This window comes from Carcharhinus amblyrhynchos, chromosome 2, assembly GCF_965287045.1.
Source record: "Carcharhinus amblyrhynchos chromosome 2, sCarAmb.v2.hapA, whole genome shotgun sequence".
Classification (NCBI taxonomy): domain Eukaryota; kingdom Metazoa; phylum Chordata; class Chondrichthyes; order Carcharhiniformes; family Carcharhinidae; genus Carcharhinus; species Carcharhinus amblyrhynchos.
The window spans coordinates 88,399,342-88,537,333 of NC_137325.1; the positions used below are offsets into that span (position 1 = coordinate 88,399,342).

General features: G+C 42.3%; 1 protein-coding gene across 7 annotated transcripts; it reads left to right on the top strand.

Moving 5' to 3' along the window:
* The first annotated feature begins 20,172 nt into the window (after positions 1-20,172).
* ikzf1 (IKAROS family zinc finger 1 (Ikaros)) lies at positions 20,173-109,539 on the top strand. Of its 7 annotated transcripts, none has more exons than XM_080208885.1 (8): positions 20,173-20,372; positions 22,601-22,663; positions 33,036-33,155; positions 83,357-83,617; positions 84,219-84,386; positions 91,020-91,145; positions 103,529-103,660; positions 106,255-109,539. In XM_080208885.1, the coding sequence occupies exons 2-8, from the start codon at positions 22,615-22,617 to the stop codon at positions 106,971-106,973; spliced, it is 1,575 nt and encodes a 524-aa protein (XP_080065011.1). In that variant the 5' UTR covers positions 20,173-20,372; positions 22,601-22,614; the 3' UTR covers positions 106,974-109,539. The 7 variants fall into 7 exon arrangements, with proteins under 7 accessions (XP_080065011.1, XP_080065045.1, XP_080065028.1 ...); XM_080208919.1 differs by having other exon boundaries at positions 106,384-109,539; XM_080208902.1 differs by having other exon boundaries at positions 83,357-83,539.
* Positions 109,540-137,992: the final 28,453 nt, after the last annotated feature.

A 137,992-nucleotide genomic window follows, 5' to 3' on the forward strand; every position in this document is an offset into this window, starting at 1 on the left:
TTGTAATTCCTACTCCCATATCTGACGATGCCTTGCTAAAAATCCGACAATGCTGGACAGGAGTCCAACAGTGGTAGCCACATGGAGACAAGGTTAAGAATTGAGTGAGCCATTGGAATGCTCAAAAATGCAATGTTTGGATAGGACTCAGGATACCCTGCAATATTCATGCAGCATCTCACAAATTGTGAGAGTCTAATGATAACATTGCTGATGCTGTGGACACAGCCCATGTATAATGGGAAGCAGGTGCAATACAGCATTCCACAGAAGCCTTCACGTTTTGGGCAACCATAACAAAAAGTCAAGGATCCCAAGTCATCTGACAGCATGGAGGTTCTTAGAGATGGGCCAATGCCATACTAAGAATTTACAATATTTTGCTGGAATTTTACCATCCCACCTGCCATGGGAATCGGAGCGGGTGAGGGCCAAACCATAAAAAGGTCTGTTGATCTCAGGCGGGATTTTACAGTTTCAGGATGAGCGGAAGCCACAAAATCCCACCCTACATTTCAGCTGGTACACATAGAAATGTTACAATCAGGGAACCAGGTAAAGAACAGCTTGGCTGGCCTCAAGTGTGGAAAGTGACAGAAATAAATTATATAAAAAGTTGTAATAAGTCACAGGAATATTTCATGCAAAGTCTGAATTGGATTTGATTCACTTGCCTGACAATAGAGAGTCAATAATAGACTGATATTAAGATGTGATAACCAGCTAGACAGCTGAGTAACTCAGAATCTTTTGAGACACAATAAAACAGTATTATTTGAAAATCCCTGCCCTTCAAATATCTACTTCTTCTGGCCAATCTCTCAATGGGCCATATAAAGTCCTCGATCCTCACAGCTGGTCATCCTCCCTGATATCCTCGTCTGTGGCTTGGTGCGAAATTTTGTTTGACAACACTCCAGTGAGGCACTTGTTAATGTTTGCTATGTTAAAGGTATTAGATAAATATAAGTTGTTGTTGAAACTCAGTATGAGCTAGTTCATCAGCTATATTAACAATATCACATCAGCATGTGACTCCAGACCTCTGACTGTAAGGGAGAAGGTAAGTGGCCTCCAGTGTTGCCAGAGATACATGGAACGTAAGGCAAGATAATCCACGGTCTTCATACTTGCAAGCTTCAAAGGAAAGAGTTCAAGACTGCCCCTTGACATTCGATGGCATTACCATCATGGAATCCCCCACTGTCAACATTCTGGGTGTTACCATTGACTAGGAATTGAACTGCACTAGTCATTTAAATACTGAGGCTACAAGAGCAGATCAAATGCTAGGAAGCTTGCAGCGAATAACTTAACTTCTGACTCCCCAAAACCTCTCCTCCATCTACAAGGGACGTCAGGAGTGTGATGGAATACTCTCCAATAGCCTGGGTGAGGGCAGTTTCAACAATAGGCATAACATTCAGCACCATCTCAGAAAAAACAGACTGCTTGACCAGCACTCCATCTATTCCACCTTCAATATTCACTCCCTCCACCACAAGATGCACTGCAGCAACTCTTTGGACAGCATCTTCCAAACCTTCAACTTCTACCATCTGGAAGGACAAGTGTAGCAGGTGCATAGGAATACCATCACCTGCAAGTTCCCCTCCAAGCCATACACCATCCTGACTTGGAACTATATTGCTGTCCCTTTGCTGTTATTGGATCAAAACCTGGAATTCCCTTTCTCATAGCACTGTGACTGTACCTACAATACATAGACTGCACCACATTCTCAAGGGCAATTAGGGATGGGCAATAACTGCTGGCATGGCTAGCAATGCCCACATCCCATGAAAGAATGCAAAAAAGGAGAAAAACTGTACTTTGATTTGCTTGCACAGAATTTCATCCTTATTAGTCCTTTGTGTACATTTTATAAGGAAAGTGGTAGCTGGTAGGAGATTGAATAACCAACGAGAATTAAGTATCAAGCAAGAAATGGCATATACTCTCACAAACACACTGAAGGAACAAAGACCCCCATATCTCCATTCCAACAGCCAGGTCAGAATTGCCTCATCTTCATTGACTGTTAAACGTTAGCTAATAACACACCATCCTCCAATGGCCTAGCATTACGCACTGTCATCTTCTGCAACAGTAATACATGTTATTAATTAATGATTACAATTTTCAAATTCTGCAGTCCAATCTGTTACGATTCATGCAATGGATGATAGTGTACATGAGCATAAAGGAGTGAGCTTCTAGATTGTGAGACTCAATGTATGTTTTACAGAACATGAGACCATTGACATGGATGTTGCTTATTGACTTTGTTTCTGGGACAGACAACATGGTGTCATGTGATACGCTGAAGAGCAATGCTTTACTGTTGTACCAGAAAATAACTATGGCCAGAATGTTACAGCTGTTCACACCAGTGTGATCTTCCCATCCCACTGCAGTGAACAGAGATTTGGCTGGGTGCCAAATTCTCCGACTTGACTGCAGTGGGAGAGTGGCATGAATGGCCAGTAAGATTGTGTCCATCATGCGTCTCCACAACTCAGTTATCTCTCCTGCTGTTCATCCAAAAACACATCATTCTTTGCTGACTGAGTGAGGCCATTGAACATCTCTTCCAACACCTCAATGGATCCTAAACTTTCAAACTTAGTCAAAATCACTTCCAACTGAACGAACCAATCTGCTGTAACTGACAGTCTGCCCTGGTGCTTCAATAAGTGCATCGTCTATTTAAGTTGGGCAAGGAACAATTTTACCTAAGTCTTTGAAAACTTAGATGATTATCTTTTACCTTAATTTAATACACAAATCAGCCTATTAACAGAATTTTAGAAGATAACCTGCCAATGTTGGCCAGTTTTCACACTTGTTAGGGATATCAGAAGTCACCGTGGGTTTACCCTGAGAATAATAACACTTGCTACAAATGTGGTGGTAAATTGCTTCAGTAAAACATTTCGGGTTTGAGAAAGAAGATATAAAAATGTTTATTTATTTTACTTGCCACCTATAAACCAATTTTAATTTTATGTCTTGATGTAATCAGTATCAGGTGTTTTAATATACATTTGAGATGGGACATTAAATAACTTTACCCATTCTTTTTCGCTTAATGTTAAAATCACCTGAAAAAACTGGAAAGTCAAATAAGTATGTAAGGTCAATGACATCTTTATTTTCTTCCCTGAGGAAAGGAGTACATGAGAAAGCATTTCTGCAGAACTGGCATTGTTGCCATGAGCTAGAGAAGCCTCATTAAACGGGTTCAATTCCAATTTAGATGACAACTGTGTGGAGTTTGCACATCCTCCCCATGTCTGCGTGGGCTTCCTCTGGGTGCTCCGGTTTCCTCCCACATAAGAACATAAGAAATAGGAGCAGGAGTAGGCCATCTAGCCCTTCAAGCCTGCCCCACCATTCAATAAGATTATGGCTGATCTGAAGTGGACTAGTTCCACTTTACCGCTTTCTCCCCATAACCCTTAATTCCCTTGACTATCAAAAACCTATCTACCCGTGTTTTAAATATATTTAGCGAGGTAGCCTCTACCACTTCAATGGGCAGAGAATTCCAGAGATTCACCACCCTTTGAGTGAAGAAGTTCCTCCTCAACTCTGATCTAAACTGACCCCCCCCCTTATCTTGGGGCTGTGTCCTCTAGTCCTGCTATCCTTTCTAAGCAGGAAGAATCTCTCTACCTTTACCCTATCCATCCCCTTCATTATCTTATACGCCGCTATAAGATCACCCCTCATCCTTCTAAACTCCAACGAGTACAAACCCAGTCTATTTAGTCTCTCTTCATAGGCCAACCCCCTCATCTCTGGCATCAGCCTAGTGAACCTCCTCTGGACTCCCTCCAAGGCCAAAATATCCTTGCGCAAGTGCGGCGACCAAAACTGCACACAGTACTCCAGCTGCGGCCTCACCAGTACCCTGTACAATTGCAGCAAGACCTCCCTGCTTTTATATTCTATCCCCCTCGCTATAAAGGCCAACATTCTATTCACCTTCTTGATCACCTGGTGCACCTGCAGACTGGGTTTTTGTGACTCGTGCACAAGGACCCCCAGGTCCCTCTGCACCGTAGCATGCTGCAGCTTTTCGCCCTTTAAATAGTAATCCCTCCTACTATTATTTCTGCCAAAGTGGATAACCTCACACTTGCTAACATTGTACTCCATCTGCCAGGTCCTTGCCCACTCGCTCAGCCTATCCAGATCTCTCTGCAGACTTTCCACACCCTCCGCACAATTTGCTTTTCCATTCATCTTCGTGTCATCAGCAAATTTCGTCACCCTACACTCAGTCCCCTCCTCCAGATCATCTATATAAATGGTAAACAGTTGAGGCCCCAGCACCGATCCCTGCGGCACTCCACTAGTCACCAACTGCTAACCAGAATAGCACCCATTGATACCAACTCTTTGCTTCCTAGACAGCCAATCCTCTATCCACGCTAACACCTTATCCCCAACTCCGTGCACCCTAACCTTCTGTAGCAACCTTTTGTGAGGCACTTTATCAAACGCCTTTTGGAAATCTAAAAACACCACATCCACTGGTTCCCCTCTGTCTACCCATGGTCCAAGGATATGCAGGTTAGATGGATTGGCCATGCTGAATTGCCTGTTAGCATCTAGAAATATGTAGATTAGGTATCTTGGCCATGGGAAATGTGTGGGGTTATGGGGATAGAGTGGGGGAGAGACCTGGGTATATTTTGTCAGAGAGTCAGAGCAGACCATGATGTTTTCATCATCTGCCAATCAGTCATTCCCATAACATATGATGAATCAGAGATAGTTGCTTGGTTAGAAGGGCTACCTGATCTACACGTAACTCACGATTCCTCTCTGCCACCTGAACACATGTGGACAGTGCACTTACATTGAGAGTTATGCTGCCACCAGGATCTTTATCTAAATGGTGAGAGATTGCAGAGCTCTGAGGTGCAGAGGATTTGGGTGTCCTAATGCATGGATCACAAAATGTGCAGATACAGCAAGCCATTAGAAAAGCTGATGGAATTTTATCATTTATTGTGAGGGGAATTGATTACAAAGTTATACTTTGGTAGTACAGGGAACTAATGAGACCACATTTGGAGCACTGTGAACATTATTGATCTCCAATTTTAAAAAAAGATGTAAAAGTGTTAGAAGCAGTTCAGAGAAGGTTTACTAAGCTGATACCTGGAATGGGCAGGTTGTCTTATGAGGAAAGATTGGACAGGTTAGGTTTATATTCACTGGAGTTTAATAAAATAAGAGGTGACTTGATTGAAACCTTGAAGATCTTGAGCGGTCTTAACAAGAGTGGACGTAGAGCAAATGTTTGCTCTTGCTGGAGAATCTAGAATTAGGGTTCACCATTTTAAAAAATGGCCTACTCCAGAACCTAACTTCTTTGATCATATGTGTGTATTGTAGAGCAAGCCATCAGCATTCTAAAACAATGTCTCCACAGCCTGGAACACTCAGGGTTGCCTCCAATACTTACTGGAGCTTGTGTGGTGATATGTTACACACCTAGCACTGGTAATGTGCAGCCTGGCCACCCAGGCCTCCAGACAGGTTCTGCAAAGGAGAAAGAGCAGGAGAAGAAAGAGATCCACCACTCCTTCACTCCAGACTGGTTGTCTGTTAGTGGCTAATCAGACCCTGGTTCTACTAAAATCGTCTCCACATCACAGCTGCTCCACAAATCTCCACCTTTCCAGCCCTTTCTTATGTCCCCTTACAGTGTTCTCTTGGACAAAATCTTACAAAAGAAGACACCACAAAAATCAAAATCTATAACAAGTTCATCCAATAAAACGTCCAATAATATTTACTAACTGAAATATTCAGTCAAGTACATTTCCTTCTTATCCGTCTTATAGATGTTTATGCCTATTCTAGCGCTCACACATAATACTATCGCTGTGAATGCAGCAAGACTAGTGGAAGGCTTGACTTTCACTGGGAGAGACTGCAAATGGCCTTGCAGGATGACATTGATCAGCTTTGCATCTTAAGGACTGCCCTTGGACTGCAGTACCTCAGCATTCATAGCAGCCATCTGGGTTGGCTATCTGACAAGCAGCAGCAAGGGTCCTTGCAGACTGGCAGTGACAGCATGAACACATGTTGGTGCAATAAAGGCCACACTCCTCCATGGTGATGCCTCAGTAACTCTAGTAACCTGCTGAAACACAGATTGAAGGACTGCTGTGAAAGACTTCACGACCTTTGAAGCACTGGTATCCATAGCCACAGTGGCAGAAATCTGGATCACAAAAAGTTGGACACATGTGACAAAAAAGCACAGATATCATAACATCAGTCTGAACTTTGATTGCAACATTGAGATATTCAATGGCTTCTGTCTGCTTCAGGAAGCTGAAACAGTAGCCAGCACACGTTGCATCATAGCTGGGTCCAAAAGTGTTCTCATGAAGTTGACATCTCATCCTCAATGGAAAGGATAGAATCCAGATTCTGTGTAATGCCCAGTGCCATGTTGGAGCCAGATTTCTCTGTGCTCCTTGACAGTAACAACAGACTCTTTAGCAGAACTGCAGTTTCACCAAGCTTCTCTGGGCCTGTCCATTGGCATCCTCAGACAATATGTACCGCCCCTTCTGTGTGTTCTGCATATACGGCCTCACTTTTCAGTGAGCTTGTACATATGCTATCATTACCTCCCAGTCTGTCTGCAGTCCACTCGTGGCCGGTGGCTAACCATGTGCAGACCTTGGCTTCATAACACCCTCTAAAGTAGATGCAGTACCTCAGCATTAGTAGCAGCTGTCTGGGTTGGAGGTCTGACAAGCAGCAGCAAAGGTCCTCGCGGAGTGGCAATGGGGGCATGAACACATATTGGTGCAGTAAAGCTGGTGGCTCTGAGTGTCAATTCATATGCAGGCACTTTTTCATCAGTTGTGTGCTTTTGAATAGGCCTTTCACTATCCGTCTGCACTGCCCAACCAGGCAGAGGCAGATTCACAATGAAACACACCATGTCTGGGCAAAGGACCCTGAACAATGGTGGGGGGGGGGGGGGACAGCGGGGGGCCATGCCGGCCGGTGTGCTGGTCTCAATTAGAGCCTGATTGCTCTGCATTTGCTGATAGGCTCAACAAATACAAACAAACCTATCAGAAGACAATGCAAAGTGAAATCAGACTCTGATTGGTGAGTCTGGTCGATCAAGAAAACACAGGTCTTTCTGAGGTTAATTTGAGACGCACCTGCAAGAGAAATGAAAAGAGGCGAAAAGGGAAAGGCAGAGACTGCTAATGTTTTACCATTTTTGCGAAAGGTGAGTTGGTTTGTGTCTCGATGCAGGGCAGGTCAGCAACTGCGAGGCACCGAAAACCACCACGGACTGAGGTCAGCCACCAAGCAGGAGAGGTGAACAGGTTTGCCAGTCGACCCAGACAAGGCCATCAACAGTGAGGCATGAGGTGAAATGCCCCCACTCAAGCTTTAGCCACAAGGAGAAGACAAGTGAGGCAAGGGGCTTCTGTGAAGACCCTAGGTGAGTGAGATGAGGGAGATTGTGAGTGTGTGAGGAATGGGGGAGATTGTGAGGAGATGGGAGTGTGAGAGTGTCGGGGGAGGAGAGCGTGTGAGGGGGCTAGCCAGGCTTGCTGACCTGTAAGGAGGCAGTGTATGTGAGGGTCGGTATGTACTTTGGAGGGAGGAAGAACTTGTGATGATGTTGGGGTCCATGAGCAGGGAGAGTTTATGAGTTTGTAAGAGTGGCATGGGCAGAGAAGAGCAGAGTGAATGTTGTTTGAAATCCAGAGTAACAACTTCATAGTTAAAAGATGAATCCAATTTTTGCAGAGCATGAAGTGAAGCCAATAAAAATGTGGGATTGGCTGTGCAAACGCCTTCTCTTTCAGACACTTCATTATAATCAAGATCAGTTTCTTTAGCAATATGAAGTGACATTATCAATCTGGCAGTCAGAAACGCAGAAAATTGAAGGTGAGGCAAGAGGACAAAGCTAGAAAAAAAGACAGTTTGTCATTGTACATTAAGTTGTTCAAAGTTTTGAAGAATGCACAAATTGCACATTCACGTTCCACCAAAAGACTGGATGAATTATCTGATGACCAAGACTTACTTATTTTCAGAAATACCAGTGCTGGAATTCTACCGCCCCTCTCGCTACAGGAATTGGAGCAAGCGAGGAGTGGACAATGAGAAGGTCCATTGACCTCGGATGGGATTTTCCACGCTCGGGTCCAGCAAGGCCATAAAATCCTGCCCCACATCTCCTGAAAATGTTGAACAAGAATGTTGAAATGACAACAGAACTACAAAATGTTGTCGATTCTTCTGTTGAAGTGAGGGAAGAAACTTACCTTGAAGACATTGCCTTATGGGCAAAATCTGTTCTGCTGATTATGATATAAACCAGAAAACATAAGCAAAATGGAAAATTTGATGAAAGTGTTAAAGTTGGAGGCCAAAATCGGTTTAGAAGTCCTTATAAGTTGCATTTTCTCACAGTCAAGAGAAATGGGATGATAGAAATTACAAAGTTTTTTCAGTAACTTCTAAGGCAGTCTATTGTTACGTTCACAAATTATTCCCTGGTCCTAGTAAAGAGAAGCAAGCATTCCCCAATGGGTATTCTAACTGGTGTTAGGGCCCTGGACCAGAATCCCACATTGCATTAGGAAGCCAGACAAGAGCCCAACAATTTTTCTATTTTGACATAAATGTGAGGATAGGATGCTTCACTCCAGGAATAATTCTGCTGATAAACCAGGGATCTTTTAGAGTAAAATAAACTTTATTTTTCATCACAGTTTAACTGTAACTCTAACAAACAAAGCAGCTTAACTATTATACATTAAACAATATTTAAACATAGAATCTTAGAATCTCTATAGCACAAAAGGAGACCATTCAGCCCATCAAATCTGCATTGACACCAATTCCACCCAGGCCCTATCTCCATCACCCCATGTATTTACCCTACTAGTCCCCCTGACACTAAGGGGCAATAAGCATGGCCAGTCCACCTAACCCCACATCTTTGGAGTGTGGGAGGAAACTGGAGCACCCAGAGGAAACCCACGCAGGTACAAGGGGAGAACATGCAAACTCTAGACAGCCAGTCACCCCAAGCTGAAAATGAACTGGGAATCCCAGTACTGTGAAGTAGCAGTGCTAATCAGTGTGCCACTGTGCTGCCCATGAAAAGAATCAACTCTAATTTCTAACAGTACTGTTTTCCTTCCAAATAAGCAAAAACTAATTTAAATACGGTTAGCAATCATAAATATACTTGCTATAAAGGATGTAGCTAGTGTTTGAGTTTGATTTGATTTATTATTGTCACATGTAATAGTACACAATGAGAAGTATTGTTTCTTGCGCAGTATACAGACAGAGCATACCATTCACAGAGAAGGAAAGAAGAGAATACAGAATGTAGTGTTACAGTCATAGCTAAGATGTGGAGAAAGGTCAACTTAATATAAGGTAGGTCTATTCAAAAGTCTGACAGCAGTAGGGAAGAAGCTGTTCTTGTGTCAGTTGGTACGTGACTTCCGACTTTTGTGTCTTTTTCCCGATGGAAGAGGGTGGAAGAGAGAATGTCCGGGGTGCGTGGGGTCCTTAATTATCCTGGCTGCTTTCCTGAGGTAGTGGGATGTGGAGACAGAGTCAATGGATGGGAGGCTGGTTCAGAAAGGGATTTCGCATTTCAGTCCTCTATCCTTAAACAAACCCCAGTCAAAACTGAAACTTGTTTTTCCCTGCACGTACCTAGCTCCTCCCATTAACCACACTATCACATGATCCTGCATACCTAAAACCACCTTCCATTCTTCAAATCAAAAGCCCCAGAGGATGTTTTCCTTTTGTAAAGAAAAGTACATTAACTCTCTAAGTAAACTTTATATGACTAAAATAAGTAATTAACCTGCTCTCCCAGCATCTGAGCTATATTTCTTCCAGACATACCAACAACCTGTAGTATGAAGCTGAATTTTAGTCATTCCCCTGAACACAAAAAGACATAATATCTACAGCAACTACGACCATCTCACTAGAGAAATGTCAGAAGAGGTATTGCTAGTCATCAAACTTGCAAAACTCATATTAAAGCTATGTGTATGTTCATTCAAAGATGTAAATTAGCAGGGAGAATTTATATTGCATTATGGGTTCAATTTATAAAAGAGTGTTCTTATTGGAGGAAAGTGCTGAGACGTGTTATAGCCACTGTCAAACTGCTGTCTTATTTGGGACTACCCAACCCAAAGCTTGGTGGGAGGGTAAGCTGTAAGGAGGATGCTGGATCCACTACAGTTCGCCTTTCACCGCAACAGGTCCACAGCAGATGCCATCTCCCTGGCCCTGCACTCAACCCTGGAACACCTAGATAACAAAGGCACCTATGTCAGACTCCTACTTATTTACTACAGCTCAACTTTCAACACCATTTTTCCTACAAAACTCAATCTCCAAACTCCGTGGCCTGGGGCATATCCCCTCCCTTTGCAACTGGATCCTAGACTTCCGAACCCACAGACCACAATCAGTAAGGATAGACAATAACATCTCTTCCACAGTCATCCTCAACATGTGTGCTCCATAAGGTTGTGTCCTCAGCCCTTCACTACACTCCTTATACACCATTGACTATGAGGCCAAATTCCCATCCAACTCAATTTTTATGTTTGCTGATGACACCCCTGTAATGGGTCAGGTCGCAAACAATAACGAGACAGAGTACAGGAAAAAGAGAATCAGATGAACTGGTGTGACAACAATAATCTCTCCTTCAATGTCAACAAAATGAAGGAGATAGGCATCGACTTCAGGAAGCGTGGTGGAGGGCATGCCCCTGTCTACATCAATGAGGGCGAAATGGAAATACTTCAGGTTTTGAGATGTCCAGATGACCAACAACCTGTCCTGGTCTCCTCATGCTGACACTATAATTAAGAAAGCCCATTAACACCTCTACTTTCTCAGAAGACTAAGGAAATTTGACATGTCCGCCACAACTCTCACCACCTTTTATAGATGCACCATAGGAAGCATTCTTTCTGGTGCTATCACAGTTTGGTATGGCTCTTGTTCTGTCCAAGACCACAATAAACTACAAAGGGTTGTGAATGAAGCCCAATTCATCACGCAAACCAATCTCTCATCCATTGACATTGTCTACACTTCCCGCTGCCTCAGAAAAGCAGTCAGCATAATCAAGGACCCCATGCGCCCCGAACATACTCCCTTTCACCTTCTCCTTCGGGAAACAGATACAAAAGTCTGAGGACGCATACCAGCTGACTCAAGAACGGCTTCTTCCCTGCTGCCATCAGATTTTTGAATGGACCTACCTCATATTAAGCTGATTTTTTTTCTATACCCTACCTATGATTGGAACATTCTGCGTTCTCTCCTTTCTTTCTCTATATACAGTATGTTCTATCTGTAAAGCACAGAAGAAACAAGACTTTTCACTGTATACAAATACATGCCTCAATAATAAATCAAATCACATCAAATCAAATGCAGAGATGCTTCAGTGTGATTTGGACAAGCTGAATGTGTGGGCAAGTACATGGCAGATGCAGTATAATGTGGATAAATGTGAGGACATCCACTTTGGTAGCAAAAACAGTAAGGCAGATTATCCGAATGGCTATAAATTAAGAAAGTGGAAGTGCAACAAGACCTGGGTGTCTCATACACCAAACGCTGATGGTAAGCATGCAGGTGCAGCAGGTGGGAAAGAAGGTAAATGGTAGATTGAATGTTGGTCTTCATTGCAACAGGAATCAAGTACAGGAGCATGGATGTTTTGCTCCAATCATAAAGGGTCTTGATGAGGTGTCATCTGGAATATTGTGTGCAATTTTTGTCTCCGTTTCTGGGGAAGGATAATCTTGCAAAAGACAGAGTGCAGTGAAGGTTTACCAGACTGATTCCTGGGATGGCAGGATTGATGTGTGAGGAGAGACAGAATCAGTTAGGATTATATTTGCTGGAGTTCAGAAGAGTGAAGAGGGAAAACTTTAAAATTTTAACAGAATTAGAAAGGGTAGATGCAGCAAGGGTGTTCTTGATGGTGGGGATGTTTATCACTAAGAGTTTGTCAACTCAAAGAGCCTGCCATGAATATCTCAGTGAACTTGATGAGCTTTTCAAAGAGCATTTGAAAAGTTTTCAATATAGTGGCTCAAGGAAGACCAACGTTTTAATGCACCAAACACACAATGATATCATCACGATAATGGCAGAGCAGCTCAGAAACCTATCCACTCCATTAATAAAGATTCCAAACACCATGATAGGTGAGTTAATACCAAATGGGAATCACATTGACCAATTAACATTAATTGTAAGATATATGACCAACAATGGTGATATTTTAGAGCAATTTATTTGTTTTGTTCAGCTACAGTCCCACACTTCTCAGTGCCTGGAGAAAATTACATTGGGAATCATTGCAAATTTAGATTTGGACATAAAAAAATGCATTGCTGTTTCTACTCTTTTGTGGAACCATTAACTTCAAAAATTTAATGCCATCAGCAAATCACTGCAAACTGTTGACACAACTTTATTCAATGCTGCATAGTTGCTGGCCTCAATTAAAAGTTTTATCATGAAAGTTCAAAATAATTATAGCACTATGGAAGCAGAGGGACTAACATTAACAAAATTTTTTGTCCTTCTGATGGAAAGTAGTGTGCAAGATGCAGGAAGTTTTTTGGTGAAACTAGAGACGCTGAAATCATCTCAAGAGGGAAAGAGAAGACCATTGTTGAGATGGACAATGCCAGTAGTTACACAATAATGGTGCAATTTCAGAATAGAAGTGAACCTCTAAAGAAATCTGATGATTTATTTTGCACACTTTTTTACAGAAGTTTGGATGAAAATGCTAAAGTAAGAAATTAAATGTATTATTCAGGAAGGACAGAGACACAAATCCTTTTGAAGATGAAGTGAAACAATTCATTAATTTTGTCAATAATAATGAGCTCTGTGTTTTGAGATCACCAGCTGATTCGTACAGCCGTGTACGTGATATTTTGCAGGCAACACTTCCACACATGGAAACCATTCTGAAAATATTTTTAACAATACCTTTCACAAATACTTTGGGTGAATGTTCTTTTTCTGTACTGAAAATAGTTAAAAATTATTTATGAAGTAAAATGAATCAGGAACATTTGACAAGTTCAGCAATATTGATGATTGAAAGTGAGTATTTACACGATTATGTCTATGATGATGTAATTGATGAGTTTGTGAGAGAAGTGTGGTATAAAAAGCTAGCTAAATTGACATGCTAGCAAGGGATGAAGTAAGAAAATCTTAAAAATCTGTCCATCTTCCATATTTTCTTATTTAAATACTTTTTTAAAAATAGACCATTGCTGGTCTAATACAATGGCTGCAGATGGTCACATGCTGGTAGTTTTAACCACCATCGCTCTCAAGACTGGCCTTCAGAAAGTTTCTTCCGGACAAAAAATGGAATCCTGCAGACAGAGTCACTGATATTGGGCTTGGACTCACTGGACACTACAGTCACATGAAATTACAGTAATATCTTCTTTAATTTTGTGAGAGGAAGTAAGGAGTTAACTTTTATTTTTGAAATTGAAAGACTGGAATATACTGAATGGCATGCTGTAATGAGGTCATGCGCTAAATGGCCAAATTGAGTGTCAGTGAGCAGGTTATTGCTATGGAAATGAAGTTTGATAGCACTGTCAATGGCAGTTTCCATTGCTTTACTGATGATTGAAAATACACTGATGGGGAGGTTATTGGCTTGGTTGGATCAGTCCTACCTTCTGTGTACAGGACCTTGGCACTTTGCCACATTGCTGGGCAGATGCCAGTGTTGTCGTTGGATTGGGCACAGTCAGTCTGAAGCATAAATCTTCAGAACTATTGCCAGAATATTATCAGGGCCCATAGCCTTTGCTGTATCCAGTGCCTTCAGTCATTTCTTGATTTCACATGAGCAAATCAAATTGGCTGAAGACTGGCATCTGTAAGACTAGGACTTCAGGAGGAGCTTGAGATGAACCAAATACTTGGCACTTCTGGCTGAAAATTGTAGCAAATTCTTTAGTCTTATCTTTCACACTGATGTGCTGGGCTCCTCCATCATTGACGATGGAGATGTTTATGGAATCTTCTTCAATGAGTTGTTTAATTGTCCACCACCATTCATGGCTGGATGTGGCAGGACTGCAGAGATTAGATCTGATTGGATGGTTGTGGATTTGCTTAGCTCTGATGCTGTTTGGCAGACAAGTTGTCCTGTGTTGGAGCTTCATCAAGTTGATATGTCATTTTTAGGTATGCTTGGCATGCCCTCCTGCACTCAACATTGAAAAAGGGTAGATGCTTTGTCTCGGTGATAATGGTTGAGTGGGGAATATATTGAGCCATGAAGTTACAGAGTGTGGTTAAATACAATTTTGATGCTGCTGATGGCCCACAGCACTTCATTGATTCCCAGGCTTGAGTTGCTAGATCTATTTGAAGTCTAATCCATTTTAGCATGGTGACAATACCACACAAGATGGAGGGTACCCTCAATATGAAGATGAGACTCTTTCTATACAAGGACTATGTGGAGTCACTCCTGCTGATACTGTCATGGACAGATGCACCTGTGGCAGGCAGGTTAGTAAGAATGAGGTCAAAAATGTTTCTCCCTCTTGTTGGTTCCCTCACTACCTGTAGCATACCCAGTCTAGCAGTTATATCCTTTGGGATTCAGCCAGCTCAGTTATTAGTGGTGCTATCAAGCCTCACTTAGTGATGGACATTGAAGTACCCCTCTCGGTCTCCACCCTCAGTGCTTCCTCTAAGAGGAGTTCAAATAGGAGAAGCGCTTGCTAATTCATCAACTGAGGAGTGGGGGTGTGGAATGTGGTCACCAGCAAGAGGTTTACTCGCCCATGTTTGACATAATGTCATAAGACTTCGAGTCCAGAGTCGGTGCTGAGGACTCCTAGGAAAACACCATCCTGACTGTATATCACTTTACTGCCACCTGTGCTGGGTCTGTCCTGTCAATGGGACAGGACTTACCCAGGGATGGTGATGGTGGTGTCTGAGACAATGTCTGTCAGGTATAACTCCATGAGCATGACAATGTCAGACTGCTGTTTGATTAGTCTGTGGGACAGCTCTCCCAATTTTGGCACAAGCCCCCAAGTGGTGGCAAGGAGGAGCTTGTAGGGTCCAATGGGCTGGGTCTGCTGTTGTCCTTTCTGATGCCTGATGTTAGGCTGTCTGTTCAGCTTCATGCTTTTGAGGCTTTCTATTGGTCTGTAGGTCATTTCAGACATGTCAACCACATTGCTGTGGGTTTGAAGTCATGTATAAAAATGGTGAAGTGAGGAATATACCACGCCATTAAATTACAGATTGTGGTTGAGTACAATTCTGCTGCTGCTGATGATGATTCACAGTGCCTCAATGTTGCCCAATCTTGACTTGCTAGATCTGCTTGAAATCTATTCCATTGAACACAATGCAGGTATTGACAATGATTTCAAGGTCACCATTTATAGTCATCATTTAATTCCAGATTTTTATTGAACTGAAATGGGATTTGAACCCCAGTCCTCAGAGCATTACCCTGGGTCTCTGATTACTAGTCCAGTGACATTATCATTACCCTAAAGAGGATTGAGGAAATGCAGGTGTGCCTGTCCCCTACCAGCCTTTGTTTCTGCCTCTTATTATGTGTGACCTTGTCCTGTAAGAGATAGAAAATAGTGTTAGTGAGGATTTTTTGATGTGTTTAGGTGGTGTTCCTGTTGTAACTGAATAAAATGTGGAAGCTGTCAGATCTATGCCTGAGACTAGAATATTGGTAAGTGTGTGAGGATGAATGGAGAATCTGAATGCGAGGAATGAATCCTTGTTGTTGATGGGTGAGTAATGGGACTCTGGTACATTGAGCAACATGTGAGGCTTGCGATGCGCTGGGTAGGAGATGCATCCACCGAACTTAACCATCTATGTGAGTTCACTGAACTTTTTTGGCACTACAGCCAGATCCACAGGACCAGAGTCTTTGCACAGGCCTCCACAGCTACCTAAAGTTTAAAGTTTTTTAAAGTTTATTTATTTGTGTCACAGGTAGGTTTACGTTAACACTGCAATGAAGTTACTGTGAAAATGCCTGATTCCCTTTGCATAGTGTACATGGATGTTCTCTAGCCCCCATTGCTGAAGCATAATTTTTCACCTTCTTCCCATCTCATTAACTATGACATCCAGCGCTGCCAGAAATCATGGGAGCCCTCTCTCTAGCCTATGGTTTCATTGATAATATTATTCCTTTTCTGAAACACTTTTGGCATTAGTTCTAATAGATGCTGCAGCCTTTATGCATCTCCATTTTAGGGATGAGGGTTGCCTGGACCCCACCAGCATGACTCTCCTCACTGGGCCACACGTTTTGATCATGCAGATGTAGAAGCAGCACAAATTTTGCATCACCTTGACTGGAAACAGAGTAATCGTGCACTATGATCCTAGCACCTCCCATCGGGTCTAATCAAACTTTTGGCCAATAAACCACCAATCGAACCTACCCAGTATATCCCACAACATTTACCTGTCAGAAAGAAACAAATTTAACTGCCCCTTGAATCTATTTATGTTATCTGCCATATTGGTATTTCCGGTAACTAATTCCCCAAGTTTATTCTTTTCCTTCATGCAGTAAAAAGCTTTTGCTGGTCACTGTCTTAATCCAAATTTCCAAATATTACACACACAAACTTAAGAGTTAGGAATAAGAGTAAGCCATCTGGCTGCTCAAGTTTGCTCTCCAGTCAATAAGATGATGGCTGACCTGACTGTGGCCTCAACTGCGTCTTTCTGTCATAACGCTTGACTCCCTGTTGAACAAAAATCCATCTAAACTCTGCCTTGAACATATTCAATGACCCAGCCCTCAATGCTCCTTGAGGAAGAGAACTCCACAGACTAAAAGCCATCTGAGGGAAAACATTTCTCTCCATCTCAATCTTAAATAGGAGACCCCTAATTTTTAAATTGTGTCCCCTAGATCGAGACCATTCCACAAGGGGGAATATTCTCTCAGCATCCACCCACCCTGTCGAGTCCCCTCAGGATCTTATATATTTCAATACCTTCATCTCTTATTCTTTTAAACACCAATAGGTTTGGACCCAACCTGCTCAACCTTTCCTCATAAGATAGTTCTTTCATACAAGGAATTAGTTGAGTAAACATGCTCTGAGCTGCTTTGAATGCCATTATATAATTTCTTCAGTAAAGAGACTAAAATATTACACACTACTCCGGATGCAATCTAAAGCCATGTATAGCTGGATCAACACTTCCATAGTTATATACCCAATTCCCCTTGCAATGCCAACATTCCCATTGACCTTCCTAATTTCTAGCACCTTATATGTGAGGGAATTTTGTGTTCCTCACATATATACAACTCAACAATTTGGGTAACTTTCTGGATTATCTTTATCCATTCCTTCAAAATCTTCAATCCAATTACTTAATGACATCATAGGGAATGGCATTGTGAAAAATGACTGAATTTTTGGATAATGCATGAAATTTCTACAATTAATACTCAGATTGTGTCCTACTACAAAGAAGCTCTCACATAAATCAATGCAGGAAAATACGTTAAAAGATACTAAGTGAAGCTCCGTGACACTGGTAGAGCTGACAACAGAGAAGCTAAAGCACCTCATTCAGTCATTTCCAATGTGGTCACACAGCAGTCTATGATGGTAAGGCTTTCACACTGAGCAGGGAGAAGAATCTGGAACACATTTTCAGTTGTTCCCCCAAAGATCTCATCCCATCATCATAATTGCTCCACAATTTTCCACTTTTCAATCCATCTAGTTTATCCAGCAACACATCCAATAATACATATAAAACTAAAGCATTGATTTTTGTGCATCTATTTAGTGCCTGTCTTGCAACTGTCTTTGTCTGGTCTCTACTGCTACATTCTGCTACCCCAGTGGCTGCAGAAAGGCTGATGGAAGGCTGCTGACTTTCAATGGGGGAAGACTGCAGGTGGCCTCACAAGATGAAGTAAAGCCATTCTGGGCATTGAGGAGCAGGCTTTAGGCTGCAGCACTTCGCATAGCCAGCCATGGGCAGGGTTGGCTGAAAGGCAACAAGAAAGACACTGGACCAGAACTTTCATCCTGAGAGAGCACAACAGATTCATGCGCCATACTGCTAGTGGCTAGAAAGGATGGACTTCAAATGCTCCATGGTATCTCCTTAACAGGGGTAATAATTACCTATGCCAATGCACGAAGCAAAGGCACTCATCTCCATCAGTGTTTTCAGGTAAGTCTCCCCCACTACTCATCTGAATTATGCGCAGCAAAGGTCTTCTAGACTTCACCCTCCAAGGAAGTGAAACATGACAATCCTCACTTGCAGGCCTACCTACAGCTCAATCATGCGCAGTGCTTCACCACGTACTTACTGATCCAGCTTCATACTACCCTCTAAGGTCTGGCATTGTGTGTAGCTGAGCCTACGTCTGCAAGTGTCAGATCAAATACTAGTGTTTCTTCCTTTGTGTCCTATATCAACTCTCCATCTTCCTCATGGGGTCGCAGTGGCTGGCCAGGGGCCAGTTCTTGGGTATTTGAGAACATAAATGCAGGTGAAGGAAGCTGGTTTATATAGAAAGCAAGATGCCCTTGGTAACACCATCTGCAGCTTTTATTTCAGATAGCAGGATGAGGTATGGTGGGAATTGAAGAGTATAACGCAGGAACATACCATCAAGTTGAAAGCTCTCAGCAATGCAGGATGTAACGGCCTCTATCATAGCTAGTCCCCTGATGCAGTGCATAGTCTTCTCAAGACAGCCTAGGCAATGCAGGCATACCTGTCTCCCTTTAGCTCTGTTCCCTCCTTTTATAAGCTGCCTTGTCCTGCAAAGGAGAAGAAAGAATGTCGATGGTTGTATTGCGCATGAGTGATGTACCTGCTGTGGTCACATATCCAACAATTATGTGGAAACAGCAAGAGGTGAGTGTGACGCTGGCAGCAATGCAAGATTTTTGAGGGTGAGGTCGCTTATCTGAATGTAGACCTGTTAATTGCTAGAGATTGCTGATGGGTGAATGGTGCATTAACATTGTGAGAGGTTAGTGGTTCTGTTGGTAAGAAGCATCCTTCGAAGATACATTCACTGAATTTGACCACACATGTGAGGTATTGAACATCTTGTGGCACTGGTACCTGAGACTCTGGGAATTGACATTTTTGGCCATCTAAACCCATTCCCTCCACGGAGTTTGCTTTGATGGCCTCCAAAAACATTTTTTCTGACTCCTTTCAACCTCACGCATTAAAACCTCCAGCGCTGAAGAGGAAAACCTGAAAACTCAGGAGCTCCCTCTCACAATAATTTCATTGCACTGTATGTAAGCCTACCTGTGACTAATAAATAAACTTTGCTTTAACTTTTCTTTGCTGTCATTCTATTTGGGGTGCTGATTATGGCAGTTAATTTCTATAGGGACAACAGAAGCTTCCTAACAATGGGAAGGGAGAGGGAGGGTTGTGTACATTCTACATTAAGAAGTCTCACAACACCAGGTTAAAGTCCAACAGGTTTATTTGGTAGCACGAGCTTTCGGAGCGTCACTCCTTTTTCAGGTGAGAAGGCTGAAGAAGGAGCAAAACTCTAAAAGCTGTACTAACAAATAAATCTGTTGGCCTTTAACCTGGTATTGTGAGATTTCTTAGTGTTTACTCCAGTCCCACTGGCATCTCCAGATCATATATTCCACATGCCAATGCTTTGGCACCTGAATGGTAGTGAGGGAAGGGGGACAAAAGTTGGGTTTTCAAATCAAAATGGCAAGAAACTCCCTTCAAATCCCCCCATTCCCCCGCCCTCTGGACACAGGTACAAGATGACCTATAGCTTCTTTGGGATTCCTCATTCCTGGAATGTGTGTCATCCATAGTTTTCCACATTGCTTTTCTATGTGCTTGGTTTCCCCCACCCCACCGCCCCCTTATATTAGCATGTGGAGGAGCAGGTCGTGCTGCCAGCCAGCACCCTGCTGTAAGCTCAGCACAGACAGACATTGCGGTGCAGCAAAGACTCCTGACAGTCTGGGTGCCATCGTTCAGCGCACAAGGGTATCTCTACTCGTGAGCTGCAGCTGAAGCTGAGCCCTAGGCTCTTCCACCAATCCCAGCACGAGGGTGTGTGCGCACGGTCGGCGCATTGGAAGGAGGAAGTCGAGCGGGGAGAGATGTACAACCGCAGGGAGTCCAAGTGCAGCCTGCACATGGAGCAGGAACTGCCGGGCTGTGCGTACCGCCAGCGAGGAGGGATACAGGTAGGAAAGAACTGCCAGCCAACTCAGGCAACTTGATTCTTAATGCCGCTTAATAGCGTGCAGCGGACACGCACACATACACATACACTCACTCAGGACTTGTATTGCTGTGGGATTGTCAGAGCAAAAATATTTATGTATGGAAAGTGATTTTTTTTGCTTTCTAGTTTGGAGGAGGCACCTGTTACCTCGGCTACAGTGTGCTCCTGTCAATGCTGCTTTCGGTGTGTGACCCAGAAGATTTTAGGTGCTCATCTGCAAAAAATCTGAATATGCCTGTCCCCATATATAGCTGGAAATATAGTTTAGATCCAAAGTTTTGTCAGTGCGTTGTGCATGTTATTCTTGGGCGCTGCAGCAACCCGCAGCGCATGAATGCGACTGTCAAAAAACTATTGAGTTGTTTTCTGTAGTTCAATGGCAACACTGGAAATACTCTGAATCCTAGACTGCTCTAAAATAATTTTGTCGCAAAATCCATTGCGTAAAATCATTTATTAGTATTGTTCAGAAGCTGATTTGTTAACACGCCCCCCCCCACCCCGTTCTAGCTCTGATCGATGATTTTTGCACATTGCAATGGTACACTTTTTTCTCTTGTTACACCACTCAAAAGTTTCCAAAAGCGTAATTCTGGAAGATTAGTTTGGAGATTCCCCCCTCCCCCCCCCCCCCCCCATTAGAATCACTCACATGCATGGTCGAGAGAATGAGGAAGATTAGTTAAACTATTTTGGGGAAGTTGTTTTAAACAACTTCTGTTTGCCTTTGTGATATAGAGAACTTCGCTTATTTAAATAAATTCTGACTTATAACCATTTGTGGGCACGTGTTCTTTGGTACAGATTTTCAGGCAAATTGGGCAAATGCTCCATTGGAAGGAGATGCTTGAGTTATTTCATTCCTACCTAGAATATTGAAAATTGAAAATGTTCTGCTATATTAGTCATTTTGTAATTATACAGTGCAGGGCAGTGCTGTAGGAGGAACTTATTTGTTTTCAAGGCTTGCTATTAGCCAAATTAGTATTCAAGTATTTGCATAACACAATTTTGTTTCTGCAGAACATTTTGGGGTGGGAAGGCAGTAATGTAGAAATATTGGTCATTTGAGGATTTGGACATTTTAGTCATTTGTTTTAACACATTCTTGTAAATATGATGCCATTTGTTTTAACAACTACCAGTGAAGTTTGTAAAAGCTAGACCTTAAAATTGTTATTTGATGATCTTCATAATTAAATTGCTGGTTTTGCAAGTTCTAGTTTCGTAATTGTTGAATATTAAAGTGCACCAAATTTTCATAGAAATGGCCAATCACTGGTAATCTGCAATCCCAGCAAAAGCTGTTCAAAAAAATACTTGTGCCCCACGAAACCTCAACCGTCTACTCCCTGGTGTTTGCAGTTGCTTCAAAACCAGTGTTTAGAACATAAAGTGTTACAGCAAAAGAGTAGCAGCTTCCCACCATTCGTTCCAAATCTGTGGAGCCATCTGTCAGTAAAACAGGAAGGCATGGGTTCCCTTTCTCTCCTGGGCTTGTTTCGCTATTTTAGGGAGATTCACTTCTCCCTATGTAGGAGCTAACTGAAGAAATGGGTTGCTGCGACTTCTTGAAGTGAGGGACAGAGTATAAAGCTGCTGTTCTGCCCATCTGCTGCTATATGAGGTGTATTCATTATTAATCGAGGCAGAGCTGTACTGCTCAAATATGCAGTCCTGCTTGGGTAAATGAGACATTCTTCTGTAAATTGCTTCATTTTTGATTGCTGATTGTACAAGTGTCACAAAGCTGACTCAAGGTTCATCGATGCATGCTCAGTAAATTAGAGAGAACATAACTATAGATCAACCAGAGAATGAATTCTGTGCTTCTCTTCACATACAATGACCCAGGGCCATTTAATTTTCTGCTTAATTTTGTTGCAGTCAGTTTGCATTTTTGGGTTATTATGGAGTGGGAAATTAACAATAAATAACAAATTTTGTCAACCTCTGCCTGTAATGAAATTTCTATAAATCTTTGTAATCTGTGAAAGATCAGGGTCTCCTTGTCAGATAGTAATGTACAGTTCTTTTTTCAAGAGTATTTGGAACTGAAGGAAGAAGGGCATATTTTTCCATAGCAGACAGTGTGTTAGAATAGTAAGCAGTTTCATTATCATCCATCCAGGTAACTTGCTACATTATTCCTTCCACCCCCCCCCCCCACCTCTCCCCACAATATAGAGCACAAGCAGAATATGGAAACTGAAGAGGCACAGGACATTTCCCAGCTGTCAGGTGAGACAGGTAAATAGCATTTCTGTATTTACGTGATTTTATTAGTTTTCTTTTTTATATTAAGACACTCTTGCTCCTGATAGTTTCATTTTTAATGTTTTGTACTGTATTCAAGGAAGTTGACCATACAAACTTTGCATTATAACATGCATGAACTTGTGTGAGCTGTTATATTAGGGGTAGAGAATACCCATATAAAACTTTTTTTCTTTTTAGATGACACTTTTTGGGTTCACAGTAAAACCTGAATAAATTCTATTCAAAGTATTAATCAGCAAATGACATTGATGGAAAAGATACTCGTCTTCGTAATAAAGATAAAAATGGTATATGATGGACTGAGGAACTTAAGGAAATGGCTTCTGGAATTGACTGCATTATATAGTGCAAAACCTATAGCGCAGGATTGTCTGGCCATGCTCGCCCAGCCATAATTCCTCCTTTTTGTTTCTACACTTCAGTCCAGCCTTACTTTATCTATTTCTTTTTTCGTAATAAGAAAAATTGCAAACAAAGAAAGGCGCATATTTCTGAGCGAATTTTATGTGTAGAACTTAAAGTTGGTTTTATTTGCCATTTATGCTTAATTTGATCAAAAAATGATTATGAAACACATGCATTAAAGTTTAACTAAACTCAGTTAATAAACTTTATTCAATCATGCACAATGGAATATTACCCATTTAATCCCACTGGTTAAGGCTTATTTCTCAGCAGTCTGGTACATGTTTCTCATAGACGCAGTGTGAATGTAAGACATTTAGTACAATTATTAGTTTCACGCATCCCCCCCCACCGCTGCTCCCCACCATAAGCAGACCATACAATCTGCAACTCTATTCCATGTTAGCCATTGAGCTGCTTATGCACTAAAGTCCTCAGACATACATTGTGCCACACACATACCACAATCTCAATTGGAAGGTGTTAAAATGTAAATTGCAGCTGTTGAGATAAAATTTTGAAGCAGCTCACTTTTTCAAACTTTTTACTTTTAAAGAATAAAACGCCTAACCAGCTAAAGGGCATATAATGTAACTAGCTGTAATTGCTGTTCAAAAGCGTGTCTCAGTTCCCATGCTTCAGTTATTCTGCTAAGTCCAGGTTCCTCCCAGCAGCTGCTTATCTTCTGGTCCAGATCTTGTTGCCAGCTGCTCATCTCCCTGTCCCCTGTCCCTTGAAAAGGCACTCCTTTCCTGCTCCAGGTCCTTTTGAAGACTACTCCTCCTTCATCCCATGCAGTTTGCAGGAACAATGTTGTGCAAGTTTCATTTCAATGATTCAGTCTCTCACTGGAGTGAATTTTGAAAATATCCTTTATTCTGGAGCATCACTAAAACATTTCTGATCTGCTTCCTCATTTTGGAAACAGATGACAGGAAAAAATATACAACAAGATCTAATGACCACTTTAAAATAAAAGTCAATTTTTTAACAAATGGAACACCAGCCTGTACTCACTGAAGACTAGGATATTAAACTTGGCTGGCGGCCTTGACTACCCCTAAGGGCAAAATATCAGAGTATTTTTCTTGACACTTGTTCAGTATTGTTCTTCGTCAGAGAGCACATACTTTGTCTTCAGTGTACAATTTATTTTCTCCTTCTGGCCTGCACAATTTATAAAAGAAAGACTTGCATTTAATATAGCACCTTCCATGACTCCAAGGTGTAAATATTTTTTCAAATTAGCATTTAGTGCTACAAAATATTATACATTGTTAGCAAAGATGTTGAATCAGGCTTTATGAATGGTAAATGACTGGCACCTACCGTTTATTTGACTTCCACTTACATATAGATCTTCTATGGGATTTTACAAGGCTCGGTGCTGTCAGCGGGACATCCAAATGGTTTGGTGTCCTTTGTTAACAATCATGTCGCTTCTTCACCAATTAGATTGAGAAATAATGAGCAGTGCAGAGTCTAAACCAAAAGATGTAAATTAGAATTCAATGCTGATTCAAGAACAGAAAGTAATAAAAAAAGGTTGGGAAAGAAAAATTGGATTAAAAGAGCAAGAAGTAAAAGACAGGAAAAGTAAAACAAAACATACTTTAGAAAAGAAACGTCTCCCAGGTACAATTTTTTTTAATTGAAGGAAGGGGTCTTCACACTGGACAAAGTGTCAGTGCCAAAGAGGTTGTTTGGCCATAATTAAGATTTACCAAATCGTTGAAAGAATACATAGACTGAAGTGAACAGGCCACAGCATTTTGTGGTGAGTTTAGTCTATATCTGCAGCATCAGTACAGGAAGTTTATGCCATGGGAGTGAGATATCAAGATAACATTTTTGCACAACTCATAGGCAGCAGTGTGTCTTCGACAACAGTTTTTGGGATTTGTGTTTAACAGCACATGCTCTGAAGAAGAGTCACACAGACTTAAAATGTTAACTCAATTTCTCCATAGATGCTGTCAGATCTGCTGAGTTTTTCCAGCAAGTTCTGTTTTTTATTTCAGATTTCCAGCACCGCAGTATTTTGATTTTATGTTGTTGTCCCAATTTACACAAACAGTGGTAAGCACTACATTAAAGTCACTATCACAGAAAAATCCAGCCCATTGCTGCAGTATCGATTTCTTTAATTACACTGCATTAGAAATGCAGCTTTGATGATAGATTGATCTGAGGAAAGGAAAATATGATTCTAATGTAACCTATATTCTCTACTGAGCAGTCAGAAGGGAGCCATACTTTAAATGCTTTTTTTAAAAAAGTAACTTTTCAGAAATGAAATATTAAAAATTCCAGAAACTTAAATGGGAAGCGGATATTTCTACTGTCAAAGAAGGAGGTTTACCATTAAGTATTTCTCCACATTTTCTGAACTGCGTCTGTACTATGAAGATTTTTTTTCTTTAATTGCCATTGCTTTTGTCTTTCTGCTTTGAATTACTGATACGTTGATACTGTGGTATAACTATCATTTATGTTTCATAAACAATTTTTAGTTGAGATAAACATCACAAGCCATTAACAAAATAAGTCAGTTCAAAATGATTGGCCTGAATTTTCTGAATAGTAACACTGCTGGATGAATTACCACCATGCACAAAGTTTTTTTCTGATTTTGACACTGAAGCGCATTACTTCTGGGATCTTCCCAGCTGTCAGACAAATGTACAGCACAGCGTCTCCTGGTGAACTCCAGTGGAAGATAGAATGTTCCTCCTTTCTATGGCACCCGTTGCTGTATTCTGCCGTTCCCACATAGGACTGCGCATCAGGACTTCCGACAATCCAGAAACCGGAATTTTTGGGCCATTGTTTTCAATGCCAGATATGATATAAATGTAAGATAAGAAATAAGCATTGTTCTTGCCCTTCATCAGAATGACTTAGTCAGATATTATATGAACAATCCCATGGCACTATTCAAAGAAGAGTATGGCTCTTCTTCCATTGCTTTGGCCAATGTTCATCCCTCAACCAACACCATCAATCTCAGGTTACCAACAAAACAACAGGCACAACATTTCAAAATATTGGCCATAAAGTGCTTTGGAAGGGTCTGAGGACATGAAAGGTGCTTAGATACAAATTGCTTTGTTTATCTCAGATATTCCTTTTTGCTTAACATATACAGTTCTGAAGGATAACATGTGTTACATGGTGCACATCTCATTCATTACTTCTCCATCAATGCTGTTCTTAACCGTCCTGAAGTTTTGATTCAACTCACTCTGAAGAGAAGAACTGTCACTTTTGGAATTTAGATGTCAGGTTTAATTAGATTGAATCCTAAAATTGCACTGCTTATTCAGCAAAAACAAGATTAAATAGTATTTACACAAAGTCTGACTGTGTGTCATTCACACTTTGGCACAAAGAATAGGTCTGGTAAGAGAAGGTAAAGAAGACAAGATAGTACTGTAAAATATAAATGGATAATGTTGGAAATGCTCAGCAAATTAGGCGAATGTCCACCAACATGCTGATTATTTCCAGCATTTCTTATTTTTGTTTTGGATTTCCAGCACCCACGGTTTTTTTTTGTTTTTGTGTCAGTACAGAACTCTACACTTGTTTAGAGCTACCATCAGTATTGTTTCATAGGTAGACATTTTGTTTTTACTCTAATTCAGGGTTTAAAAAAATCAGTGGAAAACATTTGGGAGTAAGTGCTTTTTGGGTCAAAAATGTTAATAATCAAAAAATTCAAGTAGAATTGGAATCCTTGAAAAAAAGCAATTTGGAAGGAGAAAATACTACATTTAAAATAGATAATTACATAAAATTTGTACTACATATATACTGGTCTGAAGGAGTTGGCTTGTATTCTTGGCTGTGTGCTTATTGACTCCTGGCCCACTGAATAACTCTTGGTATAACAAAGGGTTTATATATTACAGATGTTCTGTTATTTCAGACTGCAAAAGGGACATAACAACCTTTGTCCCATCATTTTTACCACAATTTCAGGAAAAATAGAGACAAATTAATTTTTAACCTATCCACTGAGCAAGGACTTCACCAACAAGGTCAGCACTTATTGCTCATCACTGAAATCAGATGGTCTTAGGAAGCAATATTAACTGCTTTAGAAAGTTTGAAACTCACTTTTTGGAACTCAGTTGTCAGAATTAATTGAATTGAATTTGAAAGTTACCTGGCTTATTCAGCAGAAACAAGACTAAGTGGTATTCATATCTCATGACCTAATCTGTCCCTGGTTATGTATCCTTTAGAATAAAACAAACTTGATGATAATTCTAATTCTTATGAATTTAAATAGAGGACAATGTATCAACAATGACTTACTGAAAGTTTTTTTTTGTTTATTATAAATTGTGGAATTTATGGCTGGTTTTCAGGCTGGGGTTGAGAACCGGATGCCTGAATAATTTCCAGGTCCTAACCCCATGCCATCGTTGCATCACTCGTGATGTTATTTCAAAATCGCAATAATTGGGCAAGAGGTGAGCTTGGCTCCCAATTAGTGGCACCAAGTGTTATCAAGGTCTACCTGCAGAGCACGAGTGGCAAAGGCAGAGAGCAGCCATGCTGAGGCCTTCACTGCTTTGCTGAAGAGAGCAGACAGCAGCACCTCGAAAGGCTTGCAGCATTTATGTGAATAAATGTGAAAGGTAATTTGCACAATCCAGTGCAAATCCTCCAGGTGCCAACATATTTCATCATTTAGAAACAAACTTTCACTTCTTCCAGCCTTGAGCCTGACACAAATTGCTTGCACAAATGTGCACCAGATTCGTATTTGCTGAATTCACCATTGAAAATTTCCCTCCTCACTCCCCAGACTGAAAGAATCCTTGGAGAGCTTAATGAGCCACTAACTGGAGGGATGTGAATTTACCTTTTGTCCCCTTTGAAACTCATTGTAGGTGTTACAATCCAAAGACACCTTCAGGGAATGCCAGTTTTAAATCAGACCTGCAGCCAATCCTTTCCCCTTGAAAATCCAGCCCTTAGTTTCTCATTAATAAGTTATGTCCAATATAATGCTGTAGTTGCTTTGATTAGATTAATTTCAAAAATGTAAGATTTAGAAGTTCCTTAATTGGATTGAGATTGTTTTCATGAACTGTCTAGTAAATTTTTGAGAAATGTTTGTATTCATCAAAGTGAAACTAATGACCTAGTAGTGTTGATTTGTAACATAACCAGTAACCTTCACATTGAATATAAAATAGACTAGTTACAGGATAAAGATCTAACTAAAGTGTTCCATCAATGGATATAGATTTCTCCTATGCATTATATATCACAAAATGATAAATAACCTTGTAAGGGAAATGTTTACAATTTTGTTATCCTTAGTGTCACAAAGGTAATCCTCCCGTAATTTGTCTTAACCCCAGTTTCAGCGAAGCATTTCTAGATTCTAGATTCAGGTTCAATTTTCCACAGTTCCTAACTTAATTGGACTCTTAACGTTTAAAATCAAAGCATTACTTGACCAGGAACCAATGTAGATCAGAGGGCATGGGAGAAAGGAAACAGGCAACAGAGTTTTAGATAACCTCAATTTTGCAGAGGATGGAATATGAGGGTGGGGGTTAGCCAAGATTGTGTTGGAAGTTTAATGCCTTTGTTGTCTCTGATGAGGTTTTGCAGCAGATGAGCTGAAATGGATGTTTTTGGGCGATGTTAGGGAAGTGGAAATAGACATTCTTAATGAGAGCTTGAAAATGTGGTTGAAAGCTCAACAACATGGTCAGATGTGTAACCAAGGCTGTGAACAGCCTGGTTCAATCTCAGACAGTTGCTAGGCAGAGGGACGGATTTGGTAGCTAGGAAACAGAATTTGGAGCAGGAACTGAAAACAACCACTAAAGTCTTCCCAACGTATGATTGGAGGAAATTTCTGCTTATCCAATACTAGATGTCAGGTAAGTAATCTAATAAATTAGCAACAGTGGAGGAGTCAAGAGCTATGGTGGTGAGGTCAAGCTGGGTATCATCATGTACATGTTAAAAAATAACACTGCTTTTGAATGATAATGCCAAAGGCCAGCATGTAGATCAGAGATAGAAAAGGGGCCAAGGATAACCTTGGAGGTAGCCAGTAGAGGAATAGGAACAGGCACCATTACAAATGACAATGAAAATGGTGAGAATGGAATCTGAAAGGATGGATTCAAATGTGGAATTCCAGCAAGGTTGAGCACAGATTTAGAAGACAGCAACATGTTCAGGTACTTTGCAGTGGAAAAGGAGATTGGAGATGGAGGCAATGGATTGCCAAGACAGTGGTGTCAAGGGTACTTTTGAGGTGAAGGGTTGTGATAGCAGGTCTATAGGCAAACAGAGCAGCACCTGATGAGCTAGAACCGCTAACACAAGGACCATACCAGGGCTAGAATGTTCAGGATGATGAGTGTTCAGACCCCACCAGTCAAGAGTTGGCAAAGGAACACAGCCAGGCCCGATTTCATTTCACACTTTTAACAAGTGCTGATTGGCAGCAGGCGGGACTTCTCCCCGTCACTGGGAAAAAGTTGCACCTTGCAGAGCTAGATTGGTCAGCAGCTCCCAGTCATTCCAAGAACCGATTGTAGTGACCACAGGAGAGGCACTGTAGTGAGCTGCCTGAAATAAAGTGCCAAGAACTGGAGGAAAGGTAATTGGCAGGTCAAGGAGGTCGGTTAGGGAAAGCCTGAGGTGACTACCAGCAGGGAGATCAAAGTCTCAGAGAATAGGTTGCAGGGATGATCTGGAGTGAGCTGGAAGAAAGGTAGGAAGAAAAATAAATTAAGATCCAAAATCAGTGCAGGGGCTAGGGGAAACTTTGGATGATGTTTGGCCCAATGGAAGAGAGGAAAGTGACACAGGCAGCTGATTGATGGTCTGAACCCTACAACCAATTTCATGAAGCTCCTCACATTTATCATTGGGAGTGAGAGTGGAGAAAAGATTGGAGAAGTATTTAAGATGATGGTTTACAGTTGAGAAAAGAAGTTGGGGGCAGACGCAGAAGGAGATATGTGTGGGACGTGTGAGGGGGATGTGGGTGAATATTGATAGAGCTAATGGCCGCCATTGTGATTGATGCAAAGAGAATAGTGAGCTGACTTGATCAAGGGAGTGACCATAAATATGGGTTGGGGAGTTTAGTTGGAGGGAAGGATTAAGGGAGGATAAGAAGACAGTGAATTCAGAGGAAAGAGATCATGATGAATTGAAATGGAGGTTGAAAACACCCAAGAATGAGAGGTCATTCGGTGCAGAGACCAGGAGAAAAGCAATGTAAATTCTACAGTGAGAGAGCATCTTGTCACCCCACCCACTACCTTAAACATTCACTCTCTTAACCAGCAATGCATCAATTCTGCAATGTGTACCATCTGCAACATGCATTGCAGCAACATGCCAAATCTTCTTTGACAACACCTCCTGAATCCATGTCCTCTTATGTAGAAGGGCAAGGACAGCAGATAAATGAGAATATCATTGTCTGTAAATTTCCCTCCAAATCTCAAATTATCCTGGCTTGAAAATATATGACAATTCCTTCGGCATAAATTCATTGAGTTTTACAGTGCAGAAAGAGGCCCTTTGACCCATTGTGTCACTGGAACAAAGTCTGGAACTCCCTGTTTAACAACAAATAAACTGGCCAGGTTCATGAAGGTGACTCACCGCCATCTTTCCAAGGGAAATTAGGGCTGGGCAGTCACTGGCTGTCTTATAACGAGCGGTTGAGTAGGTTGGGCTATCCTTTGGAAGAATGAGTTATTCCTGGTCAAACATAGGATCTAGAGGGATCTAGACAGGCTAAAGATTGAGAGAATGTTTCTTCATATGCAAGAACCAAGCTAGAACTAGGGGACGCAATTTAACAATAATGGAGAAAAGGAGGAATGCCTTCTCCCAGCAGATCAATCTTTGGAAATCTCTACTCCAGGAAACAATGGAGGCTGAATCATTAAAAATATTGCAAGCTCAGCCACACAGACTTTGAGTGAAATTTTCCTGTCCCGCCCACCACGGGAGTCTTGGCGGGCGAGACACCGACCACACAAAGTCCGTTGACTTTGAGAGGGATTTTCCAGCCTTGGGGTGAGAGCGGCCGAAAAATCCTGCCCTGTATTTGCAAAGGAGTCAAGGATTAAGGAGAACAGGCCGAAAAATGGAATTGAGGCTACAATCAGATCAGCCATGATCATATCAAGTGGCAGAGCAGGCACAAGGGACCAAATGGCCAAATGACCAAAGTACCTCCTTCTTCTATTTCTTATGTTGCTGTAATGCTGGCCTTGCCAGCAATGCGCAGATCCCATGAATGAATAAAAAGAAACTTTAGGTTGCTGCCTTCTATATTGTTTCCATTGTCAATTTTACTTAAATAATACATTCAGGTTAATTAAATAATCAAACCAAATCGCCCTGTGAAATCTTTGCCTCTGGCAAAGAAAATTTGGTGTGTATCGATTCAAACACTTTGAGCACATTAGGGGAATCATGTTGAAGTGGTAAGCGGCCTGATGATCGGAAGTGGGCAGGGTGATGGGCCATGTGTAATCACGCAGCAGACAGCCAGTTAGCTGTGCACAATGGAAAGGCACAGCTGGAGATGGTGGGCAGGAAGTCACCACCCCAGCTATTACTTCATTCTGCCTAACTGAAAGTATGACTTTGAACTTGAATAGCTGCCACTCTCTCCCCACCTGTGACACCTGGAACCCTGTATCACGCTTAAGCCGCCTTCGGTACATTCCGTCTGTTCAGCTGCCTCCCTCTAACCCCCATAACTATTCTTGAAACCACCATAACCTGACCTCCCTCCCTTAGACAGCCATGTTCCAGTCTCCCTGGGCAGCTAACACCCACCATCCCTTGGAGAGCCATATTCTGATTTCCCAAGCCAGCTGACACTCTCCCTTTCACAGAAAGTTATTGTCTGAGCTCCTTGGACAGCACCACTTGAGCTTGATGCAAAAGTCTCTGGTCCAGTGAAGTTCCCCATATAAGAAAAGTGGCTCCCACTCACTCCAGATCCTTCAGAAAAACTACCTCGTTTGCTGAAAGTCACTTCTAACGATCTGTGAATCCCAAGGCACTTTTTTCTTATTTGCTGCTGATCTAATCACAAAGGTACATTTAATTTGGCGACCATGGTTTTAATGAGTTTGCGTGATGTGCTAATGCATTAAAAATAGATCCCTGCTGCTTCTCCCTGCCACCAATTTACTTCCCAATTTGCATCCCTCCTTAAAGTAGCAGTGTTTAACACTGCTGCCTCACAATACTAGGGACCCGGGTTCGATTCCTGGCTTGGGTCACTGTCTGTGTGGCGTTTGCATGTTCTCCCTGTGTCTGTGTGGGTTTCCTCCAGGTGCTCCCTGGTTTTCTCCCACAGTCCAAAGATGTGTGGGTTAGGTTGATTGGCCATTCTAAATTGACCCTAGTGTCGGGGGATTAGCAGAGTAAATATGTGGTGTTATAGGGATAGGGTGGGATTGTTGGTGCAGGCTTGATGGGCCAGATGGCCTACTTCTGCACTATACGGATCCTATGATTCTATTTGGAATCTGACATTTCACCTCCTGCACAGCCCCTGGCCATCTCATTTTCCACTTTCAGAAGCTTCACTAGATTCCACCCCATACTTTTTGAGTAGTAGATTTATGTCAGAGTGTGTAACAAAAATCAGAACATTAATCTGGATTTCTTTGGTGTTAATCACCTAGAATCCTTATGAATTCAGCAGTTTAGGAGGCAATATCTCCTTGAAAATGTTTGAATATAAGCAAGTTCAGAAAATTCATGTTGCATTTAATGTAATATTAAAAATACATGGACACATTATTAGAGAAAAATTGCACTTAATCCGTGAATATATGCTCCTGTCTTTGATACACAAATCTGTCATTATTATTGCTTGGCCATTGTAACCAGGTCCCATTTTACCTAGGGAGTACGGAAGCACTTTCTGTAAATGACCAACCAGAACAATTGGAGCAGATGCCTGTCCCTGAAGATCTGTCCACCAGCTCAGGGAGCCTCAACAACCCACAGGGTGAGAGGGTCATTGGTAAGTGCAAAAACTTTAGAATGTTTATATGGAATATAAAGCACAGAACAGACCGTTCAACCCAACTCACCTGTGCTGGTGTGTATGCACCATACGAGTCTCTTCCAACTCTGCTTCATCTAACGTTATCAACTTAAACTTCCTGTTCCTTTCTCCTCAAGTATTTATCTTGCTTCAATGTATTTGATATCACTCCAATATGAGGTATTCTAATTATTGAAACAAATGGTTCTCCAGAACTTGAACCCTTCAAAATAATGTAAATCATTCAGATTAAGTTAATCTATGGTTTCCGTAAATAATCTGCAAATAAAAAATGTTTGGACGTGTAAACACTTAATTCTTTTCACGTGCAAATGGCTTCAGGAGAAGTCCATCTTTATCTTGCATGAAATCTCTGGAACATACTCGGGTGGGATTGTCCCGTTCCGTACTCCATGGAAATTGTGGCTGGGGGGGCGGTGGCGGAGGTGGTGAACCTTGCAAAGATCCGTTGCCCTTAAGCAGGATTTTCCGGTTTAGGGCGAGTGTGGCCCTCAGAGTTTTCTGCTATCTGAGGAAATAACAAAAAATTGTAAAAACTCATTTGACTAAGATTGTGGTATCCTCAATAGCCCTTAGTTCGTAAATCTAGTTTGCAACTGGGCACTTAGACCAGAATTTAATATCCTCCCCCATGGTGAGTTCCCTCCCCCAAGGGAATCATTTAATCAAGTAGGGAGGTGGCGGACAGGCCTCTCTATTTCCACCTCCCCCATGAAGTCTGTGCTGGGAATGCCTGTAGACCACCTTTCTACCCTGCTTCCAATTGAAGCTTTAATTGCTTCACCATGCAGAGGGAGCATGACAAGCAAATCTTTGCTCTGGAGCTCACTAGTACGGGGTCTCTGGTTCGCAGGCACTCCATGAGGGTCTAGTATTGGGAAAGAGGGGCCCACTAAAAGTCACCTTGCTGCTCATTCCTATCCTGCCTCCAGTTGCCGGGGATAATGGACCTTGGGTAGGTGTTCTAACAGCAACAGCCATCATCTCTCTAGTGAAAATGCTGTTCAATAGATTTGCCAACTCCTGGTTGGCTGACAGCTCTTAGTGGGCAGAAGTTCTGTCCCTGGGCTCCTCAAACCTGGGCCAGGGAAAGGCCTGCCACTGTCTAGTTAAATGGCTGAGTGGCATGTAATTCAGTAGCTTTCCCTAAAAGAGGTGTGTCGGGCACCCCCTGACTCTCCAGTCCTCATAATGAGGAAGATGCTAGTTTTGATTCTGGTTTGTGCTGACTGTGGATTTCTGCTGGGAGTTGCAACAGGGGCACTACAATAACGTCTCTGGACTAGGAAGCTTAACAGGGTTTTCACTAAGTGGGTGATTTTTGCTGGAGAGCTTGTGTTGTTAAATAAGAAAAGGCTTAAATTCAGTTGGGGTGAAAAATAGGGCAGCCACGTTTCTGGAATGTGTCCTAAAGCTGACGATTAACCCCACATTGATATGAATCCTGCTTTTGGTATTAATAGGATGACTGAAAAATTGCCTGATTCAAAATGCTTTTGGATGTCTTCGGGAATCTTTGGTGTACACGTCATAGTCCTGTGACATGTGTTATTTCTGCCTTTTTGTATCTCCTTGTCTATCTTACCAAATCCACTAATAATTTTAAGTATCTGAATTTGATCACCCTTCATCATTAGAAACACAAGGGAATACAAGCCTAATGTATGTAACTTGTTCTCATGCTCAGAGCCCTTCAAATAGCAAATGGATATGTACTTGAAATTGAAAAGCTGCAGAGCTACAGGGAGCAAGCAAGACAATAGGAATAGTTGACAATTCTTTCAGAGAACCAGCATTGTCATAATGGGCTGAATGGCCTCCCAACAAGGCTGGAATATGGAAGTCCTTCCAAGTTTAACACAAGGACCTCATCATAATTGTATTGTGGAAGTCTAAATTAAATATATTGACAAGGAGATGCGACGCTCACCCTGCCCAATGATATAAACATGGAGACAGGCATCTAAGCAGCAAGTTGGGTTGCATTCACCGTTTTTGTTGTTAATTAACTCATCACAGTTAATGAACTAAATTAAGATATTAACCTCTTCTTGACTGTTTGCTGCCCAACATGGGGAGCATGGTGGGTGTTACTGCCAGGGCTAATGTTTCAGGAGGTTAATTTTGAATGACACAAGACTAACTCTATTTCCACGCACCTTTATTTTTGCTAATAATCTTATGTGCAGAACCTTATCAAATGCCTTCTGGAAATCTATACAGACAACACCCATAGTCTCCCATATGAGGGACAGCCTCAAAAAAATCGAATAGATTAATCAGGCATGACCTCCCTTCATAACTCCATGCTGGCTTTCTTTAATCAGCGCTTCCTTATCCAAGTGCTCAGTCACGCTGTCTCTGATGATAGATTTCAGTAACTTACTAACAACGGAAAGATATGTAGGTTCCTGCTTTCTCACTCCTTCAGTAATGGAATGTCATTTACAGTTTTCCAATCCAAAGGCACAATTCCAGAATTTAGGGAGATTTGGAAAATTACGTTTCATTTTCTTACCCTATTTCTGTTAACACCCTGGGGAATCATCAAGTGCTGGAGATTTAGCTGTTAGGTTAATAAATACATTATTTTTCAAATAACAAATCCAAGTTTTCAAAAAAGCAAACTGTGTAAGAGCTAGATTTTGGAACTTTGTCAGAAATCGGACATTTGCATCCCAAAAAGATTGGGCAATTGTTGAGCCATCGATGTGTACTCAAAGTTTTTTTAATCACATTCTTATTTTTCATGGTATTTTAACACAAATGTTTTGTGCAGAAAATGGCACAATGGAGAATCACTACATTGCTGTGTTAATACGATCCTCATGGTTTTGAGTTAGATGTTTTATTATTGCTAATATATTTGAAGAGCCTTAGTTAAGGGCAATATGAAAGATTTTTACTACAAGGGCAGGATTTTCTGTGCCTCCCGCCACATGTCTCACATCGGTTGAGATGGCACGCCATTGGCCAGTGGTGAGATCTTGCAGTGCCAATGCTATTAATGGGGTGTCCCATTTTATGCAACCCCCACCCCCCCCGGGACCATCTGGAAAAAATTGGCAATTGTCTTCGTTAAAGATTTCTTTAAAACTTCTACTTGTTGAAATAATTGTATGCATCGACCCTGATGAGAGGCAATGGACAGGATTTTCTTTGCAGGTTTCCAAACGCCCCCACTGACAGGCTGAAATGTGGGTTTGAAGTTTACACTGTGTGACAAAACAATCATTCTTGATTATTATCCCTGGAGCGGCCAGTTGATGGCCAGAGGGCAGGCTCACCATCCAATTAAGTATGACAGGCTCTCAAAACTGGGGGTTACCAGGAGCAGCAGGCCATATTGAGAAGGAAGGAAGAAAGAGGATGCTTCAGAATGGAGGTCCTCTTCTTTCCATCACTTTAAAATTTAAGAAATGGCATTTGCTGCTAGGTCACCATTGTCGGAAGGTTAGGGATGGGAGGAGCCCCTCCCCCTCCTCCCCCAGTGTTGCAGCAAGGCAGGCAGGAAGGGCTCCTAGGCCTGACTTATGGAGCCCTGGCATCCAACCTTATGTAGTCTGGATACACCACCTCCAGACACCTAAACTGCATCCCCAGCCCCAATACTGACTACTTGAATTTGAAAGCCAACGGGAAAAGCCCAGTAGGTCTCCTTTAATCTTTTAAGATTCTGAGTGGCACTTTGAGTTATGTTGATTACCCACCTTATGGAGGCAGGTAGCCCTGCTGTTTACCCCATCCCTCTTCCACAAAAATAACCTGAAGGCAGGGTGGAACTGAGGAACCAGCATGCCAGTCAGTGGCACTATTTTTAAATCCTGTCCACCTCCCTTCTCAGCCCTGGTGGGGGTTCATACTCATGCCCATTATGTTAGATCAGTTGCTGGCTCAAATTCCAGGCCATTTGTGCACAGTGGGCTGATTCAACAACACAATGATGGAGAAGAGCAGTCACGTTTTTGCTCGTGAATGCAAAACTGGCGTGTACTTTTAGTTTCCAATTCCAGGTCATGTTATGTACGTGATTCCTATGGTTATGGTGTTTTTGTAGTAGTGAAAAATAGATAACTGAAGACACATTCAGGTATTTGAAGGAGCTACAAATCAATATATGTTTATGCCTCATTGGCAATGCCACTGGTTTGAGGTTTCTATGGAAAAATGGACAGAATGCTAGAATATGATCACATGGTTAGCACTGCTGCCTCACAGTGCCAGGGACCTGGGTTCGATTCCCACTTGGGTAAATGTCTGTGTAGAGTCTGTATGTTCTCCCCATGTCTGCAAGGGTTTCCTCCGGGTGCTCCGGTTTCTCCTCACAGTCTGAAAGACATACTGGTTAGGTGCATTGACCCAAACAGGTGCTGGAGTGTGGCAACTAGGGGAATTTCACAGTAACTTCACTGCGGTGTTATTGTAAGCCTACTTGTGACACTAATAAATTTAAAAAATCGAGTCCAATATAATAAAAAGACGATTTATTTATTTGTTCAACCTCTTGTTTGTTGGAACTGAAAGAATGTTTCATAAAACAAATAAATGTTTCAAAGTTTAGGCTGCTGACAGTTAGACCCTCATCATCATCCTCACAACCTACAACCCAGTTTTGACTAGCATGATAGGATTTCCTTTCTATGAATCCCAGGGCACTAACTGAAATGAATTTCAGCCGTCACACTCAATTTTTGTGTCACCTCAAATCTATAGCTAATTGCAATATTTAAATTGCACTTGTCATTAGATTGCCAAATTAACAGAAAACTTCAAAGGAAAACTTCTGCAGGAAATGGAAATATCATGGTTGGGTAATAGTGGCTTCTCTTTTAGCTGAAGGTGAAGAAACATTATTGTGGAACTAGCACAGGAAGAATTGTTTTCTACATAGAATGCCTGCTACGTCAGTGTGTATGACGATGACTAAGTTGTTCTGTTCCTTTTGAAATGTTCCCTTCCTTGGAATTCTCCCAGCCCCCACTTTTGATAGTGGGCATGGGTAAGAATGTAGCTGGATACCCAGAAATTGGTTCCATGCCAGCATAAATTTACAGCACAATTGTCTGCTGATGCCCACCATGGTGGGTTAGAAAACCTACTAGAGAGTGGCATGATCTTCATTTACGTTCCCCCCTCCCTCCCTTGGGTCATGGGAGCACCTACAGGTGGACCTTGAGGGAGGTCCATCTGCCAGTTTCTGTTCGGGGAGGTCCATCTTCCAATCTCGGAGTGCTCGCAAATATCCATTTCCATCTTCAGGCCCATTCTCTTTCTTCAGCAGTGGATCGGTGATGTTGGGCACCTTTTCAATATGGCACCCGGACACAACAGCGGACTATGCACCATCTGGACCTGTCCTACCACTGAGTATGGCGTAAAACACCCAAGGGCATAATTCATGAGGTCAGGGCTGGAGGGTTTGCATATTTCCACCAGCATCCACAGCGGGAAATACTCCACGTTCCTGCCCCCAGCACAGCACCAAGTCTCAAAGGGTGAATATTCTGCCCAATATCTTTCAGTTTGGAGGAAGGGTTTACTTGTGCCTGAATTACCAACTGACTCCTGTTTCTTGATGGATGCTGCCTGACCTGCTGGGTGACTGTATTGTTTTTTTTAGATTTGCAACATCAGCAGCATTTTGCTTTTTGGGGTGACAATTAAAAAAAGTTTCTTTCTCTAACACCTTGTGAAGAATTGCATTTGCCCAAACATTCTTTCATTTCTCATTCATCAGAGCAAAGTAAATACACAAATCTTATAGAGTGAAAGGTCTAGGGTGAGATTCTCCAGCCTCCCAGCCGCTTGTTTCCTGGTGGTGCAAGGTGACATGCCGCTCACTAAGGTCCCGCCACTGTTAGTGGGATTTCCCATTGACATCACCCACACTACTGGGAGACCTGCGGGTGGGGTGTGCTGCAGATCGGATCACAGAATCCTGTCGGCGCGAACGCCTGGAGAATCTTGCCCCTGATCAGCAAAACCATACAACATTTCTGTATATGCTGATTTTTACACTGGTGTTAACCAATTCATTGTGGATGTGTTAGTGCCCATTTTAAAATAATGAACAGGAATATAACGCAACAAGTAAAACTTTAATGTACAGGGAATATATACTCTACTTTGCAAAGGAAGAGCCTTCTTTATACCTTAGAGCAACAAGTCATAAGTAAGGAGCAATTTTAATTTCTACCTGCATATGTTCTCCAAGAATTTTCATCTATTAAAATAACTGAATGGAAGCTCTTGGGGATGGATCCCAGAATTGCTGGCATTCTCAATGGTGGTGGAGAGATTCCCTGCTGGGAATACAATTTCATAAAAATTATCCAAATAACCTGTAATAGATCTTGGCTGAACAAAATAAAGATGTGCCAGTTGACTTTAGCATAGATGACTTAAGATTGACCTTAAGTTGTGCCTATTATCCCCTTGTAATTTATACGACAAGCTACTCTAGTTTGTTATATGACTTCCTTCAAAAAGTAGCAAAACACCTAAACAGGCAAAACAAGTTTCACAACAATCCTGAACAGCGACAAGACATTTTCAAATCTGTCACTTGACACCCAACTTCAACATCATTATGAAGCAGTGATTTAGAATTGCTACAGTAGCCCTTTGTTGTCTCAAAAGTTCATATTTTTCTGATTTCCAGAATGGGAGCACATGTCAAATATTCAAATAGAGGTCAGCGAGTCATGGGATATTCCACTAATTAAAATAGATGCACTTATGTCCACATCCAAACTGCACCCGCATTGCCTGCAAGCATTAAGTCATACTTTCCCCATGCCCTTGCACATTGCTTCTATTCAAGAAATCCTCAAATTCCCTCTTGAATGCCTTGATTGAACTTGCTTCCACCATGATAATGATAATGAAAATCTATTATCATTGTTAAAAGTTGTTTAATTACTAATCTCATCGTAAAAGTTACTCGGGCGGGGGTGGGGCATTACACAATCGACTATCATATTAAGTTTCAGGATGACATATTCCTGTCGAAAACATGAATCCCAAACGAAACTAATGACATATGTATGAGGAAAAAGCTAACTAAAGTTGATTGGGTAAATAAGCAAAAAGGTGTGGTGCTCATAAAGAGTTAGAAACTTAAAGAGGAATGGTTCCAAATGTTCAACAAAATATATTCCGTTAAGATACAACTATTCAGCGAGACAAACTTATCTGTGGCTTGCTAATAAAGTTGAGGATAGCATTAGAATAACAGAAGAGCCTTAAAAAAAAACTACCTCAGAACATACAAACAAATCACAAGAGTATTTCTAGGTTATAAAGGCTCATTGTTGAGTCTGGAAGGCTCTAAAGTGCCTAACCAAAAGATGAGGTGCTGTTTTTCAAGTTTACGTTAAGTTTCATTGGAATAGTGCAGCAAACCCAAGGACAGATGTCAACGTGAGAGAAAGTGGAGAATTAAAAAATGACAGATCATCACAGAGAAGAGGTAAAAGGTCAGATGATACATGTCTTGCATTTTCACGGAAAGGTGCTGTGAACAGGGGACCTAGTGTTGTGGTGATTGAGGAATGGAGGTGATTATCACAGAGGGAACAGCTCTCATTGTCCAAGGCCTCAAACACTCCTTCCTGGTGAAGTTCTGGTTTATATGTACTTTTCTCAAATTAGTCTAATGCATTCACTGCTCACAATGTGGTCGCCTCTACGATGATGAGACCAAACACAGATTGGATGATAGCTTAGTGGAGCACCTCCGTTCAGTCCGCAGGTGTGACTCTCGTGCTTCCATCTCTGTTCAAGTGACCACAATATTCCATCTTTAGTGTCTCTGATGGTGCATGCAATCACTTTGTTGCCAAAACAAATGTGTAAAGGTTATATATGTTCAGGGATTCTGCTGCAAGTATCTTGCAGTTTTACTCTGGGGCCACTTTTGGCTTGCAGTGTTAATATTCTCCTGCTTTTCCTTGTCTCAGAAAAATAAAAGTACACAGATTTTGTCTATTTTGGATTGGCTTGATGTGATCCATTTAAGAATCCCTAGCTAAACTATTTCAGACCAGGGACCGTTTATCAAAGCGTACATGGCACATGCCTCACTCATTGGCCATAAAAATAACCTCAGTATCCGAGAGTGGTTGTAAAATTAAATAAATCTGCTGGTTTTGGGCTGGGACATTGGACGCCTAGTTAAAGGCCCTGCTAAGGATTGAACCAAGCTGGCCTCTCAGTAGATCCTGACAGGGTGTCAGTCTCAGCAATTTTCACACTGTGGTGCCTGAGTCTTGTCAGGAAGTGAAACAAACTGCAGGCAAAAACCAGCTATGTTTCCAATTTCTCTCCTTTTTAGTTTGCTGCTATAGCCCACTGAATTTCCAGTAGTTATTTTTTCCCCTTTTGAGTGTTCCACTTTGGTGAGCATTTACATTCTGATCTGTTCCTGTTAATCTCTTTGCTCAATTTATCTTTCCTGCCTTATCTTCCATATACTGCTCACCATTGTGGTTTAATTATGCAGAACTGCTTGATGTGACTGTTGGGTCTCAGCAGCACTGACCTCTGAAATTCTGATGGACTACATTGCAAATGGAATCAGCACATCAACCATGTAACCTCTGCCTAACAATGGGCAGTAGAAAAAATTTTAAAATACGAACAAAAATTAGAACACCCAAATGTATTTTGTACTGAAGATAAAATGCATATTACCATTATTGTTTTTATAAGTTTGTGAAACCTGTTCCAGTCCATTGCTTCAGAATATGTATTGTTTAAACCACAACAATATTTGTACCTTAGCCTAGATTATTGTCGCTGGAGTCTTCCATCCCACTGGGGAGTGTGAAACTTGCCCCCACCCAACAGGCTGCCTTGCAGCCATTGAGTGGTCGGAGGAGTCTTAAGTGTCTCTGGGTGATGAGACATCCACTCCATCGGGGAAGGAGATCCAACTTTCGAGAGCTGCTGGCCAATCTGGCTGGCAACTCTCTGGTCCAAGTAGCGCCACTGGGAGCAGTGGCCACTGCTAGGTATTGCAGCCAGCCCCAGTGCAGAAAAGCAAGGAGCTGGATGACAGACAAGTAAGGGTTTGCTGTTGGTGGAGCCAGGAATGGAGGCCCTGAGGCCAAGGGAAGTGGGGCCTGGGTGCATAGACTCAGGGATGGGGTCATCCAAAGTGGGGGTAGACCCTGGGGAGTCTCCAATTTTGAAGGAAGCAACCTCCCCACTTCCTGCACTAAGCCCAAGCATGCTGACTTGCCAAGTTTCCCAACTATTGCCAATCTCCTCCCACCAACTGGAAAATGACAACTGGCTGGAAATTGGGCCACAAGTGGCTACTAAATGGCCACTTAAAGGCTTTGGTTGGCATGAGAGTGAGATTCCCAAGGCCTTTTCTGCCACCTGTCAAATAGGCAGGTCAGAGGGTGGTCTGGTAGGAGATGGGAAAGGTAGCCATGGAATTATACAGGCAGGACCAACCTACCAGAATGAGATTGTAAGATTATGCCCTATGTGCCGTATCAGAATAAATTGATTGTACAGTTGAAGAATAGTTGGCAATAAAGATCTATGGGTACATAATAGCATAGAGATGACTATACAATGGATTTGATATGTCATAGATATCACTACACAATTGTTTGACAGACAAAATTGAATGGAGAAAAATGAGAGGCGAGACATTGTGAAGGAACGGATAGCAAAGACAACACATGCTAAGTTGTACAGTTTTAGAACGAATTGCAAGAGGAGACTAGGGGGTGTTTATAAAATCTCTGAGGTTTGCAGTATAGGTTAACAGGGCTTACAGAAACTTGGGTTTTATAGTTCCACATGTGAGGGGATTTTAACTGTTAACATGGGTGGGTTTCTGGTGAAGGTGACAGTTAAAGCAGCTGTAACTGCTTATGGGCCTGGAAGCCTGCAAGAATTTGCTAAATTCTGCCTCTACCTTGAGTGCAGAGGAACTCCTGCTGGGGGCAGCCAGGCTGCCATTTAATTATGTAAAATGCTCATTCACTGCTCTGAACCCATGATTCTGAATTTAAGAGCGTATGCACTGTTTCCCAAGCTATTTGGAATTCGACAGGGAAAACGAGGCTAGATGACAGTGGGAGTTGACGGGGTTGAGTAATTGTCGGGCAAGAAATGCTTTCAATGCTAAGATCTGACACCTGCTTTCTTGTCTAAGTGAAAACCTTTTGCTCACAATACTTTTCTGTGAATGTGCTTGTGTCATGTTGAAGGTGATCTCCAGTGCTGTGGAGGTCATTTCTGCTACCTTGGTGTTTTTTTTTGCCTTTGAATTGCACTTGCCAGCTGTCAGCCTTCAGGTCAGCATTGGGAGCAGCTAATGCATCCCTCTCTCGATCTTCAGATGGAAAGATGCAGCTGCAACAGCAACAAGAGCAGCAGCCTTATCCTTACCCAGCAGCTCCACACGGTAGAAGAGAGGAGCACAGAGCACCAGCTTGCAGGAGGAAATACCCTAACGCAAAGTTTACAGGCGGAGAACGGGTTTCCTGTTCATGACTGAGCACCTCAGGAGGCTCAGAGTTTCCTGCCTAGTATTTGCTGACACTCGCAGCTTCCTGGAAAAAGACCTCCTTCCAAGTGGATCAGGTGCGCAAGCATTGCCGGGGTGATCCCCACAGCCCTGCGTATCTTTATCTCCAGCTCTTTCCAAGGGCCTGCTGGTGACATTTGTCAAAGTTCACATTCTGCAGTTCACAGTCCTTGTCACAGGTGACTGATGCCATGTATGTCAGGGCTGGCACTTCATATGCACTTTGCTCTTGACAATCCTGGTCAGAATGCGAGGGCATTCAGATTTGCCACTATGGCTGGATTCTCTCGGGTTTAGGGAGTCAGAGACAAGTGGCAACCAAGACACCCCTATTTGGAAAGACATCTGTGGAGGGTGACTGAGAGTGGGTAAGGATGAGTGTCAATGGTGATGGTTAGACATGGATCTGAGGACAGAGGGTGAGCCTGCAAGGTGTGTTGGCCTGAGAAATGATTTTCAGAAGAAGGCTTGGAAAGTTGGATTTGGGATGAGAGTTGCACAAGAGTGTGCAAGGGCATGTACCCTTCCTACCCTGATTAGGTCATTGAGTCGCTTACATCCAGGGTCAAGGCACCACATTCCTGCTGATCTCTTCAGCCACTTCCAACAATACCTTCTCCTCTATAGTGTATAGTCTTCCTTTTTCCCAGAGACTGGGAGCAGAATCTGTGTGAGTTCTTTATACGTGATGTGAAGATGCCGGCATTGGACTGGGGTAAACACAGTAAGAAGTCTCACAACACCAGGTTAAAGTCCAACAGGTTTATTTGGTCGTAAAAGCCACTAGCTTTCTGAGCATTGCCCCTTCGTCAGGTGATTTGGAATTCTATTGTGTATAAAGACACAAACTCAATTTACAAAATAATGATTGGAATACGAGTCTTTACAGGTAGTCAAGTCTTAAAAGTACAGGCAATGTGAGTGGAGAGAGGTTAAAGAGATGTGTATTGTCTCCAGCCAGGACAGTTAGTGAGATTTTGCAAGCCCAGGTAAGTCATTATGGGCATTACAGATAGTGTGACATGAACCCAAGATCCCGGTTGATGCCGTGCTCATGTGCGCGCGCGTATGAATTCCACACATGAGGACGGCCTCAACTGGGATCTTGGGTTCATGTCACGCTATCTGTAACCCCCCATGACTTACCTGAGCTTGCAAAATCTCACTAACTGTCCTGGCTGGAGACAATACATATCTCTTTAACCTGTGCTTAATGCTGTCTCCACTCACGTTGTCTGTACCTGTAAAGACTTGCATTGCAACCATTATTTTGTAAATTGAGTTTGTGTCTTTATGTGCCTTGTTTGTGAATAGAACTCCCACTCACCTGACAAAGAGGCAGCACTCCAAAAGCTGGTGGCTTTTGCTACCAAATAAACCTATTGGACTTTAATCTGGTGTTGTGAGATTTATTCCTGCGTTCTTTATACAGCCAGCTACAGTATTTCCAGAAACTTACTGTGGAAGCTTAATGCTGTTTTACCACATTTCTGTAGGTTTTGGCTGGATGGATAACAAATTGTCTAAGTAATAATAGGAAGATGATACTGAATGGAGAGGGCTCTAGCTTGGGGTGGTATCCAGAGATTAGTGGCATTACGTAGTACTCTGTTTCCAATTTTTTTTAAACTGCTTCTAAACTCTCTAAGAGCAATTTATCAATGATTTTGGGTAGGATTTCCCAGCACTTCCCGCCAGCAAGATCTACTGGTCCCATCAATTATTCTACATGATAGTGTCCATCAATTTAGGGCAGGATGGTGGCAGAATGGTTAGCACTGTTATCTCACAGTGCCAGGGACCCAGGTTCCAGTCTTGGGTCGGTGATTGTGTTCAGTTTGCACATATTCCCCGTGTCTGTGTGGGTTTCTTCCCGCAGTCCAAAGATGTGCCGAATAGCTGGATTGATCATGCTGAATTGTTCCTTAGTGTCCCATGATGTGTAGATCAGGGGATTACAAGGTAGATGGGTGGGATTATGGGAACAGGGCGGGGGTGGGCCTGAGTAAGATGCCCTGTCGGAGAGTCTGTGCAAACTCACTGGGCCTAATGGCCTCTTTCTACACTATAGAGATTCTATGAATGTAAAATTGTTGTTACCAAACCAATTTAGGGTCTAGTATGAATATATGTGGTATTTCATTACAAATCAAAGAAAGCTTTTAAAAACTGTTGTTACGTATTTATGAACTTTTATTTGGAGTTGTGTCCCGTTCTGGTCACCTACAAAAAGGTGCAGCTGCATTCTTGAGGGTGCAGAGAAGAATGACAATGCAATAATGAAATTCAAACTCATTAAGAAGGATATGCTGACAAAACATAATTTGTTTTAATTAGAGAAAAGAAGATTAAGACGCAACAAGCTTTAAATCTATAAAATGTGGAAAATAATGAATGTTGTAGATGTAGACTCTTTTGAATTTAATTATGGCATAGATTGAAGATAGTCAAGTATGTGACACTAGCTATTGTAGAAATGTTTATTCTGAAAGTAATTGGTAAGCTCAATAGAATTCCATCAGAATTTGTTCATACTAATTCACTGAGCTCTGTTAAGAAGTCATTGGTTGATTACCTGTCAGGTAATGACATTGAAGTTGTAAGAAAAGATTAAATAGTTAAGGAATAATTACAGAGTGCTTTTCAGTACATGGCAGGCATATTTGTTGAGAGTTTGTTGCCTTTGGAAGCTCGTTTAGATTAAATCATCTTAGAAATTTTGGGAATGGATTTGGTGGGATACAACAGTGTAGTTGGAAATGGTATTTTGAAGTGAATGGGGCATATGGCCTTTTCTTATTCCAGGGCTGCTTTATATGTTTTTTTTTGCATATCATAAATTTTTTAAAAAATATAAAGAATAGAGTGTCACAGAGTTATGATGACAAAGTGTTTCCCTTCAGCTTTGACACCCTAACCAGAAATGTGATTATTCTTTTCATAATATAGACGATGCACGCTTTTGTTATTTCAAATAAGTCGGGCAATTTCCTTACCAGATTCTATGATTGACTTGCAGAAGGAAAATTGATAAAATGTAAAAATTCCTATCTTTTACTAATATTTCCTGGATTGGATATACTATAATATCAAGTCTCATCCTATTCTGTGAAACAATCTGGTTGTTAAAGGATTGTTCTGTGCACTTAAAATACAAGAAGAAGAGCTGAAATGATTTATGCTACACCTAAATGATGTTCATAAGTAAATCTTTTTTTCACATTGATAGTCAATTTAATTGAGTGGAATTCTCCCATATGGGGTCCCACGGTGGGTGTGGGGGGGTGGCGGACATGGAATGTTTCCCACTGCAGAGGCTGGTGAGATAATATACAGTATCTTCCGGCTCCGGCCTTATTAACTGTGCAGCCAGGTATTTGGCACTATGTTTCCGTGCTGGGGCAGACATGATGGTATGGAGGCTGCCATCGAATCCAAGTGCCATATTGAAAAGGTGCCCAACATTACTGACCCATTATTGAGGAGAGAAGATTGGCCTTCTGAAAATGAAGATCCATCTCTGGGAGCGCTGAGATGGGAACATTCGGAGGCAGAAGATGGACCTCCTCAATGAGACAGAATCTGGATGATCCACCTGCAGATGTTCCCCCGACCAATGCTGTGGTCTTCCAGATGGAGGGCTGATCTCCATTCCAAATTCCAGAGGCAGTCCCAAGCATTGTTGATGTGAGCCCCAACATCTGCACACCATGTTGTTCCAGACATGTTCTGGATTGGCATGTCTTCTGGCCAACATTGTGGAGTGTCAGTAGTGGGTGGAAGATTCTTGTCAGGCCTCCCATCTGTATCCAGTTAGCGGGATGCAAATCAGTTTCACACTGGCCTCCAGTGGGTTTCCCAATCTGCCCTGGTGGGCACCAGTGGAAGATCCCACAGGAAATTCACGCCAGTGTGAAACTGATTTTTGAACTCTAGCCAGATTCTCCTCCACTGCCCATCATTGCTTTTTGATATTGCGCTATTTTAAACAAAATTTCTCAACAGTTCCCCTTATTGCCATTTACATTTGCCATTTCCTTGTTTTAGACCTTAGATTATATCTTTGATTTCCCTTGTCATCATGAGTACCAGATTGAATAGTTCAGCTATAACATTTAAAATGGCTGTACACAGTTGTCACAATTGGCATCTATTATTTCTTGCTTCCCAATTAAGTTGTGCAATTTATTACACCAGCTTTTGCAGTTGCTTTGTTTTTGCTTAGTTTATTGTGTTTCAAGCTGTAGTGGATTTCAAAAAAAGGCACATTTTCATTAAATAATTTAGTAAAATGCAAATTATTTAGAATGCTGATTTACTGAATTCCAACACTATGCCTATTATTAGATAGTTTAATAACAAATTGTCATGCTTTCAATCTGATACATCCATTGTGTTAAAAGAATGCATTGTGGATGGGCAGACAATTTACGTTGCGATCCATTTTCAGTTCCACGGAGATAAAATGAAAGCAACCAAGGCTGGGGTGAGCAAGTTTTTACCTTTGATTTTACCATACAAAATAATGTTGAATTTTACTATTTTTGATTAATTCATGGGATGAGAGCATTGCTGGCAAAACTAGCGCTTTTTGCCCAACCCAAAATGCTTTTGAGAAGATGGGAATGAGTTACCTTCTTGACGCACTGCAGCCGATCAATCTGCTGTCGGTACACCCTTGTTTTGTTACAGAGACACATTCGGGATTTAATTCAGTGACAATGAAGTAACGGGGATCAAGCTAGAATAGTGTGTAGCTTGGAGGGGAACTTGTAGGTGGTGGTATTCCCATCTTCTAGGTGTTTGGAAGACGCTGTTGAATGAGCCTTAATGAGTTGCTATAGTGAAATTTGTATATAGTGCACACACTGTACACCAGTGATGGAGGGAGTGACTGTTTAAGATATTGGGTGAAGTGCAAAACAAGTGAGCTGTTTTGTCTTTCAAAACAGTCCTAAACGTTGCTACAACTTCCAGGCAAGTGTAAAATATTCCATCACAATCCTGGCTTGAGTCTTGTAGGTGAGGAATTTGAGGAAACAGGAAGTGAGTTATTCACTGCAGAATTCCCAGCCTCTTGCATTCACAGTATTTATGTCGCTAGTGACGTTTGTGCCACTGGCAGCATAATGTTATTTGCCAGTTATCAGCATGAACTTAAATATTGTCCAGGTCTTGTTACCTACAGGCACAAACTGTTTGACTATTTCAGGAATTATGAATGAAATTGAGCACTGTGCAATCACTAAACACTCCCACTTCTGCGCTTATGGCAGAGAAGGTAACTGATGAAGCAGCTATGAAATAGAAATTTCATAGAACCCTACAGAGCAGAAGGAGGCTATTCAACCCATCGAATCTGCACCAACCACAATCCCACCCAGACCCTATCCCCATAACCTCATGCATTTATCCTAGCTCGTCCCCCTGACATTAAGGGACAATTTAGCATGGTCAATCCGCCTAACACACACATCTTTGCTCTGTGGGAGAAAAACAGAGCACCTGGAGGAAACCCACACAGACATGGGGAGAATGTGCAAACTGCACACAGACAGTGACCTAGTTGGGAATCGAACCTGGGTCCCTGATGCTGTGAGGCAGCAGTGCTAACCACTGTGCCGCCCACCAAACTGGGGTCAGTTTAATTCATTTTGGTGTTCTGGCTGGGCCTAGCTAATAAACCCATAAAGAACAAATTCATTACTTCAATAAAGACTTTGGTTGAGTGGAAAATGCTCTTTACTGTTAAGTATTAAGTTAAAAAATACATTTTCTTAACTCAAAAAAAACACTTACAAAGCTAATTTTGGGGCATGGGATCCAAGGAGACATTGCTTTGTGGATCCAGAGCTGGCTTGCCCACAGAAGGCAAAGAGTAGCTATAGACGGGTCATATTCTGCATGGAGGTCGGTCACCAGTGGAGTGCCCCAAGGATCTGTTCTGGGACCCTTACTCTTTGTGATTTTTATAAATGATCTGGATGAGGAAGCAGAGGGGTGGGTTGGTAAGTTTGCTGATGACACAAAGGTTAGAGGTGTTGTGGATAGTGTGAAGGGATGTCAGAAGTTGCAGCGAGACATTGATAGGATGCAAGACTGGGCGGAGAAGTGGCAGATGGACTTCAACCTGGATAAGTGAGAAGTGGTTAATTTTGGCAGGTCAGATAGGATGGCAGAATATAATACTAATGGAAGGACTCTTGGCAGTGTGGAAGATCAGAAGGATCTTGGGGTCCGGGTTCATAGGATGCTCAAAGCAGCTGCGCAGGTTGAAGCTGTGGTTAAGAAGGCATTAGGTGTACTGGCCTTCATCAATCGAGGAATTGAGTTTAGGAATCAAGAGATAACGTTGCAGCAATATAGGACCCTGGTCAGACCCCACTTGGAGTACTGCGCTCAGTTCTGGTCGCCTCATTACAGGAAGGATGTGGAAGCCATAGAAAGGGTGCAGAGGAGATTTACAAGGATGTTGCCTGGATTGGGGATCATGCCTTATGAGGGTAGGTTGAGGGAGCTCAGCCCTGTCTCCTTGGAGAGACGAAGGATGAGGGGTGATAGAGGTGTGTAAGATGTTGAGAGGTATTGATTGAGTGGATAGCCATAGGCTTTTTTCCAGGGCTGAAATGGTTGCCACAAGAGGACACAGGTTTAAGGTGCTGAGGAATATATACAGAGGAGATGTCAGGGCTAAGTTTTTCACTCAGAGTGGTGGGTGCGTGGAATGGGCTGCCGGCAACAGTGGCGGAGGCGGATTTGATAGGGTCTATTAAGAGACTTTTAGATAAGTGCATGGAACATAGCCGAATAGGGGGTTATAGGTAAGCCTAGTAATCCCTAAGGTAGGGACATGTTAAGCACAACTTTGTGGGCTGAAGGGCCTGTATTGTGCTGTAGTTTTTCTATGTTTCTATTCTAATTTCTGTAAATGTGCTGTAAAGTCGAATTGGGAAAAAAAAATTACTAAATGGCAGAAAATATATTGATCCTTGAAATAAATCAGACATTGTAATCTTGGTAATTTTTTGTGCTTGTGCGGACTACTATTGCAGCTCTTAAAGGGTTAATTCCATGCTGGGAAAGACCTGAAGACTTGAATGGGGTGACTATTCTAAGATGAATCCGAAGAAGAAACCTAATTTTTTTGATTGGTGTTATGGTGACCATGCCGAGTCTGACAGTGTTCTCTCTTTCAGAGGTGGAGTATTTACAGAATTAATGTTATTTTAATGAGTATACATTGGTTACTGAAGCATTACCAATGGCAGTGCAGGTGTCAGCTGTTAAATGTCAGTGGTGAGCAGAAAAGGTACAAGCGTGTGTTATTTATGACAGAATAATTAAGGCCACAAGAAGTGATAAACTCAAAGTCTGCTTGAGAGGAGAAGCACTTTACTGTGTGGCTTCAGCTCAGATACTGTGCTCACTGATCTAATCTGCAGCAAGAGGAAGTTGTTTTTATCAGAAAAGTGCATATCTTCTGCTCAGATCAAACCCATCTCTTGGGAGAGCTAAATTATCTTGCAGGATCTAACGGTGACTGCAACAGAGCTCAGGCATGCAGAGCTCAGGCAATGGAATTTTTAAGTGCATGCGAAAGAACTGGTGGCAGCAGGTTACTAACCTCAGGTTATTTTAAACCCCAGCACATCGACTATGGATGGTGTTTTGGATTTTGAGCATTTTCAGTTTCTGGTACAAAGATGATTACTGTATTACTGAGTGCTTGCTTCTGTCTATTTCAGTTCTGTCTGGGCTTCCTGCATTTAACTAAGGCAGGATGAAAAACATTTTTTTTGTACTGAACCATTGGAGAATTAGGATGTGCAGAAGGTGATTAAGCATTGAATATCTTGAGAAAAATATTTAATATTCTATCGCTACACTTACCTAACATGCTGAAAAAAGCAGATTGTAAGTGACACAAACGGGGCCTAATTTAGTGTAACGTACACATTTTGGTGTTCTGTTTTTCTAGCTTGTTTCATCACTAAATGTTTTGAAAGATGATAGGCCGGGTAATTACATGTGCTTAGTATGTCCGTGATCTGGTACGTTCAGCAACTATTTCCCAAATCCCTCGCAAGTTATTTTAAACCCTTCCTGGTAGCACAAGCAAGTCAACTGGGTGCTGCGGTTTCCTCCACAGTCCAAAGATGTGCAAGTTAGGTGGATTGGCCATGTAGGTTAGATGGATTAGTCATGGGCACCATACAGTTTTTGTACAACGTACATGATACAGGCTATTTGGCACAATGTGACTCACCCAACAATAAACCCATATGGTCTTTATTTCCTTGCATTTAGCTTTTTGTTCAAACAATTCTGAAATTTCTATTCCTTTTATCCCAGAAGTTTAATCCAAACAGAAACAGAAAATGCTGGAAAATTTCAGCAGGTCTGACAGCAACTGTGGCTCTATTCTCTCTCCAGTGTTTCAAGTCTGGATGACTGTTCGTCAGAGCTAAAGAGAGCTGGAAATGCAATGAGATTTATACTGTTATGGAGTGGGTGGAGCAGGGGCTGGATAGAGGACCAACAATAGGTAAAGGCTAGGGAGAGGTTGACAAAGATGTCATGGACAAAAAGACAAAAGGAATGTAAACAGTGGCAATCATGGTCAAGATATTAATTCCATATATCATTCTTTGTATGAAGAGCTTTATAACATTAATCTTAAACTGGCCTTTCACTAGTTGTTCCGACACCTTATTGCCACAGAGTGTTTTGAAGATCTATCTTTCGTTAACATCAATTGAGCTGAATTTTACAATCACCCACTGGAGACTGTTGTCAGGTACTGAGCTTATCTCCTTCCCACCTACAGACTACCTGTTTCCCATAACGTGGTGTGGAGGGGGGGACTGGTTGTGGAAGGAGATCACCCCTTAGGCCTATTGAGGCCCTTAACTGCCCAGTTAATTGGCAATTAAGGGAATCCATTTGCTTCAACTGCTGTAAAACACGAGGCAGTGGCAGGTTGGCCAAGTGTGAAGGTTGTTTTTAAAAAGGTTTCTTTGGAAAGGAAGAGAAGGTGTGTCAATCTGAGAGTGCATTGTGCTCACTGGAGGCATCCCCACTGCAAGATGTTATTCTCCTCTTGTTTGTCCCCACCTGCCTAAAGCTCTAAGCACACATCCACCTCTTCTACATCCCCTGCCTCACCCCAATCTACTCCCTTCCTCTTCCCACGCTCTGTAACCCCCTTCCTGCCTTTAAACTCCAGGCCTTCTCTCCAATGGCCATTTGTCTTCTTCCTGTACTTCCTTGCAGTAAGAAGTCTTACTCCAGGTTTAAGTCCAACCAATTTATTTAAGCCAAATAAACTGGTTGGACTTAAACCTGGTGTTGTGAGACTTCTTAACTGTGTTTACCCCAGTCCAATGCCGGCATCTCTACTTCATAACTTCCTTGCAGTCCCAGCAATACCCACTACTGAGCTCTGGCACTGTCAGGACCATTATAGATATTAGATTGGTCGGCAACCCTCAAGGGGAGACCCTGCAGCCCGCTGAGGGGTGGAAGTCCGACTCTTAGCCTGTTTAGCCCGCCCCTTTATGTTATCATCAGAGGGCAGACTTCTCAAAACTTTCCATCCAGAGTGGAGGGTGTGGGGGTGGTGGGGGTGGCTAGACAAGCAGTCTACCCCTGACCCCACCCCCACAGAATTCAGCTCATTATCTTACTTGCCCCTACTCGGTTATTCCCTAGCTGTCTCCCTTCGAGCCTGGAAAACCAAGGTTGTCCAATTTAATTTTTTTTTAGCCCTTAAATAAGCTGTGAATTCAATTGTAATGGTTATATTTTCCAGTATTTACAAATAGAAGAATCAGAAAAGATAACGATTCAAAAAATTTGAATCTTTTGCCCCATTTTCAAAAAGAACTCACTGATGCAACTATTTCTAGAACAGTCGCTAATGTTTTATTTTCAGTGCACATGTGGCATCTTTGGAAATTCTGCAGGATTCACTGTAGATTGCTTAAACTTTGGAAGTTTCACAGGATGCCACACACATTGCTTAATATTTAAACTAACTCTGAATTCTGTCAAATCTGCTGAAGGGCAACCCGCAACAAATTTTGACATAAGGCGAGTTGCGGTTGTAGTTCGGACAGTTGTAAACATTTTGACTTGTTCAACTAAAGAACAATGTCCACAATTCTTTTCCCCATCAAACATCGAGTGACCATTCACGTTCTTCCCCAAAATAAAATAGTTTTTGTACGAAATGTGCTGTGTCTTTGTCACAGATTTCCAGTATTCAGAGGAAGTCACAGTTACTGCCATGGAGCATTGCAAAGCAGCTGAAAAATTCAGATAATTACATGCACTTCTGTCTACTTTTCTAAAAATCTTACAAACTTAAGATCACAGACTTTTTAACATGAAAGTAAGCATTAAAATGCAAATTAGGACACATGTGGGAATTGCAAATGGCTTTAAAACATCACAATTTTTTTAAAAGTAAGGGTGCAAATCTTGACCTCCATTTAGATAATGACTTTTAGGTGAATTTATCATATGAAAAGTGGCTTGTAGCCATTTATAGAAACAAACTGACTGGTCTCCTTTTTATAAATTGGGTGTTTCCTATCAAATGAAAATAGAACTTTGAAAATTCTAACACATTTAGCGATGAATTGAAAAATATGCAGGCAATGCTGGAAACCAATATTTCACATTGCATGAAAGGGTAGTGTGTTTTTTTTATTACATGGATGCATGTTCTTGTATGAGAAAAGATAAAAATAAATATCCAACATGATCTAATAGATCTTCTGGCAGAGTGTTTTGCTTGAGTTTAAATGCCAGCCTTAACTGTTTGAACTCTGCTATACTATGCATATATTTCACAAGTTCTCATCTGAGTTGCTAAATGAAGTATTTCATGATAAAGCAAGGAAAAACTGGATGGGCTGTATACTATTGAGCATACCTCCTGTTGGCTGTCTCTCATGATTAGCCTGAAACATGTGCAACCATCCATGGCCAGATTGTTACGTTCTTTCAGCTAAGAGAGGAAGCACAATGGATAAATTAGCATCAATGGATCTAGAGGGTAGAAAATAGAAACCTAGGACTGAAGAGCAAGTGGAGGCCATTCAGCCCTTCGATCCATTTTTCAATTCAATAGGTTGATCTAGTTGTGTTCTCAGCTTCACTTTCCTGCCCACATCTCTTCACGCTTGACTCCCTTGACCATCAAAAATCTAATTCAGCCTAAAATAAATCTAAAGACTCAGCCTCCATTACCTTCTCGAGGAAGTGAAAGCCACACCCTAATGGCCCTTTGAGATAATAAAATTATTGTCATCTATACCTTTAAAAGGGAACCTCTTATTGTTTAAACTGTGTCCCCAAGTTCTAGTTCCCCCACAAGACAAGACACCTGTAATGACTTCAGTCAGGCCATTGAGATTGGCTAATTGGAGTATGAACACTCTGATTAAAGAGTCAATTGATGGGCCAATCAGGAAGTCTTCTCCTTGCATTTAAGTGGGAGTGTCAGTTCCTCTGGCGCTCCTGAAGGTAGACTGTTGACTGATAGCACTTGTGTACCACTATTGGAATTTTAAATAAAAGGATTGGTGAAGGGACTTCTGCCTGTGAAGATTCATTACATCCCCCACTATCTACTCTATCCAATTTCTTCAGGATGTTATATGCTTCAATAAGATCACCTTTCATTCTTCTAAACCCCAATGGGTACAGGCCTAACCTGTTCAACCTCTCTTCATAAGATAAGCCTTTCATCCAGGATTAATCTATTAAACCTTTTATGAGGTAAGTTTTTCACTCCGACGGTGGTGAGTGAGTGGAATTGGCTGCCATCAGTGATGGTAGAGGTGAACTCGTTGGGGTCTTTTAAAAGACTTCTGGATGAGTACGTGGGATTTAATGGGATTAGGGGTTATAGATAGTTCTATGGCCTGGTAGGTATGGATATGATCGGCGCAACTTGTGGGCCGAAGGGTCTGTTTGTGCTGTAGTGTTCTATGTTCTATAACTGCTTCTAAAGCAATTATATAATTTTGTAAATACGGAGATTAAAACGGTACAAAATACTCCAGATGTGATCTCACTGAGGCTCTCTACAATTGCAGTAAAACTTCCCCACTTTTATATTTCTTTTCTCTTGCATGTAGTGCCTAATCATTTGCTGTAAATGGAGTCTAAATTTATATGATTCTTATACTAGGAGACCCAGATCCCTCCTGCAGTCTCTCTCCATTTCAGTGGTATACTGCTTTTCTGTTGTTCCTGCCAAAATGCATAAGTTCACATTTGGTTCCTATTATAGTCCATCTGCCATTTCTTTTCCCAATTTCTGCAGACTCTCTACTTTTTGATAACTTCTCCTTATCTTGGTGTCATCGACAAATTTAGCTCCCATACACTCATCTCTGCCATTTCCTTGTGTTCTATTATCAATTCCCCAGACTCCATTTCCAGACAACCAGCACAAGCGTCAGGTACGAATTTCCTCTTCAAATAGTTGGAGAAACTTGTGGGCCGGAATCTTCCGGCCCCATCCTGGCCAGATTCCTCCATGGTGGATGCAGCAAGCCATTCAAACACCTATTAACTTTGGCGGGATCAGAAGGTTCTGCCAGCAGGAGAGGCCAGAAAATTCTAGCCTTACCGTCCATTTTGATATTTCGTTAGTGAGCTTTCTCTCATACTCTGCTTTCTGCCTCTGTTATCTTTTTATTAATTCTTTGTCAAACCTTAAAGTCTGTCCATTCCTCTGACCTTTAACCTTTGCAGATTTGTATCGTGTTTCTTTCAATTTAATAACCTTAACTTCCGTATTTAGTCATGGGTGATGCATCATTCTCAAAAAGCCTTTTTTTCTCACTGGGATAAATCTTTGCTGAGAGTTATTAAATATTTTCTTAAAGGTCAGCCACATTCCAGTCTGCTGTCCTACCTTTTAACCTGGTTTCCAAGTTCACCTGAGTCAGCTCTGCTTTCATATTCTCATAGTTACCTTTCGTCATGTTTAAAACATGGACCCACATTTCTCACTTTCAAGTGTAACGTGAAATCCTGTCATGTTGTTGTTGCTGTCTCTTAGAAGCTCTTTTACCCTGAGAGGCCAAACTGCTGCCTTGCTCTATTACCCAATTTGCTGTCTTGCTCTGTTACTTTTGCTGTTTCCTTCACTGTATTTCGTCTCACTAACTAGCTTAAAGCCCCCTCCACTGCCATTGTTATACAGTTCATCAGAATGCTGGGTCCAGCGGGGAATAACTGGTGCCAGTGCCCCAGGAATCAATATTCATTTCTCCTACAACAATCTTTGAGCCATGCATTCATTCCTCTAATCTGATTTACTCTACGCCAATTTGCTTGTGGCTCAGGTCATAACCCGGAGATCATTACCCTCAAGGTTCTGCATTTTAACTTAGCCCATAGTTGCTCGTACTCACAGAGCAGAGTCTCTTTCTTATTATTACCTATGGTATTGATACATACATGGACCACCATAGCTGCATTCTCCCTCTCCCACTGCAAGTTCTTCCCCAGCCCATAGAAGATGTCCTGAACCCTGGCAGGCAACACAACTGTCTGGACTCTTGTTCTTGGCTGCAGAGAAGAATGTCAATCCCTCTGACTACCTCCTGTTACACCTCATTCCTACTCATTCCACCAGCCTGAATATCTTCCTGTGCCATGGTGCCCTGTTCATTTAGTTAATGCATCCGGCAGTCCCTACTCTCATGCGGGCAAACTAAAAGAGCCTCCAATCTGGACATTCCTGCCTTCTGGATCCCTTTACATTACTCACACCATCCTGACCCTCACCATTGACCAAATCAGAAGACCCTATTCTGAGGGTTTGTTTCTTTTTGCAAAGTACCCAGGTAACTTCCTCCCTGATGTGTCACAGTGACTGCAGCTCAGTCTCCTCCTGAATGATACTGAGCCACAGACACTTCCTGCAGTTGCGTTTGCCCTCGATCACAATAGCATCCAGAAACTCCCACATTCTACCAATGCAACACACTGTAGAATCCCTCCAAAGCAGAAGGAGGCTATTCGGCCCATCGAGTCTGCACCAACTTTCCGAAAGAGCATCCTATCTAGGCCCTCCCCTCCATCCTATCCCTGTAACCGCAGGCTAATTCACCTAACCTACACATCTTGGCACGCTAAGAGGCAGTTTAACATGGCCAATCCATCTAACCTGCACGTCACTGGACTGTGGGAAGAAACCAGAGCACTTGGAGGAAATCCATGCAGACGCAAGGAGAACATGCAAACTCCACGCAGACAGTGAGGCTGGAATAGAACCTGGGTCTTTGGTGTTGTGAAGCAGCAGTGCGAACCTCTGTGCCCTTGTGCTGCCCTAACACCTGCCCTGACATCCCTGATGAGTTTTAATTATTATTTATTTTCCTTTTTTTTTTAAATGCCCCTCCTTACGTCACTAACTGTATTAATTTAAACCTTAATAATAGAAATGATCGTTTAACAATTTAAACAAAATATTTAAAAATTTACATTTTCCAACTTCCAGATATTTGCACTCACCCAACAGCCAATCAACTTACAGCTTTTCAATTGTCACTGAACACTTATCACTGTTTACAGCTCTTTTCAAAATGAAACTCCTCTCAATCCCCAAAGTCTCTCTATTTTAACCCCTCTCTCCCCAAAGTCTCACTGTTTTAACCTCTCAATCCCCAAAGCCTCAGTTTTAACCCCTCTCTCCCCAAAGCCTCACTATTTTAACCCTCTTCCCTGAACTCTCACTATTTAACTCCTCTTCCCCCAAAGTCTTGATGTTTTAATCCTCTTTCCCTTGCCATTTTAATCTCCCTGTCCCAAAGTCTTACTGTTTTAACCCCTCCACATCTCTGCCTCACTGTTTTAACCTCTCCTTCCCAAAGTTTCACCATTTAAACTTCTCCCTTCTGAAGTCTCAGTGTTTGAACAATATAAACTGAAATTATAAATTTGGTTTTTTTTGTTGAGGCTTTCCTGATTCATAATATTTCAAAGATAGAGCAATATGATATTTCAATTTGCCCTTAATCACAGCAGCAAAATTGAAATAGATTTATGACTTGAAAGTTACAGTTTTGAGGCACCATTTTAAAGTTATTTTGACTTTTATGCTCTACCCTTTTCTTGAAGACAGCAAATCGTAAGGAAAGGAAATGGATGTCAAAAACTGAGGCCCATTGAAATTAATGCTCATGAAAGCAGGCTGTATTTCTAATTGGCAGCCAATCCTCAGTTCCAGTCTTACAGCCAAGTGATAAATTGAAAATCTGCCTCAATATCTTAGCCATGGCCATCTCTTTAACCACCCAAAATCTGCACAGTTTCCTGTAGTAATCCTCGAGTACACTTTCACATGCATCAGTGGCCCTTTTACATCTTCCCAAAGTGTCCAATCCTCAAATGTGAGGCTGTTAATGATGTTTTGCACTAGATGAGCATGGAAGCATGACAACTAAATCCAATCTTTCATTTTGAACAAAGTTTGCTGGATAATGTTGAAGTGTAGGAATCTGAACCTGGAAACATCTCCATGCTCCTCTTGATGAGGTTAATGAACATTATTTGGTCCAAGCATCAAACCTGCAATTATCTTTTGCCTGTTTGGTTTATTCGATGAAGAGCAAGGGCTTCTAAAAAAAAATATTCTGAATACAAATTGTGTCTTTGGCGATTGTTACACGCTATGAGCCCCACCCTCCAAATTCAAAAACAGAGGTGGGGCTTGGTGCGAAATTACTGGTGCCAGGCAGTCTCAGTTCCTGCTACTACCCATTTTGTGGGTGATGAGTTTGGAGCCAAGAAAGGCCTCAGAAGATGGGTAGGCAATCAAACTCAATAAGAGCTTTGTTGGTTTCCCAATATGAATGGGTGGTGGTGGGGTGGTGTATAAATCTACCTGGAATCAGGCATCAAGGTGGCATGCAGGAGTGCCAGTACTACTGGCAGGCGGACAGGCCCTCCCTACCTGGTGGGTAAAGATAACACTAAACACCAAGCTGTAGAAGAGTTCCTGCCCCCATGATAGTAGTTGGCTGGTTTTGTTTTTGTTTTCAAATTAAATATTTTTTAAAAACTCATGAGGCAGTGCCTGTGAGGCTGGAAGGCTTCAGATTAGCTCTCCAGCTTCAAGATCCTGCCCACCACCCTTAATTGGACAGGAAACCTGTTTCCACACCAACTAAGGGCTTACGCACAAGAAAAATCAGTCTCTGTTTAGAGACTGGTTCCTGACTAGAAAACAAACCCCATTCTGTTTCCCACTTTCATGGCAGAAATTCACCCCCAAAGGAGTGAACTTTCAATTGCTGAAATTAATTTCCAAGCACCGAGAACTTGTCTGCAGCCTTAGTTTAATGCAGCATCAACCCAGATAAACATCTGTGTAAAATAACACAAACTGTAGTGTCAGCATGCTGAGTTTTGTACGTGAGTTTTGCTGATCAGACGTTCTACCCTCAACCTGTTATACAAAGATATGAGATCCAGAATGAAGTCTTCACTTCCTTTGGGAAGGGAAGGCTCCTCTGCCATTTGATTGTAATGGCCATTTGCAGAGTATAGCATCTACATCTGACATCTGCTGCAAAATATTAACTGTTGCTCATTATTTTACGATTGAAACATTTATGTGCAAGAAATAAATCAAGTTGATTTCAAATTCAGATGCCACCATTTTGGTGTCAACTCTAGACCCTGAAATGCTCACTGTTCATATGGTCACTAGTTCGAGGTATTTTACAGAACTTGACAAGTTAAATGTTTAAAAACAGAGATCTAGGCCAGAATTTTCGATGGCCTTTGTGAGCTCCCCTCAAAGCCACACACCATCATGACTGAAATATATTGCTTCCCTTCACTGTCGCTGGGTCAAAATCCTGGAACTTCCTCCCTAACAGCACTCTGGGTGTACCTATATCACATGGACTGCACCAGTTCAAGAAGGTGGCTCACCACCACCTTCTTAGGGACAATTAAGGATGTGCAGATAAAATGCTGATCCAGCCAGCAGCGCACGCATCCTGTAAAGGATTAAGAAGAAAACATTTGGTCCTACTAATTGGGTGTCGAGCTGACCAACTGCCAATTAGGACACTAACGTTTGACAGTTGCGTTGCAGTGTCAGGAGCCAGGAATTTATCAGCAAGAAGTCTCAAAGCACCAGGTTAAAGTCCAGCAGGTTTATTTGAAATCACGAGCTTTTGGAGCACTGCCCCTTCATCACTCACCTGATAAAGGAGCAGTGCTCCGAGAGCTCATGATTCCAAATAAACCTTTTGGATTTTGACCTGGTGTTGTGAGACTTATTACTGTGCCCACCCCAGTCCAATACCAGTATCTCCACATCAGTAATTTATCTGGGTATTAGGTTCCCAACCCTAAATTGGAAAATAATTCCAAAATTTGTTACCAAAAGAGAAAATGCTGGAAAATCTCAATCGATCTGGCAGCATCTGTAAGGAGAGAAAAGAGTTGAAGTTTTGAGTCCAGATGCTTTTATCCAGAATTTGTTGTTAGTTACTCGGACTTTCTCTTGAGTTCAACAGAAGTCCATTTCAGAATTAACTCATGTGCAACATTTCCAGCAAATTTTAAGTTATCTTTATCTGCGATTCCTCCAATGACTCAGCAGGTTTACTCAATGATTCGTCAAGTTCAACAGACAAGAAAGGTCATTTGAGAGTCCTGTCTTCTCTTTATCCCCAATCTCTCACCTATCTACAATTGCAGGAAGAAGAATTCAGTATCACCATATTTTGTTTCTGTTAGAACAATTTGTATTCCTGTTACATTTTAAACATGATGGGTAGGTAATAAATTAAGTCTGTACATTGAGCTCCTCTAGGCTGCAATCGTAGAATCCCTACAGTGCAGAAGGAGACCATTCAGCCCATCGAGCCTGCACCAACAACAATTCCGTCCAGACCCTATCCCTGTAACTTCAGGTATTTAGCCTGCTAGTCCCCCTGACACTAAGGCGCAATTTAGCATGGCCAATCAACCTAACCCACACAGCTTTGGACGGTGGAAAGAAACTGGAGCACCTGGAGGAAACCCATGCAGACACAGGGAGAACATGCAAACTCCACACATACAGTCACCCAAGGTCAGAATTGAACCAGGGTCCCTGGTGCTGTGAGGCAGCAGTGCTCACAACTATGCCACTGTGCCATCCATTACTGTATGAGGGGTGCAGAATTTCTGGACAAACAATTGATAAATTGATCATTTATATCTTCTGTGGTAAGTCAAATCATCAATGGATTGTTATTCATATTTGTGTTGATTTAACTTATTCATGCGGGGACAGCAGTAGGAGCGCTTGACTTGACCTCTTGCTCCTGGATTTGAGAAGTTGATAGATACTCTTATTGTGAAGTTGTATCAAATCATCAGATTTGTTGCATGAGGATCAAGATAGAATGAGAATTAAATTATTATGTATGGCCTGAACTTTACTTTCTCACTGGGTTTTGAGGCCTAGGGTGGAGGAGCCCACTCTTGTCCCAATTAGCCACTTAAGGCTGTAAGCAGGAGAGGAGCACCTCCATCAGAAATCCCTTTGTTGTTGAGTGCCCTCCTGTGAAGCCCAGAGGTTTCTGAATCCCCTTCTCCCCTGACCCCTTCTCCACGACCTCATTTATCCCATTGTGACCCTGCCCCCAATGCCCACGTGTTCCCTACCCTTCCCTATCTGGGATCCCAACCACTTATCTGGTCTCCATGTCCCAACAATCCCAGACATGTCACTGCAGTACCTCTTCCCACCACTGCAGCGCCATGCCTGGAGGAGCAGGACTTCTTCCCAGTGACAGACAGAAATCCTGCCTGAATGTAAAATGGAGACTGGACAGAGGTACATAAGATTATGAGGAGCATAAATAGGGTGGGTAGGAAGGCACGTTTTCCATTAGTAGAGGTGTGAATAACCCGGGGCATAGATTTAAAGTAAGAGTAGAAGGCTAAGAGGGAATGTGAGGAGAAATCTTTTCACCCAGAGAGTGGTAGGAGTTTGGAACTCACTGCCTGAAAGGGTGGCTGAGGCAGAGTCTCTCGTGTCGATATTCACTTGCACTGCTGTTGATTTCCACAGCGATGGACCAAACGCTGGAAAATGGAATTAGTGCAGTCAGATCTTTGTTGACTGGTGTGGGCACGATGAGTCAAATGGCTGCCTTCTGTGCTGAAAATGTTTATGAAATTTTATTAAATTGTCACAAAGTAACAACTGGTTCAGTGATACCATTCAGGAAAAGAAAGTTAACACCCTTACTAACTTTGTTCTATTCGTGATCTCAGACCCACACCAATGTGGTTGACTCTTAATCGGCCTCAGAAGAGTTTCAGGAAGCCAGTCATTTGATCACACCACTTTGGGACGGGCAATAAATGTCGCCTTGCCAGTGACACCCACATCCTGGGAACTAATTTTTAAAAAGGCCAAAGGAAGCTATTTTTTAAAATGAATGCTTTTACAAGAATCGCACGCACTCAAGCAAAAGTCGCTTACGCACTTTTTTTGGAAACACTTAAATGATGATTTACTTTAGCTCCCATAACTTCCTCAAAGACAGGGGGAGCTTTGTGGAAGTGATTGATGCTGAAACTTTCAATCCCCAATGCAAGATAGGCTGAGCAGCCGAAGAGCTGCTGCTCAATCAGCTCTGAACAGAGTCTTCCTACTGTTTGGAGGTAAGGGTTCTGAAAACCCTATCAGGACAGTTCCCAATGCTGGTCTGCCTCCAGGCAGCCAATCAATCCAAGCTATACCACAATCAAAGGCCAATTTCCCAGGCTGACTGAATTTTCCCAACCTCAGAGTCTGGCAACTATTAGGAGACAGTCCCCTGGCAGCCTGAGAGCCATTGGAGCCTCCTCTCAAATCCAAATGACCAACCTGCCAGGCTGAAGCAGCCAGAGGCAGGACCACGTTCATTCCTCCACACGTTATCACCTCTAGACTATTTTACAATGTGCCACAGTTATCTAAGAACACCTCCATTCTGAGGCAGTATCATGTTCACCCATCTACCTCAGCAGCACAAAACTCTTCCAGTCAGGCTGCATTTGTTCATTGCTGCATGCTCTATCCTGGGCCTCTCACGTTGCTTAATTAGACGCTGAATGCCGAGACGCTTTCCATAAGATCACAATACTGTGCGGAGAGCTGTGGAACCAGAAATAGTCCCAGAATGTGAATGTTTTCTCTGTCAGGAAGATTCTGCCTTCTGCCTTTGCGACACCACTCATGTTCATGTATAGACAAAAAGTAGTTGGCCTTTGGTGGTGAGAATGGAGAGACAAAACTTTGGTTTCCGTTGCATGGTTGACCTGAGCTGCTGACCTAAGCTATGAGTTCCAAGGGAAATTGGCAATGTAACATGAGGTCAAACATCAGAATTGAACTTGAGAAGATGTTCTAATCTCGTACCTCTGACTAAATTCAGATTCTTGAATGGATCAGTTAGTTTCCTCTGAGGCAGAGCACAGGCCGGTATGCAAGGAGAGTGCTACGATAAATTAGGTGTGTAATTCATGTTCTTTAGATGTGATACATGACTAGCTTGCGTGTTTTAGAATTCAAACTTTGCTGGTGCTTTTGAAGTGTTGAATTCATTGGCAAATTTCCAAAGAAATTGATTTACAGAAATTCAATATCTAAGAACACATCAGAATGATGATCAGAATTGCATGGCTGTATTCGAAGGCACTTACACCAGCAGCTGAATTCCTGATACACGTTTTCACTGTAAGCTCTTTGCCAGGAGTGTCACATTGCAAAATATACTTTAGTGCTGAGCGTGCTTACAAAAATGTTGTCATGACGCTGCAGGTAGCAGTTTTCTCCTACTTTTATGTTGCATAAAGTCCCAGAATCTGTGTCACATTGCCAGTTTGCTTTATTATGAATCTAACAATTAAGAGACTTAAAACTCACCTTTTTTATACCACCTCCATAAACTATACATTGGCAGTGTTTACACGGACAAGCAAGTAACCATGTGTCTTTGTGTGCTGCATGTGTATTTCTGGGTATATGCTTTGTGATGTGTGTGCATCAGCATACGCTCATTGCTCACCCAGTGACTTCCTAGCATGTTCAGCAGATGGATGACAGCTGTGTACCTAAAGACCCTCTGTATGGTGAACTGGCCACTGAATCCTGACTTCCTGACTATCTATGCCTCTGCTACAGAGACACCTGAAAGTGAAGTATCAAGGTGCTGGACATTGACACCACCAATGGGGGGAATATTTGGCAATGGATGCAGCCTCTGAAAGCTCCTTTTCAGAAGGGCATTTGTAAAGATGAGAACAAAAAGCTCAGCTGGCCGAGAAGACAGTCCTGAGAAAACTGAGGCTTGAGAAAACCAAGGCTTGAGAAAACCAAGGCCCGTGAATCGTGCATCTTCTCAACCCACTCTCTTCCTCTGCAGGAAATGTGAGAGAGACTGCCACCCCAGAGTCGGGCTCTCGGAATCCTAGATGATGTTTAACACAGAGCTGCCCACCACAACACAAGACAAAAAGCTGCCAATTGTGTGTGCAAAATCATTCTTAATTTCCGCGCCCCCCCCCCCCCCGAAAACATACATTGTCCTGATTATTTACCCAAATGGTAGGGAGCTTCTGAATACCAAAACTACTTTATTCCTTGTATAGTGGCAAAGTGGAACATTTCAGAGTTTGAACCTTTAAAAGAACTGTGCTGACACCGTTCTGTGACTTTCTCTGGAAAAACCATTTTTAGTTTACATTTACTGACATGAGAGATTTCAATGATCATTAAAACACTATCCTGCCAAATAGATATAGCAACTATTGCTATGTCAATAACAGAATATGCTGCACCTAGCCCTAAAATTCCCAACCTTTCCAGAACTACTTGCTCCAGAATGAACTTTCAGTTTCCCAGCCTTTTTAGATTGAGCTTCCCTCGGATGGACATGGTAGCAATTTCCAAGCTGTAATTGGAGGTTGGGAGGTTTGGGGGTTACTCCAAAGATGCACTCAGGAAAATCACCACCCCCGGAAGTTCCCGGGTAAGGATTGCACAAGAAGTGTAATTCCCCTGCACTGGGAACCATCCGGAAATATGACTTAACTTGCAAACTTCAGGTGGCCCATCTGTTATATAGCACTAGTTATCCAGAAATGTTAGGAAAATTAACACTACTTCTAACTTCTAGATACCTATTATACAAACCGACGCTGAACTCCCACTGGACTCACCCCACATCTCTGCACCATGAGGGGGGGGTGGAATTCCCCACACCCAACCTACCTCTGCCAATACCATATGACCCTCCCATCAACCCCCAACTACCATCCTCCCACAGTACTACCACTCCATCCCCTCCCCCATGACTACCTCCTCCCCACAGGGCTCTCAACACCAACACCCAACTTCCCTCCAAGGAGATGCCCCGTGTCCATGGTCCCCCACCACCCCCTCCCAAAACAAGGCCTGAATCCCAATTTTTGCAATGAGCAACCTCTTCCCCATGGCCAAACCTGAGGCCTGGGCCAAAACCAATTCCCCTCCCCGCCCTGCCAACACTCATATTCTCCTTTCTCCTAAAATCCTACCCACATAGACACTTATCTTCTCCTTCGCCTGTCAAATACCTTTAACCTTGTCTGGATCCTTAAACTTACTTGAAACAAGACTGAGGACGCTGGAAAACCTCAGCAAGTCTGCCAGCATCTAAAAGGAGAGAAACAGAGTTATCGCTTTGAGTCTGTAGACCAGTGATGGGCAAGCTGCAGCCTGAGGGCCACATGCGGCAAATCAGGGTCTGAGTGCAGCCCTCAAGATATTTTGTTAACTATTACCCATGCACATTCTGCTGACTTTTACACACATAACTTTATTTTACTGATATAACTTCAGTGATACGCATGTGAAGTGAGGTGCAAGTTGATTGCACGCATCACTGACTGTGAGAGCAATGTTCATCCAGCAGAAGGGAGTCTTCAGTTATTAGCAATAAAATGAAACAAAACTTACTCCAACTTGTAAACCAAAGAAAACAATTTAATGAAGAAGCATCATTACTACAATACTTGAGGCCTCACCCTGGGCCATTCCAAGCTCCTACAAACCCCAGCAGCTTCTTATTTATACCTAATCAGCTGACCACCACATCATTTTGTCATTGGTTACGTAGTTTACTGGGTCAGCTGACCCTTACAGCATGTTATCATTGGTCAATACAACAGATCCAATTGTTATCATTGGTTACATTCTAACAAGCCATGTGCTTCCTCTGCATCCAATCGTAGAGTCATAGAGGTTTCCAGCATGGAAACAGGCCTTTTGGCCCAACTTGTCCATGCCGCCCTTTTTTTTAAGATCCCTAAGCTAATCCCAATTTCCTACTTTTGGCTCACATACCCATGTAACTGTCTAAGTGCTTTTCAAAAGACAAAATTGTACCCGCCTTTACGACTACCTCTGGCTGCTTGTTCCAAACACTTATCACTGTGTGAAAAATCAAGTGTAAATATTTATTTTGTTCTTGACTGCTTCCAGTTCTATTAATATACAAATTGTTTAGCATTTTTGATTACGTGTTATGAAATATTCAGTGTGTATTACTATGTATTCAATCTTACTTAAGGGTTGTTGTAAGAGAATACGCCCAAGTTCAATCTTGAGATGAAAGAGGGCCACTCATCTGTCCCATTCACCTCAGTTGCACATCACTGCCTTAGACTCCTCAGGACTGAAAGGAGGGGAATGTGTTGGAGCTGTAGAAACTGCAAGAAGAAAGTGGCAACTTTAAGAACAAAAGACAGATGGCCTGATGTGAGAGGTGTTGTTTTGCATTGAAGCTGTATACGGATGGGATATTAAAAAAAGAGGCCGGGGTGGGGGGGGGGAATTTAAACTGGAGGAGAGAGGTCAAAATCCAAAGGTTGCCGAATTCAGCATTGAATCCTGAGGGTTGCAACGTGCCTAACCAAAAGATGAAATGCTGTTCCTTCATTGGAGCATTGCAGCAGGAAAAAAGATGGACATGTGCACATGAGAGCAAGATGCTGAGTTAAAATGACAAGTAATAGGAAGATTGAGGTTATGCTTGTGGACTGAGTGAACGTGTTCTGCAAGTGGTCAGTCATTCTGACTTTAGTCTCCCATCATAGAATCTATAGTGTAGAAGGGGACCATTTGGCCCACCGACCCAGGTCCTATCCCTGTAACCCCACATATTTACCCTCCTAATACCTATGACACTAAGGGGCAATTTATCACGGCCTATCAACCTAATCTGCACAACTTTGAAATGTGGAAGGAAACCGGAACGCTCTGAAGAAACCCATAGACACAGGGAGAACATGCAAACTCCACACAGACAGTGAGCCAAGGCTAGAATTGAACCTGGGTCCCTAGCATTGTGGGGCAGCAGTGCCAACCACTGTGCCACGTGTTGCTCTTATGTAAAGGAGTTGCATTGAGAGCAGTGAAAACAGTGGAAAAAATGTGAAGCAAGTGCAAATGAAATACTGCTTCACTTGAAAGAATTATTTGGGGCCTTGAACGATGCGGAGGGAGGAAGTAAAGGAGCAGGTGTTGCACCTTCTGCAGTTGCAAGGGAAGGGAATGGGGAGTTGGAAGTGATGGATGATTGGACCAGAGTGCCATAAAGGAGGCGGTCCCTGTGGAATGCTGACACGGGCAGTGAACGGAAGATGTGTTTTGTGGTAACACTGTGCTGGAACAAACACTTCCCTGGTTTACAGTTGCTGGTGCCGCAAAAAAGTGGATGTAGCTTCCTTATATCCAACTTTGCAGCACATAACTGAAGGCCGCAGGGGGGCCCTGTGCTGCGCGTATCCGCAGGGGGGCCCTGCGCTGCGCGTATCCGCAGGGGGTCCCTGCGCTGCGCGTATCCGCAGGGGGGCCCTGTGCTGCGCGTATCCGCAGGGGGGCCCTGTGCTGCGCGTATCCGCAGGGGGTCCCTGCGCTGCGCGTATCTGCAGGGGGGCCCTGCGCTGCGCATATCCGCAGGGGGGCCCTGCGCTGCACATATCCGCAGGGGGGCCCTGCGCTGCGCGTATCACATACAGCCTGAGTCAGATGGTCCAGTGAGATAGAATCACAACAGCAAAGATTAGTCCTAACAGTTTGATAATCCTGACTCGAGAATTTAAATCCAGTTAATTGTATAAATATGGGGTTAAAAAGCAAGTCACAGTAATTATGACTTTAAGTGTATCGGATTTTGGTTGAAAGAAATCCACCTGGTGAACCATCTAGTTTACTGATATCCTTTAGAGAAGGAAGTCCATCCAGACCTTACATTTAATTGCAGATATCGGTTGACCCTTAATGTCCTTTTAGCAAACCACTCAGTTTTATCAAGTCACTATGAAAATGTATAATAAAAATTAAACCAGACAAATCGACAAGAGGTCACTTTCAGTGCTACTGAAAATCCCATGAGTAGGAATGGCCAGAAATCTCACCCAGTGTATCTGTCATAGTTTGCACCATATTTTCATGGCAGATCAAATTGAATATGTATTCTGTTACGTAATACCTCTCTGAAGACTTCCACACATCTGCACTAACAAAGGGAATAAAGTAGTAAGCATTAAAGCCAATTATGTGTCAGTGATAATTGTTTCAAACTAAGTTGTTGTAATTGGCAATTGGATAAGAAGCTTTTCAACTTTTTTCTGAAGTGAAGGCAGCAATGAAGAAAGTAACCCACAGCAACTACATTGCTATTTCTGTTAAAGAGCTCAAAAATGGAAAGATTTTAGGAGCAGTTGTAATATCAGTCTGTCTTCAGACAGCCATGTCACAGGAGTGCAAGAATGTGTCAAAGAAAGAATAGGCCTTTCAGCCCATTGAACTTGTTCTCAATGACTTCAACTCATCAAAAGTAGCATCTAATTATATCATGAACTTGCAACATCTTGGATTCCACTGGGAGAGCTTTATCAATACTAATTACTCTTTCACTAAAGATTTGTTTCTCAAAGACCTGAATTGAAGTTGTGTTTCATAAATGTATGTCTTCTACTGATCCTGAAATTATACTCTGACTTAAATTCATCAAATTAGTTTAATTTACTTCATCCATTCAATACTTTATAGAATTTTTTGATGTTGCCACTAATATTTACTTGGGCTGAAATTCCTGCTGGTCCGCTTTGCAACAAAGCGGAAACCCCAGTCCCCCGTAGTCCCAAGCTGGATACCATGACCCAAAAAAAAACAGTTATGGTGTCTTTTGCATTTCCAGAGAAGATAGATCAGTATGATGGAGCAAAGCTTCACATAAAATCCTCTTCAAAGGATCCCTCATCCTAATGGTACAAATAGACTCTTTATTGGCCTTTTTTTTTAATTCCTTCGCTCCTTGGAGCATTGCTGGCTTGGCCAGCATTTATTGTCCATCTGTAGAAGAGGGTGATAAACTGCCTTCTTGAAACATTGATACAACTGAATGGCTTGCAGGGTCATTTCATAGCACTGTTGCGAGTCAACCACGTTGCTGTGGCTCTGGAGTCATATATAGGCCAGATCAGGTAAGAACGACAGATTTCCTTCCCTAAAGGATATTAATAAATCAAATTGGCTTTTCCAACAACCGATAATGGTTATCAGTAGATTCTTAATTCTAGATAGTTTTTAATGAATTCAAATTCCACCATCTGGTAGGATTCGAACCTGAGTCTCCAGAACATTAGCTGAGTTTCTGGATTACTAAACTAGTGATAATACCGCCAGGTCATTGCCTCCCTGAGCTCTGCATAGGCCTAGACTGGATGCAGAAGGAAGAATATGCTGCCAAAACTCAGAATCTAATGGAGAGATGTCCTATCATGTTGGGGTATGGTATATAATCTAAAGATTCAGCCATGCTTTACCTAACTAGAAATAAAGGACCAGTCTAAATGAGAAAGAATTCTCTATAGACTATGCAGAATAAGGAGTGATTTAAAATGCCTGATGGCTTTGTGCATTGGAAAATCATGGGCAACACACCAGCCATATTGAAGGACACATTCCACTGGGTGAGACTTCCATTAACAATGCACATTTGTTAAATTGTTTCTCAAGTTTCTCCCATCTTTCCTCAGACCTCATCTCCTTCAGGTGTCCAACCATTTTGGTTTTTCTTCTCCTTAAAGGTGCATGAAATATGGCCACCAGATCTGCATACTCTATTCCAAGTTATGATCACCTCCCCCCGATACATTCTAAGGTCAAGTGTTACACTGCATAGTTCTGGCTATGCATTTGTCAATAATAAATTTCAGTTATCATCTAGGTACTCAATTAACCAATAAATCTGCTGCATTTGTAATTTAATAATACTTACATGCAGTCACTGATATAAATAAGGATGAAGATGATCCTAAGCACTGAACCATCTGGTACGCAACTAGGCACCTATCCCCAGTCTGATGACGTGCCTCACACAAAAACTCAACTGATAGACACACTGATATGTGCCAATAGGTTCAGATACCTTTTTTTATTCATTCATGGGATGTGGGCATCGCTGGCTAGCCAACATTTATTGCCCATCCCCTAGTTGCCCTTTAGAGCTCTGGAGTCACATGTAGGCCAGACCAGGTAAGGACAGCAGATTTCCTTCCCTAAAGGACATTCGTGAACCAGATGGGTTTTTCTGACAATCAACAGTGGTTTCATGGCCATCGGTAGTTTCTTACTTGCAGATATTTCACCATCTGCCGTGGGAGGATTTGAACCCGGGTCCCCAGAGTGTTAGCTGAGTTTCTGGATTAACGGTCAGATAATAATATCACTAGACCTTCGCTCCCCCCCACCCCCCGGAATTGTTTAGACACTAAAAGGTGAATTTTCCTGTTTCACCTGAGTATCGTAGCAGTGGGACTGGACCTGTCAAAGGTCCATTGACCTCGGGTGGGATTTTCCAACCTTGGCATGGCCGGAAAGTCTGCCCAAATCTCTGCCCTTTTGTCCCAAAAAGATTTTTTCGGAATCTTTGTCCCTGAAGAATCTGAATGTATAATTTCTATCCTGGATGAATGACTCAACATATGTTTTTGATAATATTCTTTCAAAGCATAATTGTCATATACCAGCGCATGTTATATTTGCCAATCAGTTTATAACTCACAACTATTGTGTTGCACTGATTGTCCCTGTATGAACTCTGGGTAAATGGACACTTCATGATAGCAACTTCATATCCAACCAATTCTGCAAATAGAACAGCTGCTGTCAGTTTACTAACAATCACTTTGACCTCTTCTGAGTCTACTCTTATAGTTACTAATTATATAGATCCCCATGTGATATTGTAATTGGCTAACCACTCAAAAACTGATTATCAGTTTGGTCGACCACTTATTATTGATGAGTTCCGAGCTCTGGGCTCATACTGCGAGGCAATTTGGGTAGAGCTCAGGAATAGGAAGGGTGTAGTCACAATGTTGTGGGTTTACTATAGACCATCGACTGCCAGCTGGAGATAGAGGAACAGATATTTGACAAGGTGTGAAAGTAACAGGGTTGTTGTGGTGGGACATTTTAATTTCTCCTATATTGATTGGGACTCAGTGCTAGAGGCATGGATGGGACAGAGTTTGTAAGGAACATCCTGGAGGGCTTCTTGAAACAGTATGTAGATAGTCCAACGAGGGAAGGAGTCATACTGGACTGGTATTGGGGAATGAGCCCAGCCAGGTGGTCGGTGTTTCTGTAGGGGAGCAGTTCAAGAACAGTGACCACAAATCAGTAAGCGTCAAGGTACTGATGGATAAAGGTAAGCGTAGTCCTCAAGTGAAAGTGCTAAATTGGGGGCAGGCTAATTACAACAATATTAGGCAGGAACTGAAGAATGTAGATTGGGGGCAGATGTTTGAAGGCAAATCAAATTCTGGCATGTGAGGGGCTTTCAAGTGTAAGTTGATAGGATTTCAGGACAGCACATTCTTGTAAGGGTGAAGGATAAGTATGGCAAGTTTTGGGAAACTTGGATAACGAGAGATATTGTAAGCCTAGTCAAAGAGAAAAAGCATTCGTCAAAGCTAGGAGGCTGGGAACACATGAAGCAAGTGTGGCATACAAGGAAAGTAGAAAGAAATTTAAGCAAGGAAATAGGAGGGCTAAAAGGGGTCATGAAAAAGCATTGGCCAGCAAGACTAAGGAAAATCCCAAGGCTTTTTACACATACATGAAGAGCAAGAGGGTACCAGGGAGAGGGCTTTGCCCACTCAAGGATAAGGGAGGGAATCTATCCGTAGAGCCAGAGGAAATGGGTGAGGTATGAAATGAGTACTTTGCGTCAGTATTTACTAAAGAGAAGGACTTGGTGGATGATGTCTGGGAAAGGGGGTGTAGATAGTTTGGGTCATGTTGAGATCAATAAGTAGGAGGTTTTGGAATTCTTGAGAAACATTAAGGTAGACAAGTCCCCAGGGCCTGACGGGATGTATCCCAGAATACTAAAGCAAGGGAGGAAATTACTGGGGCCTTGAGAGAAATCTTTGTATCCTCATTAGCTACAGGGGAGGTCCCAGAAGAATGGAGAATAGCCAATGTTGTTCCTGTGTTTAAAAAGAGTAGCAAGAATAATCCAGATAATTACAGGCCAGTGTGCCTTACATCAGTGATACGGGTATTATTGGAGAGGATTCTTCGAGACAGGATTTATTCCCACTTGGAATTAAGTGGACGTATTAGTGACAGACAACATGGTTTGGTGAAGGCGAGGTCATGTCTCACTAACTTGATCGAGTTTTTCGAGGAAATGATGAAGGTGATTGATGAGGGTAGGGCAGTGGATGTTGCCTACATGGACTTCAATAAGGCCTTTGACAAGATCCTTCATGGCAGACTGGTTAAGAAGGTGAAGTCGCATGGGATCAGAGGTGAGCTGGCAAGATGGATACTGAACTGGTTCGGTCAAAGAAGACGGAGGGTAGCAGTGGAAGGGTGCATTTCTGAATGGAGAGCTGTGACAAGTGGTGTTCCTCAGGGATCAGTGCTGGAACCTTTGCTGTTTGTAATATATATAAATGATTTGGAGGAAAATGTAACTGGTTTGATTAGCAAATTTGCATACAACTCAAAGGTTGGTGGATTTGCGGATAGTGATGAGGACCATCAGAAGATACAGCAGGAGATAGATGATATATAGATGATCTGGAGGAGGGGGCTGAGTGTAGGGTAACAAAATTTGCTGATGACACAAAGATGAGTGGAAAAGCAAGTTGTGTGGGGGTGTAGAAAGTCTGCAGAGGGATCTGGATAGGCTGAGCGAGTGGGCGAGGACCTGGCAGATGGAGTATAATGTTAGCCAGTGTGAGGTTATCCACTTTGGCAGAAATAATAGTAGGAGGGATTACTATTTAAAGGGAGAAAAGCTGCAGCATGCTACGGTGCAGAGGGACCTGGGGGTCCTTGTGCATGAGTCGCAAAAACCCAGTCTGCAGGTGCAGCAGGTGATCAAGAAGGCGAATGGTATGCTGGGCTTTATAGCGAGGAGGATAGAATATAAAAACAGGGAGGTCGTGCTGCAACTGTACAAGGCACTGGTGAGGCCTCAGCTGGAGTACTGTGTGCAGTTTTGGTCGCCGCACTTGCACAAGGATATTTTGGCCTTGGAGGGAGTGCAGAGGAGGTTCACTAGGCTGATACCGGAGATGAGGGGGTTAGACTATGAAGAGAGACTGAATAGACTGGGTCTGTACTCATTGGAGTTTAGAAGGATGAGGGGGGATCTTATAGCGACGTATAAGATAATGAAAGGGATGGATAGGGTAGAGATAGAGAGCTTCTTTCTGCTCAGAAAGGACAGCAGGACGAGAGGGCACAGTCTCAAGGTAAGGGGGGGGGCCACTTTAGAACGGAGTTGAGGAGGAACTTCTTCACTCAAAGGGTGGTGAATCTCTGGAATTCTCTGCCCATTGAAGTGGTGGAGGCTACCTCGCTAAATATATTTAAGTCACGGGTAGATAGGTTTTTGACAGACAAGGGAATTAAGGGTTATGGGGAGAAAGCGGGAAAGTGGAACTAATCCAATTCAGATCAGCCATGATCTTATTGAATGGCGGGGCAGGCTCGAAGGGCTAGATGGCCTACTCCTGCTCCTATTTCTTATGTTCTTACATAGATCGGTTGGAGACTTGAGCAGAGCAATGGCAGATGGAGTTTAATCAGGACAAATGTGAGGCAATGCATTTTGGAAGGTCTAATACAGATAGGAAACAGACAGTAAGTGGCAGAACCCTTAAGAACATTGATAGGCAAAAGGATCCGGATGTACAAGTACACAGGTCACTGAAAATGGCAACGCAAGCAGAGAACGTAGTCAAGAAGGCAAACGGCATGCTTGCCTTCATCGGCCAGGGCACTGTGTTTAAAAATTGGCAAGTCATGATGCAGCCCTATAGAACCTTAGTTAGGTCGCACTTGGAATATAGCTTTCAATTCTGGTTCCCACACTACCAGAAGGATGTGGAGGCTTTGGAGAGGGTACAGAAAAGATTTACCAAGATGTTGCCTGATATGGATGGCATTAGCTATGAGGAGAGGTTGGGAAAACTTGGTTTCTTCTTGCTGGAACGATGGAGGTTGATTGGCGATCTGATAGAAGTCTACAAGATTTTAAGAGGCGTGGACAGAATGGATAGCCAGAAGTTTTTTCCCAGGGTGGAAGAGTCAGTTACTAGGAGGTATAGGTTTAAGGTGCGAGGGGCAAGGTTTAAAGGAGATGTACAAAGCAGATTTTTTTTACACAGAGAGTGGTGGGTGCCTGGAACTCGCTGCCAGGGGAGGTAGTGAAAGTGGATACGCTAGTGACTTTTGAGGGGCGTCTTGACAAATACATGAATAAGATGGGAATAGGGGAATATGGTCCCTGGAAGGGTAGGGAGTTTTAGTTAAGTCGAGCAGCATGGTCGATGCAGGCTTAGAGGGCCGAAGGGCCTGTTCCTGTTCTGTAATTTTTCTCCATTCTTTGTTCTTTGCATGTTTCATTGTGTTTATTTTTAATGGAACAGCAAATCATTGAAATCTTTAAAAATTCTATTGGTGAACATGCAAAATATCAGCCATTTTACAGTGCGCATTGTTTTCTTCATTATTTCCCAACAGTAAATTGAAGAAAAATCTGAACAGACAATCTTTACCAAAAAGAAAATGTCAAGCAGCTCAGAGAGTTCTGAATTGATCTGGTTATTTGTCCTTGAGTGTTTGGTCTCAAACAATAAACCCAAAAGATAAAGTGATGGTCACAAATCCCTCAATACAGCTGAGACATTGCAGAGTTTGAACACTTGCTTTGCTTAACCAAACCTGAATACTTGCTGAAACTAAAATAACAGGCAAGGAGCACTTTGGAGTGATTTAATAAAATATTAATGATACAATCTTTGGAAAAAGACTTTGGGTGGAAATGGAGATTTGTTCCAATGAAGTCCTTCAAAATAAAGAGCCTGATAAATACCTGGTTGGCATTGAAGATTATTAGATTGGAAATGGAGAGAGATGATTGACATGCCATGAATCTGCAACCTCCATACCAATTAACCCATGGCTTTAAAATTGGCCTGTGTTGATTCATGTAGACAAAAAAAAACAAGTTTTCCTTTTGAAATGTAGGGTTATTCATATAGCACTTCCCCTTTGTAAACTAGATCAGTGGGATGGAGTCTCTGCATGGTTGGCAGTACTATCTAGTACATTGTGGAAGAGCAGTATAAAGATAAATGATTGCACATTAGTTGTAAGTTACAAGGTTCTGACCTATTAAGGTCTGGCATATGTGCAATTTTTTTTTTAAAGCCTTAGTATCTTGTTAATCAAACTAATATTGTGACCACTCTATGAAAACCAAGGAGGAAATGGCCTCTTTAATATTGCTGTACCATGTGAGGCCATTTCCTCCCCAAACAGACAAATGTGCAGATGTGGAAGTATGCTAGAGATTTCAGATTAATTGATTAATGTCTTTCAGTGGTCAACAGAAGCTTTCAGGTACTAAATAACGTTCCTAAGCCATATGCCATGACTTAAAAAAAACTCTGAAAATTATCGTTCAAGATTGAACTAAATTTCAGTTAAGCATCATTATTACAATTGCGTGACAATTAAAGTGAATTCCTTTTCCGGAGGCTCGAGTTCATAGTGTCATATTTGATCTGAGGTGAGCTACCGATCACATATCTGGTGCTATCAGTAAGATCGCCTATTTCCACCCCCATAATATTGTCCAACTTCATCCCTGTCTCAGCTCATCTGTTGCTCAAACCCTCATCAATGCCTGTGTTACCTCTAGACTTGACTACTTAACACATTCCTGGCTGGCTTCCCATATTTCATGGTCCAAAAACTCAGGGTCACCCAAAACTATGCTGCCCATGTCCTTGCTTGTGCCAAGTCCTGTTCACCCATCATTCGTCTGCTTGTTGACTTAGATTCACTCCCCTTCAGGCAACGTCTTGAGGTTAAAATTCTCATCCATATTTTCAAGTTTCTCCATGGTCTCACCCTCCCTGTCTCAGTAATCTCCTCTAGCCCCACCACCCTCTGCACTTTTCTAATTCTTGTGTTTTGGGCAACCCTGATTTTAATTGTGCCACCATTGGCAACTAAACCTTTAAGTTCTGGAATTTCCTCCCCAAACCCTCCATCTCTCTACCTCTCTTTTCCTCTTTTAAAACCTACCTCTTTGGCCAACCCTTTGGCTACTTTATGTGACTCGGTGTCCAATTTTACTTCCTATCATTCCAGTGAAGCATCATGGGGTGATTTATTATAATAAAGGTGCTATATAAATATGAGTTGCTGTAATGTCAATGCTGAATCTGCCTTTACACAGCTTCAGCCAAAACCAGATAAGAAAGAAACTTGTAATAGGAGTTTGTTTAAAATGAGGTCTCACTGAAGGTTTGGTTGCAGGAAGGATGTTGCACGTTCCCATCTGTGTGGTGAAAAACAGTTGATTTAGGTCCTGTTATACATTGAATTTTAATCATCATTAACTTGTATTTGCGTCATTTAGCAGTGAACAATCTATGGGTTTAAATGATTCAATCAGACAAATTAATTTTTTGCCATATTATGCTTAAACATTGGAAATGTGACATAAAGCAAAAAATATTGTAAAGCCATAATGGATCAGTTAGTATATAAAGGAGAAAGATAGTTCAAAATTCTGGGTGTAAATTAATCTAATAATGGAGTTTAATTTTATGTGATTGCATATGCAAATTGAAGATTGTCGATCTGATGGTAATATTATAACAGGTAGCAGTGTGATGAAAGGCTATTGTGCAAAACCGTAAGAATAGCAGGAGTTAATAAGATAAGGCATTAGAAGTGTTGTTGGTCTATCCACGTACTTTAACTTGGACTAGAAATGTGGTCCAAAAATCATGGTTTCAAAGCTTTATCAGCTATTTCCCATTTATAAATATATAAGGTACTCTACATTGCAGCATAAGTTAGATGGAACTGACTTGATAAATTGTGGAGAAAGATCTTACATTTGCTAAATGCAGCTCTCCATAAGAGACCTTTTTTCCCTCCTGTTCTCAAGCATTATATTTCCATCAGGCTCCCAAGTTGATGTAATCTCGTTTCAAAGTGTAATCATTACTGGTGTATTTTCAATTATTTTCATAATGAAGTTTTCATTATTAATTCATTGTATTATTAAGTGCAGCATCAACCTAAAACAAACTGGCGTCGCAGGCATTCTTTTTCAAAGATATGCCAACAGGAATTGCAGATGAAACTAGTTGAACTCAGCCCTTTTTCATATAGAATAAATAGCAGGGTATGCCAAAAGCAGAAAATTACAAAATTAGAGATGTTACTCACTTAAAACTACCATAATTACAATTTAAGGAAGAAATCTTTTGTGGCTATTCCTTATTCGCAAAAACATCCAGAACTGTTTTGGCCCTGCCATTTCATCCAGATGTACTGAGTTGATGATTCATCTCAGCCACCTCCGAAAGTCCCCCGCATACAGATGCCTGTTTTCAGCCAAGTCACTTCACTCAGTGTGATAACCAAAAATGGCTGAGCTGGTACAACAGGTACAGCAAAGGCCCCAGTAGAATCCTGACTGCCGTGTTGAAGGGCTGTGCTCCTGAACTAGCTGTACTAGCCAAGCTGTTCTCGTACAGCTAGAACACTGACACTTAGTGAAAAGTGAAAAATTACCTATGAACGTCCTATCTGCAAAATGCACATTGGATCCTACTAATTACCCTACCATGAGTCTACCCTCATCATCAACAAAATGATGGATGGGATCATAATAAGAACATAAGAAATAGGAGCAGGAGTAGGCCATCTAGCCCTTCCAGCCTGCCCCGCCATTCAATAAGATCATGGCTGATCTGTCGTGGCTCAGTTCCACATTCCCGTCCTCTCCCCATAACCCTTAATCCCCTTGCCTATCAAAAACCCATCAACCCGCGTCTTAAAAATATTTAGCGAGGTAGCCTCCACCACTTCAACGGGCAGAGAATTCCAGAGATTCACCACCCTTTGAGTGAAGAAGTTCCTCCTCAACTCCGTTCTAAACCGTCCCCCCCTTTATCTTGAGGCTGTGCCCCCTAGTCCTCCTGTCCTTTCTGAGCAGGAAGAGTCTCTCCACCTCTATCTTATCCATCCCATTCATCAACTTATACGTCTCAATGAGATCTCCCCTCATTCTTCTAAACTCTAACGAGTACAAGCCTAATTTATTCAGCCTCTCCTCATAGCTCAACCCCTTCAACTCCGGCATCAGCCTAGTAAACCTCCTCTGCACTCCCTCCAAGGCCAAAATATCCTTGCGTAAGTACGGCGCCCAAAACTGCACACAGTACTCCAGCTGCGGCCTCACCAATGCCCTATACAGCTGCAGCAAGACCTCCCTACTTTTATATTCAATCCCCCTCGCTATGAAGGCCAGCATCCCATTCGCCTTCCTGACCACCTGCTGCACCTGCAAGCTGGGTTTTTGCGACTCATGCACAAGGACCCCGAGGTCCCTCTGCACCGTCGCCTGCTGCAGCTTTTCTCCACATAAGTAATAATCCTTCCTACCATTATTCCTACCAAAGTGGACCACCTCGCACTTGCCAACATTAAATTCCATTTGCCATTTCCTGGCCCATTCGCCCAAACGGCACTTGATCACCAGTGTTCACTACTGCCTAGTTTGGTTACAGCTATGATCATCCAACTCCAGATTTCATTATAGCTTCAGATCAAACATGGACAAAAGAGCTGAACTCCAGAGATTGGCATCAAGGCAACCTGAATTTACATCAAGGAGTCTGAATATTGGTGAGAATCATGGGAAAACGCCCCATTGGTTGGAGTCATGCTGAATACTAAGGAAAATGGGTGTGGTTCTTGGAAGGACAATTATTCCCGCTCCAGGATATCACAAAAGGGATTTCTTCAGAGAAATACCTGAGATCTAACCATCTTGAACTGCTACATCAATAACCTGCCCTCCACCAAAAAGTCAGTAGTGGGGATGTTTACTGATCATTGCACAATGTTTACTTATATTCACAACTTCTCTGATAATGAAGCAGTCCATGCCTACTTGCAGCATGACCTGGATAATATTCACACTTGGACTGATGAGTAACAAGTAACATACAAATGCTGGACAATTACTATCTCCAAGAACTCCATTTTCCTACCTGCTCCCATAACCTTTAATTCTTTGACTGTAAATTAGTCTACCCCAGCCTTAAATGTATTCAGCAATGGAGCATTCACAACACTTCTGAGTGAAGACATTTCTGTTCATCTCACTCCTAAATTATCAGGCCCTTTTCCTGAGGTTGTGCCCCTGTGTTCCAGACTCCCCAGCTAAGAAAAAGTATCTTTCCCTGTCCCCTGTGATCAGCTTCAGAATTTCATATATGAGATTGAAATCAACTTTTTTCCCAAACTTCAGAGAGTATAGGCTCAGTTTCTCATCATAGGACAACTCTCTCATCCCAGGGACCAATCTAATGGACCTTCACTGCACCGCCTCAAATGCCATAGAGACCAAAACTCCACGACTCCATTCCCTGTGGCAGCGCATTCCACATTCTCACTACTCTGAGTTTCTTCTGAATTTCCAATTGGATTTATTAATGACTGACTGGTATATATCGTCATAGTTGAGAGACGAGTGAAGTGGGAAATAAGGTGATGGAGGCAGAATAAAAGATGCAACAAAGATTCAAATACTTAGACAGTGGGAGAAATTAATAGGTAGGCGGATGCTTAGAAATGTCAGTTTGGAGGTTGGCAGAATCCAATGTGAAAATCACCTGCATTTTCCTGATTTTAGTGACAATCTTGACTCCTTGCACCACAACAGAGCCACGTAAGACAGGAGAGATTCTGATATTGATGGACTGTATTCAATGGGGGGGAGCCTTCAGTCTAGGGTTGGGGGTGGTGGGCTTAGTTTGGTGGCAAGGAGCGTGATGACAGGGAGCATACACCACATGGACTGCGACGGACCAAGAAAGTGGCCTATCACCACCCTCTCAGGGACAGTTAGGGATGGGCAATAAATAGTGGGCCTTGTCAGCAATGCTTACATCCCATGAATAAAATGAAACATCCAGTTTTTGTAATTAAATACTTAAACTCCTCACAGCTATTGAGTACCTACCTAACTTGATGCAGCAGACAGAATTTTCTATTCACACCAGAGCTACCTGCTTCTAATTGGCTGGCAGCTTGTGTAAGCGAGGAGCCCCCATCCCCGGACCTTGATTCCAGGTAAAGGTCCTGGCTGTTAGCCTTGCCATTCTAATTAGCTTGAGGTTTTGCGGGCCTGCTCAGTAAGGCAGTGCGGATCCCTCATCGGCTCTCTAACTGGCAGGCGAGATCCTCAATGCCTGCACAAGATTCTGTATTCCTTTTGGAAGATTGCTCTGTTTGCAGATTTGTTTCCAATTTGGTATAAAATAATAACCCAGGGAAAAAAATCTTTTGAGATAATGTTCTGCTTACAGAGGCATACTAATGTAACATGCATCAGAGGCTCATTAGGTGTGTTTAAATCATTCACCATGTGGTTAAATGCAATTATATCTGGTATATTCTGGAGTCGGAGCCCACAAAGGAGTCTTCTCTGTGATGTATTACGTGTTTATCATTAATTATTCCTGTCTCTTTGCATTATCCAAGGGATGTTAATGTGGCAGAATTTCAAAATTCAAATGTTGGTGTAAAAATGTATGCTATTATTTTTGTCTTGACATTCCAACCATATTAATGTCCAGCTAATGTGCTCAGACAGTACTAGTTAATGAAAATGCCACATGTAACAAAGGATCTTAAATTTGTACCGACTGATGCTAAACTGCCACTGTTGCAGGTAGTATCTTGTATTTTCTATCTCAGAATAGGTCTTCCAACATTTGATTGGATTGGTTTTTAATTAAGATTGGAATCTTTCAAGCAATCAAGGGCAATTACACAGATGTCACAAATAAATTACTGATCCGTTCTTGATAGCATTGAACAGATGAGAAATAAGCTTGGGTTGGCCTTTATATCCAGAAGGCTGAAATCCAAGAGGCCAAGAGTTATGCTACAGCTGTACAAAGCCCGAGTAACACCATGTGTAGAGCACTCCTGGGCAATACATCCTTGGGTGGCACGGTAGCACAGTGGTTAGCACTGCTGCTTCACAGCTCCAGGGACCTGGGTTCGATTCCCGACTTAGGTCACCGTCTGTGTGGAGTTTGCACATTCTCCTCGTGTCTGCATGGGTTTCCTCTGGGTACTCCGGTTTCCTCCCACGGCCCAAAGATGTATGGGTTAGGTTGATTGGCCATGCTAAGAAATTGCCCCTTAGTGTCCAGGGATGCGTAGGTTAGAGGGATTAGTGGGTGTAATATATAGGGATATGGGGGTAGGGCCTGGGTGGGATTATGTTCGGTGCAGACTCGATGGGCTGAAGGGCCTCTTTCTGCACTGTAAGGCTTTATGATACTATGAAGGTTATATTGGCCTCAGTGAGTGTGCAGCATTGATTTTCCAGCAAGAGCCCTAAGATTAGAAGGGCTAAATTGCAAAGCAACATGGCAGAAAATAGGGTTGCTTTGATCAAAGTTTTCAGTGTAATAAAGGGAACTAATGGTGTCGTTAGAAGAAAAATCTAGTACAGCATGGTTAAGAATTATAAGATATTGGGATGTGGCCAAAAGGTCAGGCCCTTAATATTCAGAAACACTTCTGCACAATGAAAGGCAGTATATGTTAGGAAGTCTCTTGCACAAATGACTGTTAATACTAGGTCAGCTGTTAATTTTACATCTGAGATTGAGTGTTTTTTTTTGTCAGGTCATATGGAGTTAGTTTGCACATCAGCCGTGATCTCACTCAATGTTGGAACAGGCTCAAGGGACAGCATAGCCTGCTCACTTCCCTAGAGATAACCCTGTCCTGATGCTTGGTGCACAACCCCACCTTTTGGTGTCTGATTCCTGAATATGAAAATTGTTGCAAGTTTTGTCACCTCCTCCCCTCCTGTGTAAAATGATTATGTCGCTATTTTAGTATCACGCCCACATCTGCTACATATTGTGTTCTATTTTCTTGCAGCAAATTCTATTAAAATGGAAACTCCAAGTGATGAAGAGAATGGGAGAGCCTGTGACACAAATGGCGAAGAGTGCGCTGAAGACTTACGAATGATAGATACTTCAGGGACTAAATTGAACGGACCACACAATGGCCAAGGCAACAAAGCATTTTCTGGAGTTGGTGGCATTCGACTTCCAAATGGCAAGCTGAAGTGTGATATCTGTGGAATAATTTGCATTGGCCCAAATGTCCTCATGGTGCACAAACGTAGCCACACTGGTAAAAACAGGCACCGCTTTTTTTCTGTTTTTTACCTTCATCATTTCATTTGGATTTTACTGTGCCGCATTTTTGCATGCCATTTCCAAAAGAAAATTCATAACTGGAATAACAAAATGCTTCACATTTAAAATGAGAATGTGATGCAGAGATTAAACTGAGAGCCTGAAATGCATTTTTAATAAGTTTTCTTTTTTTTCTTGTTCATTGCCATTTCTTATTTTTTTTAAAGAACCACTGAAAATCCACATTAAAAAAACAAAATGCCACAACATTCAGAAATCAAATCTGTTTATTCTGAAACTGCTGATCAGGAAGAGTAGCTCTTAACACACAATGATGCAGGCACTCTATTTAAATGAGTTTGAATCTTCATTGTGATGTGCCATTTTGATTTAAAAAAAAATTAGATTTTTCAGATCAAATTGACCCAGCCACTGAAGCGTTGAGAAACTGGCAGGTTTAGTCTGAATGCCTCATGTTATATCAAAACTACAGCTGGCAGAAATTAGAGAACAGTAACAAAGATACATCTTTTTTTTCTGAAATTCCACGCATAATGTATGTATTTTTTTGCTAACAAATATACTCTGCCTTGCAGGGGAGCGCCCCTTCCAATGCAGTCAGTGTGGTGCATCTTTTACTCAGAAAGGCAATCTACTTCGCCACATTAAGTTGCACTCTGGTGAGAAGCCGTTCAAGTGCCATCTTTGCAACTACGCTTGCCGCCGTCGAGATGCACTCACAGGTCACCTGCGGACTCATTCTGGTGGGTATACTTTTTGACAGTGTGTACACCAAGTAACAGATTCAGAAAATGAAAACCAGAAACTAATGTTGCAAATGTTAGCTGAGGAATGGTGTGCACGTTCACACCTGGCATTCTTTAGTCCATTATTTTAACAGAGGGGATTACCTTCCATTAAAATAGCAGGTGGATAAATGTTATATCATCAGACATCCACAAATACCAACAGTAAGTCGGAGGCTTATAAGGTATTCATTGATTGACATTGTTATTTATGTAGTTAGTTTTCTCTTGGTCCTCTCCAAATTTCTGCATCATTCAATTGGTTCAATTTTAATTCTGTTATGGACAACCCAGCTAAGATCAGATGGCTCAATGCAGAGAGGGATCGTGAACCTAAGTGCTTCCTGATCTTTATAATTCAGCTCCACAGTCATCTTTATACTCACTAACTGGAGATTCGTTTGTAAAAATCTGGAAATGTAACTTTAATTTAATATTATATTTAAAACTACAGTTCAGCGATCATATCAATCATCCATGCCCAATAAATCATAAATGTAAAAGCCCAGTAATTAACTGCACAATCTAAATTCCGGAGCTAGTAGGGATCACCTACTGTCAGATCAAAATTGCAGATTAGAGTCTGAAACGTGTAAAATGTACTCTGAAGCATCTCCAATCACATGGTGATAAATTGGAAGAGAAGGTCTTTAATATGTATTGTGATGTTGACAATAGTAAATGATACCAGTGGCAGGGTGCTGGAAGGACATAGTAGTTTTGTGAGCATATGGGAGACTGGTACAGTTAGAGGAAGAAAGTATCAAGAAATTATGAGGCAGCTATGGGCTTATGTGGTGTAGTGTTAACTGATAGCATTTGGATTGGGTAATAATAAATTTAAGGTAGGAAATATGGATGGTGAGCAATTTGATAGATTGGGCTACTTTGCAGTTGGGAAGTTAAAAGCATGGATGGTTAGTCAAAGGTTTGGGGAGTCAACATGCATATCTGCACTGCAAGGATTGTATTGTATTCTAAAATAGTTTAGTTAAGTGTATGTTTTCAAAAATGGAAAATGGCATTGAGGTAGTGGGTAATATAGAGTTTTTTTCTTTGATAGTTCTTAGAATATGGGTGACATTGTGTGCTGCCTGCCTCACTGAGACTAGGTGCAGGAAGATTGCAAATCATATCCTCCACACCCAAAATTTGGAGGAAGTTATTATTTTTTTCAGCTTATTTATTAATGTCACAAAAAGGCTTACATTAACACTACAATGAAGTCACTGTGAAAATCCCCTAGTTGCCACATCCCGGCGCCTGCTCAGGTACACACTGAGGGAGAATTTAGCATGGACAATGCACCTAACTTGCACATCTTTCGAACTGTGAGAAGAAACCAAAGCACCCGGAGAAACCTGCGCAGGCATGGGAAAAACATGAAGACTTCATACTGGCAGTGACCCAAGCTGGGAAACGAACCCAGGTCTCTGGCGCTGTGAGGTAGCAGTACTAACTACTGTGCTACCATCAACTAAGTTTCAGGTTTATTTATTAGCATCACAAGTAAGCTTACATTAACTGAAATGAAGGCCACAATTCTCCCAAAAGTGCTAAATTGGTGGGAGAACTGTTCTAAATCCCTAAACTGTTCTGTCAGTTGAGCTTCTCACCGGAATCTCCTCACTCTGTGCACTGCAGAGGTCCCAATCTCATTCAAAACCCAGGGGACAGGGTTTATTCGCACTGGAGTCTGACAGTTCTGGAATTCTGCGCATGTGCAGTGGCCCCGATCTGTCAGACTCCCTGTTTGCTGGCCAGCCCACTCACTGGCCAGCCCAGGACCACCGCAGTGCTGTCCCTCCAGCTCCTCCCCCATGGCCCAATTGCAGCCCCCACAGCAATTCCCGGGCCAGCCCTGAACCCCACCACCCCCCTCATCCCTCCTGCCCTCCAGCCTGGAGCACTTCAATGCATGGCCCACCACCCCCTCCCCAACAGTGGTGATCCCCCTCACCCTGGCAGACCCCTGCCCGCCCCCCCCCCCATCCCACTCCAATCACTGCCATCCCTCCACCCCAGACTGATCCTATCTGCAGTGACAGTGGGACCTCTCACCCCCACCGATTGCTCCTTGGCCCCGTTCACAATAGGTCCTGCTCCCTTGGCACTGCTCGATGCCTAGTGGGCAGTGCCAAGGTGCCCCGTGGGCAGTGCCAGGGGACACAAAGCTGCCATTGCCAGGCTGCTCATGTGCAGGGGACACCAACAACCCCCCGCCACCCCCCCCCCCCCACCCCCCCCCCCCACCCCCACCACCACCCGCCACCGCCCAACCTCTGGGGGGGCCCCGATTGCCTCTTCCTTCATTCCAACAGGGTCTCCTGCTAGTTCCTCGAATGTAGGGAGCTAGTCTGAACCCTATCAGAATTAAATACTCCTGGTGGGGTGTGAAATGCGATCGGGACCTGTAAGTTCCCAATAACAACCTGCTAAACAAATTTAAAATACATTTTTAAAAAGATTCAAATTACTTACCTGTCTTCCTATCGGTTTCCAGTGTGGCCTGGCTGGCAACTGTTCGCCGGCTCTGGGAGTCGTGCATGTATTCCCAGTGAATGCGCAAATCCCAATACGAGGCCGGTGATGCGTATCTCCCACCTTGACCTGCCAGAAAAGTTGCAGGTTGCGATGGGAGAATCGCGGGCCAAAGTTACTGTGAAGATCCCCCAGTCACCACACTCCAGCGCCTGTTCAAGTACACTGAGGGAGAACGTAGCATGGCCAATTCACCTAATCAGCACATTTTTCACACTGCGGGAAGAAACCTGAGCACCCGGAGAAAACACAGACAGACATGGGGAGAACGTGCAAACTCCGCACATTGAACCAAACCAAGAATTGAACCCGGGTCCCTGACACTGAGGCAGCAATGCTAACCATTGCACCACCAACTAATCGTTCTTTTTGTTTGCTCCTTAAAAGATGATCTTGTATTCAAATCAATTGTTGCATTTCCCTATACAAAATCAGTAACTTCACTTCAAAATATATTCCTTGGATATGAATGATTCTATATATATTTTTCCCCTATTAAAATAAGTAATATAGTGCCTGAGATGTGTTGTACACTTGGACCATCTTAAGTTGCCTCGAGGCATATGTGGTGATCATGTCAAACTCTTCATTTATTGAAAATGTCATTGGCAGTCAGTGTTAGTAATCCGTGTTCTGTGTGCACATTTAGGTATGCGTGCATTGAGCTTTACATAACCTACGGAACAGTGCTGTAAATAAACAGCTAGCCATCTCACTAGTAGAAAGCCAGTCAAAATTGCAGTTGGTGAATTATAGCTGGAATATTAATATCAAATAACCAAAGGATTGGAAGAACAGGTTAATAAATTATATCAATATTGTAGGTTTCAATTAGGACTGATGCATGGTTTTCATTCAGATTTTTCTTAGTGTTTTTAATAAGATTTCACAGTCTCAGTGGTATTCTTCAATCTCTGCTTCTCTTTAGCCATCAGCAGTGAAATTCCAACAAATTGGGTATAATGTTGTAATTTGTAGGTAGCAATTTTTTGTTTCACTCTTGTGAAAACATAGATTAATTAAGAAAATCTGTGTGGATGATAGCTGCGCTCTGCAGATTTACTTGGACTCCCCTGGGGCATGTGCACCACAGGCTGCTACATGTGTGACCTGCACAGTGTTCTTTATTGATTGTTATTGAATTCTGGGTTCCCTGGTCCGCTCAATTTTTGGGTGATTTCTTAATCTAGCTCACACATACAAAGATAGTCCAACAAATTGTAACATTGCATTAATAGTACTGAATTGTCAGGAATAACTTTAATACTGCTGTATTAACTTCTCTGACCAACTTAAATGCTTGAAAATATTTAAATCAAAATTCAAGCTTTGAAAATTCTGCTTTCAGTTTGCTTCTTGTCCATTTTTCACATTTACCCCAGATTTTCCCTACTTCCCAATCTAACTTTTGTACATTTTCACCGTTTTAACAATTTTCGACCATGGACAGGATTTTACGGCCGAGATCAATGGACCTTCCCATTATCCACCCCTCCCCCACTCTGATTCCCGTGGCAGCTTCCCATTACCCGCCACTTTCCAGCTCTGATTCCCGTAGCAGCTTCCCATTGTCCACCCCTTTCCCACTCTGATTCCCATGGCAGCTTCCCATTGTCCATCCCTCCCCCACTCTGATTCCCATGGCAGCTTCCCATTATCCGCCCCTTCTCCATTCTGATTCATGTGGCAGGCAGGCAGTAAAATTCCATCTTATTTCTTATTCATTGTATGCTTTAACATTTTTCACTTTTAGCAACAACTTTATACAGCAACTTTAACATACTAAACTGTCCCAAAGTACTTCACAGGATAGTTATAAAACAAATTTGACACCATGCCAGATGATCAGAAGATTGACCAAAGAGGTGGATTTGAAGGAGTCTTGAAGGCAAAAAGAGAGGCAAAGTTTTTGGGGAGTCAATTGTGAGTTCCCAAGCCTCAGGTCCCAACTAAAGCCACTTAAAATCAGAGATACTCAAGAGGCCAGAACTGGAGAAGCACAGATATCTCAGATAATTGTGGGGCTTACAGAGGAACAGATTACAGAGATGGTGAGGTGGGGTTGGGGTACTATGGAAGAATGTGGAAACAAGAATTTGAGAATGTTATACTCAAGGTTTTGTTTAACAAGGAGCCAGTGGAGGATGAGGTGTTGGATGAACAAGACTAGAAAGAGCAAAACATGAATGAGTTATTTCCACAGCAGCTGAGCTAAAAGTTGGGAAATGTTATGCAAGTGGAACAAGAGTGTTAATAATGGTGCGGATATGAGATCAAAAGTAAATCTTGGGGTTAGTAATGACACCATCATTGGGAACAGTGTGGTTCAGCCTCTGAGAGTTGCCAAGGAGTAAGATAGAATTAGTAACAATAGGGAATAGATTTTGCAGCAGGGACTAAAGACACTTTTCTTGCATCTCATTGAATCTGATCCAATTCATGAAAATAGCACAAATCAAAAGTTGATGATAATTGACACCTTACACCAACATCCCATTTGTTATGTAATTTCTCCTGTTTTCACCCTATCACAGGCCTCCTCTTTTGCTTTTTTGCCCCCACCTTTCTCTACCTCCCGACCTGCTTAAAATCTGTTACGCTCCCAACTTGTTTCAGTTTTGCAAAAGATCCTCAATTTGAAATGTTTCTAACTCCACAGATACTGCCAGGCCTACGGTACTTTCAGCATTACTCATTTTTATTTCACATTTCCAGCACCTACAGTATTTTGCATTTTTTATGATAACTTGCTGGTAGTTCAGAAACTTGGGGGGTGGGGGTGGGGGGGGCGATTCTCCCATTGTAACCCGCAAATTTTCTGGTGGGTCCAGACGGGTGAATCATGTGTCAGCCATTTTGTGGGATTTGCGTATGCGTTTTTGACGCATGCACGTCTCCCAGAGCCAGGGAACAGGTGCAGTCAGGACCTCACTGGAAACCAGAGGGAAGAGAGGTAAGTGATTTTAATCTGTTTTTAATATATTTTTAAAGTAATTTACATTTGAATATCAGACCCGGCAAGTTCTGTGCCGGTCCCAATAGCATCTTGCACCCCGTCAGGAGTACTTCACTTTGGCAAGGTTTAGAGTAGCTCCCCATTGTTTGGGCAACTAGCAGAGGTCCTGTTGGAGCGATGGGAGGGGGCAACCAGGGCCCCGCAGGGGGTTAGGCGGCAGGGGGATGGTGCCCCCTGGGCATTAGCACCCTGGCAGTGCCAGCCTGTGTCCCTGGCATTGCCCAAGGGGCAAAGTGCCCATGCCCAAGGGGCACCTTGGCATTGAATAGTGCCAAAGGGGCAGGGCATATTGTGGGCATAGTCTAGGGGGCGATAGGTGGGGCTGGGGGGGTCCTGCTGCCATGGATCTGCACATGGATCAGTCTGGGCTGGAGGGAGGCCAGCGATCGAGGTGGGTGGGGGGGAGGTGCCTGACTCCCGGGAGGGAGGATCTGCCTCCCGTCGGGGGACCTGACCCCGAGGGGGCGGTCAGCAGGGAAGGGGGATCTGCCTGGATGAGGGAGGTGGGGGGATTGCCATTGCTGGGTGCGGGGCAGGGGGGGCTGGACATTGGGGCACTCCGGGACGGGAGGGTGGGCTAGCAAACGGGGAGACTGACAGATCGGGGCCACTGCGCATGTGTAGAGTTCCAGAACTGTCAGACTCTGGCACGAATAGGCTCCGCCCCCTCCCCGGGTTTTTAATGAGATTCACGATTGTAACCTCTGCAGTGCACAGCGTGGAGATTCAGCTCTGAATTTGCACTGAAGAAACAGTCGTGATCGAGACCAGTTTTCTCGCCAATTCAGCACTTTTGGGAAAATCACCCCCTTGGTATGATATGAGTTATTTCATCAGACAGGCCATAGAATTAATAGATGCATCTCTAATATTGTCTGATACAGAGATTGAGTTCAGATTAATGTCTGATAACTTAAATATTGCACAAGACAGGTAGAAGTGCACATACCAATAAAACTCAAATATTGGTGACAAATTACAAAATATGAAGCCCATTCTGTATTCTTTTAAGACCTCTTCCTTTTTGTGTATAGTTGGAAAGCCTCACAAATGTAGCTATTGTGGGAGAAGCTACAAGCAACGCAGCTCACTTGAAGAACATAAAGAACGTTGCCACAATTACTTGCAAACCATGGGACTGCATAGTGGTATTTATTCAGGTAAAAAAATACTATTTCATGATTACATAGGATGTATGGCAGAGAAACAGGCTGTCTGACCCAACCAGTCTGTGCTGCTGTTCATGTTCCATTCGAGCCTCTCATCTAAACCTCCCATCGTAACCATCTATTCCCCTCTCCCCCAGATGCTGTCTAATTTCTCTTTAAATGCATCTGCATTATTTGCTTCAGTTCCACATTCTTAATACGTTTTGGGAAAAGAAGTTTCTTCTGAATTTTTTTTGGCTTCTTGGGGACTACCTTATATTAATGGAAAAGAAAAACATTCAAAAGATAACATTCTGTCTGTAACCACTCTTATGAAAAAATTTCATAATTTTAAAGACTTCTATTTGGTCACCCCTCAACCTTTTTTCAGCCTGTCAATTCTTCCTAATATGCATAACCACACATTTCATGTCATCCTTGTAAATTTTAGCTGCACTGTCCACAGTGTCTTTAAATCTTTTATATATGATGACCAGAACTGCACACATTACCCTAAGTGTGGTCTAACTGAAACAAAAACCAGAAAATGCTGGAAATCTTTGTAGGTCAGACAGGATCTTTGGAGAGAGAGTGGAGAGAGAATAAAGCAAATGTTTCAAAAAACAAAGAAAAGTACAGTATAGGAAAAGGCCCTTCAGCCCTCCAAGCCTGCACTGATCATGATGTCTGTCTAAACTAAAACCGTATGTACTTACGGAGTCCATATCCTTCCATTCCCATCTTATTCAAGTATTTGTCAAGTCGCCCCTTAAATACCGCTATCGCACCTGCTCCCACCACCTCCCAGGCAGCGCGTTCCAGACATTCACTGTGCTTTGTGTAAAAAAAAACTTGTCTCGCGTATCTCCTGTAAACTTTTCTCCATGCACCTTAAACCCTATATCCTACAGTACTTGATTTTTCTACCCTAGGGAAGAGTATCTGACAATTCACTCTGTCCGTGCCACTCATAATCTTGTAAACCTCTATCAGGTCACCCCTCAACCTCTGTCATTCCAGTGAGAACAAACCAAGTTTATCCAACCTGTCCTCATGGCTAATACCCTCCATACCAGGCAACATCCTGGTAAACCTCTTTTGTATCTCTCCAAAGCATCCCCATCATTCTGGTAGTGTGGCGGCCAGAATACTACACAAAATTCTAAATGAGGCCTAACTAAGGTTCTGTACAGCTGCAGCATGACCTGCCAATTTTTATATTCAGTGCCCCAACCAATGAAGGCAAGCAGGCTGTATGTCTTCTTGACTGCCTTATTCACCCACACAGCCATTTTCAGTGATCAGTGGGCATGTACATCCAGATCTCTCTGCCTGTCAATACTCTTAAGGGTTCTACCATTTACTGTATAACTCCCACATGCATTTGACCTTCCAAACTGCATTATCTCACACTTGTCCAGATTAAAGTCCATCTGCCATTTCTCCACCCAAGTCTCCAACTGGTCTATATCTTGCTGTATTCTCTGACAATCTTCTTCACTATCCACAACCCCACCAATTTTTGTGTCATTTTGCGAACTTACTAATCAAACCAACTACATTTTCCTCCAAATCATTTATATATACTATGAACAGCAAAGGTCTCAGAACTGACCCCTATTGAACAGCGCTAGTCATAGAAAAGCATCCCTTTACTACTACCCTCTGTCTTCTCTGGCCAAGCTAGTTCTGTATCCACCTTGCCAGCTCTCCTCTGATCCCATGTGACTTCCTCTTTTGTACCAGTCTACCATGAGGTACCTTGTCAAAGGCTTTACTGAAGTCCATGTATACAACATCCATTGCCTTCCCCTCATCTATCATCTTCATCACTTCCTCCAAAAATTTGATCAAGTTAGTGAGACCCAAACTCCTCTTCACAAAACCACACTGTCCATCACAAATAAGTCCATTTATTTCCAAGTGTGAGTAAATCCTGTCCCTAAGAATCTCTTCCAATAATTTCCCCACCATTAACATAAGGCTCACTGGCCTATAATTCCCTGGATTATTCCTGCTGCCATTCTTAAACAATGGAACAACATTGGCTATCCTCCAGTCCTCTGGAACTTCACATGTAGCTAATGAGGATACAAAGATTTCTGTCAAGGCTTCAGCAATTTCCACCCTTGACTCCCTCAGTATTCTGAGCGAGAGCCCATCAGGCTCTGAGGACTTAGAAACTTTAATGCTTTTTATGACGTTCAATGCCTCCTCCTTTTTTATATCAACGTGACCCAGATTATCTACCACCCTACCCTCGGTTTTTCATCCATCAAGTTCGTCTCTGGTGAACACTGAGGCAAAATATTCATTTAGTATCTTGCCTATTTCCTCTGGTTCCGTGCATAGATTCCCTCCACTATCCTTGAGTGGATCAACCCTTTCCCTGGCTACCCTCTTGCTTTTTACATACATATAAGAGGCCTTAGGATTTTCCTTACTCCTGTTTGCCAGGGACTTTTCATGATCCCTTTCAGCCCTCCTAACTCCTTCCTAAATTCCTCCCAATGTTTCAATTCAGAGCTGTCAGATTTATTGAGATTTCTCCAGCATTTTCTGTTTTTGTTTCTGATTCCAGCATCTGCAGTATTTTACCTTTATCTCTGTAGTCTAACTGATACAGGTTTCGTACAATTTTCCCACTTTGCAATTCTATTCCTCTAGGATAAAACCTAGTGTTTGGTTTGCTCTTTGAATTTCAAGGAAGTACCACATAAAAGCTGGTTAACAAAATTGAGGATCATAGAATAGTAGATTAGTGTTAGTTTGAATAGAAGCATTGGATTAAGGACAGAAGCCACCGAGTTGTGGTAAATGGTTGTTTTCCCGACAGGACAATGGGACATGATGTTCCCCATGGTTCAATGCTAGAACCACTTTTTTAACAAATGTACATAATAACTTAGATATTGAACTACAGAGGAACATTTCAAAATTTGCTGGTGGATAGTGAGGATAATACTAATCAGCTACAACAAGACATCTGCAACAGAATGGGCAGATAAATGGCATAAGGTATTTGATCTGTGGAAGTGTAAAAGTTTGCATTTTGGCAGAAGGGTTAGGGTGTTGTTATATAGACCTAATAGCACTAATCTAAACAGCATGCCAAAACTAAGGGAACATGGCAGTTCATATCCATAGATCTTTGAAGGTAACAGAACATATTGAGAAAGTTAAATCGAAGAATGCTGGACATTCTTAGCAGAGAAAACAGCTACAGAAAATAACATTTAAGGTCATGGACCTTTGATGTTGAAAAAGTAGTTGACAAATCATTTGGGATCCTGGGTTTCATAAATAGAGCTATTAAATGCAAGGAGGTTAGATTTGAGAAGCTGGAGCTGTTCCCCTTGGAGTAAAGGATATTGAGGTGAGATTTGACAGAGGTGTAACAGATTATGAAAGGTTTGACTAAGGTAGGCAAAGGAAGTTATTCCCATTAGCAGATTGTACAAGGAATAAGAGGCAAGTTTGAAGGAAAGGGGCTTGTCCTGTCACCTACCCATCTGCCTCAATCTGTACAAAATTTACAAGGGAGAAGTGGAGGTGTCAAATGGTCCACCCACCCTTGGGCATATTGAAGCCCTTTAGTGGACACTTAAGGGCCTTATCACACCCCACATGTATTTTACTTGTAGCAGCAGGAGGTCCACGACATATGGAAAGGCCAACAGCTTTAACTGCGCCAGATAGTGTTGGAAAGTGGAAGAGGGCAGGGAAATGGGGAACCTTCTTTGTGGATCCTCTACGCTCATTATTGGGGCTCCCCTTGATCATGTCTCCCCCTTTATCCTCCCCGGCCTGGGCCTCCGAAGTCCATCTCTCCCACCCCACTTTCCTCATCTCTTCGCCAGAGTTGCCAGCTGACTCCAGCAAAATCCCCCCAATTTACATTGGTGTCTAGTTTCAGCAACAATCTCCATTTGGGACTGACTGTGGTCCCAGCTGTGCCCACCTCTCCTACTTGGAATCACAGAGCTACCAGCTGTCAAATTGGCCGGCAGCTCTCTTGCGGTGGGATACCTGGCTCCAGTCTATCAACAGCCAGTTGACTGCTAAATGACAGGGAAGCAGCCGTTCTTCCCCTGTGTGAGCTACTTGCCTACTGTTCGGACAGGTGGACGGGACCACACTGAACCATAAAATCCAGCTCAAGACTTTGAGAGAAGCTTGGGAGCATGAGCACGAAATTCATGACTTGTGTTGTACTTTTAGTATTGTATAAATGTGAGTCATTCATAAAGATTTGTGTAAAAGTATAGTGATTAGTTTGTTTAAACTAAGCCCATGAGAACATATATACATGGATAGAAATCTTAGAGAGCAGCAGAGCTGTGTGTACTGTGTTCTAACAGACCAAAGTGAAGCTGAAACAGGACCACACTTTCTGGTGATGTCATGCTGCTACCCCTTAAAGACATACTACAACATTCTACTTTCTTTTTAAAGATATTTCCCCCTTTCAAAGAAGTAGAACTATTTGCAATACATGTTCATGTTTATTTACTAATATATGAGTGTACAGGACTGGTGAGTCCATGAGTCTCTGAAGAAAAAGGTCATCTTCTGTCTCAGATATTGTAACAGTAATCTTGTCTGGAGGTTTCTTGAATTGCTCACAGTGATCATGTGGGACTGTTATTCTTATTTGATGTGCTTGGTTGCATTTGGGATCTTGCCCAAGATGCATTAGGACTATATGGTGGTTGTGGAGTTGGAATGGATCTGGTTTGTTTTCAGTTACATCTCATCATTGCACCTTGGCATATAATGATTTCATAGGACTTAGTCCTGGACAAATCTTAGTCACTTTGGCTAATTGCCACATACCTTCTTTGGAATTCTGGATGCAGACTTGTTGTGCCAACTCTAAACTTGGCAATTCTATATCCACGTTTCTTGTATGCATTGCTGGTCATTTTCTCTTGCAAAAGTTGATCTCTAATGTTTGAGAATAGAATGTGTAAATTATGTAAATTATGTAAATTGATACGCATCATTTTGCTGAGCATGAATTCTGCCGGTGACCAAATAGTTGCACTTAAAGGCAATGCTCTCAGGTGTAACATTGCAATGTGGAGATCTTGCTGGGTCTGCCCTATGTTTGAGAATTGAGGGATTTCACTGTGCAAATCATCCATTCAACCAGACTGTTAGATCTAGGGTAATGGGAGAACAAGTAGTGTGATCACTATTCCACTTCTCACGTCTACCCTGAAATGACGTCCCATTAAATTGTGGATTATTATAGAACATAGAACACTACAGCACAAACAGGCCCTTCGGCCCACAAGTTGTGCCAATCACTTCTATACCTACTAAGCCATAGACCTATCTATAACCCCCAATCCCATTAGTTCCCATATACTCATCCAGAAGTCTTTTAAAAGACCCCAGCAAGTTCGCCTCCACCACCACCGACGGCAGCCGATTCCATTCACTCACCACCCTCTGAGTGAAAAACTTACCCCTAACATCTCCTCTGTACTTGCTTCCCTGCACCTTAAATCTGTGTCCTCTCGTAGCGACCATTTCAGCCCGGGGAATTAGCCTCTGAGAATCCACCCTATCTATTCCTCTCAACATCTTATAAACCTCTATCAGGTCGCCTCTCAACCTTCATCTCTCCAGGGAGAAGAGTCTCAGCTCCCTCAACCTATCTTCATAAGGCATGCCTCCCAATCCAGGCAACATCCTTGTAAATCTCCTCTGCACCCTTTCAATAGCTTCCACGTCCTTCCTGTAGTGAGGCGACCAGAACTGCGCACAGTACTCCAAGTGGGGCCTGACAAGGGACTTATAAAGTTGCAGCATTACCTCCCGACTCCTAAACTCAATCCCTCGATTAATGAAGGCCAGTACACCATACACCTTCTTGACCACATCCTCCACCTGCGAGGCCAATTTAAGAGTTCTATGGACCCGGACCCCAAGATCCTTCTGCTCTTCAACCCAGCTAAGACTCCTACCCTTGATATTGTATTCCTTCATCCCATTGGTCCTGCCAAAATGGACCACTACACATTTATCTGCATTGAAGTCCATCTGCCACTTCTCCGCCCAGTCTTGCATCCTATCTTCTTGCTACAACTTCTGACATCCCTCCAGACTATCCACAACACCACCAACCTTCGTATTGTCGGCAAACTTACTAACCCATCCCTCCACTTCCTCATCCAGGTCATTTATGAAAATGACAAACAGCAAGGGTCCTAGAACAGATCCCTGGGGCACTCCACTGGTGACCGACCTTCATGCAGAAAAAGACCCATCCACAGCCACTCTCTGCCTTCTGCAGGCAAGCCAGTTCTGGATCCACAAGGCCAAAGCCCCTTGGATACCATGCCCTCTCACCTTCTCAAGAAGTCTTGCATGAGGGACCTTATCAAACGCCTTGCTGAAGTCCATGTAAACCACGTCTACCGCTCTTCCTTCGTCAATGTGTTCAGTCACATTCTCAAAGAACTCAACTAGGCTTGTAAGGCACGATCTGCCCTTGACAAAATCATGTTGACTATTTCTGATCATTCTAAACTTCTCCAAATGCTCATAAATCTTGTCCCTCAGAAGCCTCTCCATCAACTTACCAACCACTGAGGTCAGACTCACCGGTCGGTAATTTCCCGGGCTATCCCTGTTCCCTTTCTTGAAAACAGGAACCACATCCGCAATCCTCCAGAACCTGTCCCGTCTCCATCGACGACGCAAAGATCATCGCCAGGGACTCTGTAATCACTTCCCTCACCTCCCACGGTAACCTGGGGTACATTCCATCCGGTCCCGGCGACTTGTCTATCTTGATAGAGTTTAAAAGTTCTAACACATCCTCTTCCTTAACATCCACATACTCAATCTTCTCAGACTGCCGCAAACCTGTAGTACAACCTCCCAGATCACTTTCCACCGTGAATACCGAGGCAAAGTACTCATTAAGCACCTCTGCCATTTCTTCCGGTTCCACACAGACCTTTCCTCCTTCACCTTTTATAGGTCCTATCCCAAATCATTATCTATAATGATCTCTTGAAGCACACCACATCAACTGGAAATAGCACTTAAGAGCTTGCACAACAGTTGTGCTGGGCATTTTGTGCAAAGTACAATAATGGAGTATTTGGTAATGTACTCGACGGCAATGGTGAAGTCAGTGCCATGGACATGAAAGAGGTTGGATGTGATTTTGGACCAAGCATGAGTAGGAATTTCATGTGGAATCAGTGGTTCTTTATACTGACTTGACATATGCTCTTGGCATGCCTCACAATTCTTGATGGTGGCTTCAACGTGATTGTTCGTATCCGGCCAATAACCTGTCTCTCTTGTGAGGTTTCTTGTCTGATCTATGGACCTGTGTGTGTGATGAAGTTGTTGAAGATTGATCGGGTTGCAAAGATTCCAATATGAGAATCTGTCTGCCTTTAAAACTGATTCCCCAGGAAATGCTCAGCTTGTCCCAGTTAGGCCAAAGTGGTCTCATCTGCTCATGGATATGCAGAATTGAATCAGGCTATCCTTCAACAGTAGTTTTCCAGTTCTGTAGCGTGGAATCTTTTGCCATTTCTTCTTGTAGCTGATGGCATTTGCATTGTGCAGCAGTTGCTAGATTTGCATTCTCCTGTAAGCATAATGTTGCAACTCCTTTGAAACTTTCAATTTGGCTGAAACATTCTGCATACTTAAATGTTAGGTCATGAATTGAGGTCTTAGGTGCAGTTTCTCAGGTTGATCAGCCAAATGATGTCCAATTAATTCCATGGATTATCATTGTGAGGTAACAGCTTGTCTATAATCACTTGGCCTTTGGTCTCCATGACATAGAACATCTGTAATATCGCAGATGTTTGATTGTACTTGCACTCCAGGACATGGAATCAGTGAACTGTTGTATGTTGTGTTGTGTAATAGTGGATTTCACTGTGGCCTCCCAAATCTGAGGACACATGGCTTTTAGAATTCACAGGGGCAGTGTGTTGGCATTTGTCTCTGTGTCAATATTGAATATATCATTGTTAATTCACTATCGCTGGATCAAAATCCTGGAACTTGCTCCCTAACAGCACTGTGGGTGTACCTACACCACATGGACTGCAGTGGTTCAAGAAGGCAGCTAACCACTACCTGCTCAAGGCCAATTAGAAATGGACAATAAATGCTGGTCTGAACAGCAACTCCCACATCCCATCATTGAATAAAAAATCTTGACCAATAGTAAGTAATTACCAAATTTCCTAGAACCAATCATATGAATCTTGGCATAGAGTTCAGATGGTGTTTTCCATAAGATTGACAGTGTGAAATTTCTGTTCACTGCTCACTGCTTTGTCATGCTACGGTGCAGAGGGACCTGGGGGTCCTTGTGCACGAATCGCAAAAACCCAGTCTGCAGGTGCAGCGGATGATCAAGAAGGTGAATGGGATGCTGGCCTTTATAGCGAGGGGGATAGAATATAAAAGCAAGGAGGTCTTGCTGCAACTGTACAGGGCACTGGTGAGGCCACAACTGGAGTACTGTGTGCAGTTTTGGTCGCCGCATTTGCGCAAGGATATTTTGGCCTTGGAGGGAGTGCAGAGGAGGTTCACTAGGCTGATACCGGAGATGAGGGGGTTGGACTATGAAGAGAGACTAAATAGACTGGGTCTGTACTCGTTGGAGTTTAGAAGGATGAGGGGGGATCTTATAGAGACATATAAGATAATGAAGGGGATAGATAGAGTAGAGGTAGAGAGATTCTTCCTGCTTAGAAAGGACAGCAGGACTAGAGGGCACAGCCTCAAGATAAGGGGGGGCAGTTTAGATCGGAGTTGAGGAGGAACTTCTTCACTCAAAGGGTGGTGAGTCTCTGGAATTCTCTGCCCATTGAAGTGGTGGAGGCTACCTCGCTAAATATATTTAAGTCACAGGTAGATAAGTTTCTGATAGACAAGGGAATTAAGGGTTATGGGGAGAAAGCAAGAAAGTGGAACTGATCCACTTCAGATCAGCCATGATCTTGTTGAATGGCGGGGCAGGCTCGAAGGGCTAGATGGCCTACTCCTGCTCCTATTTCTTATGTTCTTATGAAATCATTGTCATTTTCTAATTTATTAATTGCCTTGTGTCTGTTTCTGGGAATGAGAGAGAGAAATCTGGAATACTGGATGATCATTCTTATTGCCTGTAGGTGCCTGTTGTGTACAGTCTGTTTGGATCAGTGTATGACTCTTTCTAGCTGCATCAGTCTTTGTTACTATTGAATCTGTTTCTACCACCCTTTCAGGTATTACATTCCAAATCATAACAGCTTGTAACTTTTTTTAAAGTTTCCTCAATCGTTTCTGGTTCTTCTACCAATCATATTAAATCTATGTCCTCTGTTTATCTCACTCTGGAGGGAGATTGGTGAACGCCCAAAAAGGCCTGGGATATAGCTGAACTTCAATACTGCAGAAGGACTAGGAGGAACTCCTGCCGCTGCACGCCCCCACCCCACCCCCAAAACCCGGGAATGGTTTACACTTTCAGCTGTCATTAAGGTGGCACGATGGCACAATGGTTAGCACTGCTGCCTTACAGCGCCAAGGGCTCAGGTTCAATTCCGGCGTCAGGCGACTGACTGTGTGGAGTCAGCACGTTCCCCCGTGGCTGCGTGGATTTCCTCCGGATGCTCTGGTTTCCCCTCTCAATCCAAAGATGTGCATGTTAGATTGATTGGCCATGCCAAATTGGCCATAGTGTCTGGGAGATTAGGAGGGTAAATGTGTAGAGCTATGGGGATAGGACCTGGGTGGGATTGTTGTCGGTGCAGGCTCGATGAGCCAGATGGCCTCTGTCTGCACTGTAGAGAGTCTGTGATTCTATATATGTCTGGAGTACAGCTGAACCAAGCTATCATATAGGTTTTGATCCACATTACCCAAATAGAACTGGTCATTTGGTAATTAGAGGCTCCAGGAACCCCTTGCATATTGTTTGTTGGATTATTTGTGTGTTCATGGCAGAGAAATAGTTAACTGGAGATTAGAACATGTTGACAGTACTAGCAATTTACCTAATACCTCATATTAAAACACTGGCACATGATTGTCTGCCATGAGTGAAAAAGCCAGAAAATAGTCCAGGATTTAGATATGTCGGGTCGTGATCCTTCCCATCATCCCACATGGCCGGACAAAGTTTATTTCTGGCAGAATTGTGATACAACCCAAACAAGGTCAGCTCCATCAGTGGGAAGGGAGGCCATGGAAGTGAGCACAGATAGAACAAAGCACTGGTCACTAAGGCCTAGATTTTCGCTCCGGAGGCAGGTAATTGCCCTGCTTATCACACCTGCCTCATGAAAATGTGCCCTCAATGGCAAGAGTATGTTCTGGGGGTAGGAGTGGGATAGAATTGGACATGTCACCCCAAGGCACAGATCAGAGACTGGTAGGGAGTGCCATGATGGGCTGGATAAAACGCCCACCTTGATTGTCTGGAATTACGTTCCAATTTTCTTATTAATTATTAGGCTCACAAGGCCTCACCACTCACGCCACCTCATTTCCCAATCCATTTTCCATATTCACGTATGTTAATTTTGTCAACACGTGCCTTTTACCCATCTGATGGTCCCATATAGCCCTATGCCAACTTGGTACCAATTGCATGCCCCACATCCACTCCCATGGTCCCTTATAGTCAATTTAGTGCTAATTCATACCAACACATGTCCCTCACCCACTATTACTTGCCCGTAACACTCTCCATGTCAATCACCTGGTATCTACCATGGGCAGACTTCAGGATCCATGCTAAGATGAAATAAAATGAAGTTACAAATATCTATTACAAACTTCACTGTATAAAATGCACTCTCATTCATGAAAGCCTATCAATGCATGTAAATCCCCTCAGGTATTAATCCCTTATAGAACAAACGTTTTTATTCATGGCCCTATATCATAGACAGCTAATCTTTTAATAACCTCCTGGATTAGCTAATTAAACTGAGTTTACAGCCCCCCATGTAATTATGACAGGCTGTGGAAGCAGTAAAGCTTCAATAAAAACTATTGATGATTTTATGATTCAATAAAAACTACAAACAGTTTTTTTTTTAAATCTCAGACACAGGTAAGTCATTTTTTTCTCAATGTTTGAAGGGTGAGCTGTTTCAATAAGTTGACAGCTTGACAGTTCCTCAGACATTATCCACCCTTAATGAGCATTTATGTCCATTTTAAAAACTCCCATGATGCGAGATAAGAACATTGCTCCAGCAAAAATGTGGGTCTATTTGAACTCAGTTCTGACTTTCACTGACCTTGCTGGGTTCAGGATTCCCCATATGCGAGTCAATCCCCACATTGATTCCAACCCTGGTGAGAGTAGGATCAATTGGAAATGGGGGCAGGACTTATGGATCTGGGCTCCCACCATCGCTTTGGACACCTCTGACTCAGTGAAAACCTAGGCCTTATTGTTTACAAGTGAAGTAAGATTAAAGGGCATTGTAATAGAGATGAAGGAGATTTTGATGAAGAAGGTAGAGAGGAGAACTTGAGAGGGTTAATCAGGAGAGACAAAAGTTCCTGTATATTTCACCAGAAAACAAGTCCACAAACTTATTCTCACCTAATTTCCAACACTAGTGCAAAAAGGAAATCTTTCAGAGCCTTCACTCTCTTATTTTCCCATTTTTGTGCTCATTAAATGGGAAGTTAGAGATTATTATGTTCTCAAACAATCTTCTTTCCCAAAGTTCTGCATCTGATAACAGAACCAAAATCGCAGCATTTGCTTATATAAGGCTTAAATCCCATTTAATGTGTGTTAGCACAACAGTGTATTTGTAGTTACATATTCGTCCAATACAAGTGTGACATATTTTGCTGCTGATTATTCTGCTACAGTGAACTCTATTTATTGTACTATACTGATGAAGCTAGGTTAGTGCAATACGTAAGGTGCTATCACCAGAATCTTACTGTTCTTTACTGAGCTGCAAACTATTCTGTAAAGGAGTAATTCACCCTTTTTCTTCCCTGTTTTTTCCAAACTCAGGAGGAAATGTCCTTATAATAATGCAAAGTGAGGCAATATTTTCCTCATGGCTTGTTAAAGTACCAATGCAGGCATGTACCAGAAATGCAAATCAACTCGTGCATTTATTTTTAGCCCCGTGCTTGACTTGATCTTAACCAGTGCAGTGCTTTCATTGTTTCCATTTCCCATACACAGTGTAAGGTATCTACCGCTCCTCAGAAAATGTTCTGAAACAATAGTTTAGTTTAAAGACTGGAAGAACCAATTACCTAATCAATGACAGTAATTAACATGAAAGTGACACATTCTCGAAACCTGATGACACTGCAAGCTTTGCTTGTGCGTTTATAAACGGATTTGCATTTTTCTTTTCCTTTGTACATAGTGAAAGAAGAAAGCAAATCACATGAACTAACTGAAGGAGTGTGCAAGATGGGATCAGAAAGAGCTATGGTACTGGACAGACTTGCAAGTAATGTTGCAAAGCGCAAAAGTTCAATGCCACAAAAGTTTGTTGGTAAGCTACAATACTTAGTTACAGTACTCTTGCATTTATTAGTTGTGTCATATGATCTGCACACTAATGAATATTGGTTTACTGTTTGCTAGTTTTGATATATGAATTTGTATTCACTTTCTTTAGTTTACCACTCCATTCAAAGCCCGTATGTGACTATCATTCAGTTCACTAAAATAATGACTCAAGCTTTAAGTATTTGAGCCCTTTATTTATATGACCTCAGGAGTAAGTTATGGTACTACTGAATATTTTCTGGGTAAGGGAGCCCTGCTGGAACAGGGGCAGTAAAAGGTGTTAACAAATGGAGAACAGAGTATAAATGGTGATGGGGAGAGGGGGTAAGTTAGGAAATAATTGGAAATGAGAAAACACAACCACATAAAGGAGAATATTTTTGAAGAGAGAGACTCACCATCTGCACAATCTGAAAAAAAAACAGACATTAAAGAATCATGATAAACATTTAATATCATTTTGGGTTTTTTCAGGCATCCATTTTAATTGTTTTTTTTACATTTTTGTTCAATAAGCAGTGTTGAAGAAATTATTAGGGGTACAGGAGGATTTGTGTTTCTTTAAATTACTGCATGACCTCAGTTGTTGAAACATTGTGCCATAGCTAAGAAGACCCCATGAATTTAATATTTAATGTCCATTCTGGAAAAAGTTCAAAAGGAAATCTCTAAAAGCAAGAAACAGATTACCTGATACAACAGACATGCTTTTTCTAAAAATCACATGTTTAAGGTAACTTGCGATTTTAAAAAATCAAAATCACAAAAGAAATAGCCTATCTTATATTCAAACAATACTGAAAAAAAGACTGGAATACATTGAATATATAGTTCCAAGTTTGAAAAATATTCCAGATAACGGGATGAGCTGGATGGACTGAATGGCCAAAGGCAATTTTCGCATTGGAAACATTTTACTTCTGATTTTACAGAGTAATCAGTGGTCTCATTCATTTTCCCCATGATTTACTTGTGAATCAGTGGGCTAAAGTGTTTCCTTACTAGTTAGAATGAAATGCGACCCACAAGATATTTTACAATTAGAATGGATTAAGAAATATGGCAACATCATTATAATGCATCTTGTATTTGAATTTAGGGGGGAAAAAGAAATATTTGCATGTATTTAGGACTATTGAACAGGGTCAGATGGCTCAAGGCATTTCACACGGGGAATTATATATTAGAATTAGTCATTTCTGCTCTATAGATTTCTTGATATTTATAAAAGTAGAATTTGGAGTCTGGGTAACACAATAGGCTAGAATTCTGTCCTCTGCTCTCAGATAATGAGATTAAATCTCCTGTTTGTGTTGATGCTTTCTGAATTTAAGGCTGCAATAGATGTGAGTTGAAATGACACTGTCCAATAAGTACACTTGTACCAAATTTTTTGTTTCAGCTAGTTTAAAATAAATAGATTACCTCCTTCATTGGAATGGACAAAATAGTTAATGCCAATACAATAACATTTGTTATCAGGACAGTTTAAGTACAGAAGGAGCTACAGGTTAAACGTTAAAATGTTGTGCTCCTGGTACAAAGCTTCAAGATGCAAGCACCTATTTGGAATTATAGTGTGAAGGTTTGCATCTCCCTCACAGTTTACCATGTCCCCTAACTGGTATCAAGATATAATGTATCTGCTGTTGATTTCCAAATCATTTTAAAACGTGAGGCACAGAATAGGTACCAAACTGATACCACAAATCGGGAAAACAATAGCTGCTACATTTTTCTTTCTAGTCCCCAGTGTTCACCATATCCCTACCACTTATGGTTTCTTTGAGACCATTTGTCTCAATCTTGATAACACTTCTGCTTTAGGGCATCTTATAAAATGTCTTCTGAAAATATATGTACCACATCATTTCCGCAGAGAAAATAATCTAAATTCATCAAGCACAATCTTCCCTTTAAAAATCCCCACTGACGATTTCCAATTGGCTCCAGTCATTCAAATTATTTTAATGCTTTCTACATTGACATTGAAACATTAAAAACCCAAAAAATACATTCTACTTAATTCCCTTTCCCTTTTTCAAATTCTATCTTTCATTTTCATTTTACTTAACCTCCCCTGCCTGCCTAATGTGGGATTCTTCACATCTACTCACTAACATAGTATTTTAGATTATTTTGCCTCTTCACTGAACCTATTCTTAACCACCCATTCATGTGCTGAAAGATCCATCTCTGCTCTTGCTATATTTGTTTGAAGCCTTCTCAATTGCTCGAATTGCCTGAGAACATTGGTACTAATTTGGTTGATGAAGATACATATTTCCTAGTATAGGAAGTAAACTAATAGTCAATAATAGGAATGCTTAGAGTCAGTCTTATTAAATGTAAACATCTTAGATTTTATGATATGTCTCTTCTGTACCACTTAACCTATTGTTAATACTAAAGAAACAGCTTAATCTTTTTGACTACCTTCTTCAGACTAAGCAATTTTTTATGGGTTATGCATGTGTTAAAGCTGCAGGATCCTTTATTTTTATAATGGGAAGTCTGTTGTATATCCAATCTGTGGAAAGTAATATTGTATTGGTTGTTCATATGCTAATCACACAGGTGAAAAGAAGCTGCAGCTTGGTATTTCAGAGCTTCAGTATGACGCTAATTCAAATTATGAAAAGGAGAGTGAAATGATGCAGACTCATGTTTTGGATCAAGCAATTAACAATGCTATCAATTATTTAGGGGCTGAATCCTTGCGTCCACTTGTCCAAACTCCTGCTGGAAGCTGTGAAGTGATACCAGTAATAAGCAACATGTACACCATGCATAAAACCAATTCAGACACACACAGTCATGCTAACAGTGCTGCAAGCCAAGATGGTGCAGTAGAGAACGTAGTGCTGATTTCAAAAACAAAATCACAGTCATCAGAAAGAGAACCATCTCCAAGCAACAGCTGTCCAGACTCCACAGATACAGAGAGCAACAATGAAGAACGGAACAACCTGATTTACCTAACAAATCATGTAACTCCAAGAAATGGCTTGCCTTTAATAAAAGAAGACCATAGATCTTATGACATTCTGAGAGCAGGCATGGAACCTAATCAAGAAATCTTCAAAGTGATTGGCGGTGATGGAGAACATGTGAAGGTTTATAAATGTGAGCACTGCAGGGTACTTTTCCTGGATCACGTAATGTTTACAATACACATGGGTTGCCATGGATTCCGTGACCCTTTTGAATGCAACATGTGTGGGTACCGAAGCCAGGATAGATATGAATTCTCTTCACACATAACAAGAGGAGAACATCGTTTTCACATGAACTAGTGAACTATTTCCATCTACCATTTTGACATTGCCTTCCATTCTGTGCTTTTGATTACAATTAGCACAGAAAAAAGAATAAAATCCTTAGTTCACTTCTTTGTATAATTTTCATACTTCATACTGTTTACTGCAAAGTGCAGGCAGGATTTTATACACCAGACAGTATCGTCATACCTCTCAGAATTAATACATCTGAAGGAATGTTCTTTGAGATTGTATTTAATCATATTGGCACTTAAATTATTTGCTTAATGTATATGACCAAACTGAAAATGTATATGTGAACTGTTCATCACAAACCAGAAATCAGTGGGTAGTTAAGAGCTTGCAATTTTATTACTGTAGTTTGCAACAAGCGGTACTAGAATTTTTAAACAATTTAAAGCTTTTTAGTCTAGCGTCTTTTATAAAAAGGATTGATAAATGTAAGTGATTTAGTGTTGTAGGTGCACTGTACGGTCTTGTTTATTTGCCTTTTTGTACTAAATTACCAGCTAAAACTCGAGAACTTCATTAAGATATTATTTACATTTTGATCTGTTAAAAAGCAGCCATATCTACATAATATCTTGAGGTTCACCGTTTACACAGAAATTGTGCCTAATATGTTGGTTACATTACGGAAACAGTTTTCTGACAAAAAAAATTTAATTGGTTCTATAAATGTATAGGTGTTTATTGATGTTTATCTATATTTCAAATCCAATAAGATTTGCATTATTTATTATATTAATTGTTGAATTTTAAACTGGATCAACCATCTCACATTTCAATGTGAAACATTGATAAGTAATTATTATTTCTTCGGCACAAAAAGTTTTATATATATATATGTATTAATTTAAAAATCAAGTTACAATCTCTCGACTTTAGATTGGGGGCGTGGCATGATATTGTGAATAACTAAAAATGTGGATAACCAAAAAGTATTCAAATTGTGGCTCAGTAAATTATAGTTGTAGAATTTGGCACCACACAAAATGACATTTCGTCCCTCCATGCATGCATCAATTAGCTAAAACAAAAAACATTTTGTTTCGTCTTATTTCCATGCCCAGTCTCCGTGCACCTTTTTTTTCCTCTTTTGAATATTTATCCACTTTTAAAATATTTTATAGATACATTCTACCACTACTTCCAGTATCAAATTTCATATTTTAATAACTCTCTGAGAATAGGTTTCTCCCAATCTCACCTAGTTCTTTTGGTGATCTTGCGTTTATGTCTTCTAGTTGACAACTCACTGACTAGTGGAAATAGATTTTTTCTATTTACCTTCACAAAAGCAATTTGTGTTTATGTTTTCCCTAAGATGGGAAACTTCTCAAGGTGCTTTACAGAGGCATTCTAAAACAAAATATGACAAAATGTTTCCTCATTTGGAACACCTTTATGAGAGAACCTTAATTTTTAGATCTCTTTAAAGTCAGTGGTACCATCCTAATGAGCCTGTTCTATACCCTCTCCATGGCCTTGGCATCTTTCCTTAATAAAAACACCACAAACAACACAATATTCTAACTACAGTATAACTAAATACATTTTCAGTTTGATTTATCTCAATTTGGCATTTCCTCTTTACTTTTGTACTCGAAAACCTAAGATCCCACATTGTATTTGACAGTATTATCAATTTGCCTTCCCACGTTAGAAGATGTTTTTGTTTCTGAATCTTTAAATCTCTGCACTTTCCTAATCTATTTGAGATTTTACTGTCCAGTGAACGTATCCTCTTTTATTCTTCCTTCCAAATTGTTTTGCATCAGGCCTCTGCAAATTGAATTGTCTCCAGCATCTATCCATCCAATGGACTAACTTTACAGTGTGATCTAGTACTGCTGCTTCCCTTTTTATTTTGCTTCTTAATTTTCAGCCCACTACTACAATGGAAGCAAACTTTCAAATGGACTAAAAGCTTCCCATTTAACTCACCCACAATATCAGTGTTATCCATTGTTTTACACATAATGGAAAGGCACAGAAAGCTGGTAGTAAAATCAGTAACTTTTATGAATTTCTAAATTATATTCCATCCCTAGTAGTTGAATTAAAACCTGTGTATATCTTGTACAAACGCTTTTGACCAGAAAACTGTTACAGTATGTAATTAGAATGTAAAAAAGTTGCATTGTATTCAGTTTAAGCTATTATCAGAAATGTAAAGCTCAATTTCTTTTTAAACAATGAATCCTAAAGTGTACGTAATGTAAAAAAAACAGACTAACAGTGATCTAATTGAATGGCAGAACAGGTTCAAGGGGCTGAATGTTCTTCTCCTGTTCCAAAGTTCCTTATCCTAAATTTCAAATGCAATGCATCAACTTTCAACACATGACATTTTAAATTTTGTTATCAGTGTCTTAAATTTTGTAGAACTTTACAAGACTTCGTATTACATTTAAAAGAGGTATCAAATATACTAGCATGAAATTAGTCCTTGTTGGAGAGAGAGCAAGCACAAAGACACTTGGTCTGATATGTTATCTTCATGTGTTCTTTGGGACAGAACATTCCTGTGGAAAATGTCTTTGTAATTTTGGTACAAAGAACGACATCTTTAATAAATTCATGTTTTAAAATGTAATGTCTTCAGGCTTATACAGTTTGTTGGTCACATTTATCAGATAAGATTGACAAAGTGATGCTTTGTTTTATTCCGTTAGAAGTTGTACCATATCGGGCACCTTTAATCTCATGGAAAAAACAGGCAATGCTTGCTAAAAGGAAAATAATTAAGAAGTATGAACTCTTCAAAATGTCTATTGTCTATTGAAAGTATGAAGACACCTGAGAAAAGTTGCTATTGCAGTTTTGCTGATTGTTGTAAAAACCCATCTGGTTCACTAATGTCCTCCGAGGGAAAGGAAACTGCTGTCCTTACTTGATGGTCTACTTGTGACTCCAAGTCCACAGCAATGTCGTTTATTCTTAATTGCCCTCAAGAATAAATACTGGCCCAGCTAGCACCCACATCCCAGAAATAAATTCAATTTTGGTTTGTGCAAGTCACTTCTTTGTGAATTTTAGAAAACAACAGTGGGGACGATTCTTCCAAGAGAATTCTAAGTGTTGAATTTGCCTAAAAACAGGAGTTTCAAAATGCACCTCCCACACTCTGTGCATTGCAGAGTGCCTCAGCATGAATCCCATTGAAAATCAGTGGGTGGGACCTATTCCCACTGGAGAGGCTGGCAGCATATCGATGAGCAGGCCACTGCGTATGTTCTGATATGTCAGCAATGAGATCGGCGCATGCGCAGTAGCCCCACACTGCCAGCCTCCCGATTGCTGGCCAGCCACGTGACCACCACACCCCCCCCCCCGCCACATTGCCAGCCATGAAACCCCTCCCCACCACTGGACTGCCCGATCACTGATCCCCCAGGTGTATCCGAGCCAGCCTTGCCCCTGGCCCAGTTTCATCATCATGCCCCTCTCCCGCCCCCTCACCCCCAGCAACCCAATTTCCCAATCTCACCCACCACCAGCAGCCCCAAACCCCTGCACGCCTTCAGTCCCAACCTTCCAGGCAGGCTGGCCCCCAGCCCCCTCTGTCACTTAGTCCAGTGACAGAGCAGCAGCAGCAGGAACCTCCCCCCACCCCCAGAGGCCCTGCCCAATTGTGCCCCATCCCCTTGGCACTGCCCAATGCCCAGTGAGCATTGGCTATTTGCCTCTTGAGCAATGACCAGGAGCTCCTGGCTGGCAATGACCAGGAGGCATCCCCTAGCACCCGATCCTCTGGGGGGCTGCAATTGTCCCCCTTCCCCCGCACTCCAGCGGGGTTGGGCTACTGGATCTCTGCAATGAGGAGCTATACTAAACCCCGCTGGAGTGAACCATTCCTGGCAGGGAATGGGTGGGGGTGGGGGGACATCAGCGGGCGTGGATATTTCAGTCCTGGACCCAATAATTATATTTAAAGTATGTGGTAATGAAGATTACAATAATTTATACAACTCTATGCTATGCTGACAGTGCCAGAAATCTGGCTGCCAGAGACTCGCAGAGGTCATGGAGCCCAGCAGGGAGTCCACAGAACAACCTCAGCTCAAGTATCCTGGCCTGCTGCACCACGAAAGCAGCACAGCAGAATAGGAGAATCTCCCCCTATGTTTTTATTTAAGGGATGTGGGGTATTGTTGGCTCGGCTAGCATTCAATGCTCATCCCTAATTGCCTTTTCATCTGTGATTCATGCTGAAATAACTGATCTCGGTTGGGGTATTGATTGAAGCACCAACATTTGGCCTCAGTTCCCACCAGTTAACAAAGGAAAATATTCCTGAAAATTAAGGAACAAAAAAGCAAATGTAGAAATGACACAGGAGCATGACAGAGGGTTCTGTCACGGTCCCAGAAATCAACCAGAACCTAAAAGAAAAACTTCTTTTGAACAGGATCAACAGCTTTATAAAACAGTGTTAGACTCGACTAAAGTAGTGGCATCTCAGTCTGGTCATGAAGTGTGTATTAAGATGATATTTCAAATGCTGAAACATATTTGTTTACATCGAAACCTCACTGAAATAAGATGATGCAATAGTTACACAATAAGTATAACTGTGCAATAATTTGAAAATATTGCATCAATTGGACATTTATGGCTGTCTTAATCTTTTGAGTTGCAAATTAACAGAGAATGGACAGCCTATTGACAGTCTTCATTGACTTGTTTCTAACACTGCCATTCATTCACAGAAATGAAGGAAAAAAAGTCAGAATATAACTACATTAAAGCACCTTCTTCCATGGTGCAGTCATGGCTCTTAGACCCACTGGTTCTAATTTTCATTCCATGATGTGCTGGGAGCGTGGAAATAAGTGCACCCACCACTGTCAGTAGATTTTACACAGCCAGCTTATTATGATTTTACTTTTGAGGTTTGCAGTCCAATCTGTGACAGTGGGCATAATGAGAACTAGCATGAGACAGTCTCCACTTCAGTATTTAAGCATGCAATTTGAAGGAGTTTAGATTGGGGAACCAAAGGAAAAGGAAGTATCAGAATGGAGTCCTGATCATCAAAGACTGTGCTTTGTTTCAGTGGTATCTTCCTGGAGATGTTATTGGGGGCCATGAGGAATTGTAAGAGAAAGATCCTCTTCCTACCCACACAAGGAAGAAACCTGCAGCACAGACCGAGAAGTGATGGTTGCAGGTAGCAGAGGAGAAAGTCTTATGCCAAACTCCTAGATTCAGTGCAGAAGTAATCTAAGCAGGTCAAGAAGGTGAATGCAGTGACAGGTTAACTGATGCCCTCTTGTGAATATGACCCCATCCACAATTCTGTCCCCTCCTTAGTACACCAACCATTTTATACATCCACCAGCTTATGTCTATAGCCTCGTCAATCAAAGTCCTCATCTGGGTCCTCTACAGCAGAATTTGTGTGTGACTTTGCCCTCTGGTGAACTAGCACTTGTGCTATTTGTTCCCAGGTCTGGCTGCAATGATGTGTACCCTGTGAATCACCATGTTTATATGATTATATGCTCTTCTTGAATTTACTCATCGTGTCAGTATCTGAGCTGGTGCCAGCGGCTATAAAATGAAGCAATCATCACTGTCTTCTTGATCTTCACTGTCTGGTCAGGTTGCATTTTTTGTTTACCTGAAAGCAATGAGACACACAGGTACTGATTTGAGGAGGGAGAGGAGGAAGAAGGAAGTGCAGGCGAACACCACCTGCAGTCTGTAAAGTTGGAAGAGAGTGGGATGAAAGGTAAGTGGGAGGTAAGGAAGATAAAGTTTGAGGATACTGTCACCTTCAATCATTGTTCTAAACCATTAGCCAGAGGCTCCGCAATGGCTCTTCCAATGATAACTACTGTCTCCTCCATGCCGGTGCACCTCTCCAGCCCACCAGTTAGTTGCTGCACCTCTGTGTGCCACCTTCTGGAAGAAAAAGTGGGGAATGTGCCAATGAGTGCTGGGTGATGTTTTTGGTTGATGAGAGGTCATGTTTGAATAGCTGGTAATGTGTGTACTTTATTAGATATGGGGTGTGAGGCTTGCAGTATGTTCTACCTATTGCCTTCTCACCATGAGTCTGGAGGGCCTCCTGACCCCTGCAGACACAGGACTTCCCTCCTCCGCTTTACTACCTCCTTCATCCAGTTCAAGTCCCCATAGTCAACTATTTTTTGTTGGTCAGCAACATTCCAAAAGATGTCAGCACCTGCAGCAGTCACAAGGCACAAGAGCTGCAGACTAGCTTTAAGCAATGCAGGCTAGTGTTAACTAATGATAGCAAATAACATTTTTGGCCTCCATTGATGCATGCAGCATGGTTAGTGCTGGCTGCATGCAGAAATCCAGATAGTAGGCAGGCTGCGCAAAGATGCCATGGTGCTGGCATCATGTCAAATGGATGAAGGATGGCTGCTCATTGCAATTCCTGTGCCCATTTTCAAAGGGTGTCCAATATAGCCCTCACAATGTGCTGTCTCTTTCAGTCCTACTTCCCAATCCTGCAACTGTGGTATGACAGTCGATGAAGGGATCTGCAATTGGATATGATTGGAGGGAGAATCTGTCAATGGAATTGATTGAGACAGTGGGGAGACTGATAAAGGAAGTAATTGGGAAAGCAGGAGGTTGAGACCAGGGAGATTGAAGGTTACTTTGTGAAGCCTATATGGGAGAGTCACATTCCCGTTGTCCTACCAAGAGTTTAAAACCAAAGAAATTCTTACCTCAGCTACTGGGTAACAAGCGGTGAGGGACCCCCTGTGTTGTTCACGGTGACATTCATGGGCTATGTCTTGTTGAGTGAGCCCCTTTGTGCATTTTCTGGGAGGCCCATTTTAGGGCCTGAATCACTACCATAAACATTGCAGTGAACTGGAGTAGGATCCAGTTGTTCAATTCCAATATTTTATTTGCCCCCTAATCCCGCGCCCTTGTGTTTAGACCGCTGAATAATTTAGTAATATGCAAATTACATAAAACCTGTTCTTCAAAGACTGGGATCCCTCAGTCCAGGATCAAATCACAGCTTGACTCTTGCAGGAGTTACTCCATCTTACAGTTCCTAGTAAAAGCATCTAGTGCTGAACCTAAGAAAAAATCTGAATCCGTTGATCATTTAAAATCAAAGCTAAAGGCCAGGATTTTCTGCTTCTGCCCCCAGCAGGTATCATGGTGGGCAGGAGCAGAAAATGTTTCAAGAGCACGAAGATCTGTTTCACAACATGGTAACAGTTTGCGAAAGTGTTGTCAAACCTCTTACAGCGGAGCATCATTCCTGCCAAACATCAGGAATATCTTTTGCATAAATTGTACATCAAGCATGCATACTAAAAGGGACGACCGCCGGAATCAACCCCCACACTAGATCATTCGGTCACATTGGCGTGCAGCTAGGCCGATGTGTTTCGCAATGCTAAATGAGCAACATGTCTCTGGCGACACCCACTTCATCAGAACTTTGAGGCTCATGAACCTACCTTGCATTGTGCAGCATCATAGCACCACAGATTCAGCACAAGGTCTCGCTGGTTGGAGTCATACCTGGCACAAAGGAAGATGATGGTGGTGAGTGGAAATCAATCATCCCAATTCCAGGACATCACTGCAGGAGTTCCTCAGTATAGTGTCCTAAGCATAACCATCTTCAGCTGTTTCATCAATGACCTTCCTTCCAACATCAAGTCAGAACTGGGGACGTTCACCAATGATTGCACAATGTTCACCATTCGCAACCCTTCAGATACTGAAGCAGTCCATGTTCAAATGCTGAAAGACCCAGACAATATCCAGGCTTGGGTTGACAAGTAGTAAGTGACATTTGCGCCACACAAACAGTAACAGTCTCCAACTCATATTTCTTATGTTCTTAACAAGAGAGGATATAACCATGTTCCCTTGACATTCAATGACATTACCATTGCTGAGTCCCCCACTGTCAACATCCTGGGGACTAACATTGACCAGAAACTGAACTAGTCATATAAATAATGTGGCTACTAAAGCAGGTCAAAGGCTAGGAATCCCGAGACAGGTAACTCACCTCCTGACTCCCCAAAGCCAGTCCACAATCTACAAAGCACAAGTCAGGAGTGTGATGGAATATTCTCCACTGGATGAATGCAGCTCCAACGATACTCAAAAAGCTCGACATCATCCAGGACAAAGCAGCCCACCTAATTGCTATCCCTTCCACAAACATTTAAACGCTCCACCACCAATGAACTACGGCAGTACTGTGTACCAGCACCAAAGTACACTGTAGGAACTCACTAAGTCTCCTTAGGCAGCACTTTCCAAACCATCACCACTACCATGTAGGAGGACAGGAGCAGTAGATACTTGATAACTCCAATCATCTGGAAGTTCTCCTCCAAGTCATTCACCACCCTGATTTGGAAATATAACGCTATTCCTCCATTGTCGCTGGATCAAAATCCTGGAACATCTTCTCCAACAATACTCTGGTATATCTACACCTCAGAGACTTCCATGGTTCAAGAAGGCAGCTCACCATGGGTGGCACGGAGGCACAGTAGTTAGCACTGCTGCCTCACAGCACCAGGGACCCAGGTTCAATTCCGGCTGTGGGTCACTATGTGGAGTTTGCACATTCTCCCCGTGTGAGCGTGGGTTTACTCTGAGTGTTCTGGTTTCCTCCCACAGTCCAAAAATGTACAGGTTAGGTTGATTGGCCATGCTAAATTGTCAGAGGATTAGCAGGGTAAATATGTGCGGCTGCAGGAGTGGGGCCTGGATGTGATTGTGGTTGGTGCAGACTTGATGGGCTGAATGGCCTCCTTCTGCACTGTAGGAATTCTATGATTCTATGATAATATTAGCACCTTCTCAAAGACAACTAGGGAAGGTCAATAAATGCTGGCCTAGTCAGTGATGCCCACATCCTGTAAATGAATAAAAAGAACTGATGGGTGCCACCAAAAGCCACAGCACTGGTAGGACCAACGTCCTGAACCAAGGTCTCCGTGCTGAAGCCTATGATACGGTGCAAAAAGCTGCCATTGCCACTGGCTGGGAAAACTTCATTTTTTGCATCTATCCTTGTATTTAGAATCATAGAATCCCTACAATGCAGAAGGAGGCCATTCAGCCCATCAAGTCTGCACTGACCACAGTCTTACCCAGGCCTATTCCCATAACCCTATGCATTTACCCCAGCTAGTTCCTCTGACACTAAGGGGCAATTTAGCATGGCCAATCCACCTAACCCGCACATCTTTGTGCACAGAATGGAAACTTCCACCCAATATAATCCTGATATCCTCAAAGGTCCTAGTAAAACATTTTTACTGTGACATACTCAATGCAACCTCATTTTCAAACTCTCTTCCAAATGCAGAACTCGTTTTTACTTGGTCAATGGATTTCTTGAGCTGCGGGATAGTGTGGGTCAGTGGGTGAGCAGTGAGGATTGGAGTGAGCATCATTTAATCTGGCTCAATAAAGCCATCCTTTCATGAGAAAATCCAATGTGTCTTGGATAAAGGATTCACAGTAGTTTCTGCTGGGCCAACCTTCATTGTACTCACTTGCTTTGTCTCTGTGATTCAGCTTTAATTTCATTCAATCTTTGAACTAAACCTTGTGAACCTGAAATGCAATGTAACCATTTTCTATTTTTTAGTACCTTTTGCTCACAAAACAATTAATCTGGTGGCTGTTGTGCGAATCAATGAGTGATCTTTAGTAATAGATTAGTTACATGCAAACTTATTCTTAAGGACAGCGGGGATCCATAAGTATATCCCCAAATCCAGGATTAAATCAGAGCATTATTCCTGCTAGGATTTACTCCTTCCATTTTTCTTGTTTTTTGCATGAGCAGCCAGTGTTTCCCCTAATTAAAAAGCTGAATCTGTTATTCATTTATCCTTAGAATTGTGGCAGCGTAAGTTCACAATCTAATTATAGAAAAATGAATTATTATTGAAAGAATCTAATTTTATATTTCCAGAAAGGGAAAAGATAGAAAGAGGAAATGCCATTATAATAACAATAATACAAATCTATATATAAAAATCTACTTTTAAAAGTGCTTTAAAATGTACTTTTATTACCAAAAACGTATTTGAATTTGTCTATGTAAAATAAATTACCAAAATGTATAACATATTTAATAAGCTTGGATTTATTCTTCATGTACTTTTAAAATATAGGCTGGTCTTCTTTGAAATTACCGTCATGTGTATTCATTAAAAGTCTGTGGATTTGACTGAAATATGGAAAGATTGTTAAAAGCAAGATAAAGCTCAGTCAACCATGAATTTTTCTCCTTTGGATCACTCATTGATATTGTTTTATCAGAGAAACAGCATAGATAAATAGCAAAATTGTCAGTTAAATTGGATTTACAGTTGGAGGTGATGGGATAACAGTAAAACTAGCACATAGTTAATTTCCAACCAGTGCTGGTTGCCATAAAATTGGGTTTCCATGTGGCTTTCGTCCTCTAATGATTGTTCTGGAGCTCAGGAAAGAATCTCAAGGGAAGCAATTGTCAAATTGATAGGCATTGGAATTAAACTGGGCACAGGTCAGTCTTTTCCTCATATCCTAAATACATCTCAATTTACATTTGGGAATGTGATGAGCAGAATTTGGACCCAGAAATACATTCCAATTTTTTTGTACTCAGTAAGGGCGATTTTGAGTTCGAATTAGCAGTGCGCAGGATCACCGAAGTGGGCACAAGATCCGACGAGATTCAGAAAACACGAATCTCGCCAGTGAGATTGCAATTTCTGATTTTCAAAACCACCCCCCAACCGCAGAGTAATGTGAAAAATGTGGCGGAAGTGGAGGCCATTATTTTAATATATTAGCATGTCATCAGTGAGTGTTCACTTTGGGACTTCCCCTCTCACTAAATAGTCAGTGGGTGCCACGCTGATGTTATTCCAGCACCTTTTACAACAATTGTATAAAAATGTGAACCTGGCAATCTCACCTCCAAAAGTGATATCAGAGATAAGCGCAAAGGTCACCCTTCACTTCTTAATGCCAGTTACCTTCCCTATGTGCCGGGAGGCCTCTAGGTTTAAAGCGGTTTGGCAGCTAGCATGCAGGCAGTGGTTTCCGTGTACTCCTTGCTGGACTTGTGTCAGTATTGTTGCTGAGTGAATACTTTTCTATAGTGGGAGCTGGAAAGAGGATGGAACCAAATGAATACAGAGGCTCAGCACTGGGGGTGAACATGAGGTTCTTGGGTGGGTTCTGTGAGATGTCAGGCTGCTTAGGGCAGAGTCAGAAACTCATAAAAGGGGCACTTTCCTACCTTCAGATGGCCTGAAGGCCTTCTCTCTGGGGGGACGATGACTGCAGTGAGATTTGAACTCCACACTCAGGCAGCAGTGTGAGGCCAAATGGGATGAGCTGTATTGAAGCCCACTGGTTATGGAGGTTTGACTGTCAGGGATTAGTGTCAGGGTGGCAGGCTGTTACAGATAAGTGGCTCATTTAATCTGCAGCTCTTGTGGAGGAATGAAGGATGAGGTTGGCATGCTGAATGCAGTCTTTACACAAATCAGGTGTGCTTTGCCTGCCACTAGAGGAAGCCTGTTACCTGTCAAACTTATCATGAGTGTGCCACTGATTGAAGCCCAGTTCACCGAGACCTGCCATGCAAGATGGCATTAGTGCATTACGGGGGTTAACTAATTAGGGAAAGGTCACTCACGTGAGGCTTGGGGGTTCTCACTCACCTTGTCTGCTGCCCCCTCCCCCTTAGCTCTCTGCACAGGTGTGGTCCTGCTCCTTACTTGCCAGCTCAAGGTCTCTCTGCTCAAAGGGCAGAGGCATCTCAGCTTGGACATGACTCCAGCTGACTCTGCCCACCCACAACGGTTGGACTCAAGTTTGTCCTGCAATGAGACAGATGAGGAGAGGGTAGGCAGGAGTCCTGTCAAGTACAATGCTGACTAAGTCTGGCATGAATGGGACTTGAGTGGGAGCAGGAATGTGAGGAACAGATTGGCTATTGGGACTATGGGAGTTGAGGGTGGAGGGAGGTCAGGGCAGCCTGAGAGGTGTTGGGAATTCATGGGGCGGCTGGATGAAAGATCATTGTGAAGCTGTAAAAGGTGTGTTAAGGAGTGCAACAGGGCACAAGAGGAGGCAGGCTTACCTTGGCTGCTCGAAGAAGGTAATTCATCTTCTTGTTGCACTGTTGCCTGTGTCCTCTTCTGCTATAGTGGCCCTGCCTCTCAGGCAGGAGTGAATGGACCTTGGTGAATGGATGTCTGCAGAAAAGGATTGGAGGACATCAAGCCCGTACCCAACAGCACCCAAGAGCTTAGTGAAGGGTCCTATGGAAAATCTTGATGCTGGTTTCTTTACAGCCATCCCCTCGACTGGACAAATGGTGGGGAGGCATTTAAAATAAGTGACCCACTGATTTGATTTAATTTGATTTATTATTGTCACAAGTATCAGTTCACAGTATAAAGTGTTGCTTCTTGTGCACTATAAAACAAAGCATACTGTTCATGGTGCACTTAGGGGAGAAGGGAAGGAGAGGGTACAGAATGTAATTTTACAGTCATAGATAGGGTGTAGAGAAAGATCAACTTAATATGAGGTAGATCCATTCAAAGGTCTGATAGCAGCAGGGAAGAAGCTGTTCTTGAATTGGTTGGCATGTGCTCTCAGAGTTTTGTATCTTTTTCCCAATGGAAGAAGGTGGAAGGGAGAATGTCCAAGATGCATGTGGTCCTTGATTATGCTGGCTGCTTTTCCAAAGCAGCAGGAAGTGTAGACAATGTCAGTGCCTGGGAGGCTGGTTTGTGTGATGGACTCAGCTATGTTCAGAACCCTTTTGTAGTTTCTTGTGGTCTTGGTCAGAGCAGGAGCCACACCAAGCTGTGATACATCCGGAAAGGATGCTTTCAATGATGAATCTGTAAAAATGGGCGTCATTACTATGAATACTTTAAATTGAAGAATATCCTTGCATTAATGGTACCAGAGAAAATGCTCTTAAATGACAATTATGCAACACAATGCAGTTTCTATGCATGTTGAGTAATTTTTGCTCAGTACTGATGGAGACCATGCAGTGTAATTCATAAAATCAGCATGAAACCACTTCAAAATAGTCATCATTGTACTTTGGCTTAATTAGTTCCATTACGTGATAATGAAGTTGAAAAAATTCTCAGGTGCATTAAAGCTGTTTTCAATGCATTTCCTATGGCCTGATTGTAAACAGATATTTAACTGTCCAATCATGTCCAAACATTTGAATTTAACCAGACATGAATGATGGTGAGTGGAACCTTGTTTTCTCCAGCTATGGATATGGTGACTCTGTTCTGTCAGTGTGTAAGCAGGTCTCAGTCTTAAAGCCACACTGATTTGTTATTCATGGAAACTTATTCATAGAAATGTCTAAGTACAGATTTGGAACTTTGGCGAGCATTGAAATATGGTTAGACTGTTCTGAAGCAGGAACTCATATATGTCACAAAAGTATTTTTCATCTTTTCCATAAAGTGGCACCACTAACTCTGTTTTAAATCAAGAGCAGAGTAGGAGAAAAGTGTTCTAAACTTTGAGAATTATCAAATTTGTTTTCAGCAATACCATAAACTGGTTGTAAATATTGAAAGGAGTCAATGTGGAATGAACCTAAAGGAAATGTTCAATAACATCTGGTTTGGAGACAAAGGTATAACATAGTGAGGAAAGCAGGGGAGACACAGGATAAGAGAGCACAAGGAGAGTGGCAGTGGTTCCTCCTCTCTCTCCCACCCACCCACCACAGATCCCTGCAGAGTGGCAGCGGGCCTCTCCCCTATTAGCCACTCCCCACTTAGCCCCACCCCCACTGGCCCCACCCCAGCACTGCCCAGTGGACACTGCCCAAGTGCCAGTGTGACACTTCCTCTCTGCCAGACTGGTATTGCCCAAGGGGTAACCCCCTCCCCCACCCTTGCCACCAGTGCAAATCTTTCCTGGTGAGATCATAAAGGGGAGCAGGCTTGGACAATTGAGTATCGGGTTCGCTAAGCAGATGTAAAATAGCATTATAATGAATTTCCATACATTAACCTGCCTTCCCCCATCCCTTGCCCATTTCTGCTGAGGGGTTGCGCCGAAAATCCAGCAAAAGCCGCCGTCAATCGCACTAAGCACTTTACACCCGACTTTACCACCGCATTGCACCTGAAAACAGATGCAACGTGATGGCTAAATCGCCGTCGGAAAGTGAGAAAATGTGAAATTGCCCATTTTGGCAAGAAGAATAATAAAGAAACATATCGTCTAAATGGTGAGAAATTGCAGAGTTCTGAGATGCAGAGAGACCTTGCTGTCCACGTACATGAATTGCAAAAGGTTAGTATACAGGTACAGCAAGTAATTAGGAAAGCTAATAAGAGTTTTATCATTTAGCAGGACGGGAATTTAATACAAATGAAGGGAAGTTATGCTACAATTATGCAGGGCTTTGCTGAGACCACATCTGTAGAACTGTGTATAGTATTGGTCTCTTTCTTTAAGGAAGGATGTAAAAGCATTGAAATCAGTTCAAAGAAAATTTACTAGAGTAATACTTGGAATAGGTGGGTTGTCTTCTGAGGACAGACTTGCATCCATCGGCATTTAGAAGAGTAAAAGGTGACTTGAATGAAAAATATAAGATCCTGAGAGGATTTGACAGTGTGAATGTGGCAAGTATGTTTCCTCTTGTGGGACAATCTAGAACTGGGAATCGTTGTTTAGAAATAAACATTATTTTGTCTCAGTGGGTTGTGAGTCTTTGGAACTCTCCTCCTTGCAAGGCAGTGGAGACAGAAGATTGGAGTTTCTGGTTGCACATGCCCCAAGACCCAAAATCCCCGCCCAATGTCAACGGACCTTTAAATGGTCCACCAAATTTTCTGTTACACCCATTATGATTCCCGTGGGAGACAAGGCCGGAAAATCTATCCCAGGATCTTTGAATATTTTTAAAGCTGAGGTATGTTGTGGGGGAATTAAAGTGATGGACACAAAATGGTTGCCTGGCACACAAAATAGTTACCTGGGAAGGGACATTAACAGGCATTGGTTTTTAGCACTGACAGTTACTTAGAAGTTAAAACACACAGAATCCAGAATGCTGCAGGAAGCTGGTCAGAGCTTGAGGCACTTTAGAAAAGGGCAGGCCATGAACAATGAGTCTGAGGTCACCTACAGATGGGGACATAGATACATAAATGTAACAAGATCAGTCACTGATTAGATTGAAACCAGTCATTAATAGAGAACATATCTGTGTAAATGTCTCCATTCTGTGAACAATGATATGTTAACTGTCTATGTTCATACCTGTCTGCTTGAACCGATGTGTTAACTATCGATGTCCGTATCTGCCTGCTCTACTTGTAACGATATGTTAACTTCTAATGTCTGTACTGCCTATTGTCTAAAAGATATAAAAATGATCAACTACCATTGTGTAGTTGAGAAGGTAGCTGCCAAGTACTGCGGAGCACCAGTGCTTTCTCCCGAAGCTTCATGTCTGAAATAAAACTGTATTGTTGAAACCTCCGAGTCTGACTGCAAAGTGGTAAATTTCCCACAACAGGTACATATATTCTTGATAAGCAAATGGGTGAAAGGTTATTACAGGTCAGCAGAATGTGGATTGATGTTAAATCAGATCAGCCATGGTCTTCTTGGATGGCAGTAGATCAGGCTCAAAGAGTCAAATGACCTACTCCTGCTCCCAATTTGTATGTTCGCATGTAGATCTTAGACTGTACATATTTTCTCAGTGGCAGCAACCCAGTTCAGAGGGGGGTGGTCAGCTGGCCAGCAGTCGGAAGGATGGCAGTGTGAGGCCACTGCGTATGCACCTATCTTGGCATTTGCTGAATGGTACATACGCAGTAGCCCACTCAGCGCACTGATGTCAGCCTCTTCAGTGGGAATAGGCCCTGCCCCCTGAAATTCAATTATATTCATGTTGGCGGCCTCTGCAGTGCACAGACTGTGGGAGATTCTTCTCTGAACTCCCACTGAAAGAAAAAACAGCATGAGTTATTCCAGTTTTCACACAAATTCGACACTTAGAATTTTTCTGGAAGAATTCCGGCCCATATATTCTGCTGTTGGCCTAATACATGCCAAAAACTTTAACTACAAATAAATGTTTATGAGGCACAATAGAGCGAAGAGTCTTAATGATGATTTTTTTTTCTTTTTCAGCGCACTTGGATCTGGGCATCTCAGACAGATCTGTGTACCACTTTCCTTTCTAGCAAAAATGCCCTTGCTATGGGAATGTACCTATCCTCGCTATGAAAATGACCCCATCCATAGTGTGAGTAATGAGATCCCCAGTTCAGGATTAGCTAGCTAGCTAGCTGATGGAATGTCTGCTCTGTCACTCCTGCACTGGCAGTCAAGGCACCCAGGAAGTCAAGAGTCTTGGTCAGTGTTCCCAGAAGTTATTGTGCAGGCCACTCACAAGGTGTCTTCTTTAAAATACACTCCATTCCTACCACCCCTGCATGGCCATGGAAGGAAAAATTAAACGTATCAAATATTCAAATGAATAAGAGATGCACAACAATATATATAGTATATGGAACATGTTTTAAATATACCTTTAGACGGAGGGGAACCGGTGGATGTGGTGTTTCCCAATTTTCAGAAGGCGTTTGATAAGGTGCCGCACAAAAGGTTGTTACAGAAGGTTAGGGGGCATGGAGTTGGGGGTAAGGTGTTAACGTGGATAGAAGATTGGCTGTCAAATAGGAGGCAGAGAGTGGGGGTCAATGGGTGCTATTCGGATTGGCGGTTGGTGACTAGTGGAGTGCCCCAGGGGTCGGTGCCGGGGCCTCAGCTATTTGCCATTTATATAGATGATCTGGAGGAGGGGGCTGAGTGTAGGGTGTCGAAATTTGCTGATGACACAAAGATGAGTGGAAAAGCAAATTGTGCGAAGGGTGTGGAAAGTCTGCAGAGGGATCTAGATAGGCTGAGCGAGTGGGCGAGGACCTGGCAGATGGAATACAATGTTGGCAAGTGAGAGGTTATCCACTTTGGCAGGAATAATAGTTGGAGGGACTACTACTTAAAGGGCGAAAAGCTGCAGCAGGCTACGGTGCAGAGGGACCTGGGGGTCCTTGTGCATGAGTCGCAAAAACCCAGCCTGCAGGTGCAGCAGGTGGTCAGGAAGGCGAATGGGATGCTGGCCTTCATAGCGAGGGGGATTGAATATGAAAGTAGGGAGGTCTTGCTGCAACTGTACAGGGCACTGGTGAGGCCGCAGCTGGAGTACTGTGTGCAGCTTTGGTCGCCACACTTGCGCAAGGATATTTTGGCCTTGGAGGGAGTGCAGAGGAGGTTCACTACGCTGATACCGGAGTTGAGAGGGTTGAATTATGAAGAGAGGCTGAATAGACTGGGCTTGTACTCGTTGGAGTTTAGAAGGATGAGGGGGGATCTTATTGAGACATATAAGATAATGAAAGGGATGGATAGGATAGAGGTGGAGAGACTCTTCCCGCTCAGAAAGGATAGCAGGACTAGAGGGCACAGCCTCAAGATAAAGGGGGGGCGGTTTAGAACGGAGTTGAGGAGGAACTTCCTCACTCAAAGGGTGGTGAATCTCTGGAATTCTTTGCCCGTTGAAGTGGTGGAGGCTGCCTCACTAAATATATTGAAGACCCGGGTAGATAGGTTTTTGGTAGGCAAGGGGATTAAGGGTTATGGGGAGAAAGTGGGAAAGTGGAACTGAGCCACTTCAGATCAGCCATGATCTTATTGAATGGCGGGGCAGGCTCGAAGGGCTAGATGGCCTACTCCTGCTCCTATTTCTTATGCTCTTATGTTCTTAAATTGAAATGGTTGCTACCAGGCACTTCAATAAACTCCCATCTTTTTTAATTAGTTCTTGGAACATGGGCATCGATGGCTAGTCAGCCTTCATTACCCATCCTTGGTTGTCCTTGAACTGAATGACTTTCTAGGCCATTTCAGAGGGCAGTTAAGTGTCAACCATATTGCTGTGGCTCTGGAGTCACACGTGGGCCAGACCGGGTAAGGAAAACAGATTTTCTTCCCTAAAGAACATTAGTGAACTAGATGGGTTTTTCCAACAATCAACAATGGTTTCATGGTCATCAGTAGATTCTTAATTCCAGATTTTTTTTATATTGAATTCAATTTCCACCATCTGCCATGGCAGGATTCAAACCCAGGTCCACAGAACATTATTTGAGTTTCTGGATTAATATCCAGTGATAATATCACTCAGCCATTGCCTCCCCTTAATATCTACAGGATCAGTTATTTGCATTCCTCAGGATACGATAGAGCCAAATCAAATTATATTTTTGGTTGCAATCAGTCGTTAAAATAAGTAGGTTATCTTGCAGTTAAGACAGCCATCATTTAGTTTCCCAAACTCCTCTCAGAAATTGCTTAAACCAAGAATCATCCGATGTTCATCATTTTCCATTCATCATTGCACTATTCATAGTGTCAATTGTGGCTTGGCGAATAGATTTTCTAATCACTGTCACATTGCAATTGTGGATCTTGCAGCGCACAAATAGGCTCCTGTGTTTCCTATATGGTGACAGCAGCCACACTTCATCAAGTACACCATTATTGTAAGACACATTGGACAGCAATATTCAAAATAAAGTGGATGTTGATTTAGGATTAGCGCAAAGACAAAGAGACAGTGTTGAGACATCTGAGAAAAACATAGCTCTGCTCATTCAAGAAGAATAATAACTAAGGCCATGAAAAGGGCTACAGAAAGTCCTTTCTCTTTCTTATATAGCAAATAGATAGAGCTCTTAATGTAACCAAGACTGAGGGACCAAAGTTCCACCAGGAAGTCTACCAGTCCAACTCAACTCTTCTCTGGAGTTGCAACTCCAGGGAAGACTGGAACACCTGTGGAATTTACTTTCAGAGTTTTCCAGAAGGAGTTGTCGAATAAGCTTGTACTGTTTGATGCTTGTTATCTGTAAAAGTCGAGGATGGCGTGAAGTGTTGAGCAAATAGAAAACATTACTCTGAAAAGTGTGTTTACTAAAATATTATTTTATGTATTTTCAATTATTTTACCCATATTTCATTCATAAGAACATAAGAAATAGGAGCAGGAGTAGGCCATCTGGCCCTTCGAGCCTGCCCCGCCATTCAATAAGATCATGGCTGATCTGTCGTGGCTCAGTTCCACATTCCCGCCCTCTCCCCATAACCCTTAATCCCCTCTCTTATCAAAAACCCATCAACCCTCTTCTTAAAAATATTTAGCGAGGTAGCCTCCACCACTTCAACGGGCAAAGAATTCCAGAGATTCACCACCCTTTGAGTGAAGAAGTTCTTCCTCAACTCCGTTCTAAACCGACCCCCCTTTATCTTGAGGCTGTGCCCCCTAGTCCTACTGTCCTTTCTGAGCGGGAAGAGTCTCTCCACCTCTATCCTATCCATCCCATTCATCATCTTATACGTCTCAATGAGATCTCCCCTCATTCTTCTGAACTCTAACGAGTACAAGCCTAGTTTATTCAGCCTCTCCTCATAGCTCAACCCCCTCAACTCCGGCATCAGCCTAGTAAACCTCCTCTGCACTCCCTCCAAGACCAAAATATCCTTGCGTAAGTACGGCACCCAAAACTGCACACAGTACTCCAGCTGCGGCCTCACCAATGCCCTATACAGCCACAGCAAGACCTCCCTACTTTTATATTCAATCCCCCTCGCTATGAAGGCCAGCATCCCATTCGCCTTCCTGACCACCTACTGCACCTGCAAGCTGGGTTTTTGCGACTCATGCACAAGGACCCCGAGGTCCCTCTGCACCGTCGCCTGCTGCAGTTTTTCTCCACGTAAGTAATAATCCTTCCTACCATTATTCCTACCAAAGTGGACCACCTCGCACTTGCCAACATTAAATTCCATTTGCCAGTTCCTGGCCCATTCGCCCAGCCTATCTAGATCCTTCTGCAGACTCTCCACACCCTCCGCGCAATTTGCCGTTCCACCAATCTTGGTGTCATCAGCAAATTTCGACACCATACACTCGGTTCCCTCCTCCAGATCATCTATATAAATGGTAAATAGCTGAGGCCCCAGCACCGACCCCTGATTCAATTAGATTTATTCTAAAGCACCATGGAAAAGCAATTTGCATTGATGATCCAAATTGAATCTAGTTGCTAATTTTCTGCTCTATATTTTCCAGCTTTCTTATTTCAAATCTTTTCCAAGAATTTGCCTTTAATTTAAGCCTAAACAAGCACTCGGTGGTGTGAATTTATCCATGTCTTACACTATCGGCCATGCCAGTTAAGATGCCCGGTTGTGTTCAGTGGTGGTTGATTTTGCAGTATGGGACTACATCCAGTATAGTGGCTGCGCAGGGCCTCACAGTTTCACTCCATTCTACTGGCGAGTTTGTTTGATTAGAGCTAAGAAACCTAAAGCCATTTTCCCCCAGTATGGTCCCAGAAAGACTATTGACATCACAAAATGCAGATTTTATCCCTAGCCAGGACCATGGCAGCAACATCAGGTGTACAATGGGCAAAGGATTATTAACGATGTACTTTTCAGGGTAATGTATTGGAACCTCAACATTCATCTGCTTTTGGGAAGTACCACTTCATTCTTCCTTTCTCTCTCTTTCTTTAGATTTAAATGTATTTATACTAGCTCTTTATTAGTTTGTATTTGTATTACATTGAACCATAGAAGTTTATAACGTAGGAGACTATTTATCCCATCATGCTTGTTCTAGCTCTTTGCTCATGAAACCCAAAGTGAAGACCACCTGTTCCATTAATTTTTGAAACTACTTCTCTATTGTTCTCGACACATATTTGAAAACTTGTGAGAGTGTACTCATTTTCTGTTTGTTTGCATTTTTATATTTTCAAAGTCAGGACTGGCTGCTGCTCTCCCTGTGAATGAAAAAAACTTCATGTCAAGGCCCTGTTAGCCCAGTAGAATCTACTGGGATTGATTTTTTAAAAATATTCTGATATTTTAGTTTGTAAAACCTGCAGTATTAGGTAGAAAGATCTACTAACAAAATAAAATGCGAATGTAAGATAAGGCCCCAAAATAGCTAGACTAATGCCTGCTCTGTTTATTTGACATGCACTGAAAATAGTAAAAAATCAACAGACTAGACAGTATCTGTGGACAAACTTTCAGGAAAAATGCATAATCCTCTGCCATTTTCGCCAGCTCCAGCGTAATGCCACCACCAAACACATCTTCCCTCAATCCCTCTGTCAGCATTCAGCAAAGACCATTCCATCCAGGATAACCTAGTCCACTCCTCCTCCAGAACCAACACCAACACCTCTGTCATCATTCATGGACCTTTCCATGCAATCACAGAGATGTAACACCTGCCTTTCACCTCTTCCATGCTTACCACCCAAGGCCCAAAACACTCATTCCAGGTTAAGCAGCATTTCACTTGCACCTTTTTCAATTTGGTCTAATGTATTTGCTGCTCCCAGTGTGGTCTCCTCAATAGCGGAGAGACCAAAGGCTGGGTGATCGCTTTGCTGAGCACCTTCAGTCTGTGTGCAATCAGGACCTTGACCTTCCCATTGCTTGCTATTTTAACACACAATCCTGCTCCCATGCCCACATATCTGTCCTTGGCCTGGTGCAATGTTCCAGTGAAGCTCAACACAAACTGGAGGAACAACATCTCATCTCCCAGCTAGAGACACTATAGCCTTCCGGTCTCAACATCGAGTTCAACAACTTCAGATGATTAGCTCTAGCCCACCTCAGCCCACTTTGTTTTCATTTTATTTAATGTTTAACTGTTCTTTACCTTTTATTTGTTCATTGTCTGTCTTTTTCTTTCCCCTTTTTATTTTCCTTTCCTACCTTTTTTCCCCTTTTTCTCAATTTTACCTCTCTCCCACCCAACTCCCCCGTCCCCCACATCTTCATCTGTCACAGTTTACCCCCTGATTTCAGCTTCTCTGCTGTTTGGCCACTCACACTCTTTATTCTCTCTATGGACTGCCCTTAGCAGCCTTTCCTCTTGTTTTCTGTGGCAATGACTCATCTTTCATTCCCTCATCCTACACTATAAATATTTCCCATTTTCTGTGCCTTTTAGCTTTGACAAAGGGTCATCTGAACTTGAATGATAATAATGTTTTTTCTCTTTTCATTCACAGGTTTTAAGGCGGTCTACCTCATGTCCAACGAGGGGCATACACACGATGGGTCGTACTGGGGCTGCTCTTGGTTGTTCGAGATTGGCCTAGTGCTTCATGTCGTTAGTGTGTGCCTAAACTGGACAAGATACTGGGCAAGACGACAGCTCAGTGACTATCACTGATTGCTGTGCAGACACATGGATTTGGGCCGGTGTCTGTGGGAGTTTGCGCATTCTCCCCATGCTTGCGTGGGTTTTCTCCGGGTGCTCCGGTTTCCTCCCACACCCCAAAGATGTGCTGTTAGGCTAATTGGCAGGAATAAATTGTCCCTAAATCAGATTCCTTCTATCTGGATGGCCATAAAACATTAGACAGGGGTCATGGGTGGAGAGGGGGACTGGTGGTGTTGAGATGGCAGTGCGGGCTCGTTGGGCCGAAGGGCCTGTTTCCCGGGCTGATTTTTGTTCTTTGTTCTTTGAAAAATCAGTTCTTTTCTCTCCTTACAGATGTTGCCCATCAATTGGTCCAGTTTAAACGTACACTAACGGACGTGAAGCACTAGGCAACTCTCGAAGCAACATCCAAGAGCAGCCCTCACACGACCCACCGCGGGTATGCCCCTTGTTGGCCAACAAGGCGGACCGAATCGCCTGTGGCTGTAAAAAGAATCAATAAACATACAACAGACTATACATACATTAATGGAAGATCCCCAGTAGCTCCAACGTAACTGACAAGGTGAGCCTTATAATTTGTTGGACGGCCGATAGGTATCTATTAATTCCCAGGAACGTCCTGAGGCTCTTGATCTTAAACTAGAACATTCTTTTGTATGCCTCCATCTCCAGTCTGCTCGTGTGCCTATCTAGGTAAGTCTTAAACAACCCTACTTGGTGCCTCCACCACCCTACTTGGCAGTGCATTCCAGGCCCCCACAACCCTCTGTGTGAAAAACATCCCTCTAACGTCTGAGTTATACTTCGCCTCTCTCACCTTGAGCCCATGACCCCTCGTGATTTTTGCATCCAACCTGGGAAAAAGCTTCCCACTGTTCAGTCTATCTATACCCTTCATAATCTTATACACCTCTATTAGGTCTCCCCTCATTCTCCATCTTTCCAGGGAGAACAACCCCAATTTGCCCAATCTCTCCTCATAGCTAAGACCCTCCATTCCAGCGATCTTAATTATGCTGGCTGCTTTGCAGAGGCATCAGGAAATGTAGACAGAGTCAATGGATGGGAGGCTGGTTTGCGTGATGGGCTATATTCATGATCTTTTGTAGTTTCTTGCAGTCTTGAGCAGAGCAGAATTCAATCAGAGAGAATGCTTTCTATGGTGCATCTGTAAAAATTGCTGAGAGTCATAGCTGACATGCCAAATTTCCTTCGTCTTCTGTGAAAGTAGAGGTATTGGTGGGCTTTCTTAACTATAGTGTTGGCATGGGGGGACCAGGACAGGTTGTTGGTGATCTGGAAACCTAAAAGCTTGAAGCTCTCAACTTTTTCTATTTCATGCCCATTGATGTAGACAGGGGCATATTCTCCTCTTCACTTCCTGAAGTCAATGACAATCTCTTTCGTTTTTGTTGACCTGCTGAGATGTTCTAGCATTTTCTCTTTTGGTTCAGATTTCAACATCTGCAATAATTTGCTTTTACCCAGGTAGGTGATGAGCCTCACTACAAAGATTTTCTCAAATGCAATTAGTTAATTTTCACAACTTGAAATGGCTCACTTTGAACTGGAAAAGTTATGGATTTTGGATCCTCGATCAATTGCCAAGTAAATCGACCTCGTGAGAATTCTAGACTGGTGGCTGGTTTAAATATGCATTTCACATGCTATTCAAAAAATATGCATTTATCCGCCTTCACAGCTGAACAACAAATCAAGGATTTACAGATACGTTATAGTTCATCTGATTTCTGCATAGAATGGATTAGATATAAAATAGCTCCTGTGTTGGTTAAAGTGAAGAAACTTGCTCAAGCTTTTAATGCTTTACATGGTGGCACAATGGTTAACCCTGCTGCCTCACCTCACTGAGGACCTGGTTTCAATTCCAGCCTTGGATGCCTGTGTGGAGATTGCACATTCTCCCAGTGTCTGTGTGACTTTTCTCCGGGTGCTCTGGCATCCTCCCACAGTACAAAGATGTGAGGGCCAGGTGGATTGGCATTCTAAATTTCACCTTAGGATCCCAAGATGTGTAGGTTAGGGAGATTAGTGGGATAGATAATGTGGGGTTATGGGATAGGGCCTGAGTGCAATGCAGACTCAATAGGCTGAATGGCCTCCTTCTGCACTGTAAGGATTCTATGATAGTTCAAATCCAGAGGCAAAAAAAGTAGAATCTGTATTTGAGGGCAGAGTGAAAAGAATGGAATATTTCCCAGCTTTATCTACCAACACCACACAAGAGAAGTATGGTTCAGTTCTACAATACTGCTGTCACAAACTGGAAGTTACACATAGCAGCACCTTCCTGTCTCTTCGGGCTGAGTAGAAGGTTCTGGTTTGTGACCAATGGAGTTAAAAAAAAAATCAGTTACAACAGGCACTGAAGGCTAAGGTGGCAGCCTGAGGAAGTTGATCTGTACTAAACAGGCCAGTCGGGATGAGGCCAAGCAGATGGTCAGACTTTTCACTTGAGAAAACGGGAAGCAGATGCACCACTGCTTCTCTCAGTGCCTAACTGGAAACAAACCAGTCAGTAAGAACATTTGCATAAAGGGGATAATCTAGTACACAAATTGTCCCTTTCATGTTCTGCATGGATCTAAACAAAATTAGCTGCTTTCACTTCTTGTTTGTTAAACATTTCTGCCCGTGCTTCAATTTTTAGCCTACTTTTTTTAAAAAGTCTGTCTGTGTGTTTGCATATGAAGAATGCTGGAGTGAATTTAAGAAAAAAACGATCACTCACAGTTTCTGGTGCTGGTTTCAGTTTGAATTATTTTAGGCAAGCATTTGAAATGCAGGCCCACAGAAGTAATACTGAAAATTCAAACCAGGTCAGAGAGTAATTTCCAGAAATGGGGAAGGACATATTACACCCAATTCTTGTCCTTTTGCTGGATCTTTTTTTTCTCTCTCAGGAGAAAAAAGGAAGGAAGGGGAAGAATGTTTTCCTTTTGCTTCTTCTTTTTGTTCCCAAAAATGCTTGCCTCATTTCCTTTGTGTTTACAGTATTACACTTTTACAAAGTAAGTTTGAAATCCAGCTCACTTGTTTCCAATTCCTCACAACCTCCAATCATTTTTGCATATTGTGTGCAATATACCTGTACCCAAAATGAATCTGGATAATAATTTCAGTAATTCCAAAGGAAATGACACACGTTTAGGTACTTACATTCAGTGACAAATTCTATCCACCTATTTGGTTTCTTCCATGCAGTCTGACGCACACATGGTACTAGTGAGTAAATAACCATAAAGACATTGGAGAGCATGTTACATGCTGAAAGAACGCAGGAATAGCTGTCCCAATATAAAAACAAAATGTTACAGCTGTTAGAAACCTGAAATAAAAACAGAGGTCAGTGTTTCCTGGCCCTGCTGTGACGGTTTACACCGCTCAAGCTGTTCAAACCTCCACTGACTTCGGCAGGACTGGAAGATCCCGCTTGCAGGTTGGGCTGGAAAATTCCGTGATTTCTGCCCAGTGCTCTGAATTTCAAAGTGTAGAAATTCAATGAAGTGTGGGTAAACGGCGGGAGTAACTATGACTGTCTTAGCCAAATGCCTCATCACCTAATTAGTGATTAGATGCTGAAAATGCTATGTAAGTCAGGCAGCATCTGTGGAGAGAGAAATGGAGTTAACACTCCTTGTAAGTGAGTTTTCAATTAGGTCTTTTTCTGCTAATTGTTAGCTGGATTATTAGTTGTCTAAAAAACCATCCTTTTACTATTCTGTCAGTCATACGATGTCTCCCAAAATAAAAACAGTTTAAGACTAGAGTTCTTCAAGGATGAAGAAGCTGATGATGGTAATAAGACCGTAAGATATAGGAGCAGAATTAGGCCATTCAGCCCATTGACTCTGCACCACCATTCGATCATAGGCTGATAAGTTTCTCAATCCCATTCTCCTGCCTTCTCTCTGCAACCTTTGATCCCCCACTAATCACGAACCTATCTATCTCTGTCTTAAAGGCACTCAATGGCCTGGCCTCCACAGTGTTCTATGGCAATGAATTCCATAGATCACCACCCTCTGGCTGAAGAAATTCCTCCTCATCTTGGTTCTAAAGGGTCATCCCTTTATTTTGAGATTGTGGCTTTGGATCCTACTCTCACCTAATAATGGAAACATCTACCCAGGTCCACACTATCTAGGCCTTTCAGTATTCTGTCAGTTTCAATGAGATCCCCCCTCCCCTTTCTAAACTCCATTGAATACAGATGCAGATTCCTCAAACGTTTCTCATGCACCAAGTTTTCATTCCTGGGATCATTCTCGTGACCCTTCCCAAGGCCAGCACATTCTTCCTTAGACATAGGGCCCAAAATTGTTCACAATACTCCAAATGTGGATTGACCAAAGCCTTATAAAACCTAAGGAGTACATCCCTGCTTTTGTATTCTAGTCATCTCAAAATCAATGCTAAAATTGTATTTGCCTTCCTAACTACCAAGTTAACCTTAAGAGAATCCTGAACTAGGATTCCTAAATCCCTGTGTGCTTCTGATTTCTGAATTATCTCCCAAATTAGAAAATGGTTTACGCCTCTATTTTTCCTATCAAAGTGCATAACCTCACAATTTCCCACATTGTATTCCACCTGTCACTTATTTACCCAGTCTCCTAATCTAGCCAAGTCCTTCTGCAGCCTCCCTGTCTCCTCAATACTGTAAGATGAGGTAAATCCACCTTTTAATGGACATTAATACAATATGTGGAATATGGACGAAACTGGCTGAAATATGGACAGGCTTAAAATTCTGTGTTTCAAAACACATGGACTTGAAATGACTGCAAACAAGACATTGACAGACAAAGAGATACACAGCCTTATCAAATCCATCTGGGAGTTGCTTGAGCTGACAAAGCACAATGAGCCTGCTAGTCATGCAAGAACGGGTCCTGCTAGACCTGGCTAACAATGCCACCCATTACAACATCTATGACAGTACACATTATAGATTCCAAATTGTCTGCAAAATCCAACAGGTTTGGAGCCAGGTTGTGTCTTGCAAAACCATCTCAATGGGAAAGCAATCAATGCCTCCTGAGGGCAATCAAAAACCATTTCGTCCTCATCAGCTACAAGCACTCTTATCAAAATTTGACCAGCTATTGGGCGAGGGCTGCCAGAATTCCAAAGGCTGCATCATTTTAAAATTGGATTAAGACAAAGGGCAGGAGACTTTTTTAGCCAGAGCACATAAGTTGCTCACTTCTCCACAACTACAGCCCAGGACTCTTCTCCAAGCAGAACCAACCAACTTTGACTGATTTGCAATCATGTTCCTTATTGGTTCCAACAACTGAAAGAACTCTAAAATTACTCTTCAACTACCAAATAAAGAAATTCAACAAGTACTTACCAGCAAAGATCCAGGATATAAGAAACCACATTTTAACAGACACAACCCCAGACTGAAGGCCTCGGTTGCACAGCAAAGATTTTTATACCTACTTGACCACATGACTAAGGTGCATGTCCCTTGAAGACAAGACAGCCCTGACCTTTTCTTAAAGGCAGTGCTGCCCCTTTGATCCCAGGAGTGGTGAGTATAATCTTCAGTCCCCAAAAATCCCCTATTAGCTAAGTCTTGAGGAAGGATAGTTGGGAATTGTGTAAAATTGTGTAAACCTAAAAATATCCATTGTGTCATTATAGTCTCTTCCTTCCGATTCATAGTAACTTGTTATACACGCATGTTGTAGGTCTGGTTAATTTAATTTCTTCTGAAATAAAATTTGGCTTTTTGTGCCACCCACTCGTCTCTCTTTTCATTCTGGTGGATCACAGAGCTAGAACATAATTCTGAAGTCTAAAACCATAGGGGTTCGGGCGCCCAGGAAATGCTCACTCAAGTAGGTTCACAGGGCAGGCATAAACAGTGGCTCACTTTCTCTCTGTTCTGCAAAGTCATCCCAGTGTGACACTTCCACCGCTTCTTCCACCTGCAGGAGAGACACACACATCAAGTGTGGTAGTGGTGACCACCCTACAATATTACCTGCCCTTTCACCTATCTTTCTATCATCTACAAACTTAGCCACAATGCCCTCTCGGTTCTTTCATTTCGATAATTAATGTATAAAATGGAAAGTTGTGGTTCCAACACTAACCCCTGCAGAACTCCACTAGTCACCTACTGCCATCCTGAAATGGACTCTTTTATCCCCACTCTCTACCTTGTGCCAGTCAGCCAATCTTCTATCCCTGTTAGTACCTTGTGTCTAACACCTTTGGCTCTGATCTTACTCAGCAGCCTCCTGTGCAGGAGCTTGTCAAAGGCCTTCTGGAAATCCAAGTAGATTACATACACTGGCTCTCCTTTGTCTAACCCGTTTATTACCTCCTCAAAGAATTCTTACAAATTTGTCAACTATGACCTCCCCTTGATTAAACCATGCTGACTTTGTCATGTTTTACCACGGTAAACCAATCTATGAAAACTCTGGATTTGCCCCTCTTTCTGGAGATGCCATAAGCCATTCCTTCCTGCACATTCCCTAGTCTCTCACCTGCCCACTGAACTCTTACCATCTCCAATACCCCAGCCTCTCCTACACCCAAGGACCTTGCACGCCTTCGAAGTCCAGGGCATCCATCTCCAAAGTGACAGGTCAGGATGTTGGGCACCCCACTACCCATCTGTGTGCACACCACCTTATTGTGACTTTCATAGAATCCTTACAGCACAGAAGGAGGCTATTCAGCCCATTGAGTCTGCATCAACTCTCCAAAAGAGCATCTTACCCAAGCCTCGCAAGGCGAGCCAGCTTCAGGTGTTAATCAGATTCAGACTCGTCATCTCTTCTATAGACAGAGCGGCCAACCTCCCACCCTTAGTATGCACAGGGATATGTGGGTAAGATAGAGCAGCTCCGTTGTGATGGCCATAACCTGAGACACACTGAGACCAGGGCTATAGAGAGGGCTTTAAACTAAATAGTGGAGGAAGGTTTCAGATGAGGGGAGATTTGGAAAGTTGAAGACACAGGATAAGACAATAATGCAGATGCAATTAATGAAAATCAGAGTGTGACAGGAAGGGACAGGTGCAAAAACATAAGAGTGCACCAACAAATAAGGTCAGGAGAATTAAAATATTATAAAGACAGAACTAAAGGCTCTTTATTTGAATTCATGCAACCTTTAAAGCGAGATGAATGAATTGTTGAACAAATAGAAATAAATGAGTATATGATAGCCATAACAGAGAGAGGGTTGCAAGGTGTCGGTTACTGGAATCTGAATATTCAAGGGAATTCAATATTTTGGAGGGGCTGGAAGAAAGGAAAAGGAGGTGAGGTGGTTTCGTAAATAAAGGATGAGATCAGAACTGATGAGAAATTGGGTAAAATTCTCCCAAAAGATTTCTAGGTGTCATAAAGGCAACAACAATGGAGTGATCTGTGCCAGTCTCCTTAGTGTGCTCCGCACTGCAATACATTGATATTTAGTGCATTGAAAGAGCCTTCATGTGAATAACACTTACGGAATTGCTAGGCATGTGACTCATCTGAGAGGGCTGAAGATGTGCTGGTTAGGTCGCCTCAATGTACCCGAACAGGCGCTGCAGTGTGGCAAATCAGGAATTTTCACGATAACTTCATTGCACTGTTAATGTAAGCCTATTTGTGACACTAATAAATAAAGTAAAAAAACTAAAAGCTGTGCACCATTAACAAGGGGAAGCTCAAGTTAAACACTCCCACTATACTCACAGCCAGTCACGTCAGGAAGATGGCACCATTCAGACCAGCCCTCTGGGGCAGAGCTTGGATGACTGCTGGATGCCGTGGTGGAGAGGCAGGCCCTATAGCCTCAGGAAGGAAGGTGAGCCAGGAGCAGGGACTCCAACACAGTTGCAATCCAAGACCCACTGATATGTGCTGCAGAGCTGCTCCTCCAGATAGCCAAATATCCTCTCACCCCTCTGGATACAGACCCCTGATACTGCGGGTCAGTGGAGGCAGCATAATGCAATCTGGGCTTAGTGCTCTGGCATGTAGAACACAAGGGTGGCTGTGTGAGGTCCTCAATGAAGCACATTTGCAATGTGTACACCCACCTGGATGTTTGGTGCAAAATGGCTTCCAGAGATGACGTCTAGGTTAGACTGACATAATACCTAAAACTGCAAAAATGTCACGAAGTTGCGCACAGGATTAGCATAAATATACCAATAGGAAGGTGACCTCCTGATTTCCATGCAATGGGTGGCTATTGCAGGGAGCATGACAAGAGTTCATACAATGTGAAGATCCATGTTAATACCTGCCAGGCTCCCTTGCTCAGGTCAGCAGTGTCCAGGTGCTTGTCACTGTTAGTTGGGCCAGGGATGTGATGTCTGTGTCAAACCATGGAGCCCTTCCAACTGTGAGGTGACAGGGTGGAGAGTGCGACATGAGTGAGATTTGACCTTGACCTCTGCAACCCCTTTGGAGTCTTTCAGCAGGCAGAGAAAATGCTCGCCACTTGACCCTAACTCAGCAGAAAACTCTGACTTGAGGACTCCTGGCCCAGACTCCCAAATCCCTGCATCCATGGTCGCCCCTGACTCACATAGCAGCAGCTAACCATCCTCTTGTACCCTGGGGGTTGGTGCACAGCAATATTCACCTCCTCATAACTGTTGCACCTGAACCATATTTTATGGGAGCAGAAGTGATTTGTGCCAGTGTAACATCAGGTG

Excerpts from the sequence above, each read along its gene's own strand:
- ikzf1 (XM_080208885.1), top strand. The coding sequence starts at position 22,615 with ATGGAAACTGAAGAGGCACAGGACATTTCCCAGCTGTCAGGTGAGACA. Across the intron at positions 22,664-33,035 it reads CCAGCTGTCAGGTGAGACAG|GGAGTACGGAAGCACTTTCT; the intron begins GTAAATAGCATT and ends CATTTTACCTAG. Across the intron at positions 84,387-91,019 it reads TCACCTGCGGACTCATTCTG|TTGGAAAGCCTCACAAATGT; the intron begins GTGGGTATACTT and ends TTTTGTGTATAG.